This window comes from Cornus florida, unplaced genomic scaffold (assembly GCF_030987335.1).
Source record: "Cornus florida cultivar Cherokee Brave unplaced genomic scaffold, ASM3098733v1 CherokeeBrave_3.0.0_Hap2_Chr09, whole genome shotgun sequence".
NCBI lineage: Eukaryota > Viridiplantae > Streptophyta > Magnoliopsida > Cornales > Cornaceae > Cornus > Cornus florida.
The window spans coordinates 92,785,974-92,929,062 of NW_026775579.1; the positions used below are offsets into that span (position 1 = coordinate 92,785,974).

Sequence of the window (143,089 nt, forward strand, 5' to 3'; positions counted from 1 at the left end):
ATTAATAATAATAAAATATAGATGAATCCATAAAAATAATAAGCATAATGAAACAACCCACATGGCAATCCCATAAGTTATACTATATTGTTTACCAAAAAGTTATAACCCTTTAAAAAGTGAAAAACAACCTGTTAAATTACCCCAACCATTGTTTACTCATAAAATAAAAACCTCAAAGCAGTGGAATACAACCTATTAAATTACCCAACCAAAGTAGACCAACATCAGAAACAAATTTCAAGGAAGCTTGTCATAGAATGCACATAGCGAAACAAGGGAAAGAAGAAGATGAGGGAAGAAATGGAAAAGCCTTCCAAGTCTCCTGATCACACACACATGTATGTGCCTGCGCATACACAAAACACACAAAGCGTCCGTTACAATATTCATTAATAACAATCCATATTAAAAGTGCAACCTCGCTTTTTCCTCAAAAGTCCAATCTATAGGCCTTATAAAACCACAACTGCACATAGGATTGATGATAAACAAATATACTTGGACGACTACACTATATCCAAATCCATTATCACTTCTCATATGGGTGAAGTGCAAAACCCTTGTAGTTTCAAAAATGTGCAAATAACACCCCTCGCATTCAAAAACCACCCTTGTAGTATGAAAAGTGAACAAATAAGGGCTTCTTGTCAGAGGGATAAGTAAAAATACGAAAAATGCACCCCCCCCCCCCCCCCCCCCCCCCCCCCCCCCATATTCTTTATACAAAAATAATAAAATATAGCTAGAAGTTGAAATTACTTAAATAGACATTTCTCTAAACTACGTCGTTTTGGGTCATGAAGCAACAAATAAGAGAAATTATTAGGTAGGCCCAGGACCACCACCTCATACATGGTCCCGGCCAGTTATATAAAACCCCGTCAGCATTGACCACACAAGTCAGTACCTTCTCTTTCCTCTCTCTGCAGACACTCCTTTTCCTTCATCTTCATCCCCTCGCATATATACTAAAATCTGTAAGTATAGAGAGAGATTAGAAGACCTATGATTTCTTCCATTGATGGGGATACTGTTCTTTTCTCTCAATTCTACATCGATATAGACACCCTTGTAGTGACCACTACATGACTAGTTCCCCCAACGAAGAAGAAGAGGACAAGGAGTACAGATCCTATATTGGGACCCAGTGAATTTTCAGATCCTCCGTGCACAACGAATTCAAGTTGGTGCCGCCACCAGTGTTGAAGTATTCAACGATGAACGAATCGAATCAATTCGACGTTGCCGGATCGTCAGTGAGGATGCAACACTGGCAATGGCAAGTTCTCCGACATGAAGATAGTGGCTTTTTTGGGTCTTCGGAGCAAATCGGATAACACCGGATGGTTGGTGAGCCGCAACGCTGGCAATAGCAAGATCTCCAGCATTAAGATTGTGGGTTTTTTGGGTCGTTGGTGAGCTGCGACGGCGAAGGAAGTCATGTCATGGGTTTGTCTGCAGAGAAGTAGTAATTCGTTAGTCACCACCATCGAGCCTGCCTTCGATGGAATCGTCGTTCACTGCCGGCGATGAAGAAGGATTGCTTTGGGCGGCGCACGTAGGTCAGATCAACGTCTACGAGTGGAATCTGACTCACGCCGGTTCAATCCGCAAACACGTCCCTATTTAGGAAAATGTATTGCAAGAAGCGAACATAAGCTAGTAGTACCAAAAAGCTAAGGAGAAACCATTCAAACCTCCCAAATCCCCCTCTAACAAATGGGCCACATCCTTCTCTCCCTCCATTTCCATCCCAACCTACAATACCTGCAACTGCATACCCAGCTCACGATCCTTATTTTTCACACCACCATTCTTCACTAACATAAATCTACAATTGGTACGCCAACACAGCAAAGAAATAAATCCTATAAATTACAACTACACGATAACAAACTCTCAAGCCACAAAATCAGTTCACACGGGAAATACAGAAAAAATAATAATAATAAAAATAAAAAAATAATAAAAAATAAAATAAATAAAATAAAATGACAAAAGCTACATGCATTGCAAGTTTAAATCTACACGGAACAACTAAAAACCAGCTCTCACCCTATCCCATTGGAGATGTGTCACGTCATTTACTCTTTGGGTTAAACAACCAACCTGACCAGACATCAAAAAATAAGACATAAATTTTGATTTTCAAAAAGTAACGAACCAAAAGGACTTTTGGGAAATCAAAGTTGAAAATTTTTGTAAACCCACATCCTTGTAAGTTTCTTTCGACCTAAAGAGTTTCTGTTGATATTTTCGATATAAAATAGAACCCTCTAGCGGTGTGCCCACTGTCCAGGCAGCACGGCACAGACCCAGGAACCAAATGCAAAACTGGATTCAGGAACCATCCTTAATGAATTTAAACTTCCCGCATAAGAAGGGGACAAAAAATAAAAATCACTACTCACACATCAACCAAATAATCAATTTTCAGTAAAAAAGAAAATAATAAATCATCCATATAAAAATCAAACTACCCCAGCACATCTTTGTAACAGGTAACCCAAGACCAATATATAACAAACCATAACGGTACCCAATTAGGGCAGAAACAAGCTCAAGTTCGCGCATTTTTTTTTAATTACTTCAATTACCAAACTCTATAGCTCAATATAAGTGACAAAAACATGTTTGTGCACTGAAAACCCAGAACAATTCCAGTGAAGATATCAACTAAAAAAATACCCGCAGATAAACACTTACACGCCGAAAATAGACGAGATGTTTATAAACAGTTGCTTAATCGAATGGAAAACTTCTCCGAAATAGAAGATTACTCGAACAATCTTTAAACCCTAAAAAATGATTGATTCCAAATAAGCCGAACAATAATAGAGAGAAAGAGCAATTACGCTTAAAAACGTGAAAAATAAGAATACAAAATTAAATAAATAGATCAACAAAAGAGCTTACTTGTTGGTTCAAACTAGCTTTGACTTTTTTGTCAACCAGAGAGACGGAGGACAGGAAGCAAAGTCTCCAACCAGGCAAAAGGCCCGGGGGGAAGGAAAGGAGAAGAGAAAACAGGGCGGAGGAAAGGAGAAGAGTCCTTGAATTTGGGTTAATTACCCAAGGTGGTCCTGTTTTCTATTTGGATGTGAACCCTTTCGTAATTAAATTAAAGTTGAGGGGTTCTTTTTGGTACTCTATTTTCCATTTTTACCCTTGCAAAGAAAAACAACTATAGGGCATTTTTTTATTTTTTTTGCTCTTATCTGAATTCATTTTATTAATAATTTGAATGTGGATTGAATATTTAATATAAGGGTGGCAAAATTTAACATAATTCGTCAACTCAACTTGAACGGAACATGAAATTAACAATTTTAAGTTAATTTTATTTGTATTAGTGTCTAACTTGTTTAATTAATCATGCTATGTTTAACTCATTTAACCAACTGACTAGTTTAATTAATTGTATCACGTCAACTAGATTATGGTAACTATTTTAACCAATTAGTATGAACATTTCAATGATTTCAATATAAATCCAATATAATTTTATTTTTTTATAATTGTATTGTCCTAATTATTTTTATTTTCATAAATTTAGTCATCTATGTGAGATATATATTTTATAATTGGCAAATTTTGATATCAAAACAAGTCCTGATCAAATTATAATTTCAAGTTACCATATCAAGATCAAGGTCGACTGCAGAATTAGAAGGTTGTTTGACGATGAAACATGAAAGAACAACACTTCATCGAAACATGAAAGAACAACACTTCTAGGAAGTTGTTTCTCACTTAGGACACAATACATATATGGTATGTTTTTTCCAATTTACCAAAAACAGAGTTTTCCAAGTTGTATTTGAAATTTGTCAAGTGGGAACCGGTACCAAACCATTCTGCCATTTAAGACCCGGTTCCACATATTGGCTATTGGTACCACTGCTGTTTCAGTTTAAGGTAACTTCACCCTGTCCTGTTTCAAACTTCCCAGTTGGTTTACAATATTACCAAAAGTCCTATGCACGAAATTTTATTTATTTTCTAAAGGATTGGGTCTTTGAAAATTCTATATAAACCCCAATATACATCTAGGTTTAGTACGGCTCTTGCATTACAACTTCATTATTCATAAAAGTTTTGAGAATATTATTTTTACAGAAAATCCAAGTTGATTTCTCTGTCAGTCTTTCTAAAACATACACGTAAACACAGAGTGAGTTTAGAGTGTTGTTTAAATCATGATCATGATCAAAGTCTTGCATCAACAGCGATTAGAGAAAAGCAAATTTACTTCTACATCGAATTCGGATATTGAAAAACAGAAGTAAATCACCCTTTGAAAGGGTCAAATCATTCGAGGAGTGTTGTTTGATCTACCTGCAACCCTTCTACAGAGATCAAGAATAAGCCTAAGGTCAAGCGCTGTTAGACGGGACGTCACAAAGCCAAATGATAGTCAGCGATTGGTGTTTGATAGAACGATAAGGTGTTAGCCAGAGTCAAAGTTCAATGTACTTTGTTTCAAATATAGTGATCGATTTTTCCCACGCAAATAATTGGTCCATTTTACCGATTGGGGTTTCCTCGCAAAAAATCCTGTCATCTCTAACTCCTTACTTTGTTTTATTTTATCTGTGATTAATTATTTAATTACTAAAATAAGTAAAGTTATAAAGACACATATCTGTTTCTAAAACTATAAAATTTTCTAAATATTCCGTTGCATACAACTCACAATCTATTATCTTAATTTTTTAATTAAATATGCATTTAAGTTAAACGAGTTAAACAGGCCGCTGAGGACTTGTTTGGCAACCATTTTTGTTTCGTGTTTTGTGTTGTGGTGGTATGCGGTAGTGAAACAAAATATTGCAACACATTTTGGTAACTTTTGTTGCCATTTGAATACTACCTGGTTTGTAGCCAAAAAAAAAAGAAAAAAAAGAAAGGGAAGAAGAAGAAGAAGAGGAGTGTGTAACTAATATGTTTTCATCATATTTTTGCTCCAAATGTAACTAGCATATTTTCATCTTTTTGCTTCAAAATATCTTACAATAAATTTTACGTTATCAAACGTGTTTCTGATTACTATTAAACACACTCCACAAACAAAGTTGTTGTTTCTATTTTGAAGGAAAACAAAAAGGCAAAATGGAAACAATTGCCAAACGAGTCGTGCCATTAAATGACTTGTTTATCAAACGAATTACACATGTCATGTTGTGTTTCCCATTTGTTGTGAAATCCGTTCAATAAATGGGTCGTGTTCGTGTTGAAGGTCCCTGTCGTGTTTGAGTTGGCCTATTTAATAGAATACTCATTGGTCGGCACAATACGATTATGTGTCTCCAACACGAATGATCATCCCTCATAATTTGATAATCTGTTAAAAATTTAAATCCAATAATTCGCTAAATTAACAAAAACAAATATGAGTTATGGTCAATCCAATCCGTTATGTACATATATTATCTTTGGTTCAATTGGTTTTGATTTAAAAATAAAGATAAATGTTGTTTACATGGTGTTTGTCATGTACAATATTGGAACTTTTAATTATATTAGTTTTTCATTAATTATTTTCTTCCTCCTGTTGTTTAAAAAAAAAAACAAAAATTATTGGGTTTTTTTTTTTCATTAATTAAGAACCAAATATCTAATTTATTCTTCCCCCTTATTTTTTTTGGCCTCCTTCTCTATTTTTCTCCTTTCTTTAAATTAATTTTAACAATAAATAAATAAACCTCTTAATGGATCAGATTGGATATTGGCCAATCTAAAAATCGGATATGAGTTCAATAACAAATAAACTATTGAGTCATTGGATCGGATCAAATATATTTTTTATTGGATTTGAATCAGATCATACCATATTCAATCCGAGCATGATCCATTGGCAAGTATGTCCATTCATTAAAAATGCACCATCTAATTAAATTTGTCTTAATTATAAAGTAATAAAAAAAATAACTTTAATACACTCATTGTGCCAATGACAAATTTAGATATATTTTATTTAAAAAACAATATATAATTAGTGGGTGATAGTGACAAAGTACCAGGCAATCATTTGATAAGTGGGTATACACCCCACTATATTGAATTTGATAATTAAAGATGGCATGTCTATTTATTATTGATTCACATTAACGGTGAGAATGGTATACATCCTCGTTAGTAAGGACCTAAATATTGTTCTTCATTTTTTATACCAAATCAGAAAAAGTAAGCACAATTATATAAAAAAATTCATTGTTTATGGAAATTCAAAAGACCAAAATGTTCCATTATCCCTTTAAGGTATATACATAAGTCGTGTATTTATGAACTAAAAGTGAAATGACTTGAGAGTGAGATGTAAGTTTCAAGTTTGAGAGACTCAACAAATTGTTATTTTTAGGTTGTTCAATTTCTATTTTATTTTTTATTTTTTTACATAATTTTGGGTTGTTCAATTTTTTTATTTTATTTTTATTTTTTTTGTGTTTTTTTAGAAAGCTCAAGAAAATGTGCCTCTAAATATATTTGTTATTTTACCAATATTTATTTATTTAACTATATTATTTTATATATTTGAATTAGAATGTCTTTTCAATTTTACGCAACAAGCGTGGATCTTCCTCTCTATTCATCCTCATAATTTAAGCAAAATGGTGAGTCAAACTTATTCATCCGCTCGTCATAAACACCATTCCAATCATTCTTTTATTTGATATGCATGAGTAAGAATGTTCATTCTATTGGAATGAAAATTCATTCCACAACTAAAATTGCGGAATGACTGTTTCATTCTCAAGTAATATTTTATTTTTTTAATAAAAAAAATTAACTTCCTAAAAAAACTCTCATGTTTTAAATCCAAAACCCACCACCACCACCACCACCACCATTACCACGGCCTTTCATCACTTTCCACCGTAACCACCTCTGCCTTCCAACACTATCACTGCCACCTCTATTGCCTTCCAACACCATCACTGCCATGCCACCGCCAGGATTGTTGTCGCCTTTAACTGCCACCACCGCCACATCCACCGACTTTCAGAACCGCCACCACCATCACCATATTCCACCACCACCACTGCCTTCCATCATTATCACCTATGCCACTACTTCCACCGTCACCACCGCCATTACATCACATTCCACCAATGCCTCTACCACCTTACGCCACCACCACCGTCGCCTCCTTCCACCATAGCCACCACCGCCACCTTCCAACACCACCACCTACAACAATACCGCCTTCCACCTCCATCACAATCATCACTATCGCTACCATTTGTTTTAAAAAAATTATAGAAAAATATTATTTTGTTAATTTAATTCATTTGTTAGTAATGTTTTGGATAATTTAATTTGAAATTAATTTCATTCTAAATTTTAATTTGTTCAACCAAACACTAAAATGATTATTATCATCTCATTACTACATATTTTATATTTGTGACCAAATAATAGAATAAGGTCTTGATGACCTAACGGTTTCATTCTCATTCTCATCCCATTCCAATCCTATGTATAACATTATTTCTTTCCCTCTTAGTAAACAACGAATGCTTACTCTCTACCTTATCCTATCGCTCTCCTTGTCAAACATATCTTTAGAGTTAGAGAATTCTTAAACTAGTTTGATTTGTGTAACTTGTTAGAATCCTAGAGCGAAGAGAACTTCAAAGTTAATTTGATTTGTGCAATGTTGTCAAAATCCTAGAATGAAAAGAGTGTCTAGATTAGTTTGATTGGTAAATCTTTAGCATCAGAGTCCCACAATATTGGAATGCTGAGAAATGCTAATTTAGTTTGATTTGTGAATCTTTAGAGTATATCAATTTAATTGGTACATTCTAGAGTTTTAGAGCAGAAAAAACAATCTGGGTTTTAAGCACTAAGCATGTAAATTAAATATATAAACTTTTAAAAATTTATATGAAAAATAAAAACTATTTTGATAGTAAAATATACATGCAGGACTATTCTAGACTTTAGGCGTAGTCGTACCCTTCAGACACGCAACCAACTTGTTCAACTTCTTGTCCCCCATTTTATTACAAAAGTCCCAAGTATTGTACATAATTTGACCTAGGTTTTGGAATTTCAAACCCAAAACCACTAAGAGAGAGGCAGGCTGTGATTTTACATAAACGGAACAAGACCTACAATATGCAAGCCTTTTGTACTTGAAACTTGTAATTTGTTCTCTTTTGGTCTATGAATATGGTTTATATTAGCTTTGACAGCAACTCAATAAATTCTTCTCTCATCTAATACTATGTCAATTACGAGAAAGTCTCAATTTATAGCTTATCAAGCCAACTTGAGAGTTCATATTGATTGAGGTATCGCGTGTAAATTACATGGATCATCCTTCACATTCCTCTTTATCATACCACAGGCTTGTAGCCTAAAATGAATAATGAGGCTTCAGTCACCAAAGGAACAAGTGGGTGTTTGAAAGGTGTGCATGTCCTTCTTGCCCTTGAAAAAAAATAAAGTAAAATACATATATATATATATACACACATATATATATATGTATATCATTCCTATATATCATATTGTCCTTTACTATCTCAACATGTTAGTTCTGATTTTCCTTTCTCCTATCATTACACACTCAACAACGTTCATATTTGGAAGAACAACCCGAGCGTTGAAACTGACCCAACAGACTAACATTACATGCAAAAACAAGAGGATCAATAGAGTTGTGAAAGACACGGACACTACATTAAAAGCTGTTTCTGTAAAAAAAAAAAAAAAAAAACGATTAATTCAATTAACTTCAAACCACACTTCCCAGCACCTGAAAATAAAGAACCTGTTCTTCCATGTCATCTGTAAACAAAAGCACACCGACGGGACTAGCATCTGCAGACTTCAATGGCCATGTAACATTCTGCGCTGAAACGCTGAACTTATTACAGGTGCAGTATATATGAGAATAATAACAACATAGCCAAAAAAACATTTCTTAAGCAACATGAATTGCCAAAAGAGAATTTTAATTCTATCATTAGAAAATGAGTCGCACGACAGAACAAACCAAGTGCTAGTACATGAAATAAAAAAATCAGTTCCCATTATGCTTAGGTGTGAAATAGAATCAGCTGTACCTATGAGATAGACCACAGAAACTTGATTTATGAATAACTCTCCATAATTTTCTTAAATAGTTCCTTCGGTGCTGCAATTGGAAAATGAAATTCAAAAAGAAAATAGAAATAGTCAGAGCCAGTTATGTAACAACTAACAACCAGGACTATATGGCTATCTGGATTTCAGAAATATATAGATTATAAAATTAATCTTACCAGGAAACCCAGTGAACCTCTCAAATTGTTCATATGCCTGCCCAATAAACATCTCAACTCCTGTAACGATTGTGGCTCCAGCTTCTTTTGCTTCCCGCAAGAGTCTGGTAATTTTGGGGGTGTAAACAGCATCGAAAACCAACGTGTATGACTTCAGAGCTTGCTGCAAAAACACAGAGCCGCTTACTTCTTTTGCATATGTGAATGTAAATTAGTAGCATCACTATTATAAAAGCTTGGTGAATATCTGTAAAAAATAAATCTTTTAACAGCTTGGAATGTGAATTTCTCAGATACTGACCCCACCAAAATAAGGAAGAAAAACAAACTATTCAATAGGCGAAAGCTTTTGGAATGCACAAGGTATGGACATCAATCAGTCAAGTTGTAGATTTTCCTCTCTCACTCTTCTGTTTCTTATTATTTTTTATTTTTTATTTTTGTAACATGATAAATAAAAAATTTAAAATTTTAAAAAAGTTGAAAGGCTAGAGAATTTCATTTTGCACTATGACCTAGGAATTTATTTATTTATTCATTTACTTATTTGTTTATTTATTTTAGGCCCCTTGGGTAATTTGCTGGTAGCCGGGACAAATTTTGTAATTCTAAATGCAATAGGGAGCAAATACAAATTGCTAAGATATCAACTTGATTTGGTTTCAAAGAGTATGTCACACAAAAATCTTTGACATTCAATTGAATGTGATATTTGATGCAGAAAAATAAGTATTTTAGTTTGCATTAATTCTGAAATTTTTGTTTGGGGTGAAGAGGGGGAATCAATCTTAAGATTCCCTGCATATAAAAGAACAATTTCAACATAAAGTCCGGCAAACCACATACTTAACTACAAAAACATTACTCAAGATGCTCTTGGTTCATCCGAAAAATGCTTTATATATCTATATCTAGCACATCCGTGTTTCCAGAACTTGCTATGGCTCCATTTGAATGACAAGGATTGGGGATCGTGAACTAAATTTTGTTATTAGGAACGGCAAAATCCAGCAATAAGATCCTAAGTATCATTCCATTTGAGCATTTGAAAATTGCCTTAGAAATTACGATCCACAAAAGAATATGTTCATTTGGGTGGTTAGGCTGCTCAATCCAACCACCTAAAGTTTAATTCAAGTAACAATGAAATTCACCATATATGTTACCTTTATAAATTTCATTAGTATGGACATATAATTTTGTAATTTCATCAAATATCAAGATAATTGAATTAAATTTGATTTAAATCATAAAAATATAACACCTTTTCAGGATCAAGATCAAATTTTGAATGATTGAATTTTAAAAGTTAAACTTGAACTTGTATATGATTTCAGTGAGTCTAACTTGTTTATTAGACATAATATTTATTTAAATATTTTATCTTTTAATGACTATGATATTCCTGTATAACAGAAATTTCATCTCAAAATGTGATAAAAGATTAAAATTTTAAATTTATATCAATACACATCTCATTTCCTGTAATTAGAGTTGTTGAGATGAGGTTAAAATCAAACTTGAACTAGTGAAACATAAGCAGCACAGAATGCACTATATTCATTAATGAAGAAACTCATTGATTTGATAATAAATCTAGAACAAAAGCAAACAAAAAGTTACTAAGATAAGAGTAGCTTCAAAACCTACATCAGAGTGGCAGATGACCTGAAATAAGAAAGCAGCAAAGTAGGTGGCCAAACCTTAGAAATGGGGGTGTCACTAACTTTTGGTGTCATTCCGATAGAGGTTGTGTTTGCAAGAATCATACCATCCTCTGGATGGAAACTATCCAAATCAGCAAGAGATAATGCATCTCCCCCAACAATATCTGCAAGTTCTCTAGCTCGATCTTGCAGGAAAAAAAAAAAAAAGAAAGAAGAAAAAGAAAAAGGAAGATAAATATCATATTAAGCTGTAAAAAAGAGACATTAAAATAGTTGATACTTGATATCAACTTATGTAACCCGGAAACAGGTGCAATTCATCAGTAATACATAGATTACAGTCTAACCATAGGTTCGATTGGCAATCACAACTCTCGCTCCCTTCTCTTTTGCACCGTAAGCAAGTGCCTTGCCGGCACCACCAGCACCAATGACTACAAACAGTTTACCAGCCAAAGGTGAACCAGTTGTGTTGCTTGTATGACAAGAACCTGTAAGAAAGAATAGTAGAATAAAATAATTGAGCAAAAACTTTATACAATATTCTGCTTAGATTGGAAAGCAGGCAAAAGAAAAAATAAAACCTCGTAATCCATCCTCAATAGCGGTTATAGCACCAACATAATCAGTGTTGCATCCAAATATCTTCCCATCAGTTTGACTCCTGATAATACAATTGACAGCTCCTATTGACTGAAATATAGTCAAGAATAAAATCAAACACATGCAATATTAAAATTTAAAATCAATTTTTTGAAAATAATGAACTCCATAAACTAATCATCTTCACAAGATAAGCACTGCAAAATAATTGAGTCCATCAATTACCTTCGCAACTGGATCAACCTCTTCACAGCACTTCAGTGCATCCTCTTTGTGGGGAATGGTACAGCTGCACTTGAAGTGAGTAATATTATTTAATTATTGTAGTACACAAGCATAGTTACAATAAGTTGCACAAACAAAAAAAATCAGGAGCATAACCGATAGATGTAACACAAGGAGAAAATACAATAAATGTGACGTCTCACATTGCCTGAGGGGAGAGGTTGTTGGTACATATATGTGTGAACTCCTAACTAAGTAGACGCATTTTGAAAACCGTGAGCGCGGAATGTGCAAAGCGGACAATATTGTACATTGGGGCGGGTTATGACAAATGGCATCAAAATCAATCCCTAGCTGGAAATGGGAGAGTGTGCACAAGCCCATGAGGGTTAGGCCAATGAGGACACTAGGTCCTAAGAGGGGATGATTGTGACGTCTCACATTGCTTGGGAGAGGAAAGGTTGTTGGCACTTATATGTGTGGATATCTCCTAACTGTATAGGGGCGTTTTGAAAATCGTGAGCACAGAGAGTGTGCAAAGCGGACAATATCCATACGATGGGGCAGGTCGTGACAATACACTTTGATGTTGTGGCCCAAACTTTGTTTTGGTGCAAGTCGTGTTGCGACCAGGTTTCGACCCAAAAAATGGGTCCCCCAAAAAATTTTTTTTGGTCTTGTTTTCTCTTGTGGGTCGCAGACCAAAGTATAAAATTCTCTTGTAGCCTAGTATACAAGGGCGTTTAGCATTTGGGGTGCGTAACGAGAGAACATTGAAAACCACAAGAAATAGAGTGAGCTAGGGTTTGGGGGCTGAAACTTGTAGTCACATGTTTTTCGCATAATGAAATCTTTTGCTGGATCTTCACCGTGGACGTAGGCTTTACCGAACGACGTAAATTTTTGTATTCTTTATGTGTGGCGTGCTTACTTTTCTGTCGTAATTCTTGATTTATTCTTGGTTAGCAGCGTTTGTTGCAACATGCGCCATAAGTAGGCCCTTGTTATTTCAATCAGTAGCCCACAAAACATTTGAGCTACCAGGAATAAAAATGAAAGAAAGAAAGAAACTCAAGTAATCGAAAGCTTAGCAAAACCGGAGCATGAACAGAAAAAATTACAAACAGTAAATAAATAAGTATTATTATCAAACTATGAGACTGCCAAAGAGGGTATTAAACCTGAACCCAACGAAATCTGTAGATGAATAAGTCTGGAGAAAACTTGCAATGTCATCCACCAACAAATGCATATAAACTCCATTGAAACCAACTGATTTGAATGAACCATTGTATAAAATAGGTGATTTACTATGGCTAACAGGCTTCCCAATAATGCCAAATACTTTTGTATCGTGCGATATCTGTCTGAAATTGTATAAATTCACCAAATCTTTAAATGTCGGTTGCCCAGGAGCTGATACTTTTCCTGCCTCAAGGGTCCCAAAAGTGAGATATCCACCAAATTTGGGGCAAAGTATCCGTGACATTAAACCCCTCTCACCCATAACTAATCCAATTATTGGAACCTGAATTTAAAATAAACACATCACATTAAATTAGGAAAAAGATAAATATAAGAAATGATTAAAATGTTCTTATCATATGAAAAATCTTGAGCAATAACCATAAAGTTCTCAAACATAACAAGTTAGTAAAATGGGATCACAATTGTGGAACTCTTATAAGATCGAGTTACAACAATAACAAGAAAACTATATATTCATAATTGATACAAAAGGTAAGTACATTGCATTATCGTTCAGATCTAAAGGCATTTAAGTCAAAACCATAGAGTCATTTTTTCGAAGAGGAGCGATGATAAAATGCTACTTAGAACAGGGTATACAAGTTCTGATCTTATACTTTAAAACCAAGGCTTATTTTTCCTTCATCTGCAATCCTCCCAACTTCAGCTACTTATCTATTCGCATGTATAAAATTTTAATCGGCAAATAATAGCCAAGTCATTTATCTTCTTGAAACAAATACAAATTCAGTTTCCATAAGTAATTCAAATATTGGGGAGGAGGGGGGCGGGTAGAAGAGAGGGAATAAGTGGATGTTTGAACAATATATCTCTTAATTTGGAGTTGGATCAACACTTCTATATTGAATTTGAAAACGGGGGGAAAAAAAAAAAACTATTTATTGTTGTCCTTTTCTTTTCTTTTCTTTTTTATTTCCCTGGGTACAACGAAAAGAAAGGAGAAGAAATTTTCATTCTCTCTCTTTAACCAGTATTGTTTAAAATTGAAGAAGTAAGTTGGATGAAACTAATTAATAATATATGATTGGTCAATCACATCTATATTTCTCTCCTTCCCCGCCCCCAAAACAAAGTGAAAGAACCATTATAATTGTTTTATACTTTTATTTGAACTGCATCAGTGTTCATATATTATCAGTCTCTCTGTAATTCTAGTTTTATTAATTGAAATTCCATATATCTCCTTGCTGTAACTTCGTCAAAGTTATCAATTTTTTTGGCATTTCCAAGATTTCCACACACACCCTCATTTCTATGTTTTTTTATTTTCTTCGACCTTTATTTCTTTGTAAGTAACCAAAACAAACTAATGACTCAAACAGTACAAACCCTACATTTTGTATCCAAGCAAGCCTATTCAGTTCCTCTCCTTCGATCCTGCAACTAGATGAGATAATTCTGCCACAGACTTGCTCAGCTAGTTGACTTGAGATAATCATTTTGATAAGATCACTTGGGAAAATGTTTGATTGCAACAACTAACTTTCTTCCTAAATCTTTATTACAAGCAATATTGGCTGTCTGAAATCGAACGGTCATTGTCCATGTATTAAATACTTGTACATCATCTTTCCAGCCTAATTTCCCGTCCAATAGGATTCTCCAAGATAATACCATAAAAAATAATAAATTAAAAAATTTACACCAAAATAGAGAGAATATGATTATATATATATAATCAATGGTCAATACAAAGCGTTGGTTGTATTACTAAACACTAACAACTTACGCCGCTTACTTGGCAATGAACAGTTATTTGAAAAACGCGTGCCACATCAGTGATATCTGTGGCTGTTGTCGCAATCTTCACTATATCAGCTCCAGCTGCTTGTATTCTTGCTACAAGGTTGCCAAGATCCTCAACAGATGGAGTATTTACATAGTTGTGAGAAGAAACGATGAGTTTGGACTTTGCAGGCTTCCCTCCACGTATAGATTTAAAGTCCTCAATAACCTTCACAGATAACAGGTTGCAGTTCAGAAAAATTCAGTCTTTGAAGTTTCAGCAGCATATTCAAATTGAGAATAAGAAAAAGCAATTTGAGAGGCGGTCAGCTATTTATGTGCTTTTGTATCTGAATGATCACATGCCTCCTCTTTGATATTACAACACATAATTTTCAATTGTAAATGGAGTTGGTACTGGAGAACTAAATGAGAAGTAGTCCGATGATCTTCAGGAGATAGCCTTCTTTTTACTTTCCAGAAAAATGTAAAATCTTTCTGTATAGTTTGCGATATATATATGTGTGTGTGTGTGTTTATAGGAAATTAAATAAACATCAAAATCTAGTGCGACGAACACAACTCTCTTTTCAAAATTTCTCTTTAGCATTACCCCCATCACTTCCCCTTAATTTTTACTCTCCTAACAATGTACTCTCTCTCTCTCTCTCACACACACACACACTTGTTTGGTCATCTGGTATCTCATTGTACTCTCTCTCTCTCTCTCTCTCTCTCTCTCTCTCTCTCTCTCTCCCTCCCTCCCACACACACACACACACACTTGTTTGGTCATCTGGTATCTCATTGTAACAATGTGCTGAATTTTATGTCAATACAAATTAAGCTGAACACGATTTTCATATAACCATAAGAGCACCTGAAATTCAACCATTTTTTTTTTTTTAATTTTATAAAAATAGATTCCAGTGAATAGAATTTGTCATCATGGTGATAATAGGCTGTGCAAATGCACCAGTCAAAATTAGCCTTTTCTCAACTCAACATAATCTTAATCTTTACTAAAAAAAAATTCTCCTAAGCCAGATTTTATTAACCAAACAAAAACAACAAACTTACAAACAACAGAGAGGCATTCCTCCCAAACAAAACAATACAGTCATCTAAGAAACACCATTTCCAGTAATCTTTACTACTTGGAGTCGGCTCCAAGTATTCTTTTTCACCAATGAAATCTCAATGGTACCATATTAGGTTAAACACAATACATGTCACTCATCTTTTTCAGCATTAATTGGTCAATACTGTGCAAGACCATCCTAGATGGCTTTGCCTCATTTTATCTTCAATTGGTGCCACATTTATAGTTAAAAAATGCATTAATTTCCTACTGAATTTCCTCTTGTATTGTTCCTCATCCATCTTAACATCCTCATTTTGACAGTAAAACATATAACACACACACACACATGTATGATAAAGAGAAATCAACCCATTCTACTTATCACCCAATCAACCTTAAAGAGGAAAGAAAATGAATAGGAAACTGCCCAAATCATCCTGGAACAAGATATCAATATTTTACTTACACAGCTGTTGATATTACTACATTTTTTCAGTTCTATGCTCAATAGTTCATCATATGCCAAAGTATGAACATATATTGTAATAAATATAGGTCAGATGCATAGCAATGAATAGCAATGTATTACATATATTGGAGACCATAGATCTAACTGTTTTTTTATAAATAATAATAAAAATAAAAATTAAATCCTGTTCATCTCATGACCTGGAAAAAAAAAAAAATTCAACTCCTCAAGTACCTGCAGTAAAATTCGCCTCGAATAAAAAGTGACTAAACCCTAGCTAACCCTTCCTATTGATGAATCATCTGATCGCAGTCATCACTCAAGGAAAAAAAGAAAAAGAAAAGAAGTAGAAGAAGAAGAAGAGGAGGAGGAGGAAGAACTTAACTCAACATTTGTGCAACTTATTTTTTCCCTTTTGTTTTGAAAATGCCTAAAATTCACACTAGAACTGATTCAACTGACTGTTGCTTAGATTTGTGGATTATACTTGTTTCAACTATATTTTTTTTTCCTAGTTTGTTTCAACTATAATTGACAACACATACTTGTATGATTAAATGAGAATCTACATATAAACATCGTCTCATTGTCGATCTATAAAAAAGAAACACACTCCATCATATAGACAACTCCTAAAAAGAAAAGCTAACCTAATGTTGGTCTCCCTTAATTGAGGTGCTGGGAGAGGAAGACTGAAGACATTCTTAAATTTTGCCATTATATTTCACAAAGGGACTGCTCTCATATTCAAATTGACTTTCTCACTGTTGTCTGCCTCAGCTTTTACCATAGCAGCAAGTAATGACCCTTTCATATAAACAATTATTATTTCATCTGAATGCCATTTGTAGTTAAGTTCTTAGTTTTTTTTTTTTTTTTTTGTTAATATATAACTTTCAAGTACTTTTTCTCCATGCTATCTAAGGGCATCCTTGAGATTAATGTCATAGTTATACATACCACAAAGACACAAACCAATTGATAGTTTAACATATGTATATTAAAGCTGTATGGAAAACCAAGCTACTCGACTAGAGGATCCTTCAAGATTGCTAGTCATTTAAAAAACACCAAATAATTTGAACGCATTAAACTCGCATCAAATAAATCATGCATTTTGAACATATTTTATTTTATTTATGTATTTATTATCAATTCAAACTCAAAATCAATTGAACAAGTTTACTAACCCTATAAGATTGCAAGATAAACAAGACTGCTCAAGAACAAGAAGTCAAGTTATGGCCAAGATGTTCTCAATTATAGGCTTGTTTATACCATTAGTGTCTAGCGAAATACATATCCAAACTTAGCCATATTTCTGAAGCTTGTTAATTTTCCAAGACAGGTTCCCACACCCCACTACTCTGACTCAGGCTCAGTTTGTCTCTTATACAGCCCCACAGGGAGTTAATGTTAGAGTGACTTTGATTGTAACTATACTGCAGTGTTCCAGAAAATCAATATCAAATACTTCAAAAATTCAACAACAGTGGCTATGCTATAAGGCTTCTAACATACACGCAGACAGCAAAGATCATATGAAAGATTCCTAACTAGTGCAGAGCAGGAAAATGAAAAAGAGAAGATAAGAAACGTTATAAAGGAAGAGATAGGTTCTTTCCAAACAGAAACTACAAAGGTATATACAACAGGCAAAATGGAATAAAAATATCATGAGATGACAAGCAACTAAGACAGTGGAAACACACAATATAAACCAACTAGTCCATTTCATATAATATTGAACTGTGTTACAACACACCAAATGACACATACTAAATAACGAATTGAAGTTTGACCATAAAATAAATAAATAAAAACAACACCAACAACAATCATCCAAAAATATGTACTACTCTAAAAAAACAAAACTGCAACCACCCAAACAATTGATCCTCTCTTCCCTAATCAGTATCAGAGCACAAACTACGAAACAGTTTTCAAGTATTTTTAGACTTTTTTTTCCTAATTTAAGCCAGTCAAAAGTCTACTTGAGCTTTCAATAAACAAGTATTAAACATATCAAACCTAAGTTTTGGGATTTTTGTTCGTAATTGACTGAAATAAATTTAATATAATTTGATATTGTTACAGGAAATTTTTTCAACCTATCTCTGGACACATCAACGCCAAAATTTTAACTATTTTAACATATATATAGAAATATATATATATATATATATATATATATATATAAAGAAAGCCACCTGAAGCTCAACATCAACATAATCAGCTCCCAACTCCATCGCTAATCGAAGTGCATTCAGTCGTCTGTTCTCATCACCATCATACTGACCACCTTCCCATTTCGGTCTAGAAAAATACAAGAATTCAGAATGTTCCATAATACGAAATTCTTTGTAGGTTATTGAATTAGATTAATTGAATGAAAATGTACACCGTCAGAAAAAGAAACTTTGTTAAGACCAGAAAAGAACCAGAGAAGTACAACTGCTTGACAAGTGAAATACATTTAAAGTCTACATTTCTGGGATAGTGTTCCCAAGTTCTTCCATAGAATAAAAAGAAGTTCTTGCGAATAAACTAATTTAAAAGCTAGCATCTATTACATAACATTACATGATAATAAAGGGCATTATATAAAACTTCAATTACATGAAACCAACACAAAAACACCATGGTAGTGTTGCATCAGCAAGATAGCACCAAATAAGATTTAAGTGATGAGTGAAGATTAGAGGGTTTGTCAACATGGCTATGCAAAAATAAAGCCATGTCAAATACTTTGATTCATAACAACCACAAGGGTATCATTCCTTTATATATTTTTAAATGGATTTTAGCACTTAAGAGACAAAGTAAATCCAAGATAGAACTCTTTCCAAGAAACAAAAAGATAGAAGAAATTCCCTTGAGAGACACAGTAATATGCTGTAAGCCCACTAAGCTGATATCAGTTCTAAATTTAGTGATGGAAATGCAGTTATACAACGTAAGTAATTTTGAGTAACACTTCAATGTTTATTCATTTCAGCGCTGAAGTTTCTAAGGGGTTTTGGGTCGAAGCAGTTAATATGGCATGCTACTCGGTATATAAGTCTATTCAGGCTTCTATTGAGTGAACGAGCCCAAAAGTATGGTCTGAAAATCCTGCTTGTTACTCTCTCTTAAAAGTAGTTTGTTCGTCCCAATTATACTCATGTTAATAATAGAAAAATATAAAACATAAGAGGAAAGAAATGTATACTTTTTAGCTATGCATCTGAGGTGAGGGAATACAAATCGTGTGTCCTCATCCTGAGTTACTTAAGTTTATGTCAGTAGAGATGTGACTTTAATTGAGTCTGCTATGTTTTATCGGTGAAAAAAGGCGCCTTGATGAACGTAAAATCTAGGGTGCCAGTGAGCAGGTGGAGCAAGAATTAGAAGCTTAAGAAAATGTGCAAGAGGATACTATAATCCAGACCATTCATAAAAGGTTGCAAGACTCCAGTATACATCACAAGGCACCCAATGAGCAAGAAAACACCATCGCAACTGGGGGATAGAGGACACAGATGGTGCCCCTTTAAAGATATGGCCATTCAGATTCTTATGGATTGACAGCGATAAAGACAATTGAGGCCACTGATGCTCGCATGAAGCCATTACAAGCTACGAAGCTCCTTAGCCAACTGTTACTATGAGTTAGGGGATTAAATTTCGTCTCAGTAATCAGACTGGGAAGTTGGTGAAACTATCTAAAGGCAAGAAGATTGTTGCTTGCAAATGAGTTTTTAAGAATGACGGAACTCTGGTGGTTGAAGACGCAAGATATAAGGAACACTTGGTGTTTTGTGTTCTTACCAACCATGAAGGCATGTCTCCATTCATGCGTTGGTTATGGTGGTTGCTTTATTTTACTTGGAACTGGAACAACTTGATTTCTTCATAGTGAGATTAAGGTGCAGGTTATTATGCATCAGCCATTGGGGCGGAGGGGATTGTTCAAGGAAAGTGAGATCAAATGCTTTATTTATTTATAATTGTTATTGTGTGTAGATCAAATACTCATTGCCTTTAAAGAGATATCTAAACTCAACAAGTTGAAAGGGGTGGTAAGTTGAAGAAGAAATACTTAGGTCCAGCTAAGAGAAATATGGTTATGAGAATTACAAGGATTAGCAAGCTATAAGCTGCACTCGTCACTGAAAAAGTACTTTGAGAAGACAATTGAATGTTTTGGTGGACATGGATCGAGATTTACAAGTGATACACTTGATGCTGCTTGCAAGCTTTTAGCGACTTTATCGCTACAGACTGAGGACGCGGAGGAGCAAAAAGTCTTGTGTTCCTTATGCCAGAGCAATTGGAAATGTCACCTGTCCTATCTATGCATTAGTACATACACTTCACACTATTGTGTCCATAGTTAATTTTCAGAATACCCAAACAAAAAGGAGGATTCTTTGGTATGTGAAAGGTGAAAGGTACAGCAAATGTGTATTTGGTATGTGACAATGGTAATGACACCTTGAGCAATGTTGCTGGGGTTTGTGAATTTGATTATGCTAGTCACTTGAATAGGAGATCTCTGACGAGTTATGTCTTTGCTTAAAAAACAATGATTCAGAGTAACATTTTGCATATATCGATAGGTTGATTTAAGAAATGCACAGGAAGCGAATTCAATTGCAATCACTAACCTGTAAGTGACGAGATTGGGCAGAGGACACCGTTTAATTAGGGTTTCAATGTCTTCACTAGGATTGAAGCTCTTCAAATGGTCCAATCGAACTTCCACAAGATCAGCACCGTAAGCTTTCGCCTTATGCATATCAATCAACATTTGATCGATTGATTCCGCCATTATTGGAACACAAATTAGGGTTGAGTTCTTCCTCATTGCTTCAGTTTCCATATTAAGACTAGAAACAGCAGGCTCAACCTGTAATCGAACCCAGAAATTAAATGCACAAAACAGATGATAGTAGCTAGTTTTAAGTTAATTCAATTACCAGCGTGGGTAAATAATTTAACAAAATTCAAGAAGATTCCAAGTTTCCTTATTTTTCCCTCTTTCTTACAATTTCTCAACAACCAAACATGGAAAAGAAAATAAAAAAGGACAAAAGTATGGATGGCGGTTACGTCGTTGGCGACTTACCAACTCCATTAAAGTGACTTCTGAGCAGTTGATTGGTTGTCCTCTGCCAGCCAGTGTAGTGCGTGAATTACACACTCTGTATATACATTCACGTACGGATATATATTATATATACACACACACAGACCTCCATATAGACATTGCCACTCTTGCGAGCTTATCTACCCGCTCATCATGACTTCTGACGATGGTGCATCCTAACCGCTCATTTTTCTCGCATACAGAACCGGAACCTCTGTCGGAGACCCGCTAACCCGTCTTAGCTTGGGTTGATTATAATCAATTTCCTAATTAAGATGAGCTGGCTTATAGGAGCACAAGAAGTTTGGTTATTGCGCAAGGTTGCTTGACACATCAATAAAACATTTTCGTGTTTAAGCTTCTCATGTCTTGATCGTGCACCGAAAACTCGTATTAATATTATTATTTAAATTACTTGTATAACAACTCACATTAAAATTACTTATATAACAACTCACATTATTTGTACAACTATTGCACATTGTTTATATAATCATTTTTGCTTGTATTTTGTTGTAAATGATTTCAGAGTTAGCGGGTCAGTAATGGCGTAAAAGAGAGGCATTACTTTATTTTTATTTTTATTTATATTTTTTTTTTACGATGATTGAAATGTACATATGGTGCATAAAGTCATCTGAATTTCTCTAGAAAATTAGACAAACATGGAACTACTGCTCAGCTATTAGAAGAAATTGAATCGCTTAATTGCTGACAACCACCATAATTACTCCGAATAGTTGAGGGTCACCAATTTGGTGGTATCTGTTGCTCTTTCCGAAAGACTCCAGTCTTTTCAAGAGCATTGTTTTTAGTTTTTTTGTCAAGAAATAAAAAAGTAAAAAAATAAAATATTTAGCTGACGAACAAGTATAAAATTAAAATGTTTAGCAGATGAACAAAGAAAGATAACAAAAGATAATTACAAAACCATCCGCTGACAATACAGCCTCAAAAGTCCAAGATCAATATCATCATGGTTATTTCTATGTTACATTCCAGATTTGTTATGATGATGCAGACAAATATTTCTATTTTAAAGCCACTTTCACTATCACGAAGATGAAAAGCTGCTAGAATTCTGAAATTTTGAAGACCATAATACCACACGCACAAACTTATACTATGAGATTTGATACCAATCTCATCTTTAAGCACAAACTTGTACTAGTATCACTGAGAGCGTCCATTACTTTTAGTCGGTCAAACATTCATTTTACTTTTTGTTTGTGATATTGAGTCCATTGCATAGAGTGGAGCAAGAAACGTGAAAAAGAAAAATAGTCCATTACTGAAAACAAAAATACCACACAAAGCAAGACTAGATCAAAACACAGTAAGGAGGTTTATCGATTCCAAAGAACCCTTTATTTACTTCTTTTTTTTCTGCGGGAAAACAATCCTTTATTTGACTGTAGGGTTCACTAGTAGCTGGATATCCACAGGATATGAAGCTAGTGCATTCGACTTCAGTATTTTACCAGACAGCGCCGCCCTTGAGAAGCTACTCAACCTTGCAGACCAATGATACCTGCATAAAATAAAGACAACATAATAATTAAGTTGAAGTTGATCAATAACAGACACTTAGTGCCTCTGGGAGGAAAACAGAACATATAAATAAATCATTTCTATTAATACATGTGTAAGAAAATGTAAGATAACAAGAAGTTCATTTTATCTACTAATCTCCTATAGCATTTTTTTTTTACCCGACTCTGGATTTAAAAATTGATCTATGAATCCAATGATGCCGCAGAAAAAATATTTTTATACCATGTAAGAATGTATATTTCAAATAATCCAGAGGTTTGTATAATTAATCATAAGTTTCACAATGAAAAAGTCATCGTTATATACATAATAAACTTGAAGGTCCAAAGGAAATGATGCTTACCGCAGGCAAGCCTTCCACCAGCATTTCCAGTGCTTTTGCTGAGCTCATGGCCACCTGAACAGTAAGAGGTAGGAATTAAAAACACTGCTACTAGAATTTTGAAGCATAAAAAGTTGCTATTCAGCATATAGAAAGAAAGCTCGTGTAAAAATGTTCAAATATGACAAAACTTTCTGCTATTGAACTCCATTAAAAGCTATGTTACATTTGCAAATGCCTCGAGTGAAATGAAAATTAAATAGGCTATCCTAAAAATAAATGCAGTGCCAACAAATTAAATTACAAGTACCTTTTCCCAGATCATCAGGGTCAGCATGTACAACAACAGCCCTTCCAATGACGGAATTTGGTCCACTGAGTGGAATCTGTGAATAGTAACCAACACTCTGAATTCTATAAAACAACGGAATCAAATAGTCCCACCTTAGCTGAAAATAAAGCTAAAAAACAACTCACCAGTTTGTCAACAATAGTGAAATTGACAGTACCTAAAACAAAAGTAATCATGACAAGAAGTTAGTATGAATCTTGGGGGCGTATAGGAAAGTATAGTCTTGACGATAGCTACATTAAGAGCAATATGTAAAATAGAATTGTATAATAATAATAAATAAATAAAGGCTTTTAAAGCAAAACAAGTAGCAGAATGACGTTGATTTCAGGAACAATATGGCGACATCACCTTGCATGGGTTTATGTGCAAACTTTTGAGGAAAAAAAAACCTTTTTCCTTTTAAATAATCATGATCACAGCAACTATATCTAAACAGTGGTGTGGGTGCAACAAAAACCAGACTCTAGAGTAAAGGTTCTCAATAATTTTAAATAATAATAATAGCAGTAAGTCATGAATAAGATGATCACAACAACTGCGGTTACAATAAATAATTGCAATAATGATGGCATAAGCAAGACATATAAGGGTTATGAAAACAAATAATGCAGACCATCTTCGCAAACTGTGATGTTTCCAAGATCACCAGCATGGCGTTGCTCATCCTCGGGAGCACCATGCTCTTTGCCAGCAGGATTGAAATGTGGTCCTGCAAATTAAAACGATAAAAAAACTGGAGAATGTATATTGAAAATCATTTTACTATCATTTCCTCTATCCCAGTTACCCCCAGTTCATGGACATAATTACACAAATACAATATAAACAAAATTTCAAGCATGAGAAATACCAGTTGACATGCAACCATTAGTTGTGTCACCAAGGGCATGGACATGGAAACCATGAAGTCCAGGTTTGAGGCCGGTAAAAGTTCCGGTTACTGTGGTTGGGCCTGAGGTACAAAAATGAAGTAATTTAGTTCCAAATGCCGAGTCATTGACAATCTGACAGACAATCATGCATATATATATATACTCCGTCTATTACTAAAATTTTGTTCAAAATTACCATCTCCTTCTTGGGTAAAGTGAACAGTGCCACTGACACCCTCACTATTGCCAAGAACCGCAACAGCCTTCACCATTGTTATATGTGATCTAAACAAATGGTAATAACATCAAACAATTAATTAGATATGCATATTATAGTCAACCTTCGTCACTGTTACATGAAATCTAAACCATTGATAATAACTACATAGTATTAGTTTGATGTACATGTGAGAGGCAACCTTGAAGTTTGTATATAAAACTTCTGAATTCGGACAAGTATAATTATGTGTTTAGGAGCATTAGAGATAGTCCAAAAAGTGTAGAAGATACAGAGAAAACTCCTAAACCAGTCTTCCGAGAAGTAAATTGGACTAATAATAATACTACCCCAAACCTTAGTTAGTGAGCAACTAATTTACCGAATTAACCGCACTACATTCAAACTAATTTGAGTGTTTATCTGTGACAAACAATTATGCATCAAAAGGGTTCAAACCCATCAAGCCAAAATTTCATTTTACTACCATTCTACTTTGGCAAATGAACTTTCGATAAAATACCGATGATTTTCTCTTTGTTTCAATTTATTGTTGAATTAATAATCCATTTATCATCCTCAAAATTTTGCGGGTACAGTAATATAGATAGCATAGAGACATCAAAACACCCAAAAAAAAAAAATCATTTACAGAGAAAATTTATTGGTCAAAGCCATTCTAACAGACCCTTTGATTCAACACGCAGGTTTAAAAGTAATGTAAAACGCAAATCTAATCAAAGTTACTCGTCCCCAAAAAAAAAAACAACCAATCAAAGTTTTTCAGTAAATAATAAAACTGTCATAATTTAAAATTCATAGGTTTTCAAGAAAGAAAAAAAAAGAAAGAAAAAAAAAAAGCAGTGAACAAAACAAGAAAATAAGATTAGGATATCAACACACAAACATCTTATCGAACATATGCATAACTATTTTATATCTACAGAACTAAAAGCATATTTCAGATACAAACTATTGATCTATAAGTATTGAAGACGAATCTATCTCCATAGATGTAGTATATGAGGAAAAATTAAAAACAGCTATCATCTAAACGAATAATTATTGGATAAAGTTACCGATCGGCTTACAGGTTAAGAAAAATCAGAGATGAAAGTGAAAGTGAAAGTCAAAAAGTATTCGGATGCTCTGAAGAATAAATAAAAAAAAAACCCTAGGGAGAGAAATAGATTGATATACCTCAGAACACCCCTGATAGAGAGAGAGAGAGAGAGAGAGTAGAGTCAACTGGTACACACACTAAAATGTATCCGCCTATTTAAGCAGGCACACACTAGTTGGTGGGGTTATAATTGTGCAATTGGTGTCTCCACGCGCGCACTGGGGTTTTGAAAATTGAATTTAGCGAATTGTGGTTGTGGGGCCCACGTGATGAAATTTGTCGACTTCCTACTGGTACGTGCAATGGAATCGCGTTTGTTTGTTGTCTTGTCATAGATTTTTGCTTCTCTGAAAGAGAATCTGCATGAGTCGCGTGATATGGTAGGTTGGGCCGGATTTGGGCTATTTAGTTTGTTCCGTTGATGGGCATGTCCATGGGCCTATGGTCTCCTCTTTAAAAAAAAAAAATTTTTCTTTTTCCCCTCTTCGACTATATTGGCAGACTTTTTCATGAGCTTATATGGGCTACTTGAAGTTGAAGTTTAATTTCTCTAGCTTTCATAAATATAATTTTTTTATATGACTAATCTATTTTTGGAGGGGGATTGTGCCAAAAAATGAAGTGGATTCAACTTGCCTTTAAACAAAGAAAAATTACTGATGAACCGTGACCTGACTATCCTGGAGAAAACAGTGTATCACTAATCTCCCTCCCTCTAAACTCATTCAGTTGTAGAATTGTACGTTCGCTGTCCTAATTGTTCAATTTTCCCTGTACACTGTAAGCCCATTGAAATTATTTATTTTAATTGCTGAAACGAACTTGCCCTAATTGTTCTCTTCGTTTCCGTTTTGTTATATCATTGTGCGGTGAAAAAAATTGAAGTTTTTAGATTGGTATTTGAATATAGCAGTTGTGTCGGCAATGATTGGGGGTTCGATGGAGTTTTTCATGATCAAAACTGGCTTCTGTGTGAGAACCCTCCTCCTTATACTGTTTTTCTGTACATAACAACCAACTATTCTTCATTATATGTATGTGTGTGTATAAATATATATGTTCTGGTTATGAGTTTTTCATCTTTTGTTCTCTACTGATCTGATTCACTATGAACTCTGGTGCATAAGCTTTTTTTTTTCTACATGTATGAACTATAAACCATTCAATTTGGGATATGTCATGTAACCAACTATGACAAATGGTCGATATCTTGAATTCATGTCCATGAAGAGGTATTTTACAGATTGAGTTTAAAACTTCATTTTATATCTTAGAACCATTAAGGAACAATGTGATCTTTTTCATAATCTACTGAATATTGGATCATCTAATCTGAATTTTGGTTTGCAAATGATCAGAAACTAGTTCCAATGTTTATAAAATATTTAAAAAAATGAAAAATAATTCACTTCCTTGTAGTATGACTTGGCTTTAAAACAGAGGATTACTAGACTTCGAGTAACCTACTTTAAGATTGAAAACAAAAACATTGTGAGCTTCTTGAAGTTTTGCTGCATATTGTTATCTCTTGGTTTTGTTTGATGTATGCTTATTATGGTCCTAGTTGAGTGTCCTTTTATGTAAGCTATTCTATGGATCTAAGGATCATATTTTGTTGTGCTTTGCTGCAGCCTATTATAAGCCAAGATGAAGTTTCCTAGGGCAACTTTTTGTATCTTTTATAAGCAGAAGTGGAAGCTGTGAGTACAGCCCCTTCTCAGCCATTTTTAGGCGGTATTATTATCCTTGTTTCTCTTCTCTTTTCTTCTTCCTTCTTGTCCTAATAGCTGGTTGGTTGCCCGTCTTGATCTGTTGTCAAGCCTAGGAAAACGAGTGCAAGTTCTGATTTCTTCATTATGAACCTCAAATCACATGTCCATTTATATAAAAAAGATTTGCATCCTATAAAAAGGATGCCAAGAAATCAAATTTAGTACTATCCCTTCATGTCAATTCACAAGTGAAATAGTGCTAAATTTGACGATTATAGTTAACACATAGTTCACAATCAATTATGTTCTGTCAGATTTTCTTCTGAAAAGTTCCCGTCTTTGTTGGGTGGCAGAAGTTGAGCTTGTGTCAGGAATGAGCTGAGCGATGATATGTTAACCTTGGGTGGGAAAAAAAAAATGAGCTGGGCTGATTTTAATATGAAAAAATCAAACTTGCCTCAGTTTCAGATTGCATTAAGTTTTAGAAGAATACTGTAAAATGTGAATGTATTTTAGTGTCACTCAGACCTGGTGGTTGATATTGAGTCTCTAGGTATCCCTTTTGGCTATTTCGAGTTCATGTTGTAGTAGTATATTTCAACCAAAGATCCAAATGCACAATTGCATCCATATACTAGTCTTTAAGCACCGTTGGCTTGAATCAGATTGCTCAGATATGAGTCATTTTTTCTGTTGCAAATGAAATAATCAAATTATATATAATGACATTTTCCATCTTACCCTCGGTGTGGTAATTAGCTTCACACGAATGTATTTGTTTCTCAAGCAATGTTTTATTCTATTGCTACTAAAATCCGTTATAACTCCCCCATTTCATGCATAATATATTCTGTATTTGAAACAACATTTAGAGCCCAATTCTTTAGTTTAGAACCATTTAAGGCTGGCTGATGGACCTTGAAAACTGTTCTGTCACCCTTACTATCCGATCAGGAGGACAACTTCTGGTTGGGTAAACCACATTGTAGCCACATGATGTATCTTTTGTTCCAATGTTCATTTTAGTTGCCAATTGTTGCAAAGTTTCTCGAAACGATTCGGATCTCTTCTTATTGTTTCGGTTTAATTATTCAAGAAGCTACATCCAATTTTTAGCGAGACAAGCTGATATCACTACACTTAATAACAACATATCCTCCAAATTAACACAATAAGCTTTTAATTGGGATAAAACAGCTTTCTCAAACTTTTACATTGAACTATTGAAGTCATTAAATTCAATATTTTACATTCACTCAGATTTTTCTTTCCAACTACACATATTGATCTCCATGTTAATGAACTATCCCTACAAATAATTCTTTTTTTTTTTTTTCTAGAGCTCAAACTTGGATAATAAAACATAATGAGTATCATTATAAATGTGTACCAAAAAGTTGAGCCCGTTAATTTTACAAAAATTATATAAAAATTGGATACTAGACAGTTTAGAGGATAGTGTTGACAAACCAAACCAAACAGAGACTTGGTGGCCCATACCCCACATTCATGGGATAAGTGTTTGCCCTTTAAGTGATGAAATAAAAATAGAAGACAGGAGAGAAGGTATATGTGTTTTTTTATCCACCAATAAATTATAATATTATTTATTTCCATGCTAGACTAAAGTTGTTCTATTAGTTTGACGTTAATATAATTAATATAATTATTCCTCTTTTAATGTTTTAACTATTAACTTAATTACTTTTTAATGTTTATAAAAAAATTGTAGCTTTTTAAAAGTTGTTTAAATTTTGACTAAAAAAATACAAATTTAGATTGATTCATTGTGTTTTAATGGTTGCAAACACGCAACACGAGAAAGAGAGCCTTTTACATTAGGTAGATAATTGAGAATATGATTCTATAGCCTTCCAAAGTTGTGCAAAATATTGTAAAGTATTAGAAGATTTAAAAATATAATTGTGAATATTTGACATGGGTAGAGGATATGATTCAAGAGGATTTCAGAATTAAGTAGAAAATTGTGAAGAATTACAAGAGTATTTTATAGAGTAAATCCTCATCATTAATGGTGATGAAAGGGGAGAATGAATATTTATAAATGGGATAGGAGACTAATTTGTAAACAACAATTACCAGGAGAGTAGAGATGAAATTGACGGAATTCTTTTCTAAATGAATAAGTGCTATAATCTGATATAATCTGATGGTGTAACAATTCATTTTATTTAAGATGTTTTTTTTAAAAAAATTTAATTTTTTTTTATCTCACTAGTAAAATGTATTGGATCGTAACGGATTCGGACAAATCACAGGTACTATATCAAAGAATCACGTATTGGACGATACAGCGAATCATGCTATCACTATCAAGTATCTCATTTCACTTTTACGCTGCTATAAATAAGTTAAAGGTTGTGTTCGGCTACATGAAATTAGAAGAAAAAAAAAAATTGGTTCACGTGAATTTCACTCTCACATTATATCAATAATTTTCTATAAGGGTATATTCGGTTGTATAAATTTAGATACTTGAAATTGAAATTGGTGGAATTTTAAAAAAAATAACTAAGAAAATTGAATCAAAATTTTCTTAAATTTCATAAATTTTTGATTTCATATAATCGAACACACCCTAAATAAATTTTGCTAAATGTTAACTTGGGTATCAATATCAGTAATTTACTGCTTTGTCCACTTTCAATTGAACAAAGTAGCTTTGCTAAGGCAACATTGATTCTTGGAATTTTAAATTACTGACGTCATAAATAAAACGGTTGTTGATTGGTATTAAGTTATTATATTTAACAAAAGAGTGCTGCTATATAACTCGACTTTACAAAAACCGACAACATCCGACTTTTACGTGGCTATCTATTAGTGGACCACTTGGAAATCAAAATATATGAGTATATAACTTGGCAGCTCTTTTTATCTCCATCACAAGTCCATCACAAGAGAAACTTACATTCCTCTCTTTTGCAACCAAAGAACACGGCTTCAAGAAATTCACAAATATGTCACCGAAATAAGTGGCACACCGATTTTTCGACGTCAATGGTGAAGAGTTAAAGTGATCTAGAATGTTATGAGCAGCGCATGGAAAGGGTCGCGTTGAGTGATGCCAATTTAATCTCAAACCAATCAAATTGTTGCTGTGAATGCTAGATGATAAATCATAATCAAGTTCGTTTTGTTTATAGATCGTTACGGGACTGAAATATCTATGGAATCTCAACACGCATTAGTTAATTGCATAGAAATTGACAAAATTAGGATTTCGAAGATGCAAGATAGATTGAAAATTAGTAATTTGGGTTTGACTGATGCATAAGAACCCAAAATTCAAGATTATTTTTAAGTAAAAATTGGCAAATTTTTGAGTCGTCGGATAGAAGAGAATTGGGATTGTCAGCAAAAACTTTTATACAGGATCCAAATCATGGGTTTTGAATCTGCTGACTGTGATGAGTTCTTGGGTTCTAAATCTATTGGCTGGGATGAGTTATTGATTTGATGAAATTTGTTGACAAACTCAGAAGAGTGAGATTAGGAAGAAAAGAGTAGGAAGAGAGAGCATAAAGTTGCGCGGCATGCGATGTCTAGGGTTGGTTATTTGTGGATAAAAAATAGTCGTTTAAAATATTATTTTTCTTAACAAAAGTGGACAATTTATTGCAAAATTATTCTTGACGACAAAAGTTAGTGTAATTTTTTCAAATTATAACAAAGCTGAAGGTTGTTGCCTGTTGGTCATCGTAATTTGTACCAGTCCTCATCATCGCATTTTTTTCCTAAATCAAAAAGCCATGCAACCAAGGTCCAATACACAATGTGATGACTGATGATTAAGAAAAACATTTACTATTAGTTAAATATACTACAAAATGATAAAGTTTGTAACATAGTTATAATTACTTTATACCACCCTAGAAATGGGTTGCACATTTAAAATCTACCACAATTCATGATCTATTGCGTTTCACAATTAAGAGAAGCATAATTCATAATTGATAATGGACAATTTATTGATAATATGCAAGCGAAAACGCCGAAAAGTAACTATATGATTATATCCATATGTGTCCAGTCACCAGTGTTATATACTCCATCACTATATATATATATATAAAATATTTTTTTGTCGTGTTATGAAGGAAGGAAAAGGGCTCACACGTGTCGCGTATATTACGCGTCACCGTAACGGGAATATGTGGTTCCATATTGTTTGGCAACAGGTTATACCTTATTCATGACACGGAAACCTACAACTAATACAGTGTAATACTCTCACTTTTGATTTTCAATTAAGCTCATATTCCCGCCCAGTCGCCCGCACAGTCTCTCTCCGTCTATTCATTTATGGGATTTTCCCAATCAGTAAAGACATTTCGTTATAATTACACCTCCAACCTATCTATCTAGAACTCGTTTCCAATCTAAATCTAGAAATTTCGATCTCTCTCCTTCTCTCCTCAGTCCTCACCACTGAATTTCAATTTCAGAGTCGAAAACCTAGAAATCTCGATACATCGGTCATGAATCACTACCATATCTACGAAGCAATCGGCCGAGGAAAATACTCGGTAACACTCTTCTCTTCGAATTGAATATCCGTTATTTCAGTAATTCACTGATTTTTGTGCTTAACTAATTTTTTATATGTTACATGTGTGTGTTTGTTGTGTAGACTGTATATAAAGGAAGAAAGAAGAAAACGATCGAGTATTTCGCGATCAAGAGTGTTGATAAATTGCAGAAGAGCAAGGTTCTTCAAGAAGTAAGTATCAGTTTTTTGTGTTTACTGAATCAATTTTTGCGGTTGAGATATTGTTTATCTTTTGTGAATGCAATTTCACTGACTGATTAAGGGAAAATGTCTTTAATATTGAGAAGTTGCTATGTGATTTTGAAAATTTCAAATTTCCTTTGCGTTGATTAAGCTACACGAATTTAGATCTTCTACAACTTTAATATCAAGGCTTATTGGAGAACTAATCGGGTCAGTCCACGCAAATGGCTTTCTAGTTTTCATACTGCATGAATGTCAAAACCCTCTAATTATTTGCACTTGCAATTGATATATTGAACTCGTCAAATAATAATTGGTATCATAATTTTGTAATTAAGAAAGAGTCACTATTCACCAGAATTATACTGGAAAACTTGTTGGAATCATGTCAAAAGGAGCAGGTTTTCTTTCAGAGTGTCGGAAAGATAACTGGGATAGTTGGTGGTAAATCATCATCAGAAAGTTGTTGGAAATGTTGCCAAAGTCAAACGTTTATATAGAAAGATGTAGAATCAGAGTGGGACTTTATTGTGTTTTCTAGTGAGAGGGCTGCACTGCAGCCAATTTACAGGGTTGCAGTGACATGGGCGTCAATGGCTCTCATAAATTTGTAATCGTTAGTCTAGTGAACTGATAGAAGCCCAACAAACTGTAAAAGGCCCAATGGCTACGATGAAAGGCAAAAGTCTCCTTTAGGCGTGAGCAGTACTTGTTGGAGGAGGTTCAGGGTGCCATGTAAAGGACTATTTATTTTCTTTGGGTTATCCAATACTACATACTCATAGAGGTTTCAAATTTGAGGTGGTTTGCACAGAGAATCTGATTGATTAGAGCATTCTATAAGCTATAAATACAAGTTCTACTTCTGCTTAACATAATCAATGCATTGTGCAACATAGAAAGTAGAATTTGTAAGATTCATATGCGTGTAGGATGTTAATAAATGGTCAATGTTGTTTCCTCTTTTATCCTTTAAGCATCCTTTTGTAGAAGTAATTGGCTCACTTGGGCATTTAATGCCTTCAGTGCCATCGGACCATTTGTATCAAATGCATTAGGATCCTGAGTCGTGGATCTCTCTGTTTGAGAAGGCTAAGGCTGTCTACCTGACTAGCTCCTTGTCTTAGATGGAGGAAGATTCTGCTATGTTGCCAAGAGTGCAGCATGATGGCTTACTTTTGACATGCTGTTAAGTTGCAGAGCTACTTGAGAACTAAACATATTAAATTGTCATGAAATTTCTGTTTTCTTTATTATTAAATGTGAAAAACTATTTGATGTTATGCGATTGTAGATGATCTAATCACAAGATTGTGTCATGATTAAAATGTTCATGTTTTTATCTAATACATGCTTTAGTTTAATTGTCTTTTCTTCTTTCTTGTAAATGCAGGTTAGAATTCTTCACTCTCTAGATCATCCAAATGTACTAAAGTTCTATTCCTGGTAAGGGTTGTTGTGAAACATAACCTCATCCATCATTTGATAGAATGAGTTGCAAGTTAGGAATTTGGCAGAATATTAAAATTTTAGATGGTCCAAAAGGTGTTTTTGAAAATTGATTTGAATAATCTCTTCACTTCTTTGTCCTCCCCAATTGGCATATTAGGTACGAAACTTCCGCTCACTTGTGGTTGGTTTTGGAATATTGCGTTGGAGGGGATCTCATGACCTTATTACATCAGGTACCTATTATTTATCTGATTGTATGGCTACAGTATCAAATTCTTCTCCATTGGTGGTGCTGCTTATATCGGCAGTTGGGCACTACGTTACATGGATATCCAACAAATATACGAATTCTTTGACACTTCAACATCCAAAAACTCTTATGTGTTATTACAAAGGAAATGAATACAGATATTTGACCTGGCAAAGATTAGAATGTCCCTGGATGCTAGAAAAACATCATGTTGGACAATGATGATCTGACCAATTGTTTCCTACTGTTATTTATCTTCTATATTATAGCTTAGACTGAATTTGGTTCCATCCTTGTGAAAGATACTCAATGGAGCTCTGCCGTGGGAAAAGGGTTTAGATATATCATAATATTGGCGGAAAACTCTAAAGAGAGTTTGTGAAAGCCCTAGGAGTTTTCTTTGAAATAATTATGCTGCTATATGGGTAATAGTGCTTCATAAATATATATCTATATATTTGTCTGCTTTTCACTTGATGTAATTTTATGACTAGAAAATCTAAGTTTCTAGTAATGCATACGTAATGATGTGTGTCCCGGTTCTTATATATTTTATATTCTCTTTTAGAGTTTTATTGTCATGATTTCGTAAAATGAAAGAGAACTGAGGGAATAAGTTTCCGCTTCATTGTTTAATCACCATAAATTCCACCGACTAGGATTTACTTTTATATTTTGATGCTTAAAATGTTACTTTCATGAGTGATTTGCAGGATAGTCAGCTTCCTGAAGATTCAATACATGATCTTGCTCGTGACCTAGTCTTAGGATTGCAGTAAGTATAGCCTTGGGTTTTTTCTATTTTTTTTTTCTTTCTTTTTGAATTGGGTCTTCATCAATTTGGAATATGTTCTATCTCTTTGATATGTTTTCTGGCAATTGGCATTGTTGTTAGGTTTTTACATTCAAAGGGAATCATTTATTGTGACTTAAAACCATCAAACATCCTGTTGGATGAAAATGGACGTACAAAGGTATTTATGCACCAGTTTTGATTCTCTTTTGTGTTATTGTCAAAAACGCTTGCCATATATATTTATAATTTCCATGGAATACTTGTATTGCAGCTATGTGACTTTGGATTATCAAGAAAATTGAGTGATATATCTAAAACACCTTCTTCCCTGGTCGGTACAGCTATATTTTCTCACATACTGAATATGACAAACTCATGAAAAGTTTAATCTGCAATATTCCTTTTTATGAGTTGTTGTTTAAATTCATTTATTTATGTAGTTTTTCCTTCGTGACTTGTTTAGTTGCCACAAGCAAAACGCGGGACTCCATGTTACATGGCTCCTGAGCTGTTTCAAGATGGAGGAGTCCATTCTTATGCTTCTGACTTTTGGGCCCTTGGTTGTGTTCTATACGAGTGCTATGCAGGGAGGCCTCCCTTTGTTGGAAAAGAATTCACGCAGTTAGTAAAATCTATCCTCTCAGATCCAACTCCATGCCTTCCTGGCACCCCAAGTCGCCCTTTTATCAACCTAATTAATTCTCTCCTGGTAAAAGATCCGGCTGAAAGAATACAATGGTCTGAGCTTTGTGGTCATGCGTTTTGGAGAACCAAATTCACTCCATTGCCCTTACCACCTCAGCCTGCGTTCACTAATATGATAGAGATTTCTTCGAAACCATATCTTTCAGAACGCAATGGTGATAAGCCTCTGCAAAACAAAACCCCAACTAAAAGTCGTGAAAAAGATTCAAAAGGGCCTTCCAAACAGGATGAGAATTCAAGAATTTATGACACACCGATTAAGGGTGTTTCTACTGCTCGAAAAATTCAAAGTAAGATTTCAAGCAGAGTAGTTGAGGAGAAGCAGAAAGATACTTCGAGCACTACCAGGGGTGTGAATCTTCTAAGACTCTCAAGAATAGCAAAATCAAACTTACAGAAGGAAAATGAGAAGGAGAACTACCGGAGGCCACTGCCTAATGGTTCTGAGAATGATACTGAGGTCAAAATTGAAAATACAGATATGGAGCTTGATTTTAATGAGAACACTGAGGATGAGACACATGACGAAACTGATGGGTCTTATAACGCAGCTTGCGCCTCTGAAGAAAAAATGTCGACTCCAAATCAGCACCAGGGAAAAACAGAAGAGATGGATAGTAACATAAACCAATTAGATACATCACCTTTGGTTAACACGCCCATCTCCGATTACTCGAGAACACTTGAACCGCGATCATCTTCAGAACACATTGAAGTTGCAGCTACTCCACCCAGTGCTAGTCCTCAACCCAAGATTCAAAGAGTTAAAGAAGGTTCAGGATGTGCCCTTGACTCTGATACTTCAAAATCTAATGACCTCTCTCAGGTGCTTTGGCATCCATCTGATCTCTCAGTCAGACCTGTTATGCCCAGTAGAAAAGCTGATAAAGGATCAGAAGCAATTCATTTGCTTTCCTTTGATGCATTGCCAGCTTCTGATTATGTGAAAATGTCTAAGGAGCAGCTGGACACATTCAACAGTAGGATCATGAGTATCTTTAGTGGGAACTCTGCTATTGCTGAAAAGCAGAATGTGATCAGGTATCTTGAGATGTTAAGTAACAATGCCGATGCTGCCAATATCTTGACCAATGGCCCAATAATGCTAGTGCTTGTCAAAATGCTTCGACAGTCTAAGGCTTCGGCTTTGCGTGTTCAACTTGCTTCACTCATAGGCTTGTTGGTTCGGCATTCTACTTTTATCGAAGATGATTTGGCCAATTCGGGGATTTTAGGTTCACTTACTGATGGCCTCAGGGACAGGCAGGAAAAAGTTAGAAGGTTCTCTATGGCTGCTTTGGGTGAGCTTTTGTTCTATATATCCACTCAAAATGAACACAGTAGAGATAACAATCCGCCAGAATCTCCATCTAAGGAAAGCCGGTCATCATCTGGCTGGCAGGTTAGGCTATTACTTTATTGCCAGAACATTCTTAATTGTGTACAAAAGCTTAACAGTCTCCTTCCCCCCCCCCCCCCCCCCCCCCTCTTCCCCTGAGTAAGCTTATCAGGTTTTACTGTATCATTTTTACAATTTTCCTTTTTAAAAGTCTTATATATCAATTTGCACCTATCGGGATCATTCATAAATCTCTTTTATGGAGATACGAGTTTCATTTTCTATGTTTTAGATGAAGTCGTAAAGATTTTTTTGAGTGCTTTTAATTTTTTCTTCACTAAGTCTTCTTACAGATCCAATTTACCTGATTAATGTCTCCTTTGGCAGGTTTCAAATGCTCTAATTTCATTGGTGTCATCAATTTTACGGAAAGGAGAGGATGATATAACTCAACTTTATGCATTGAGGACAATTGAAAACATCTGCAGCCAGGGAGGGCCCTGGGCTGCTCGTTTCACTAGCCAGGATGTGCTTAATAACTTATGCTATATATTTAGGGCTGCAGGGAAGCAGGAGAGCATGAGACTAACAGCAGGATCTTGTTTGGTACGTTTGGTCCGCTTTAGCCCTCCTAGCATTCAACAAGTTATGGATAAACTTTCATTCAAGGACACTGCATCCGCCCTTGTCAGGGGAAGTTCACGTGAACAGCAAATATGCTTAAACCTCTTGAACATGGCCATGCTTGGAAGCCATATGTTTACAAACATTGGACGGTGCCTTCTTCCACTGCTGGAAGATAAGAATCTTGTTCCAAGTCTCATGTCTCTTGTAGAGCAGGGAAGTGAAGTCTTGAAGGGAAAGACACTTCTTTTTGTTGCTTTACTTAGTAAGAGTGGGAAGAGATGGTTGCCACATTTCTTTTGCAATGCAAGATTACTATCAGCAGTGGACAGGCTGGCAAAGGAGAAGGACAGCTATGTGCAGCAGTGTTTAGATGCATTTGTGCATGTTGTGGCATCTATTATACCAGGTTTGCTGGATGTAATAACCGGAGATATTCAGCAAATGATGGGAGGGAGACGCCAGGGGCAGATTGCTGGTCTTACCAGTCGAACCACTCCGAAGACCAATGTGCATGTTGTTCTACATCTCCTTGGGAGCTCCGCTTTTAAGCATAGGGTGGTCACCAATCAGGTCCTGCAGCAGTTTGCTAGTGTAGTAAAACTGGTGGAGGCTCCTTTTCAGGTAGTAACTGCAACCAAGGCTACATTTTCTTGTTCTTTATCCAATCTTTTATCTTTTTATTTGGTAATTCATTTTTCTTTACTGGCATGAGGAAGTTTTAGTAATTAATAGTTAGTACTACTAGAATCCGTTTAGCTGGCCGTTTGTCTTTACCACATTGTTAATGATCTATAACATGAAACAGAGTGCAACTTGCCCTGAGGGTGTCTTGGCTAAGTCAAGCAAGGGCATGGCGAGTGTGTGTCCAATGTACATGCCTTATCATCAGTATTGCTGTTTCTACAGTATTTCCAATACGCTTCCCAAATCCTTAAAATTGTTCGTAGAATTTTCTCTATGACTCAGATTAAGTGGATCTGTCGGTTGGGATAGAAGGCTTTTTTTTGGCTAATTTGTGGTTACCTTTCTGATTTACTTTCTACATGTCCTGTAAACAAAATTATTTTGTAGAAAAGAATATAGGTAGGAGCCTAGGACACAAACCATTCCCAGAAATGGCAACTGGGCTGGTGGTCCCTCACCATCTCTGTCCACATTTAACAGACCAGCCCCGTCCTTGCCCAAAACCTTTTAGCAGAAGACCCCCTAACCCCATTTCCAGCCCCATTTAAGTTCCCCTGCCCCACCCCTTTTAAATTCCCACTCAGATTTAAAAGTTAAAACACTATGATTTAAGAAAACTTCACATCGTGGTAATTTACAAACACTTCCAATTTTCCTGAAAATGTCATATGCATAATTATGACCCACAACTTGGCATTTGAGCAAACATCATCACGTTATTAGTAAAAGCTCAATTTTCCAATGAAAAGACTTGACTTGTGCCAGACCTCTATTGGCCACTTCAAAATACCATTTAAAGCCAACAGACTACAAACATTCCAAATGTATAAGCACATACCTAACAGTGCCTTGTCTCATCTTCTCACTTCTTAGAGTGGCCACACTTAACTGATCAGGTAAAATTGACCTCACAACTAGGATGCGAAAGAGGTGATAAGACTCAATCTGAAATCGTGATAACGATAGAGAGAGAGGGATGGATTCGATCTATTGTCATGAAACTCGAACTTGCGGGGTATTTTGGTACAAATTCCAATATACAGGGGGTAATAAGGCATTATAAATGGGGTTTGGGGGGGGGGGGGGGGGGGGGGGGGGTGGGGGGGGGGGGGAGGGGTAACTTTCCCTGTCCATGCCCCGAACCTGCAGGTTTTTACCTCAACCCATACCCGTCCAAACCCATTAAGGTTAACCGCCAAAACTGTCCGAAAGGGGGTGAGGTGGGATGGGTTATTGTGCCTTCCCTAGCCATGCCATCCATAGAGAGTTGGTATTTTTCTCCTTAGGAGGTTTTTATTCATTTTTATCATATATATTTCTGCTGTGAAGTGAGATCAAACATAAAACCAGAACATATGCCTAATATTGCCGGTCTACCCAGGTGCTCGGCAACAATGTGCTGAACATACTAAACTAACAATTGGTTGGAAGAGTGGGGAACCAAGGTGTCTGTTTATGTTCATCTGGAAAATTTAGCTTATATTTTGGCTAGAAAACATGGCTGAATTTTTAAAAGGCTAAATATAATATATATGTGTAAATGCATATAAATGTCCAAGTTTGTAACAACGTGGATCAACTTCCTGATTTCAGGAGATCGTATGATATTCTTACTAATATGTGGGGAATACTTATGTACGTCTCATCACTCATTGAATTTCAGGGCAGGGACGACTTCCAAATAACCATTCTACGAGTTCTCGAGTCCTTCACTGAGGAGCCCTCTGTAATTCTTCAAAGCGCCGATATTTTTATTCGTGAAATTCTTCCGAGTCTGGCTGTTCTTTACAAGGGAAACAAAGATGGCGACGCTAGATTTTTGTGCCTAAAAATTCTTTTTGATGTCATGGTCATTTTTCTGAATGAACTACCGGAAGATGAGCAAAGACCTGAGGATTTGAAGGCAATATCCAATAGCTATTTCCTCCCTCTCTACCCCATTTTAATGGAAGATGAAGATCCCATTCCCATGTATGCACAGAAACTTCTACTGATGCTCATTGAGTTTAACTGCATCAAAATTTCAGACATTCTACATTTGAAGACAGTGTCGCAGTGCTTTGAGTTTCTGCTTGGTGACTTCTCAACTGCAAATGTAAACAATGTCATGCTCTGCCTGGCTCTTGCATCTGCTCCAGAACTGGAAACTAAGATACTCTCTCAATTAAAAGTAGTCAGGAGGATTGGAAATCTTCTTGAGTTTGTGTATGCAAAAGAAATGGAAGATTTTATTGAACCAACGCTTCGTCTGTGTAGAGCTTTTCTTCTATGTTCAGTAGGCAGTGAGAAAGGCTTCACCCTTACAAAGGAACCGGCTCTCTTATGTGATGGTTCTTCTGAGGAAAACTGTGCAGTTGATCAGCAGCAGTGCATCAGAGATATAATGGACTTTGGTAGCAATGTTGGTGTCTTGCTGGAGTTGAGTAAGTCTCATGAGGTGAATATTGCAGATATAGCTTCAGAATGTGTAATTTTGTTGCTCAAGGTAGCTCCAAGGGAAGCTACTACTGGTTTTCTAACTAATCTCCCCAAGGTTAGTGTGATCCTCGAGTCCTGGCGCAGGGTTACCTCTCATTTACTGGTGGAACGGATACTGCAGGCTCTCCGTTATTCTTGTCGAAAGTATTTGTCACAAGCAATGATATTATCAATATCCGTATCGGAGATTTCAAGAATTGAAGCAACTGTTTCTGAGCTCAGAAGTTCAAGCATACCTGGTGTTGCTGATGCCGCTTCTCGAGTGGCACTGGAGTTGCAGAGGTTGCCGCGTTGCTTTTGAAGTTTCAGAGGTTGCTTATCGATTAATATTTTCTATTTGGTTTCAAAGATAATATATTCCTCCATAATTCTTTATTAATCTTTTTGCAGGAAGATGAACGTATATTGGCTTTTGAGGTCATGAAACAGCTCTGTTTCCTTAATATAAATAAGGAATCAACAACCCTTATACCATGGTGAGCTCTATTTTCTTTACATTGGTACTATTACAGAGTCCTTTTTTGACTCGCTTGTCTTTGTATAATCAATCATGTATACTTTGTAACATCATTAATATGTCCGGTTCAGGCATATTATTCAAGAAAGTAAAATTTGTGTCGATTCCTCCTGGCGCCCTTTGAACAATGTGTGAAAATACATGCTTAATTCCCAATGATTAGGCCAATGTCTTATTCCAGCAATATTTTGCTTTGATGTAATCATAATATTGAAGCCAGAATGTGGACTAAATCTTAGGTTCTCATCTTAAGCTACATGCTAGATTTGTTGTGGCCCTTTGTAAGCTTACAATCATTTTAGGGTACAGTAATAACTTTAAATTTAGAAAACTTGAGTTTCAACCTACGCTTCATGAAACGATTATGAATCTGTTAATAATGCATGAATTTCCATAGGCTATAGCAACCACGGTTCATCCCAAGTTCACATGGTATGTTAGCTAGAACCAGCCTCTTTGTAGTTTACCCTTTGATGTTGACCTTAATTTATTCTAAAATTGTTATGGAAAGGTTTATATCAAAACTATGCACAAGACTGATTTTTAGAATTGGGACATGTAGAACTAGATTGCGATTGGAGGCCAAATGTTGGGAGCTGTTTTTGTGAGCGAGCATTGCACTACTTGCTCGTAACTAACATTGCTTAGCCATCGCGATCTTATAGAATACTGATACCTCAATCTTTTTTTCGTTTCTTTTGTTTTTTTTTCTTCCAATTATTAGGGTATCCGAGGCTTTGCCCTAACTAATCCGCGGAACCTGTGCAAGGTTTCGTGGGTTCAATTTTTGTATAAATAAATGGTTTGAGTGGGCTACATTGTGAAATCAATTTCATGGTTTATACCAGATGTTTCTGAAAGGTTTGTATGTTTACTTATAGTCCCGACTCCTGAGGGCTTTTCATGATTACCAGACTGAGGTGATTGGTTTATTTGATTTTCTGTTGAGTGGTTAGTTTGAATGGGGAGGTGGGTGTGGTAAGGTCTAATAAGTGTTTCCGAATCAGGAATTGAAGGTATGGTCTTAAGTTTATATAAGAATATTGGAATAGGTTTGAGATAGTTGCTTTACCCATGGGCTACCTTAGGATCAATTTAACCTAATATTTTTCCTACTATTTCACCATCCCACTCTATTCAAGGATATCAATATAGTCAAATCATTTTTTGGTCTTTGCTACACTAGTTTATACCATCTTAATAAACTCTCTTTCATTTTTCACAACCAATCTATTTAGTTTTCCCTACAATATCTTAATTTCTGGTTTTCTTCTTCCCTACTTTAGTTGTCTCTCCCATGTTCTTAATTTCTGATTTTCTTCGGTACACACACCCATTTTAATATTCACATTTTGATCACAGAATGTCTTGTTTCTTAACTATCCAGTAAATTATTCTATTCTAGTTTTACCCTTCAATTTTATCTTTTTTTTTTTATTTATTTATTATTATTATAAATAATAGTTGAACTTTATTTGTACATATGCCAATTATTTACAACCAACCTTGCAATCAACCACTTGAACAACAACCCATTGTTTTTTTTTAGTTTTGGAGTTTTCACCTCCAGTGTCATTACTCGCTCTTCGGTTTCATGTGACCTTGATGTCCCATTGATTTTTTATGGCCATATCGGTGGTCCCGTGATTCGCGGAGGCAATTATTTGTCACAACTTTTGGATTTGTCATCCAAATCATCAGAAAGACGTTTTTGCCCCTAGTTGTCCCTCCTGCATGATCAATCGAACAGGGGCAATTTTGACTCCAAAACATTAAAAAAAACAGTGTAACATAGGCTCCCATTTGATTAATTTGGTAACCCCACATCACGGGCCAAAAAGGATCCTCAGCTACCGAATATGTGAAAACAACTACCAATCGATCTTTGTCTCTTCCCCAAGAGTGCCAACCTGTAACTTCTCATCATCACCCAATGATCACCTTCCACGTGGCACTTGACCCCACATAGAACCTCCAGTCATACCTTTCATCAAGTGTACGTACATATCACATGAATTCTACTTTCGAAAAAATTCCAATCACATGAATTCATTCTTCTCCTCTTCCAAGCCCTCATTACACATTTATTAGTCTCCCAAGAAGCTGAGTGGATTTAAACCATCATTTCCTATTGATTTCATCTTCTTTAATTTTGAGGATGGCTTCTTTTTGGTTTCTCATAGCACTCATTACACCTTTCATGGCTTTACCTTCTTCACTATCTTTACCTTCTCAGCTGAAGTTAGAGACACCCACCGTTTCAGCAGTACCTGCAGAGTCCCCAAACCCTCCCCTCTCTCCGTTTACAGAATTGTCGCCGGACATTTCTCCTCTTCTGCCTTCTTCTGGTGGTGCGGTGCCTTCTCCAACTGGTTCTATCATGCCCACCATTCCTTCCAATCCGAGCCCTCCAAATCCGGATGAACTCGTCAATCTTGGCCCCGGTTCTGCAATTTCTCCGTCCGGGTCTTTACCCGCTTCTTCAGTGTCGTCTCTCAATTTAGCTATGTCCCTACATAATATAGCAGTGTTTATGGGTTCGGTAGTGTATTGGTCAGTGCTGGTTTTTGCTATGTGAGGTAATTAATCTCTGGCTGGAAAATTCAATTGGCTTTGTAGGTTCCCGTTTTAGTTCATGTTCTGTTTATAGTGTATATGATAATGCTTGGATTTAGGTGAGCTGAGTGGCATTATTGCCACCAGAATGATTATTGGAATTTTTGAAGTACAATTTATTAATTATATCTTATTATCTGTTTTGAGGATTAAGGGGTTTGAAAATGATGACTGTGAGTGTAGAAAATAATGCAGTCCCTCCTCCATATGCCTAAATTTGTAGGACTCTTTAAAGAAGATTCTTTTTAAAAAATGCAATCAAAGGGCGTTATCTAATGTTGGTTCCATCTAAACACGGCTTGTTGAAGGACTTGACTTATGGTGTTACTCATATATATATATGTGTGTGTGCTATTAGATTCAAACCCTTAAATGCCAATACAAAGTACAATGATAAAAATGCTAACTGTTTTTTGCTAACCATGTGACAAAAATAGAGATAAACACCTAAGATGAGAGTTTGTTCTTATTCTGAAACCATCATTTGACATTATTGTTTATCGATTTTTGTTACTATGTGGCAAATATAGAGATAAGCACCTAATGCAAGAGAGAGTTTATTATTATTCACAATTGTTTATTGGAGTCAGCATTTAAAATATATATATATATATATATATATATATCCTGATGGAATTTTGTGACATTACTCTAATACAAATATGCTAATTCTCAGAGCAAAAAAATATTATGTATTTGGCGTTCATAGTTGGGGACAGTCCGTATAAGGTGGCACATGGAAGTGAGCCAAATTCTTCTCGGGTTGAAAGAGTGGTGAGAGAGAGAGAGAGAGAGCGGGCGTTCCGTCATTTTCCATTTTGAAAAAACATTGTTCCGGTTGCATGTGTCACTGACTAAAAAATCAGGTGTCTCATTCATCAAATAATCCGCCCACATGATTCTGTTCAAATTGTCAACGGCACTTGGTAAAGAATGGTACGATTATAAAACCTACCCTGTTGGCTTCTAACATGGTCAGGATGGCAAAAATTCCCATTTCACCGACTGTTCCGTCCTTTTAGAACGATTTTAGAGAACTGATTATGTAAATGGAAACGAGAGAATGTGGGTTGACGTAAAAAACTTGGTGGGTTTTGGGACGAAGATGCCTCTTTCCTTCTATTTTCGTATACTTTTTATGAATAGTATCATTTTTATGCTATATTCGGTAGGAAGGAAAAAAGAGGGGACTTATCATTCATTCTTCACAAATTTTATTAGTCCAAATATGAGCGGAAGATAGGAGAGAAACAAGTGAGCTTATTATAAAAATTTTAAATTACTACATCACCTTTCATAAATATTTAATAAATTCCATAAATAAAGTGAGGGATGGGTTTAATGGTAAAAATAACCTAAAATTTATCTTTTCTTTTGTCCTACTTATCAAATTAAATAGTCAATTTTTTTTAAGAAATGCTTAATCTCTTCCCTAAGATATCACAGTTATTCTTTCTTCTCTCATTTCCATTCAATTTTTTCCCGACGGAATGGAGCATTAAGAAATATTCACATTGTCTCTCCTAACAAGTACATTGTTAAACCTTCAATTTAAATAGCCATTTTTATTTTTATTTATTTTTTGTAGCAACTACCCCCTGCCCTATATAATGCCTCCATCTAAATGCGTCAGGGGGCTAGATTGTACTATTAGAATTTAATTTTTTTTTAAAAAGAAAACTGCCTCTGTTTTTAGGGAACATGTGGGCTATCTTACATTAGAATTAGACAGACAGATGCTAACAGCCACCTTAAATGATCCCAGAAGTGATAGAGAACTGTGTATGATTTCTTATAATAATTGTGAACTTAAACTAAAACTCTAAGATAGAATGTGACATATGTATAGCTCTACATTTATATGCGCCATGACTTTCCCACACTGTATAAACATTGTTTATTTTGTACTCAAAATGTGTCTACGCAATTAAAGAACATCCACACACTTCAACCGAAAGGCTTTCACTCTTTACCTATTTTATGCCGGTTATTTTCTATTTTCAGCTGGATAAACTACAAATCAGCCCATCTCCTAAGCTAAAAGGGTCCCCTTTTGCCTTTGTTTCGCAAACATATTTTCTATTTTCAGCCAGATATACACTGCCAAGGGCTACCCAATGCACGAGCCTTCCGAAGCTGTACCCTGTTTCAAACCCGTGACTTCTTCAGGTCACGATGGAGCAACATTATTGTTACGCCAAGGCCAATCCTCCAACAACACATATTATGTAAACCAAAAGAACAATATAAAACAGTTGAAAAAAGATCGAATATGTCTTTCGATAGATTCAATTGAATAAGCCTGACCATAAACAAAACAGCACAACGCGAGAATGAGTTCATTTTAAGGAAACTTAAAGGGGACAGAAAAAAACATAATTGGGAAACACTGTAATTTCATAAAAGGTACACTAGAAAGCTCCATGAAATGAAAAACATGCAACTGAAAAGAACTTCTCTAATGAAACTTTCGACCCTGAATTATCCACGTCGTGCATTTTAAGCACCCTTCTCTACGAGCTTCTCGATCAGATCTGCTGCATCCTGGACAGTGGCAATACCTTGGGCGCTTTCTTCTTCCACACTAATTCCAAATTCCTCCTCCAGTCCCATCACAATCTCGACCTATACGAAAAGAAGAAGAAATAAGTAAAAATTACCATGGAGATCATTGTAAAGGAAAAAGGCACACCCTTTGCATTTACTTAATGGAGAAAACAAAGTGCAAAACAAAGCGATTATTTATTGACACCCATGTATAAACATACATGATGCCGTATAATGGTTATGTGATTTATTGTGAGGTCATGCGGTGCTAAAAATGAAGACAAGAGACAAGGTCGTCAAACATTATCTGGCGTTAGCATTTTATTACTGAAACACAGTTTAAAACTCTCAAGGCGAATTTATTGTGACAAGTTGTCAACGTGTTCAGCTTTTTATTTTTGCTCAAAATTGTCAATGGGTTCTGCTTATTATTTTTGCAAGCACAACAATTAGGATTTCAATTTTGGCTAGTGGATGAGCAAATCTGACATATCATTTTTAATAAAAAGAAAAAAACAGAAGCTATTTTGAGACAAACAAATGATTCTGATCAAAAGACGTAAGCATAAATAACAAATCATAAACTGCGAGAACAATAATTAGCTATGTTAGGAGAATTGATAGTTCGTGGCAGATACCGTGTCAAGAGAATCAGCTCCGAGTGCAGCAAACTTTGATTCCCCTGTGACTGTAGAATCAGCTGGCAGTGCGAGCTGTTTCCTCACTATTTCACACACTTTGTCCACTGTCTCTGGTTTTGCCTGCTCAAAGCATCACTTTCTTTAGGGTTAGGACATTCATAATATATCTACTCGGATGACAAAATCATATAATATGTTCATGCCAAGTAAAGTGCGATAGGGTTGGCTATTGGAATTACCTCCTAGCCGAATATGATATGGCACCTACTAATTTCTCCATTCGCACATGTTATTTTAAGGTTATAGAATATTCTACCCACAATCACAACCCAAGGGGGGAAAAACATAACAATGAAAAAAGGAAAGAAAAGAGGAAAACGTATGGGATTGCAAATCACAAAATCATGGTAGATATACCGAACCACCTCCTATTGATCCATACTGAAAAATCATAACTATTAGATTAATAAAACCAATACACTACTGACATTCTTAAGAACTACACATGTTTTCACGATCAACTAAAGACAAAGCAACTCAAGGCATCCCTAAGATTGAGGAACAGGTCTCCATTTCCTTAACATGGACTAACCAAATGGATGTGATGGAGACCGACTCAGGGAAAGCAACAAATACTAATATAAGCATCAGTTAGTGAAGATGAGGGGCTGGCACTTTTTTTTTTCTTTTCTTTTCTTCTCTCTCTACCGGTCTCAAAATCTTGACCTAGGGTTTGAGTTTCGACCCAAAGCCACTGGGGACAAAGGTAGACCAGTAGGGTCCACATTCAGTCATTATGAAGTGAAATGCTGTTACATGTTATTTGTCTTGGAGTTAGATACCGCGTATCATGTATTGACCTAATCAAACATAAATTCCTTAACCATGTTTACAGCAGCTCTAATTTTTCTGTAAGAATCGAAACGGGTGCAAATGGTGAGATTAAAATTAAGTGCCTCGGATGCGAAGAACAACACGTAGTAACGTTAAATCATATCATATAACTAGAGAAATATACCGCGCAGGAGATGCGAAAGCGAGATGGTGCAGCTCGCAACCGAAGTGATGGGAAGAATTTTCCATTAACACAAAGCGAAGCCGAATTGAAATTAGAGACTCGGGTGGGTGCCTGCTCAATTCATGAAAATGACTTTAGTGAAACCAGGTAACATAATCAAATCAAATATACATATTTAACAGTTTACCATAATATAAAATAAAAAAAAAAAAAAAATGGAATTAGTAAAGAAAAAGGCCAAAAAAATTAGTCTAAAAATCATTTTATCAAAAATTTCAAAAGAATTTAAGAAACAATAGTTCAAAACTGTAAAGATTTAGAGTTTAATAAATAATTTAATCGAAATTTTGGAGTAGAAAAACAGAAATGTGAATATAATAATTCTCAATTAAAAGAGGCACACTTTTGATGATTTATCAAACATTCTTGATCGTGTTGTCTATATAGAACACTTCACCACTATTACAAACTAAAACCCAATCACAATAAGAGGCTAAAAAGCTAAAGATCAACGGATTCAGAATCAATCCACCATCAAATCCAAATATAAGAAAACATAGACATACAAATTATACAATACAATAAACAAATAAAATATATATATAAATATATACATATATATGCACGATTCGGAACAAATTTAAGAATTGAAATCCAGAAGATCTTTAACAAATTACCCGATTTTGTTTAATAGAGCATGAGATAGTGGTCATGGACATTGATGATCCATAAACAGCAGCCATTGAAGGATCGAAACAGAGATACCTCACCCTCTCTATATATGTGTGTGTTTTTGTGCGTGTTTAGAGAGAGAGGCGGGCGGAGAGCACGAAGAGTATGTAAACTAGAGAGAGAGAGACGAGTGCTATAGTACTAACCCCGATTTATATAGTCGTTTTTTGGTTTGCTTTTCAATTTTTGTTGGCTTTGTTTTTATCGAAATTGGAGTGCGCTTCTGTGATGATAAAGTGACGATATTACCCTTCTCACCTTTTGCATTTCTTTTACTATCTTACTAAAACATGTAAGTTGATAAAAAAAAATAATAATAATAATTTAAAATATGATGGTGATTTTATCATCTTAAAACAATCAATAATAATAATAATAATTTAAAATATGATGGTGATTTTATCATCTTAAAACAATCAATTTTTGGAGACACATCACATGTAACGATAAGTATCATTTTCATTACTTTTTCTTTAATTCTAATCCTACATGTCATGTGACATATGACATGCAGCATACTAATAAATTTTTTGTACTCAACTTGTTAAAGGTTTGCCTCATGTTTGTTGGCTAGGTTTAAATTTGGATTTGAATAACAAACTCTTATTATTAGTGAAAAATATAATAAAGAATAATTTAATATTAAAAAATTATATGTGTCTGTTTAGGAACATATTTGAATTAATTGAGGAAGATAGAATGAAATTCACAAATTAATAAGTCAAATTAAAACAATTTTCAACTAGTTTTTATTTTCCATCTCAATGGTAAATTATGTGTCATGTGCATTGAGAGGAAAATACTAACATCTTGTGCCAAGGGGATATTTGGAAATAAATTAGGTTTGTTTGTTTTTTCTTTCTGTTTTTTGTTTTTTTTTGTTTTATCATCTCTAGAAATAATTTCCTTTTCAACATGTATTCGTGAATCATGAGGGCAACTGTGACTCTCTGTAATAACAAGTGTTGTGCATGCAGAAGAGTTGGCCTACATGTGTTACTTATTGGTAGTGGCAGTTGACTTAGGTTTCTTCTTCTATTGTAAACAAAGAAAATGACACATGTACTCCGATAAAAATAAATAAAAACATATATATATAAAATTTAAAAAAAAAAAAAATAGTGACAAAAACTGTACAATATGAAAATATATATACAATGTGTTCGATGGACCGTACACATCGTAATCGTTGATGCCCGCTGGTATTACACACATCCATACAATACTTCATTTCTACTCTCGCCCTTTCATTGCTTTCGGCATAGCAAGAGAGGCGGTGGGTTGGTTGGGCTAATTAGAGAGGTGGTTAATGGTTGTTGAGGGCATGGCCATTTATTAGTTACTGTAGTATCTCATGTTCTGTTTTCAAATCCCAACAAACTTTTTAAAGTAGGCTTGGATGGATGAAAACACGAATATCTAATGCCTAACAAGTTAGATGACCCAACTCATTCTATGAGCCCTCCTTGGAAAGAACTCTTCAATAATGTCCCGAGTATTAAAAAGCTTTGGCAATTTTAAAATTTAAAATTACGTAACATGTAAAAAATGGTTGGGACTTTTCTATAATTATATGTAAATCTCATAGTGAGTGATCAAATTTGCTAATCCCTTTCCAAACCTGCTTTGTCATGGATTGGTGGGGGGTTGAATTGCCATCTCAAGCCCATACATTATTTTGTTTCTGAAGAGATATATATATATATATATATATAGCTTTTATTTTATTTTTTTGGTGAATGTAACACGTTATCTATGCCACATGAATTGTATCTTTGATTATTATATTATATTTTTACTAAATAAAGTATTATTTAGTTCCTCCGCAACACCAACAGTATAGGTTTATTGAACATTTTTAGTTTTAACTAGTTGGCGTGAGTGTGACTGATTAATTTTTTAAGAATTACTTAATCAACCAATTTAATTTAAGTTTACTAACAAGAATAGTCAACCTTTTCACCTCAAACGACCATTATCCTTGTCAAATTCATAATAATTTACTGCCAGTGGGTTTGAGTCAAATCATTGGACCCTCCCAAATGTTTACATGTATAGTAGATACACATTTAGGGAGATACAAATTGAGATCTATGAAGTAAACTAGTAAGTCAATTTTCAAGTCTGATTTAAGCGGAAGAAGAACAAAAAATTGAATGAAAGTGAAAAAGATTCACAAAAAGAACTAGTAAACAGTCATTTGCAGACAGTGGGAGAGACCAGACGAGAAAATGAACAGTGCTAAATAAACTTTCATAATTTAATATTAGCATGCATTAACTAACATTTTATCTAAATTAATCTTAATAGGGTAAGACCATTGTTATAATTGTAAAACACATCAAACAGAGGTTTTACTGCATTCACTCGTTTTCAATTTGTCTTTCAAGTGTCAAGATTCGCAATGAAGTAATAACAAGGATGAAATTAGCTTCAACAACAATAGTAATTCAGGTAGATAAGAGTGCCTAAATATATTTCATTCCTATCAATAGCTCCTTCCACAGTGTCCCAACAACGTCATTCTCTTGTTTTGCATGCATAAACAAAGGAAGTAACAAGGTAACTTAAAAAGGATGATTCTCCGTGTGGATCTATCAACACTTTTTTCACTTTCTTCTCTATAATGAACCGGTCATTTTTTTCCTTTCCTTTCTTTTAAATTTTATGGATAATTTTTTTTCATTTAATTTTCTTTTCTGAACTTTGTTTCTTGTCACTTAGTGTCACGTGCTCATAAATGGTTTCCGAGACTTTTTTGTTTGAATTGACAACTTCTTCAAAGGAAATCCTGTTGCAAATTTGGATGATCTTCCCTATTAAAACCTCTTTTCTGATGAACCAGTGTATTTGAATGAGTTGATTTGAAGGTTTAGGGAGAGAAAAAAAAGGATGGGGTGGGAGTGTGTTTGGGTGGATTAAGTGGAGAGAAAAGAGAAGATAGGAAATTTGGTTTCTCTCCCAATTTGAGAAGATTGGAAGAGAAAGGATGGTGGAGTAAAAAGTTATTCCATTTATGTCCCACTTATATAAGTATCATGTTTTGTTCTTGCTTAGGCCTGCTTTTGTTCTTAATTAATTAGGGATCAGTCTCATTTAATAGGAGTGAGTAAACTAATGATTTCATTAAAAAAAAATCCAAACTAATTATTTTTTTCCCAAGTCCTATCTAATCTTGTTTCAAAATATGGTATGTGATTTTGAAAATGGATAATGTGTAAAGCAATTATGGAAGGATAAGACATTAATTTGATCACTATTTATTTATTTATTTTTTTTCTATTCTCTCTTCTATCTTATCTATACAAAAATAACTATCAATTCTTTTCTTTCTCTCTTATCTGTCCAACACGGAATAAAAATTATTACTATCCTCCTTTTCTTTATCTACTAACTAATAATATCTTTTATTTTCTCTTTTTCTCCTATTTATCCAAACCTTACCGGTACATAGTATCCCAAAATTCTCTCCTGCTATTCTTAAGCGGTTGGAATTATACTGCCTTACACGACATCGTTGCCAAAGAGCCCCTTACTGGTACATAGTATCCCAAAATTGCCCCTAGCCAATACATGGTATCCCAACATTGGTACTCAACGATCCCAAACACAGTACTAGTGCTAGTAAAATAAATTTCATTTGCAAGAAGTATGGTAAAAAAATTTCATTTGGGAAGAAATTCACTTTACAAGCTGACAAATTTTGCTGGAATCTGAATTCTATTTATCCACTTTAAAAGTACAAAGAGATATCAATAGACTTACATACACCATCTATTATATTTAACTTTTCAATATATGACATTTCTATGACATTTCCAAGTCAAGAATTCACAGACAACCAATTATTATTTCTACTAAACAAAAACATTTCATTAATTATCACATTTAGGAAATCCCTGGTATATGTTCATATGTTCAATTTCAATAGTTTAGTTATTTTATGATCAAGAATCTTGAGCCTTAAATGTCATTGAAATTAAATTTGACATGTAAAATAGGTTTATAAAATGTCCAAGACTAGACATTCCCTCTAGCAGCGGGTCACATTTAACTTGGCTTGCATCCCGATTCCAAGTCCTCACAAACCTCCATTCCAAGACCATCCCTAGTCATTGATATATCATTGTGCAGGTAAAGTGGTTAACAAACACACACATATATAAAAGCATATCTGTTTACACTTTTACACACACACACACACACACACACACAAAACTAGTTACACTTTTACCGCATTCACTCATTTTACATTCACATTGCCAGAGTCTTCCAGTTCCAAGCTTCGCCTTTAAGTTATGATACCAATGATGAAATTAAATTTAACAATAATAATTCAGGTTAATAAGAATTCCTAAATACATTCCCTTCCCCTTTAAGAGCTCCTTCAACATTTGTCCCTAAAACCTCATTATCCGAACAGCCTTGTTTTGCATGCATAAACAAAGAAAGTGACGAGTGAACTTAAAAGCAGAGCATTATTATGTAAATGGGCACTAATACACTACGAAGGGAACACATTGGATAATAATCCATGATTGTCCGTGCTGATCTATTAACACTTTCTTCTCCATTCCAGCTTCATACTCACCAGAAAGAATATAAACTTGTTTTATGGACTAATCATCATCAATAATAGGTAAAAATATATTTGTTGTTGAGGTATCTGACGCCAATGCACCAAAGTGAGAATACTATAGCGTTTGTGCTATCAACACCAACAAGCGAAAGAAAAGAGTGTAAACCTGAATTCATTTTGGACAAGCTGAACATCATAACCAACAATGTCACACTTGTATAAAGAGAACAATCTTATATAATTTCATTTATTTATGCTCTAAACAAAAGAGGAAGATAACATTTGATGGATAAAAAAAAAACACCACTGAGCTAGATGTTTGCATCAGTACAATTGAAAATCAAAATCATCAATTTACCAAATTAAACTAGTTCTAAAATTGTATGCCAAACAAAACCAAGATAGAAAACCAGACTGATACCCCAGATACATGGACAGTCGTATATCAAACCACGCCTAAACCACTACGGAAGTATCCTAGAATCCAATGCACCATGTTGAGCTTCAAGTTTCAATTGCACGACCTAAACCGGAGAACTCAGTTTGTTTAGAGATTAATGGATGCGAATTGATTGCCAAGAGTAAACAAGGAGAGACCATTCTATAGTTGGAATCAGAGATGTACGACCTTAAAAAGTCCACTCTGTTCCTCATCTTCACATATCCTAGTTACTTTGAAAGATTCAACTTCTCCTCGTATAACTCCAAAAGCTCAGGAGCTTCTTCCTCATATTTTTGCACATACTTCTTTAGGAAGCGACTTTCAGGAGACTCCAACATCCGAGTCAAGCTAATTTTCTCCTTAAGCAGACCTTTCGACAACAGAATTTGATAAACAGAACACCTTGGAATGATCCTACTCTCCAAGCTCAGGAGAACAAGCCATGGACTCTTCACAACAATTGAAGACTCCCAACCCATAGTATTGACAAAAAAATCCATTATCCCCATAATCTTATCCTCCGATGGCGTCATACACCATGGCTGCTTCTGAAAAGCCACCAAAATCTCCTCTTCAGACAAACCCCACTTCTTATAAACCTCTACCTTCTTTTCCCAAGTTGATTTACCCATTGTCCTCATTGCCTTAATTGCTAGAGTAAACTTCGTGCTCTGAGGGTTAAAACCCATTTTCTTTAGTTCCTCCACAATCTCCTTAAACCTATCAGTACTAGTCATGATAGCTTTAGGATGACCCGTCAAGAGAGCCACAATATTCGATTCGGGCACACCTAATTCTCTCAGAGCTTCAATATTGGGAACCATAAATATGTGAAGATCATGCAACAAAAGCCCAGCATAACGTTTAATAGCTGCAAATGTTTTTTCTTCAGACTCGAGCAATTTATTTAAGACATTGTATGATGGGATTATATGATTTTCCAAACTTCTTTCCAAAATACCTGGTAATGCAGTCAGTATTTTGGCAATGTCTTCTGTTGAAACACCTTTAGATTGGAAAAAATGGATTTTGGGCAAAAAGTTTATTTGGGGGTTGGACGAGAGTACCTGAGGGGATCTTTGGATGAGAAGTGAGATCTGGGTTTTGGTGAATCCATGGTTGCTGAAGAATGCAAGAACAGAATCTGGTTTGTCTGGGGTTTCCAAGTTCACGTACTCGGAGGCTGCGAGAGCCTTTTCTGGAGTTATACCACATGATTTTATGAGGTAGTCGATAGTGAATGAGTTTTGATTTGCAGTGCGAGGGATGGATTCGAGCGTTGAGGATGATGAAGATAGTGGGTAATGTTGAAGAAAATGTAGTTTCTGAGGTGTTGAAGTTGATACAACAACACACCTCAAATAAGGCAACGATTTGAATATGAAATTAAACATGGACAATGATAGAAGGGAGGACTCACCTGTTGATGTGTTCTTCTTCTTCTTCAGAAGGAATCTCGTCGCAAATTTGGCGCTCCTTCCCTAAAACCCACTCTTTTTGATGAACCCTAAAACCCTCTCTTTTTAGGGTAATTTTATAACTTAGGAAGCCTTTTGGCTAAAATAAAATAAATAAAAATAAAAATAAAAAATAAAAACTTAGGAGTTAGGGAGCCTTATTAATTATTTCAATTTCGGAACAGGGTTCCGGTGAACGTAAAAAAATATATATATATTGTTTAATATTTTGAAATATACATATATTAATACAAGGAAGAAACTAATAAAACACAAAGGAAAACTAGTCCTGAGTTAGTAGTCCTAAATTTATTTTTCAATTAGGTTGAATTAAGCATAATAATTATATTTGTATTGAAAACTATTGTTCATGTTAAATGACCTCCAAACTTTTATTCTAAAATATTGAATTATTTATCTTTAATCAAATAATTCGTTTATTCAAGACAATGTCACATGGTAATTTTAAAACAATAAACAATTCGGAAAAACTCGGTGATAAGATTTATAAGCAAACAATTATTAAACGAATTCAGTATCGACAATATCACGTGGTAATTTCAAAATAATAAACAATTCAGAAAAACTCGGTAATAGAATTCATAAGCAAAGAATTATTAAACAGATTCAGTATCATTTATTAATAGATGGAAGATCGTCACAAAGCAGTGACTCATAATGAAAATTATGTATGAAGACCAAGACCACAGGCAACTCCCTGAATAACTTTTAAATAGTTGTTATTAAGCTAATATGAACATATTTTGTATCAAAAAATGAACAGATTTTGTATCCAAAAAACTGTGATACTGATCATTAAACTAAATAATTAAACATAATCATAAATGTTAGAATATAGATCAAGAAAAAAAAATAGAATTAAGGTTTTTTTTTTATGAGGAAAGAAAAAGAATGTGCAATTTCATTCCACTCTTTGTTTTAAACTAGAATTGTATCATTAAAATGACAAGCAATGATCACTTTTTGAAACTAATATTAAAGGTTATGTTAACATTCCCTCCCAACATCCTTAATTAATAGAAAATTTTACTTTTCATAGTATAGAGTTTGAAAAAATTAAATTATTGTGACCTTATCTCCATGTACGAAAAAACAGAAAAGAAAAAAAAAGGGGGTGGGGGGTGTAAATCACTTACCTCTCATGACTCATGAGATTTGAGGGGAGCATTTAAAATTTATTATTCTGGTTTAAGTCAACTATACCTTGTAATATATTTTTATAATATAAAATATATTATAAAATCTAAAAAAAAAAATAATTTTCTATCTCATCTCTCTTATTAGTCTCTCTCCTTCCACTACTGTTACCCCTCCTAAAAAAATATTGTAAGTAAGAAAAATGAGTGTAATGGCAACTGGTAATCTTATGAATTTTTTTTTACAAATTCTGATGAAGAGAGTTGTTGAGCATATACCAAACCTCAAGGCAGATCAAAAATTCAAAATAATGTTAGGTAAACGGTTAGATTGGTCCAAACATGAGGTAAGTGTAATTTATTAAAATATATATATATATATATATATATATTTTATATTTTGAATTCGTCATCATCAGGTACAAATTTGCCACTTATAGGAGTCAAATCATTTTGACCCTCTCAAAGAGGCAGCCATGGCAAGACCGACATGACCCTCAACTGAACCATTGTCTAAGCCGAGCCGGAGAGGCGATATTGGAACCGTTCAAATGCAACCGCAACACAGCCGGTACAACTGCTCTCTCACACAGTGGACACCAGCAAACTCCACATTCTCGTCCTCCTAATTCCAATACATTCTATTCTTCATCAACGCTCCCAGAATTAGTGTTTCAGACCACCAACTCTCTCTCTATCTCTCTAGCTATCTACATTTTTGACTTTCTATATCCAATCTCCAATATTGCGATCGAATTCGAGACGAAACACGTGAATCGCTGGACTTGTTTCGCTTTAATCCTTGTACTCGTCGCTGATTGTGTTTATAAACCATCTGTAATTTAGGTTTCGCCTCGTGCTCTGTAAGTCTCTCTCTCACATCGATGCTTTATTCTTATCTTTATGTGTTCTTTGATTATATAATTAATGTTCTAGATGTTTGATTGCTATGCGATTCTCTGATTACTGTTATTGGACTGTCGTAGTATGAAGTATGAAATGAGACTTCAAATTAGGGCTATGAGAACATGATTTGCGTAGTACAAAGTATGTTTGGTATGTATATGTATATATCGCAAGTTTGATGGTTTTGATTTGGATCTGTTAGGAGGATGTGGCTTTTATACTTAATAACGTTTTTTTTTTTGTCTGTCTCTCTCTCTTCAATTCACACTAATCGCACTGTTTATGTGAAAACACTATACTAGTGATTGACTTGCCATTAAGCCGGAAACTAAAAGCTTGATTTAGCACTCCCAAACATGTAGAATTATACAATTCAAGTGTGCAGGAGATAAATTAAACCACAACCACAAAGAAGGGACTAGAGATCTACATGATTTGACATCAATTCCTCCTATATTCATGGGAAATCCAGCAAGAAGTAATTCTCAATGCCTTCTCTACCAATCCTCGACCTAAGGGTCAACAACACAAGCCAACTCCTAAGTCACAGAGGACAAAAGAGGTCCAGTAGCAAGAAGTAATTCACTATGAAAGAAATTGTGACTGATTTCATTCCCTTACCTTTCTACAATAATAATAGACAAACAATCAACCACAACTTTTACAAGTACGACACTCTCAGAATGCCATTATAATGCCTAGATTACAATGTAAACAGATTAACATGCTTGGACTAAATTCTTGCATGAGATAATGATGAGAAACCCCTATAGTGATTAGAGAAATACCTTCTTGGTTCAGAGAATTTCCTCCAGCAAACAAACTTTGTTTGTACGTAACTCAACAATGCTTTTTATCATCATTATTAGTTTTGATAGGAATCAGAGTTTAACAATTTCCGGATAGAGTTACATTTTAACTTGATTTGTTATGGTTTTAGGTGAAGAAGAATCATGACCACAAAACTATTGGAGATTGAACCCAGCGAACTCAAGTTTACATGTAAGTACTGGAATTCTCATTTGCAAGCAACATTTGCATCTTTAGTTTATTGTTTAATTATATACATTATATGTTGTTGTAAGATCAAACAATTAGGAACATCCCAAGGTCGATGTTACTATGAACCATTATTATCATTCTTGAGAGTTGAGTGCATTTAGTTTCTTTAGTATGGTTATTGCACTTTGTTAAACAAATTTTGAGACTATGACAGCGGGTTAGAATTATTATGCTTATCGCTTTTTGCGACTCCTGTGAAGATTAATCCTTGTGGGCTGAGTTGTACACTTTGTGTGACTTATATTGTTTTGGGCAATTCTTAGTGCTTTATGCATGTGTTGATACATGGCATACCTTATAAACACAAGTATGTGTGTGTATATATATATATATGTATATATTTGATAAGTCATACCTTAAACACAATTTAAAACTTTGTGTGGAGCACTCAAGCATTTAAATCAATCGCATCACTCTGCATGTTCTTTGACAAAGAGCATTCTACACAGCCATGTAGAGTGGTGGGGGTTGGGTGAGGAAGGTGGTGTGTCTGGGGCCCATTTTTGTAACTAGCATGGTTAAGTAAGTAATGGTTTTACAATGAAGCTTCAAAGTCTATTGTGAGTGGATAAGGAAGGAGCTGGTTTGTGTTGTTCTTTTCCAATAAAACTGTTCTTTTACAATGTGGGTGAGTTTTGGTTTGATGAAAAACTGTTTCCTGATTTAGGAAGATATGTGAATATGTCTATTGGGTATGAAAGATTCGGGGGAGAAGGCTGCATCATGGCTCATAAAGCCAGCATGCTCTATAGGAAACATTTGAACTTAGCACCAGTGACATTACCATTGTTCCAATGCCAATTGGCCATGGTTTCTGAAAACTGCTAATCAACAAGGCATCCTGGATCAGCTTGGTTGCTGAGCTAATTTAACTTAGCTTTTTACAATTTACAATTATGGATCAAGTTTAGCTGGACAGTCACTGAATATTGAAAAAGGCTAATGAATATAACTAATATGTTGATTCCAGTTGCCTCCGAACAATTATTTTTTAGAATATATGCAGACAGAGTAGTTTATATATTGTTCAAGAATACATAACACCTAGTATGTAATTGTAGGAATTTTCACCCATCCTACCTATGCGGGGTGCTGAGAGAGGAGACGTAATTTTTTTCATTATTTTATACAAAGTGGCCATACGAAACTCAAAAAAACTGAGACCTCAGGCTTGTAAATAATTGCCCCAGACAATCACCCTTGGTAATTGGAGGATTTTAACATTCCTAATTATGGAGTAGTTTATATTCCAGACGCTATAAGTATCTCACCTCGTATCATCATCATCCTTGCCTTAATCCCATATGAATGGGGTCGGCCATATGAATTTCTCTTTCTCCAATCCTTCCTATTACATGCCATTTAGACTACTATATTTAGCTTTTTGAAATCCTTTTATTAACTTCACCTCATATCATTTTTGGTCACCCTCCGTATCTTACCTTCTATTACAACCAATCTTCCTCGTTTGACCTAGTGCGTCTTTAGGTCTCCGATGTAGGTGTCCAAACCAAAGTCTACTCTCTCTAATTTTCTCACTAATAGAAGCCACCCCTAATTTATTTTTGTCACACTTTCATTAGTAACCCTATCTCTCCTAGTCACTCCACTCATCTATCTTAGCATTCTCATTTCCGCTACATGAAGGCATTGCTCTTGTTTCTTTTAGGGCCCAACACTCCATCCCATACAACATAATTGGTCTAATAACGGTCCTATAGAATTTTCCTTTGATCCTATGTGTTATTCTTTTATCACATAAAATTCTACCAGCTTGTCTCCACTTGGTCCCTCATATAAAGTCGTGATATCCTTATATAAATGGTTTCTTATGTGATCAATGGATATCTATAACAGTAATGATGCAAGCAAAGAGCTGTAATTCTGATTGTAACAGCTGTTGAGAGTGTGTTTTGCATTTCTTTTTCCCTGTCATTATGATTCTTGCAACTTGCAAATTTTTTTTCCTTCTCCTGGTGAGCTTGTAGAGTGCAAGGTCACAATGGTTTGATTACGTTCTTGTACATTTTAAGAGACCAGAATTCCAACTGGACTTTGCAGATCAGTGTACAAATATTAGAATGCCAATAATATTATATTATGCTCTTATAGTCTCCGTTTCTTTTGTCTCCCTCTGCCATTTATGACAGTTTTGTGCCATTGCTGATCTCAAGCTGGTCAAGTAAATAATGACTTTTTTTTTTCCTTCTGTTTTTAATATATTGTCTTATCTTTATATCATAGTTTACTCATAAAACTTGAAAACAGCAAGCCTAAATTCTTTCCTCCCTTCTGTTTTGTTCTATATGTAGTTGAGTCGAAGAAACAAAGTTCATGTGCAATTCACCTTGCCAATATATCTGATCAATATGTTGCCTTCAAGGTGTAGTAATTATCTGCTTAAAATATCATGTAAATTCTTTTTTTTTTTTCTTTCCCCGCGGTTTCTTGGAAGCTTCTTTATATAATGTAATTAGAACACTCTAGAAAACATCGGTTTATGTCTAATTATCTATAAATCACACTAGCAGGTAAAGACTACATCACCGAAGAAATACTGTGTTCGACCTAACATAGGCATTGTCAAGCCAAAGTCAACATGTGATTTCACAGGTATATATTCCCGCACTTTTTATTATGCCCATGTTTTGACCACATTTCTATTATGCAGTGCCACCTTCGCATGAATACTTTACCTATGCTGATAATATTTTGTAGAGACAAAATTTGGCCTGCCTTTCTTTATTAGGAAAATATTTTTGTACTGACATCAGGCTAAGCAAATTAAGATAAAAATTAGTGACAAGTGACTTTGGAAGCGTTCCAGGAAGGGACGTTGTAGAGTGAAGCGTGGATGTTTTCTAATGCACATGAACTAGAAGCATATGGCTTCCATTTGTTTGGTATGGTGGGACAGGAACTATGTCCAATTCCGTAATAAGTTTCAAACTTCAAACTGAATATACACTTGGGTCCAAATTTTAGAAATTACTGGGAATGAATAGTAAGTTTCTTGGAAGTTCTGTAGAAGTTGGAATTGATTGGAAAATCGGGTATAATAATCAATGCTGATTAATTATATAGCAAAGTTAACTGCTTGGAACATATTTTGACACCAATGGGAAGTGATATACACTCCTGCATTAGTGAAACAAGTCAACAACTGCTGCATATTTAATATCAGCACATCATGTGGTGGACCCCATTCATATGGGATCATGGCAAGGATGATAATGATGACGACGACCTATATTTAAATGTTGATTTTCTACTTCTCAATAACTTTTGGTGTGCCAGTCATTGTCTCTGTCACTGGGTATTTAAAAAAAAAAAAAAAATTGTTCACTAAGAGGTGTGGGCTTTTATGTTCTCTTTCATGTTAGAAAAAACTGCACTGATATTTTTTAGGATTTTGCTGCATCTTGCATGATAATGTTGAACATCTGCTTGTATCTGGAGCTTTGACATGACATTACTATTTTTAAGCATGTTAATAAGGATTAGGGACTATAGCTGGTATAATAAAGGTTTTTCGTGTTCTTTATTGGAGTCCTGAGCTCCAAGACCATTGACATAGTTGCTATCTAGACTATCCACCTTGGATGGATGCCTTCTCTTGCCCTGCCTTTTTTTTTGGTTCTCCAGATGATAGTTTGAATATTCAATTATGCATGTCTTTGGTAGTCAAAATTTTAATGAGCACCCATCCCATCCCATCCTATCCCAACACCACCAAACACCCAGGCCAAAATAGGTAACTTAGGTACAGTATTATAATTTTGATTTTTTTTTTTTTGGAAGCTTCCTTTTGAAATTTTTAGTAATATACAAACGTAAAGAAAATTATTCAGTTGAAGAAATATAAAATTTTAAAGCTTAGTTTCAAAACCAATGCATTACCTAGTTCATTTACTGTTTTTGATTTGATGGGTCGAATTTGGCTTGTATTTTCAATATCATCTGAATTTTGTATAATGTTATGACCACTTGATCATGAATGTTGATTGTGCGATGCTGTTATCCATTGTTTACTATATTTATCCAATATACATGTTTTTGTTTTCTGCAAGTGGTTCTTTTGCCTCCCTTTTTACTTATTTGGTTAATGCAGTTACCATGCAAGCTCAACATTCAGCTCCATCTGATATGCAATGCAAAGATAAATTCCTTATTCAGGGCACAATTGTCCCTTTTGGGACAAGTGAAGAGGATGTCACAACTGGCATGGTAAGAATTTGTGGTTGCAGTTAATTGTAGACAGCCTATTGTGGATTCTTATTGGTTTATTTGCAGTTCACAAAAGAGAGTGGTAAATATGTGGAAGAGAGCAAACTAAGGGTCATTCTGGTTAGCCCACCACATTCTCCAGTATTGCTACCAATCAATGGAGTTTTGAAGCAAGAACCATCTCATGAAACTTCAATGCAGAAAGAAAAATTACTTAGTGGAGTAGAAAATCTTCCCCCAACTGAAATGGTGAGAAATTTATATATCACTACATATACATCGTCTAGATCTTGTACAGGGCTCCTGTTTGCTTAAATTGGCCTCCTGTGTTCCACTGGTCCTCAGGAGTTATGCGACATTGGTTGTCCTTTTGCATTTTGTACATTTCAAAAACCATGGGACATTTTCGTAGATGTATTTGTTTATTGCACGTATAATAATTTGTGTTTCCTTATCTTGCACTTTTCTACCTGGCAGACCAGTGCTTATTGTAATAATGTCTTTTACATGAAAATCGTTCTTTCTTGTGTGCCAGGCAACTAGGGATGCTGAGGATTTCAAAATTGCTACAGATATGGATGAGCTAAGACCAACTAAAGATATGGAGTTGAGGCCAACTAAGGTTATAGAGGAACCGGAGTTGAGAGCAGTTAAGGATATGGAGCCGATCCATGCTAAGAATGTGGAACCAAGACCAGTTGAGGATGCGGAAGGAACAAAATTAAATTTAATTAATGATATTGAGGAGTTGAAGTTGAAGGTGAATGGACTGAATTCAAAGCTAATTGAGGTTAGTGTTTCCCGCACTAAATTCATACCCATCTAGGATGGTGAATGCTGGTCCCTATTTCCTTGACCTATATTGTTGGGGAAGGAAATTGGATATGATAATCCCTAAATCAAAGGAAGGAACTTGTAGGAAAATTTATCTGGATTTTCTTTTTCTTTTTTTTTTTAGTTATGCCTTAATCTTTGAAGAGGACTAATGGATGAAAATTTTGAGCCTTATTATTTATTTCATATCTGCTTCAACTGTGGATATTATATTCAGGAATACTGAAAATAACAAACATTGTGGTGGACACCACACACCAGTACTTGTGCCCTGCAGCATGTTGTTTTGTTAAAGATATGAAGTTTTCCTTTCATTTGGTGATAGCCTGACTACTTCAAAAGATGAATATGGCTTATAAAGCATCTTTTATGTACCTAATACTTTGATTGTCATTAATATTATTTTACATGAGGTTTTCAAATTTAAGCTACTTATTCATGCGACAGAAATGAAGTTTCGAGTACTTTTCTTGCTCAAAAAGCTGCTTCTCTCTAAACTTACGAAGGAATTACTAAGCAAAATTTTGTGAAAAACTTTTGTAGGCCCAATTTACCATCACGAAGCTAAAAGAAGAGAAGAGCACAACAATTCAAGAGAATGAATCACTCAAGCAAGAGCTGGTTAGTGACACTGCACTCTATGCTTCTCTTAATTTGTTATTTCGTTGAATTATTTGTCTGGTGAATCAGCTATAGTTATATTATCAAACACGGGCAAGTTTCCCTAGAAAAGAAAAGTTCAATAGTTTATTTAAGATTTCACTAATCTTGTTCTAATCTCTGTCTAGATACAAACACAATCTTTCTAACTTGTCGAAGTTTCATCTCATGTTTCTTTTTGGTAGGTAAAGTAGATGTATTAAATAGAAATACTAAAAAGTGGACTTTTAAGTGCAAAGGTACTGAGGTTACACTCCGTGTCAAACAGGCAGATGGCCTACCATCAGCCTTACTGTACAACTACTCTAAATCAGAACTCCCAAGGGAAAACAAAAACAAAAGAACAAAGACCTAAATAGTACAAATTAGTTAAGGAAAATAGCTTCTGTCCACCCGGTATTCTATCTTCTTAGTTTTTGGAAGTATTCTTCACTCATCTCCATCTAAAAGCTCAGCCCCCCTTATTTCTCTACTCATCCCCCTCTAGAAACTCTAGCCCTCCATATTGCGTTTTATCAATAGATGTGAAATTCCGTCAACTTGATAATTAGGAAACCATCGTCAATTACCCTCTGCTCCTCCTCTTTTCGATTTTTTATTATCTAATGGAAATGGCCTCACTGCAGCCATTGCAATTGCAAGTTCTATACCAATCATAATGTTCAACCTCACAAGAACCTTGGCCATAAATTGAAACAAGCAAATCGCGTGGAAGGATCTTTAAATGAAATTATAGCAATGCCCCCTTAGCATATGCAGGTGAAAGAATATAGTTCTGTGGCTCTTAGGGTGACGAGAAACAGCTTTTTATGGAAATATATTTGCTCAAACAGCCTTTTACGAGGACTAGGTTTGGCCTCCATTGGTTGTTTTTTTCACTATTATTGTATTGGGGTTCAAATAGTGGCTTCCCGGCCGTATCATGCTTCTGACATGTGGCATTTTATCTTTTGCAGGCAATAATGTTGAGGAGGAAGCCTGTTGGTGTAAGAAGAGTTGAGGTTGGTTTCCCCTTGCTGTTTGTTTGCATGGTTGCACTGATCAGTCTGACAGTTGGATATGTTTTACACCGCTAGCGGAGAACACTTCATCATTAGGCTTTTATTCAAGTCTCTTTAACTCTTTGTTAACTTTGGAAATTGTTCCAATGCTGGAGGTTGTAATAGTCTGTTTATCGCGGTAGCTTCATACCAGGATTGTTGATGACCAGATATAGAAGAAACCTATTAGAAAATGGATGTATAAAGAACTTATCTCTAACAAAGAAGAGAGAATAATCTCTTTTTCAGGAGTGACAGTTGGATATCTTTTACACCGCTAGTGGAGGCACCATTTGTTTGGATGTAAAATATTTTTTAAAAAATATTTTTTCTAGTGTTTGGTTATCGTAAAATATTTAGGAAGAAATAAAATATTAACATTTAACAATAATAACTTACCTATTAATTTTTGATAAATTATTCTACATGTCCCATTCAATAGACTCGATTTAAGCTTTTACTAAATACACAAAAAAAAATAATAATAATAATAATTATTATTATTATTATTATTATATATATATTACCTGAAAAAGGAAAATATCAGTGCTTGGTTGTTTGTTTTTGGGGAACTAGCAAATTTTCACTTGGACTGGTTCAAAAAAAAATTCATAGCGAACCCTAGAAAGTGCATTGCAATTGAAGGAGAGTTGCAACTGGTTTGAAAATGAAGTAAAGAAAAGGGGAGAGGAATTATTCCTTACCAAAATAAGTTTTGCCTTACAAAGCATGGACACCAACACGGGTATGACACAGACACTTAGATATGGTAAATCTTAAAAAAATAGGATACGAACAAGGCATATGAGGATAAAAGAGTAATCTGTAAGCCATCCAATAATACAAGTGATGGTTAACAATGGCAACAATGACCAACGGGTCAAGCCTAGCGGTATCAGACCCTTACTTCTCAAAGGGAGGGTGCATGTGTGTGTGAGTACCAACTATGAAAAAAAAAAAAAAAAAAGAGGCAACAATGAGGCAATGATACAGTTCTCACTTTGCTAACTGTGTCCTGCTTCTTTTAGACTTTTAGTGCCTGACCAAAATGAGTGATTCAAAATTTTGTCTCATTGGTATTTTATTAGGTTTTCTGAACTTCCTTTAAAGCTTCAAGTCATGAAAATTAGTACTTGTCTTCATTGCTATCTTAAACAAAACATCAGCTCAGAAAAAGCTCAACATTCTTTTCCTCACTCTTTTGAAGCTTGAAATTTGGGGAAATCATAGTTTTTTTTCCCAACAATGTTTCATGAACTTTAAATTAATTAGTTTTTGTTTCCAGATGATAGTCTCTTTGATCCATCTCACTTGAACTCCATCTAATCATTTCTCACTTCTCACCTTTTGGGAGAAGTCTTTACTTTTTTATTACTTTTACAACTTTTTTTTTTTAAGCAAGTTCAATTATTAACTTAGAGTTTGGGCCCTCCACCTTTCGGCGCGAGAAGTTTAGTACTTGATGAGGCTAGAATTCCGGCTACTTAGTGAAAAGGGTTTGTTATCCACCTTTAATTTCACTTATAATTTTATTTATATTAATAGACATAACTCATTTATATTAATTCCAACCAAACTCCTATTAAAATAAAAACAATAATTTTAGTATATCTTTGTATCCAATACTAGAATAGTTAAATTTGTAACCAAATACATCGAACAAGAGATAAGTTTTCAATGTTATCTTCTTGGTCTTTCCACATTGACCGATTATCTTCTCATTCCTCTAAATGGGCGTGTCTATTTCCCCTGTCCCTTAACTATCTGTCTCCTTTGTCTTTCATTGATGGCTCTATTTTACAATATAGTGATATATGAATAAATATGCATACAAAAGTTCAATCAAACCGAATCAAATTGGGACTTGGTAGACTTCGATCGATCTACACCAACAAACCATGATCATCAGGCTCTTCATCACCTTTTTGTTGCTTTCCCCTCATCACCCTTTTGTTGATTTCCCCTCACTTCCAGTTGCTCTCTCATCCTCTCCAAGATCTATAGTTGCTTTTAGCGTGTTGTCTTTGATCGATCCACACAAAAATTTGAACTGTTGTGTCCTCAGAAGTGTCCCGGCCGTGTCCGACTTAAATAAAAAGAAAAATAAAAAAATAGAACACCTGTACAATAGAGACGAATACGTATCCGACACTTGTAGGTCGTCCCTATCCTACGTGTCTGTGCTCCATAGATTTTGCCTCTTTGCTTGTGCGCGTGCATGGCGGGCGGGTTGGCTCCTTTTAACTTGACAAGTAATTGTTCTTTTTCTTCTTCTTTTTTCTTTTTCTTTTTTTTTTTTTTAATTATTAGTTTTACTTTATTTGTGAAAGATGAGTTATCTGCTTTAACGTCAAAACAATCCTTTTCAACTAATAATATCCTCACTGGTAAAATGCTTTATCGAAATACACATGCAAATTTACAATTTTTTTTCAGTGTATCTAGAAGAATTCGAGGCATCATTAATTTTGGCAAAATTCAATGAATGGTAAGACAAAAGGAAGACATTAATACACTCCTACTAAAAGCCATCTTATTGACTCATAAAAACAGCTTACAACAATAATCATCGTCTCATAAACTTTACATACCAAAAAGAAAAAAGCTCACCATGGCACTCAATTTCATCAGACTATAGCCTATAGGTAACACAAATATACACAAGTTGGAATACACCAAAAAAGTGTCTTACAGAAAGATAGAGAGGCTTTTGGATACTGTTGGGGGCAAAGGTGAGTCAGAGAGTCTCGTGGATGATGGACCCGTGTATAAACTCTTTGGGTCAATTACTGACCCTTGAGGAAATTGAATTGGCAACATATAAATTCATAAGCAACCTATTTTATAAATTAAAACCCTCAAAACACCCAACAATGGAACACACAATAAATATCAACAAAATTAGCAAACCTCAAACCAAAACCTGATGATATATGTATTGGTGTTGTGTGCCTCTTCTTAGCTCCCTCCTCAGTGCCATTGACGAACACTTTGTTCGGTTGGTGAACCAGGAATAAAGGGCACGAAACCCCGCCCACCAAAGACGGGACGCATGAAGGCATTGTCAAATTTTCGCCAATAGTGGTGGACAGTGTGAGATGGAGTGGATAGGAGCATTCGTAAACTGGTTGGACGGGGCACGTAGACAGCTAGGTCAGCTTCTGAATCCTGCCCGTTGGTAAGAAGTGGCACGATGAAGGATTTAGGAGTGGTCGGCTCAGAGGACACCGATCTGTTTAACTGCTTCGGTGAAGGCAGCAAGAGTCTCACCAGAGGTTTAGTCATCAACCCAAACACCTGCATATGCCCAAAAGGTAGGAGGTTTTAAACTACCTTTCCTTTTTTGAATATAATATGAACTTTGAGTGGGTAATAATAATTGGTTTTAATTATGAAATTTTAAAAGTGTCAGAACAGATATGTCTGGAAACATAAATATGTATGTTTTTTTTTTATCAGAGACCAACCACAGCTGCTGACATCAGTATTACACACAGAATTTGAAGATAGAAGTTCAAAAATAGACCCAATAATAATAATTTAATCAAAACTTACATATGCACACACAGACTTTAAAGATATAAGTTCAAATTGGACTCAATAATGTCAATGTAAAACTAACCAATATTGCTGAACAGCATAGCCAGGTTTAGATTAGACTGACCATAGCATAAGCAAGAACTAGTGGTCAGAGCTAAGTTCAGCATCAGTAAGCTATGCATCTTTAATCTTCGGGTTAAATCATGACAAAACATTGCAATTCACTAAAGTTTCTTATATTTAAAGCCAGGGGAACTAAGACTTAAGTGACTAATATAAACATATATACATATATGTATGTATGTACTTATGAACACCAGTTTATGCAGTTAAGTTCAGAAGAATTTCAGGGAACCAGTTCAGAAACTCCACCTAAACATACTGGAAACATTTTGGGAAAATCAGGAAACTGTTGGTAACCATTTAGGATGCTCTTTGGCATGGCTCGTCTTCAAGTACGAGCCTTGCACACAAGGCAGCTGGTATAAATTGTTAGCTTAACAATTGCCAGAACGTTTAGATATCTTACCACTGTGCTGAAAAGAATAACTGTTATGGTACTGGTGATCATGATTGCATTCTCCCGTAACTGAGTATGGCCTTTCCTTGTAAACTGCATGCATGAAATCAAGAACTCATTAGATAATATTAATTTTTTTTCCCAAGTCTCGTTACATAATATTCCCACATCATAAAATGATTTCAACCCCTCCCCCCCTCCATTCCCAGGTCAGTAGAAGCACCCATCATTATGTTTTTGTGCAGGACAACAAAATCTTTATTTAATTAAAAATTCTACCCGAACCAATTACCTGATTATAAGCAAGGGCCATAGAAACTGCACCTCGCATAAGACCAGCCCACCAAATTGTAACCTGAAAAATAAAATAATGGATTTGTTTAATATGCCAATTAGTGAAAGGACATTGGAAACACAAACACAAAACCAGAATAATAAGCACATACTTGCTGCTTTAACTCAATTTTATCAGATGGAGACTTCTTAGTCAGATTTGATAAGAATGATAAAGGGAAAACAAAGGCTGCTCTTCCAACCAGAATCAGTGCCAATAGTATTGAGCTCACCCCAACTGATGTTCCAGGGCTGAGAGATAGAGGAAAAAAGAAAAACAGAAATGAGCTAATATCCAAGCACACGGATTAACGTGGTTTGCTGCATCCCAAAATGTGATATGATGACTAAGTTTCATTTGAGATTCAAACAATACCTGTCGCTTACATATCTCCATTTTTCAATGTCCAGGGCGTCCATACCAACATAAAGAAAGATAAATATCTCAGCAACGAAGGACAATGTCGCAAAAGCATGCCTGTGAACATGGTTAAAGGGGATTGAGAAATTAGTACTATGGTAACTTGGGCATCATTTCTCACAAAATAGATAGTGAAACAAGAATTTCACTCCATAGCTCACAAGTTGGAGATATTCATACTTGGTAGTGATTCTTGAACTTTCAGTGACATTATGCCAGGTATAGTGGGACATCACAATCCCACAAAAGAAGACGGTGAGAATGGCACTCAAGTAAAATAACTGCAAGACAAAATAGGAAGGGATAATCAAAATCAGGGTTAAGCTGCCAAAATATCTATGATTTCAAGCTTCATATTCTTACTTGTCACAAATAAAAAAATAAAATAAAAAAAATAAAATTTCAAGTTTCATATTCAAAGTTCCTTTTTTTTTTCAAGGAAAAATTTAAAAATTAAAAGAAGAAGAAGAGGGAACCACTGTTGGGTTCTCTAAATAATGTGGGAAAACTTACTTCAGACAACATATATGAAAGGTATGCCATGAGAATCATAAGAGCAACCTCTCTATCAGTTGAGTGCCTGTAATATTTTAGCAAAAGTATAAAGAGTCGTCCAGTGTAAGAAATTGCAAACTCCTGTATTAGAATGCATGATATTATTTCTCTCTGCACAAGTTATTATAATATGAAACTAACATCAAATTAGTATCCACACACAATTTAACGTATAATATTACCTCACTCTCTCTCTCTCTGTGTCTCACACACACACAACATAGCAGCCAGCAAAAATTCACTTATGTGGTACTGATGATATGCCACCATAAGAGGAGCGGAAGCTGATACAAATGGATATTTGAATCACCTAAAAACTTAGTTATCAGAACCAGATAGTCCACCAAACCTGTTTTGATGGACATTTCATTCAACCACAAGTCAAGAAGGATGACCTGTCAGACTTTTCGAAACATTGAATTTACATCCCCAAGCCTTTTCCCAATTACTTGGGGTCGGCTACATGAATACCATGTTTCCATTCCTCTCTATTTAATTTATTTATGTTACATTGATCCTTGTTGCTATGTCTTTGAATTAAATACAACTGTCATTAGCCTCGTTGACTTGTCAGTTTAACCAATTAGTCTGGCGTGTCAGTTTTAACGAATTTGTCTGGCGTGATTCTGGTAAAAATGGCTGCAACTGTACTGTCCCTATGGGCTGCATTTTATATATAGCATCTGTTTCAAGCTCCCATTTAGATTATAAGGCACTTCATATACCATTGCTATTGATGACAGTGTGATGCAAATTTACTATACAAACATCTACAAACCTCCCAAAATAGAGCTTTTTAATGATAAATGCACTTAGCAATCCAGCCTGCAGGAGTAGGAAATAGAAAATGTCATGTAACCATAGAGCCAAAATCATGCAACACACATTCAAGAGAGAGAGAGACTCACCGCAACTCCGAGAACAGTGCTCATGATAAATAGATATAAGAAATTGCCGGCAAACTGAAAAGCTATGCTCGTGTTTATATGATTTAGGTCAAAGCTCTGGATTGCATTAAAAAGCACCACTGATGTTGCATCATTTACGACACCTTCCCCAAAAACTAGACTGTATAATAAAGGCGTTTCATCCTGATTAAGCACCTGCACTATCAGATAGGATACATTAATCTGTGCAGAAATGTTTCCGATATTTACAAGATAACAGCATCATCATGATATCTGTACCTGCAGGGTGCAAACCGAATCTGTTGCAGAAAAGATTGTTCCAATTGCTGCAAACAATTGAGTGAAATGAGACAACAAGAGGACGAATGATTATTTGAGCAAAAGAAGAGGCACGGAAAAAAAGACAAGGAAACAGAAAGTGAGCCATACCAAGAAAATCTCCTATATCAAGTGATCCGATGTTCATTTTCTTGAAAATTTTTATAGCACCTGGACCAACAAATGGAAATAAGTTGTGAACAGTAGTGCAACCATTATCAGCATTTAGCACTAATAAACTCAAACATAATAAATACCAACATTTATTATAATTTAATATCCCAGGAATTTTCCAATACATGACAGAATATGTAAGCTAAAGGAAAATAAATTGAATCCATAAAAGAGGTTTAGAAGACTCGTTTATGCAAGCATGTAGATCTAAATCTGAGAAGTAATGCGAGAATCAAAGGCAAGTAATCATTATCAACTCAACCTAAAAACTAATGCTTGTAACTTGTGTCCTTGAGACTTGTTCAATCCCTTGTTTAAAGTGTTTTTTTTTTTCTTGTCTTTTCTTCTTCTTTTTTTCCTGGTTCAAAGGATAGGTTGTTTATGTAATGGCCCATGTGACCATGTAAAGAATATTACCAAAAGAAAAGGAAATAGGAATAATTAGTAGTCTTTTTTCTTGTCTTTTCTGTTCTTTTTTCCTAGTTCAAAGGCTAGGTTGTTTATGTAATGGCCGATGTGACAATGTAAAGAATATACCAAAAGAAAAGGAAATAGGAATAATTAGCACTATGCATGACGACAATGTGAAATGCACTAAGGACATCAGAACATATATCTTAATTCTTAGGTGCCTCTCCATCTGCAGTTGCATAATTGTGAATTTTCCACATGTTTCTGTCTCTTAACCATAAATCAATTCAACAGTTCTATTAAAGAGGGAAAAGGCTCAATTAGAGCACAATCAAAGTGCTAGTAGGATATCTTATAGGAACAAGTTTGAAAAACTGCAGCCAACTAGTGACAGTCCTGCTCAATTGAGATGGTTGGGTGCTCAACAATTATGATGAAACCATTGCAGGAAATTATCAAAAAAAAAAAAAAAAAAACATTGCAGGAACAGCAACATACCTAGTGAGATGATGCCAAAGGATATCAGAGTACCAACTGCACCAAACAGCATGATAGTCATGAAGTTGCGAAAAAATTGTTTCTTTTTTACCTGGAACCTGATGGATTTTATGCATGTCAAAGGAAACGAAAAAAAAGATCAAACTCATATTCATGGGTGTGCGTAAAAATTAAACCACACAATATATATGTAAAAAGATCGTGCAATTCAGTTGTCTATTCACCAATTTAAGAGTTATCTTTGTGTCAAAAATAACATATTAGAAGCAATAAGAAAGGTAAAACAAATTTGGCTATCCTAAATGAAGTTGCAAAAATTTAATAAAAGTGCTCCTTGGAAAGGATCCTTGTCCAAAACTCCTTGGGGAACAAAGATCCCCATCACATGGAAACATGACGTACACATGCATGTCCAAGCACAAAAGCACAAAAATAAACAAAGTCTTGGCACTCTGCCTAAGATTAGTAAATGAATACTGCAACAGATTGAAGCTCAAAATAATTGGTCTATCTCATGCTCATTCGGCAGCAACCCTTAAAATTCAATCTTCAACTTGTAACCAGAAAAACTAAATCTCCATAATATTAAGACTAACGAAATCCCAGAAAACCATCAATTCCCACCTGCTAGTATTGATAAGATAGAGCTGGATTTATCAACAATGACATCAATAAAGCCCTAACAAACATTCTTGTTAAAATGTCAAAAGTTGGTCATTGATTCTTTCATGAACTTTAACAATCCACAATAGATGACCTAAATGGCGTTATCTATTAAGGAAGACACGGAAAAAATATGAGAGATGAGAGATTGACGTCTGAAATTATCAAAATGGAAAAAGGAAAACACAGTAGAAAGCAGTTAAGGATCTACTCATGTCATTTTATCATGCAACATGATTCAATTGCATGTCTTTAAGCTATATAAATCAAATTATAAAGGTACAAGAAAGCCTCAATATGCAATACATAATATGATAATGGGAAAAAATTATGGAGTGTTTATGCCAACTCAAAAATACTATCTCACTATCAAACTAACATACGTTTTAGAACAAGTAAGATTGAAGCTTTAATGTATATTAAGGAACCAGGAGGATAAGACATGGTGGTTTGTGTACGGCCTAAATCATTCCATTAGGCCAGGGCTGACACTAAACACCAAATTATAACTACCGGGATGTTGTGTGCACAACAACTTAAAAAGACAATAAAGTAAATTTGTGGTTAATTTGTAGAGACCATCGCAAATTTCAGATCAGATCATGATGTTCGCATAAAACAAAGAAAGTGGCGAAAATGCACAACATACCCAGCATTAAAAATTATAGGTGGAAGAAGATATATGAAGAAAAGATCTTCACTGAAAACCAAAAGATGTGAGCTTTTTCCTCCAGTAGTTAGTAGAATAATAATTCCAGTGCACAGACCCTGTCATCAATCCACATTAACTCAAATTCAGTTCACATTTACCCCAAAACATAATAAATAAAAATTTACACGTGTATACTACATGAATATCATATATGTTACATCTAGAGAAACTCACGATTGCAAGGGCTGTGATGGATTCATTCATCCAACGGTTCTCCTCCAACAGATGACCGATCACAATACACGCACAAAGAAGAGCAACAAACAAATTCATTGAGACCACCGAAGCGTGATCGGACGAAGATAGTCGTTCGCCCATGTTCGCCAACAGAGGCCCCAACATGAACCCCATCTTAGCCAACTCAATTGATCACAACAAAACACCAATCAGATGAAAATCACCCAAACTTCACTTCCCACCAGACGAAGACCAACCTCAATTGCCTTCAAAACTTGTTGTCTCTAGTTCAAACCATCATATCAATAACTATTTCAGCTCTCAAAAATCATATACTCGAATCAATCAATTACCCGAATCAATCAATTACCGAAAACTCAAATTCGAACCTACATATTAATATATGTGTATGCGTGTAGACTTACCAGATTTCGAAACGTAGCGTGTGGAATTTGAACTCTGCAACGGTGACGTGATTCACTTGGATCTCGATTTCGAAGATCAAAATCAAGCTAAACACAAACTAAGAAGTGTTTTTGCTTTCAAAAGGAAGCAAGCGAGTTGAATAAATATCTGAGATGCAGTGTTGAAGGAAAGCAGAGACTTATGCTCTACATGCAGAGAAATGTAGAGAGATAGGGTTTTAAACTTCAAATGGTTATGCGATCTTTGTAGAGAGAGAGAGAGTGACGTGAAATAGAGCGAGAGAGACAGAGATATGAATCAAGACAGTGCGAGAAAGCGAAGCGACAAGAACGGAAGGGGCCGCGAAAGCAAGTATATATAGACTTGGGAGCCCCAAGTTTGAAAGTGTAGCCGGTGATGACGACCGTCGATCTTGCGTACTACGTAGTATAAGGCTATGATGGTTGACTTGTCATGGGATTGGATGTAGAGTATAACTGCCGTTTCACTATATTTTTGGACGTAAATGGAGGGAGTGGAAGATGGGAAAGTGAGAAGGTCCCAATGGAATTATTTTGTCTCCTAAAGTAATCCGAGTATTAATAGAAAATTTTGCCTTTGCATAAACCTATTTTTGTCAAGAAAAATTGAAAATTGAATTTTCGGATCTCAATATTTAAAAATTATTTATATTACTCAAAAGGGTGTTAAAGAAGTGGAATCCAATGGAGTACAAAATGTACAACAGCCCATAATTCTCATACATGTGTTAGTAGTGTACATGTGTGACATTTCCCATGTGTGACATTTGTGAGTTGTTTGATAGAGTATTACACCGTGTAATAAAATTTAAATTCTGTAAAAACTAACCCAGTAGTTATAAATTTAATCTCCTCATGTTTTCTTTCTATTAATAGAAATTTTTTGTTTTTGATATTAGACGTATTTTAGTCAAGAAAGTTTAAAAATTGGTTTTTGCGTCTTAATATTTAAAAATTACTAATGAAGAGTCAAAACACTAGTAGCTAGGTATGGATCTTAATTTCTGGATTATTATTTTGTAAAAAATTGACACGTATTTTAATCAAGAAAGTTTAAAAATTGGTTTTTGCATCTTAATATTTAAAAATTACTTATGAAGGGTCCAAAACACTAAGTAGTTATAGATCTTAATTTCTAGATTATTATTTTGTAAAAAATTGATAGTTCAATTCCATCATTACGATTCATATTGGACACCAAGTAATATTTATAGTTCAATTGTCAACGTTAGTTTGCCTATTTTAATTTAATCTGACTTTTCATGGATTTATATTGGTTTTGGTCTCACGTGGAATAGTTGGATTAAATTTTTAATTCTTTTGAATGATTAATATTAGTAATATATTGTTTTCGGCGGTGACAGACATTTATGATTATTTTTGAAGAGGTTCATGTTGTATTTAGATTAAAAAGGATTAGTTCTTGATTTTTGTAATCAAATTAAGGTCTTCATTTTTCTTCTTTTTATCTTTATTTTAGAACACACATGTTGTCTGAAAAAGATCTGGTATATTCCAATCTTGTCCTTCAAAATGTTTAACCTGGTGGGATGAGTTTGTCTCTGCAAATCTTCTTTTTGTTCTCTTGGCTCTTCCGCTATAACAACCCCATCTCTTACCCTACTAATTAACGTTTGTTTTCAGGATATATCTCTCATGCGTTATGCCCTTTTGTCTGTCTTTTCCTCATATTTTTTTATTTTTCTTTTTTAGTAAAAGTGTAAAAAAAATTTCTAAAATTTCACAAAGTGAACAAAATACGCATGTGATATAAAAGTGACCAAGTCAATCTCTATATTTTCACAGAGCAATTTGCCATCTTACATTTCACCTCAGACCACTTTTTTCCCGATGTCATTGAATATTTACCAAACTATCCATTATAATTAATTCTTTTTAAAAAAGTAAAAATTATATAAAAGACAAAATATCTTAAACACTTTCTATAATAATATGAGACATTACATAACCCTAAATTGAAATGAAGAGAGCATAGTGAGCAAATGCAAATGAAAAGAAGAGAGCAAAAATGGGTTTGATTGGAACAAATTAATGTAAAAAGCCTTTTTATAAGAAGATGGGAAGATGGGGGTATAACAATTATATTGAAAGATACTTTTGGAATTAATAAAAAAAACATATCAATAATGTGTATCACAATATGAACGGAGAGTGAGGAGAGATGAAATGCAAAGAGACAAGTTGCTCAATTTTAAAATTATACGGATTGATTTGACTACTTTTATACCACTGTATTGTGCTCATTTGGTGACTTTAAGGGAGATTTTTTTGCACTTTTGACTTCTTTTTTTTTCTTTTTTTTTTTCTCTTTTATTTTCTTTGCTTTGTTTTCGTACGCTTATAGGTCTGAAAAAATAATTTAAGGGTACCTAACAACATCAAATAAATATGGAGGGAAATTGTAAATGAAACATAATAGAAAAGAGTAACAATTCCATCAAATGCGATGATCTAGTTGTAATACTTTAGATTAATCGTAATGCACGCGTAGAAACAAACAATAAAAAAATACTAATACCGAAAGAACAAACAACCCAAAACAGCAGAATTTCAACACGTATTTCTTATAAGGTGTTTGATGCAACTTTGTGGGGCCAAGTCCCACAAACCATTGATATTACATTCGAACTGTCTGATTAAATGTGTATCATTTTTCAATACTGTATTATTTTTCAAAAAAATTTAGGGCAGAATTTCATAATAGCAGTTGAATGTGCATTATTAACTTGCTAGGATATAAAAAGAACAAAAAAACAGAGGGTATATCCAATAAATTATAAAAAAACAAATAATAATGAAGCCTTATATGACAAAACCTAATTATAGTGAGGGAGCCTTATATAACATGTGCATATCAACCAATGTTTCAACTGCGTATATAAGCAGGATTCCTCTTCCATTCGATCACAAGTATATGTATATAATATATATATATATATATATATATATATATATATATATATATATATATAACTGGATAAGCACAAAGGTGGTCTTAGCTTGTCCACTTCAATTTGTTTGTCCTTGTTTGTATTAATGCTTTGGATGTTAGAAACACAACAAATTCCAGATGTTTTATTTGCCAAAACTGTGGAATTTTTAAATGCTAGTTGTGACCGACACTTATTTGTTGACATGTTACGTCAGCTGTATGTCCTTTTCTGTATATACTCAAAGGGAGGGAGTATTTAAGCACATGAATTGAAAATAATAAATATATCTCCATTCCATTTCTTACATGTATTATATAGTTGTGATATACAGGCTGTGTGTATATATTTATATACATAAAGTCTGTGAATTGAAGTTTAAAATTTTTATTTAAATCAAATCACACCGTGCGCACCAGAAATGATTTTTAAACAGATACAGATGTTGATTTTAATGAAATGCACCAGAGGACTGTGAAAGATTTTTTATTTTAATTTAACAAACAGACCAATACATTAACTTGGTGAATTACTGAATCTATTGATCACTACTCTGATATCTTTTAGTTTCAAATTAATGAATTTATAGTATGAGATCCTTTTAAATAGTAAATTAAAGTAATTATGTCTCTGGCGCGCGCGCGCGCACACATATATATATATATATATATAGATTCATTTATTTACAGAGAGAAATTGAGAGCGGTAATAAAGTCACTCCTGCTTTCCATGTTCACTTCATTACTAAAGAGAGAGAAGCATTTTAGCCAAAGTGCAGCAGTGCTTTAGCTGACAAATCTTTAAATCAAGTAATGAGTTAATGACACTAATATATATATATATATATATTATAGTTTGGATGATATATATAAATATATGTAAATAATCTGTTGCACACGATTTATAAAAAAAAAAAAAATCTACACCAAAAATACAAACAGTTGAATGTGATTATCATGCGTTTTTTGGAACTACTTTTTTTTTTACACTTAGATTATATGGAAAATTACATATAAATGGAGTCAAAATTCCATATTTACTTAGAGGCTGAGTCAAAGTTCCATATTCCTCTAAAATGGATTACTGAAGTGGCACATGGTTTTTTACTGTTTAGAAATTGTGGTGCCTAAAATACCCTTCCGCGAAGGTACTACTTTTTCTTCGAAGGTACTACTTTTTTGAACTGAAGGTACTACTTTTTAGTATCCAGGTACCATGTTTTTTAAACACTCGCGAAAGTACTACTTTTTCTTCAAAGGTACTACTTTTTTGAACTGAAGGTACTACCTTTTTGTTAGGGAAGGGCATTTTAGGCACCATAATTTTCTAAACAGTAAAAAACCATGTGCCACCTCAGCAATCCATTTTAGAGAAATATGAAACTTTGACTCAGTCTCTAAGTAAATATGAAACTTTAACTCCATTTATATGTAATTTTCCTTAGATTATATCCAATACTTAGTGTAGAGAAAATATCATTATTTATATATATATACACACACACGCACGCAGAGAAAGAGAGGAATTATATGTTGAGATATAGTTTTCATTGGTTCAGTAACCGTAGTCATCCACTAGTACTTGATTGGTTGCTAACTTGCCATCATATATACCTGGAATTTGATAACCCAAGTCAAGTCCACGTCACAAGAGAACTTGCAAACCCTTCCACGCAACCTCAAATTAACATTGCAAATTTGTCATGGACCAAGTTGGGTTCATCTTAAATTAGACCATATCTTATTAACCTCATGTCTAAATCAATTTCATGTTTCGTAACACGTAACAATACTAAGTTGAATGGATTTTGAAATTAAAATTCAATAATTCATTTGCAGACTTAACTTCACATGCCATGAGCTTATTTCTTTTAAAAAGAAAAAAACTAAATATTAACTCACACTTGAATTATTTTGAGATGTTCAATTCGTGTTGAAAATTTTATTTTTATGTATATTTTATTTTGAAATATATTTATCACGAAGCATTACTTTATTTGTTATAAATGGATTTTAGACTCTTTCAATGTTTTAAAAAGAAAAATATTATACACAAGTTAAAGTCGCAATTTTTCTTATAATAAATGAGTTAATAAATAAAATTTAAATAACAAACGTATATGATTTCATATTCGACAACAAAAAATATCTCGATTCCCAACTATTCACACCGACCGTCAATTCATTTTACATACAACCTTACTTAAATCACTTAAATAATATTTATTCTTATAATAAAAGAGTTAATAAGTAAAATTCAAATATGATATAAATTTAAATAATAAACGTATATGACTCCATATTTAACAAAAAAAAAAATTATCCCAATTCCTAGTTATAACATGTCAATTCATTTATATGTAACCTTAACTAAGAGTATATAAATATTTAAATAATGAATGTATGTATGTTCAAACAAAATGATCCCAAATCCCAATTATTAACACGGACTCTCAATTTATTTACAATCTTAACTAAATCGTATATAAATGTTCTTCTTCGGCTTCATTTGTTTCGATGTATTTTTAATTTTTAGGTAAAATATTTTTTTTACTTATATTTTTCAGTATTTGATAAAGGTTTAAGTTAAGGTTGAAATCGAATCTTTCGAAAGAAATGTCTAAAATAATTTATAAAAAATTAATGAATAAATTATCTTTATAAAATTTTAATATATTTATTCTTCATAAATATTTTACAATAACTAAACACCAAAATATAAAATCTCAACAAACGGATCCCAAATCATAACCAGAATTTATGGTTTTAATAACAAATTGAAACAACACTGCAATCTACAATCACGAACACGATGATTTTCCGAATCTCGAGGCATGAATATTTAAAAAAGTAAGAAAAACAAAAACAAAAACAAAAAGTGACCCCCACCTACACAATCGTACTGGAAGCAGCACTGGAGTGGTTTCCCACTGTTGGTGGCAGTTGGGTTAACATGTTGTGGGGTGGGTATATCAATTGTACGGATGATAGATTGTACCATAAAAAATAAGCGCACTTGAACCCATCTTGTGGCCAGCATATAATTACTTTTTACTTTGCTAGCTTAAGCCCGACAGACGGTTAAATTAGTCGGCAAGCGGGCTGATCGTATGATGATAAAGAGGTCCCACCATCATCAACAGTGCAGTGCCACGTATAGTGTTGGTGGGTCCTACACTACCAAGTCTTCAATTGGTGGTCCAAAACCTCCCACGCCAATTTTGACGTGGACTTTTTTTTTTGAGTATCGGAAATTTCCATGTTTCAGTGCTTTTGGGTGTGCATCGTATCTTTGGTTTTGATTGTGTTTTGGAACAAATGTGTGTAGGCAACTTTAGAATCACACAACGTGTTGGATCTTGGCGTGGTCCATTATAGAATTTGACGTTGTTGCACGTAGTCTCACCCACAACTTTCTGGAAATTATATATTTAAATATATATGTAAACATAAAAATTACACAACAGCAAGCACGAATTGTGAAGATCAAATCAGTGAGGGCACGGAATCCGTTATATATATATATATATATATATATATATATATATATATAAATGTCTCCTAATTTTATAAATACATAAAATAAAAAATTCCGATCAATATCTACCGGGAATGGATAGTAATTGAAATTCCGATCAATTATTCTTAATTTTTATTATTGTCTAAAAAAAATAGTGATATTAAACCTCTTAAAATATCTAATAACTTATCAATTCATCAGTGAACAGGTGTCCCTATGAGGCTCTCACTTGCAATGGTAGAGGGAGACCAGGACCCTACCAATTTTTAAAAAATATTTTACTATTCCCTCTCAAATTTGTTATATTTTGTAAATAAATTTCATTTGGGGTATCAAAAGTTATAGAAAATTTCAAAAACTTTTAGTAGGATGGTAAATATTTGAAAACATTTTTTTTTATCCTTTTTTATTTCTTGGTACACTTATAACTTTGAGTAGGATGGTAGGTTAATGTAGAAACATGGTTCAATACGGACTTCTAAAAATTAGATGTTTCATCTACCCTAGTACTCCATCAAACGTGTAATGAGTCCAAATTAGGAATAACATTTTTGAAATGAAAGGTGAACTAACGTTAGATAATTAATTACTAATAAGGTAAAACATTCCAAATGTGCGCTGAGGTCTCTGTATTTTATTACTATAACCCACGAGCAGTTAATATGACCAAGCCGGGCTTTCAATTTCTTGAACTTACATCATTTTGATACAGTAATTCAAAGCCCAGCATGGCTCTAGCCTCTAGCCCATCCGAGGCATTGGGTACGACGATAAGGCAATTGAAACCTAGTAAATGTTCAAGATGGGCTCAAATCAATTTTGTTTAGTTGGGCCTGAACAATGGGACGAGCTTGAACTCGAGTTTTTGTTTGGTGGGTGGGGGCTCCCCGAACGCAAAAAATGAATTTATATGGCCCTGAAATGTGTAATGATATTATTTTTCTAATATTGATATTCAAATTTAGACGAATATCATGTTTGGGATTAGGGATGGCAACGGGGCGGGTTTGGAGCGGGTTTTCCTAAATCCCGCCCCGCCCCTTTTAATTTTTGTCAAGTCCATGCCCGCCCCGAGACCCGCGACGGGTTAGATTTTCATGTCCAGTCCCGCTCCGTTGGGAAATACTGTGCCCCGTGCCCGCCCCGTTAACAAATTTTTTTCTCCCACGTTTTGGAACTTAAGCTCGTGCTATTTAAATGTGGAAAGTCTGGGAATGGCACAACATAAATGAAATTATGTATCCCAACAAAAATAAAAACCAAATCACAAAAAGTTCTAAACTTCAACTTCCACCATAACCAAAACAAAAACAAATTTAATACCAAGTTTACATCCAAAATTAGGATGTAAGAGATGGGCAACTCGGTAAGCCGCTAAAATAAGTTATTAATATTATATATATATATAATATAGTTATATGCTTAGCGGGGTGGGGCGGGGCGGGGCCCCTATGATATGTGTACTAAACCCTTACCCGCCCCGTGACCCACAACGGGTACAAAATTTGTGTCCATGCCCGCCCCAACGGTATAAAAAGTGTTCCCATATCCATTATTAATGGGGCGGGACGGGGTGGAGCCCCGGCGGGGCGGTAAAAATTGACATCCCTATTTGGGATGGCCGATTTGGAATAGTCCATAACATGTTAGAATTTTTTTGTCCAAACCCATATAATCAAATTGGTGATATTGTGTGATTTTGGTATGGATGAACTAAAAGGAAATTTTTAAATTTTCCAAAACAAATTTTCGTTACTAAACATGGTTCCGATTTCTACCCATAACACTCCTACAACAAATCAATTGTTTTGATATTGACAAAAAATATAACGTCTAAAACATATCTCATGCCAAACAGACCCTATATTTCTAAACGGTTTTCGCTCTCACGTTTCGTGGCTTGCTCTTTTTTTCAATTTCACCATGTGTGACTTAAATTTTATTATGTTCTCGCTCTAGCATTCGCTCCTGCACAAAAAGGAAGGTAAGGCAGTGAGTCATTATCTCGTCTTTCCTCCCAACTACACGTTTAAAAAATTAAATAAATCCTAATAGTTTCATAAATTTGAAACCAAACTTAACCAAAAAAACCACCTAAACATAATCAACTCGATTCATATAAGAACTGCTTGCATTAGTTCGATTTTACAAATTAATCTCACTTTAAAATAGTAATCTAATAATACTTTTAAAATAATAACAAAGAAATATGCAGACAATTTCTAAAAAAAGTATAATAGTATCATTAATATATTTATGTGAAAGAGGGCTATAATCATGAAATAGTACATGTTATTTGGTTAACTTTGATGCAAGTCTAGTGTAACAAATTAACAACCAATTAAATGAGAATAATTATATATATTTAGATTGAATTGCTTGTTATGATATGCGAACCATTAAGTCATTAAATTAAATTAAACAATACAAATGGAATTGATTCAAATTAAATTAATGAATTACTGATGTTATAAATTCATGTGCACCTTTTTGTCACCGGTTTAGAGATTTGACGTAGCAGTCTGGTCCATGCGTCACTCAGGCGTTGCTGATACTCGTGCAAACACCCTGATCAGCCACCACAACCTATCTTCTTGAGGATACATACTAACTAGTTTCGGCCTACCTTGGCCATCAGAGGAACGACTCCAGCTCCTTATCAGTTTGTGCAGAGGTGGCCAACTACTTTCTTATAGTCAAGTTTACGACTACCGACAAGTTCCTAAAATTGAACTTGAGTCGACATACCTCAACTCTGAAAAGGTACTGTTAACCACTAATTGACTCTAGAGGGGGGGTGAATAGAGTCAATGGCCAATTTTTGCAATTTATGAAACTTGTTTTACAACAACTATTATGCAATGATAAATTGATAAATTCAAGCAATATAAAGCACAAGTATAAAAGAGATAGAGATAGGAAGATGCAAACAATGAACTCGGTGATTTAGCGAGGTTCGGAAACTCCTACTCCTCGATTCAAGATCCCCCTTGAGACTTCCCAAATTCACTAGAGCTTCTCCTTAATGGTGGAGAGCAAACCTTCAAATTTGAAGCAAGACCTTGCTTCTTTTCCTTGCTAGGAGAACACCCTTCTCCTAGGCTTCTTTTGGGTCACACCAACCCTTACAAGATTGTAGCAAAGTTTGTAAATGAAATACAAGAATCTCTCTCAATAGATATACAAGTGCAAGCTCACAACTAGAGAATATCAGAATATCAATGAAGCTCAAGTTCTAGGATGAGAGAATATAGTGATGGTTGAAAGTGAAAGCTCAGAGAAGAATTTAAATGGCTTATTGAATGCTCTTGAATGCTCTCTTGAATGTATTATCCAGTGGTGTGTTACTTCAGTAAAATGAGCCTTCTTTATATAGACAACCGAGGCTTAATATGTCTGTTAGAAGTAGTTGGAAGTCTTAAATGCAGAAAAGTGCCGTTGAAGATTCAAATAATCTAGAAGAGCCGGCTCTACAAAAAATTAGAGGAGGCTCCAATAAATGGGAGGCGGCTCCAATAACTGGGAGGCGGCTCCAATTCACAAAATGCATTCTACGACACACAATTTGGCTACTGGAGTGCAAAGAGCAGGCTCCTATATTTGGGAGGCGGCTCCAATCCTTGTGTAAGACTAAGAATGAAACACATTTTGTTTTGTGCACTTCCTATTATGAGAGCATGCATAAGTAAAGTTCATGGAAAGATTTTAGGCCTTCTAAAAACTGATTTTTAGAGAAAATATGCATGAACCTAAAAACTTGAGCTTCAGAAGATATTCAAATATGCTTTAACATTTAAATCTAAAGCTCTCACCATCCTATCTACCATTTTCTCCATTCCCTGACCATGATCTTTTGAGCTTGATGAAGACTTGCTTTCTTCCTTGAAATTGTTTGATTGATCTTTGAAGTTTGAGTCTTTCTTTGATTTCTTGCAATCTTTGAGGCTTCATTGAGTCCATAGCTTGAGTACTTGAATGCTTGAAATGGCTCATCTAGCTCATCATATAAGATATGAACTATATATAACTCAATGAAAATATTAGTACATAAACATCATTAATGGTTTGTAATCATCAAAACCTTTAGATAAAAATCCTTAGGCCAACAGGTACCATCTTGTGGTCCTGCACGTCCCTTTCCTAAAAACCATTTCCGATCAAACTCTACTTTTTCTTCAATCAGCATGCGTGTCTTTCATACTCCTAGCTTCGTTAGGAATCCGTGACATTCTGCTCATAATATCAGACACCCTACATGATCAGGTCAGTATGCACACAAAATAAAACATAATCGATCATAATGTTCAGATAATTTTTCTAAATTTTAAGAGACATTAAAGAAAAGAAAAAAAGAAGAAACACGCACTTGGATATCTTGAGACTCGAGGGGAAGCCGAGTTGTTTCAACTTGACTAGTGTGAAGGCACGTGCGACCGCGTGAGCATTAGCACAAACAAACGCGCGGCCACGGCCCAATTTCTTTCTGAAAATCTCTCTTCCATTTGTTGCTCACTTTGCTTGCTACCTCTTCTCTCCTCCTCCAACGAGAGGAGAATAGAACAGAAGAGTTTCTTTTCAAGAGAGAGAAACTAAACTTCACACACAAACACACACTTTCACTCTCTAGGGTTCCCGTCTCCGCCATTTTTGCTCTTCTTCGTCTCTCATTCACCACGCGTTTCTCGAACATTCACCTGTGTCAGATTCGCTGTAATTCTTTGAAATCTTGATGCGTTTTCGACCAATTTTGAGAGTTATTGTAAGTTTATGTTCGGAAGACATTTCGAGGTAATGCTATCTTGAATATCTATTTGATTAATTTTGAATTTGAATTTTCTTGATAGGCGTACACACTTGTATATATTATATGTATTTGCATGTCACATTTCCGTCTGAATCAAACTATACGAGTTATTTTATGTGCTAATCAACTATTCTGCTCACCTAAAAGTAATTTCATGTGTCTGAAATTAGTTGCATCTGTGAAATGCATATGCTGTCGGTGTTGTATACCCCTATTTATTGTTTTTAATTAATATTTGATCTGATTTTGGACTCAATTTGGAGCTATTTACTTTAATTGGTTATCACTGTTGCGTATTATGAAGAATAATTTAGTTTTGGACAGTTTGAGACAACCGTTGTTGGATTTCAAGTTGCATTGCGCTCCTATACTTTCACATTGGAAAGAAAAAAAATCTAAATGGAAATTAGAATAAAAACCAGAAATAAAAGTATGTAGTTTTTTGGTGTAAAGAACCCCGTAACCCCAGGTGCAATAAACAGGAACGAAAAAGTGGCTGGGATTCTTTAAATATTTTTTGAAGGTTAATGAATTATTGATGAAAATAATTTTCCCCAGGGAAATTTTTTTATAGAAGTTATTTATCATGGTTACAGGCAAGGTGAATAAAGAAAATAATTAAATCAGATGTCTGGATTAGTGGAAACTTTTCGATCATTTTTTTCTTTTTCTTTATCTTTTTTGGCTTTTGAATCTATTTTTTGTTCGGATTCTCTAGAAACAGAGGTTTGTTATTGCAGTAGAAGGAACAGAGTCATTAACAAATATTCTATTGAAAATGCAGGTTGGGTTATGCCAGCTTCATCCCACCTGTTGTTATATTGCAAGAGGCACATACATGTATTCAACTATTGCCAGGTATCCCAATTCGTTTTTATCTCTGTAGTGATAATTACTTTTGAAGTTTATTTCAGTTCATAATATTTGTAGTTGGAAAATGACAGTTTTGTAGGGAATCACTGTCACAGATGTTGACAGAACATCATTTATAATCTCACAGAAGAAACTAAGAAAGTATAGGTACGGTGTTCCAGCTTTAAAGTTGACTATTCTTCTTTATTTTTTCTCTTTGCTATTTCCGTGAGGTGTCTGAACAGATTGAGGTTCAAATGTGAAAATAAAACAAAATTGAAGAGAGTCCCTATATCTCAATCTCACATTTTCCTTATTTTCTTCACATCTTTTATACGTCTCGTTTTTTTTCCTTCCTCCAGAATTTCCTCTTCTTCTTTGACCTTATAGACTTCATTTCTCCTATAGGAATAGGGTCAGTGCTTGTTAGTGTGGAGTCAAAGAGTTTGGGTATAGGCTTGACGTCGGGTAGATAATTAGTTTATGCATTTGAGGGGGCTGAGAGGGATATTTATAGTTGAAGAGAGAGATATATTTGAATGTTTGGGACATTTGGCAAGTAAATATGGGATGATAAAATAGTTGCCATTCCAAAATGTTGGAAAAGTGTGTAAAAGTATGATGACTGAAGGGTAAAATTGGTGTGACCAGAATAATTTTTTTTAAGGTCATATTTAGAAATTGCAACTGAAACTTGTATATGTAGTTGCATATTACGGGTCATGTGGGACTTTTGGTGGCAGTGGCAGTGGCACATTTTTAGGAGGTGGTATTTGGATTTTGGACCACTCATATTTCTCAATGTGACATGAACATCATTGTTTGCATTTGGAAAGACTATTTTTATAGATATGTTTAATCATTTTAGTTACATATACAGAGCCTATAAAAAGGCAATCTTTGCATCATGAAGTGCAGGTAATGTATATTTACGAATATCACTATTTTAAGCGCAATATGGGGGATTTCTAGAAACTTTGAATTAGTTCTATTTTAGCTTGGTGTCAACTTTAAAGGTGACCTCATTTCTTTTTTCATGTCACATTTCTAGCTGCAACTAAATTTCTCTTCAGAGAGTTTTAGAACTACCATTTTGAGGGCCCATAACTTTCTCATTTAACTTAGATTTCGGTTATTGAAACCATGTACGGCCTAACAAGATCTATTTAATTGAGCTACCTTTGTACATCATGGAAACAAGAGGTTGAATATATGATGAATTAGCAACAAGAATAGGACAAGTGTCTATTGTTTTTATAAATATAAGAGCAAGTAAGGCGGGTTTCAATGTAATGATATTTTCTCCAGGGAACAAAATGCAACAGCAAAATTTTAAGTTGTTGAACTATTGTCCTGATGGGATTAACACGTTGGAACTTTTAGGAGAGCCAAACTTTAGGCCTAAAACATATTTTTTGTTTCATGATAAAAGATTTAGTTCATAAGTGTGTGAATGTGGATATGAGTTTCAGGGAACCACTTCGTGCAAAATAATGCAAAAACGAAGGGTTTTATAACCAATGAAATTTCTGATGCAATTGTGTCTTCATCTCTGAATCTCCACCTGAGAGTCGTGGCAATTGATTGAAGATACTAGTCTCACAAAGACATTTTGGTCAATAATTGCAGACTCTTTGTTATGGATTTTACCAGCAAACTTTCATATTTTTTAAAACATCTTTGGTAAATAACTTCTTGACAAGGGAGCAACCAAGACCTTGGGCCACACCTGTTGGAAGTTTGCTCTTCTTGACATTACGGATATATTTGATTTCTTTTTGGATAATCTTTTTGCCAAAACTGAATTCTCTCTCTGTCTCTCTAAAGGTCAGCTTTCTTGGGCATAACATTTTTTATGTGATTCATATTTTTGGCAACAAAGGTGTTCTCCCCTGCAGGTTATGGGACAATCCTGTGGGGTTGTCCCTGAATGAGGAGTCAACTAGTAACATTCACTTCATGATGCATCACTCTTGAACACTTGTTCTTTCCTCAGGGTTTAAAGACAGAGGGAATGAAAAAAGTGGACAAATCTTGGCAATTAAACAAAAGAATTTGAAATAGTAACAAGATGATACTTGGTTGTTGCTGTTTTAATCCCTTCAACTTTAGATGGGAATGCAGTGAATTTTGTAGTAACTTTCTGTCTGTTTGTCTGCTAATGCAAGCTAATGAGTATGTTGATAATTGGGGTTTTCTTCCCTCACCCTGTTTGCTACAACATAATTTAGTCCTTTTTGTATACATGGTTTCAATTTTTCATTTCCATTGCACTATGTTTTGATCCATGGGATATATCTTCCCTGAGCTGATATTTGCTAGCAATGCACAGGTGTATAGGTTATTCAAGTCTCAATGGTATGCTCTCTTGGAAGTGGGAGAATGGCAGCTATGGCAAGGCTTTTGGCAGCAGGTGGTAGCAAAGACTTTCATACTTGTTGGGTTTGAATTGTACTTGTGTCAAAATGTTTGAGATTGAGTTATTGATTGTATGCCTGTTCATCACATAGATGATAATTGAATGCAATGTGAAAGGTGTGAACAAAATTTAAAAATATCCTAAATGGACGCAATGCAATTTTTTTGGGGGAGTGGTGGGAAAGTTTGTAGAGAGGTGTGAACTTGCTTCAGAAGTGCTTAGTGAGCAACAAAATAACAGATGATTCCCGTTCTGGAGAGTGGTGGGAGAGTAGGCGGCGGTGATCTTATTTCAGAATTGCTTAGTGAACAACAAAATAACAGAACAACAAAATAACAGAGTATATCTGAAGACAAGAATTTGCATCCTGGTGTATTTTAACAAGTTGTTCTTGTGCTGTATTAGTGCTCAAGATGATGCATCTTGTCCGCTCTAACCCACCCTCAGCACAAAAGGCTTATAGACACATGCAAATATGTCTTTTAGTTTCAAACTCAACACACACACACACACACACATGGACATGCACTCCCACATACTCTTGCTACCTCTTATTATGAGTTCTTATGTGTAAGTATCTATGTACATGCTCATAAGATGTTTATAACTTTTTATTTATTTTTAATTAGAATAAGAATAGACTTATATGTGAATTTATGCAAAGGAAATTCTAGGATATGCAATAATTACAATATATATATTTATTTTAGTAGTTGATTATCCATTTGAATTTTGTTCAGTAGAACTCTATGAGCGGAATTTCTTGGTTGTTTCAATATCGTTAATAACATCATCCCCTCGGCCCTTTCTCTCTCCTTTCCATTGGCAGAGGAAGTGGGCCACCACAAATTAGTTGCTCAGTACATTCACAGAGAATTGCGTGAGGCAGATGAAGCAAATTTGCTTGACGAAGAAGGTAACTTTGTCAATTCTTATCCCATCAAAGAATTTTGTCATTTTTTATTTGGAGCTTATATAAATTCATGCATACATGCATGCATTGGCTGATAAAGTTGTGTTATCTGAATTGGTGGTGAAGTAACCTTGCTGGCATGTGTTTCAGTATACTGGCTGTATCAAGAATTGATAGGACTCAGGCATATATGTAGGCGTTAGATGATGCATAACGCGTTCCATATTATTTGTTTTATTTTTAACTAATAATAAGAGAGTAGGTAATAACACCTTGTTTTAATTTATTTATTTTTAAATTTTATTTTATTTTGTGAAGTTGTGCATGTTCTATGATGTGCAATGCAATAGTGTAATGTGTTATTGTGTATGCACACCATTGTTGGATATTTAGTTTGTCCTGCTGGTTACTATACAATGCAATAATGATATACTAATTATAATGTAAAATCAGTCAAAACAAATTGGAATTATTGTAACAGATTTTCACAACCAGTTAGCTATGTAACATTTGGATAATAGAATAATGGAGTGGCTATTTTCCCTTCTAAGAGTAATGTGAAAAAGTTGAAAAAGTCCCCGAAAGTTGTGTAAATCTCAAGACTAGGATCAAATGGAAAAGTTGAAAGGTCCCTGAAATTTTGTAAAGCTTGAAACTAGCATCAAACACATTATGTCGGAGTACGAGTATTTATGTCATGTTCCAATACAGGATATTACAATATTGAGAATGCTGCCAATTTCCTTTAGTTAGGCCACAGTAGTTTCTTTCAACAATTAGAAGTTTTACAACTTTTTGCTAGATGCTACTGGGCATTTATTGGAGCTAGATGATGCTCGGAGATCTAGTGATCTTTCAGGTTGGGAGAGGTCCTGTAGGATTTTCGATCTCATTAGTGGAGGTCACTGTGGTCCTTTATTTCTAGTTGATTGAGATGGGAGCTGGCAAACCAGAATGATGTGGTTGGAGACCTGAGCGCTCATTCAGTTTTGTGTGTATTTGGAGGAGGATTCAGTGAAGAATGTTCCCAAGGGTTTCACAAAGTGTCTGCATGTCAGATCAATGTTATTGTGGCTCGGTCAGGGAGTCAGTGGGATTTGTTTCTTTCTGTTGTATTGGAGGGGAGCTCCCATGGGAAGGTGACACTTGTATCCATCCTAGAAGCAAATCCTAATGGTGGGACCGCAGAATATTCCTCCCTTGGGAGTGAAATTGACATTCTTTTGATGATAAGTAGATCTGTAGATGTCTCTAAATCCAGGATTAAAAAGTTGACGTTTGATGCTCATTTTTATTTTTCAGGGAATTCCTATTTCTATTTATACTTCTATAGATTTTGGAGATTTTTCTTTAAGGAAACTAGGGAAGTCTTGGGTTTGTGTTTCCTGTATGCTGTGTCTGCATGTATTGTGCCTGTTGTGGCGCTCTTGTCTATATGATATTTTGCTTATAATTTTTTTTTTTTGCAACACTTATGTGTGTGTGGGTATACTGTGTTGCCTCAGGCTTGCTTAAAGTAGGATGACCAAAATACTAACAATAGAAATTGTTGTTTGGTGATGTTAGAGTTTGGAAACTGCAAGTTATATAAAAAAAAATTATTGCAACACTTATGATGTGTGTGTGGATATACTGTGTTGCCTCAGGCTTGCTTAAAGTTGGATGACCAAACTATATATACTGTGTCATGACTTCTCGATTTTGTTGATTTCTTGTTGCAGATATGCATGTATTTGATCTGAAGCCTATGACAGATCCTTTACATCTGGTAAGCTTTGGAAAACATTTTGGCTACACTGTAAATTTTTGTATAAATAGCATCTTACTAGTTTTTGATGCTGTGAGAAAGAAGTCTATCCTGTAGAGATCTTTTTCCCACATATACTGGAATATTATTCCCTTGTGACAAGTGCACTCTTGGAACTGTTTGTTATGTACATAATGGGGGTAGAGCTTTAAAAGGGATATTTTGAATTTCTACTCATGCTGAGGGCAAGATGAGGTATTATGCTTGTGTAATAATGCTCAACTTCTGCAAACTATGCAATCTGATTAAATGGGAGTGTATCAAAACTTACAGTGATTTACTGAGTCCTCATCTGTAACTCTGTGATCTCATGTACTGCTGTCTGTGAATGTGATAGGGCAATCTTCCTGAACTGCAACTGTTCTTCTCTATTTGTTTATCCAGATAGTTCATGATAAACTGGTTGCAAATTGTACTTAAAACTTAGAAGTATATGAGATGATAAATACTTTCAATGATGTATATTTTCTATTCGCTTAAATATTGAACTATGACAAGCAAGGGATATAGTTTCAGTTTGAATGTCATGAAAATTGATAGATATCTTTAGAAAATTGCTTCTAAATTATATTTAATTAAAAAACAGTAATATTTGTCTATAAAAACCTTTGATGCAATGCTATAATCTGATTAAGTTGCAAATATGCGATATGAGTCTGAGGTGAAACAACATTAATATGTGTTGCCACTTCTTTAGTTTAATTTGATCAGACCTGTAGCGGTGCTGACTATAACTGGATGAAAAAGCTTTTGCAACTCTTTTAGATTTTTATTTGGATACAATCTGAACTCGGAATCCATGCGATCTGGTAAAGTAGTCTAATTATGCTCATTGATTGATCTAATATCTTGGTAAATTTACTAAGTTTTCCAAGTTTTTTTTTTTCCCTTTCTTTTTCGTATTGCTGGTTTGATGAGATTGACGTGGTCGCATCTCTCTACTTATAGTGTATGTTCAGTTTTATTGTATGCCCAATATGCCTTTTGTATTATTGTAATTTTACTTTTGCTGTAAAGCGTATACCTTCACCTGCTGAGAAAATACCAAACTTGGTGCAGCTAGTGGAATATGACATCAATGAACACTTCCTTTCCAATTTATGTGTTTAATTGAAAATCTTTTCATGACTTACTGTTGCACGACCTCAGTTCCTAAAGTTCATTTATATCAGTAAATATATGTACAGACATCAATTTTACTTCAATTTTCTGATTGTCTAATGTTCTTTTGAAGGTATGTTGCAATGCATGTAAGAAGCCAGTCAAAGTCAGCCAATATGCAGCTCATGCAGGTTTCAAAGCTTTTTCTACTTTTCGGGTGGTTGTAAGTATTGGTGCTTCAATATGATTTTGCATCAGCCAAACACGTGTATAAGAAAATCGGAAAAGAGGAGAAACTTTTCAGGAGTTGTGATATGTTATAAACAAAAGTTTTTCTTCTGTAAAGGTACCTAAGAAATGCTAATGTTTCGGCCCATTCAAGTTTGATCAGATTTAATTTTTTTAAAAGTAAAAGATACAGAAGATTTGATTCAAGGAGCGAGCAGGAGAATAGGAGAGGAATCATCAAATTATGTTTGTACATATAAATACATATTGTTCTTGTAGTGTCTTTCTCTATGCAAAAGGGGTGGTTATAATTTTAAGAGTTGTAAAATATAATTACATGTTATGGTCATCGAATAGTTATGTCTTCCCTAATATAATTTATATATATAATTTATTGCCGTGTCCTTGTCCAACTTTTTAAAGATTCACTGTGTCCATTTCGTGTTCTGTATCTTTCATCCTTAGGTTCCCATGGTAGTTACAGCTCTTTATTGTGTCTTGCATGTGAGGATTTGCACGCTTGTATTATGTTCTGTATGTGGTGGGCTGTCTATCAGTTCTTAACCGTGATATGCACCCCTGATATCTAAACCATAAATTTTCGACTGTGGTGTTGGTGGTGCTTTGCTGACCCACATGTTTTCCCCCTTTTTTTTTTTTTTTTCAGAGCTTTGTAAATCATTAAATTCTGGCGAAGAAATTATTTCGGAGCTCGACGGAGGTGCTGGGCACAAAAAACCTCCAAGGAAGGAGAGGAAAAAGTTTTCAACTGCTTATGCTAGTATCTTTCTTATTTTTAAACTTCAGAACAAGCTTTAAAAGTTCAAGACTTGGGCGAAGCATAATTACTCTATTTGTTTATCTATCAAAAAACAATTCTGTGTTTTCTAGAAGATGCCTTGTTATGCTTGAACTGCTTTGACAGGATTTTCAAACTATATCATCTCTTCTTAGAATAATGATTTTGCAGGTTGAGTCTATAGCTTATTTTAGAGCATTTATTTTTCTGTCTTTTTCTTCTTCCCTTTTTGGTTTATCTTAACCTCTAGTAGACCAAGCTACATCAGTTGGAGTGCAAGTCAAGTGTGAGTCTGTAGATGCTGATAATATTGCTGGTTCAGAATCTCATCTAGATGAGCAAATTCAAATGACGACTTCATTTTCCACGGAAGCTAAACGTATATTCCTTTTCCTCAATTTTTTTTTTTTGTCTGTAAATGATCTCTTGCTCTCCTCATTTTTAGTTTTGTAATATTCTTACATGAGGATTATCAATTTTCTTTGTCATAATTTGCCATGAAGTTTGTTGTCACTTGCCACAAGTATATATCCAGTAGTAGATCAATATTTTGAACCAGTATTTTCCAGGTGAAATTATCATACTTGGATGGAGTGTTTTTTATGCTACTCTTGGAATGGTTTTAAATTTAGTTTGTCTTTGAAATGTTAAGAGATTTTCCTGTAACTAATAGGCATGTGCCTTGCTCCAGCTGTAAGTGATGGGTAAAGATATATAAATAAAAAAGAAAAGAATTAATTTTGGTAAAAAAAATAACGTAATCAACCTTTGAACGTGTGTTTTCTTAGCAAGTTTAGTAAGTAGGAAAGGGCATCAAGGCTAAAGGGTTTCACATGTATGACGACATTATTTTTAGGCCTATCTAGGCTGTCGTTGATCATTTAAAAAGGGATGGATGGCATTATCAAAGTCTGCATGGGTCTAACATCTGCCTAGAATTGCAAATTCTGTCTATATTAATCTAATTGGCAATTTATTTTTATTTTTATTTTTGTATAGGGAGTTATCCATGTATTTAAACCACTTCTTTGTATGTAATTACCTTTTTCAGTTTTGCACTTGAATTAATTACATATACAAAATTATATTAATATCTGTTGTTACACTCTTGAAAGCAAGCTTCCATTTATGGCTGTTGTATGGTAGTATAACATGCTTACTTGTTACTCATGAAAATTAGATGAAAAAAATCATTATGATGCACGCACTGAGTGGATTTCTAATTTGCACATCATTTAATAATAGAAGTTCAAAATTTTACTGTCTTTTGCTTAATTGTTTAGTTTAATGGGAAAACCTGTGTACTGACGTGATTTGGCTCTGCGAATTTTAGGCCAAGTGTATCTCTTACTGGAGGAATTTTGTTTGATTTCGGTTCCATTTAATTGAATTCTGTGCAATTATGGAGTTTGCTGTGTTAATGAGTGCATTGATTTTCATGGAGTTGCATAGGGTCATGTTGCTTTGCTGTGTTAAGTATAGAATATCTTTTTTTTTTCCTTTATTAATAAAACCGATTGTTTCACATCAGAAGAAATTTCTTAATGCATTAAAGCAGCGAGGACTTAAAAGTTAGAAGATTGGACACGGACAAAATGATATTGCATGCTATAATTATATTACTTAGTTGTATAGGGATTTCCAGTTTTCTTTATTGTTATTTGATCTCTAAAATCTATCTATCTATCTATCTATCATCCTCATAGCGATCATCATCAATGTCATCATCATCTTCATATTTTCCTCGGGATTGCGATGTGATATTCATCACATGTAACTTCTAACAAGTTACCTGTTTAGAGAAGTTACATCATTAACTTCATTTTTCAGTTTCTTCTACTGATCAGTTGTAAATCAAATGATGAGGCTTAGGTTTTTTTGTAATGTGTGGTTTGGCCATCTGTAGATTGATTCTGATGTCGGATGTCCATTAGCTACAACTTTCTTTGTTTTTTCCTTCTTAGAAATTTAAACACACTGTTGCAAACTTGCATACCAGCACCACAACACAGGAGTGTTGAATGTTTGTTATACTTTAATACAGAAAAGTTGTGATTACAATAATCTAGTTTTTAGTGTGTAAAGAAAGGATTTTAAGCTGAAAGTTTTCAGCTGTAGGAGGTTATTTCAATATATTTTTTATATATAAATATGTACACGTGGATTTCTCTTCCTAACACGTTAGATGGCATGCTTGAAATAATATACTAAGTTTATTGTTTTTGTAGGTTTGTTTCTGGATTGAATTTAAGCAGCCTTCTGTACAACATGTCATCTTTTATTAACAGCCTTGAATTTATTTTCCTTTGCATGATTTTTGCTGACTGATGATAAATTGACGATATGTTGTAAATCTGTGAAATTGAGTTGCTATTTTCTTCTTCTGCTTACAAGTTATTTTCCTCTCTCTTTAGGAAGTTCATCTTGTGTAGAAGGTGCACTTATTGATGGGTCAGGAGTTGGTCCAGGAAATACAGATTACTCAGCAGGTGCGATGCCACCTCCAACAAAACGTTCTAAATTGTAAGCTTTTTTTCTTCATAAATTATGGTTATCTGCATAGCTTCAGACCAATATGGCTCATTTCTTTCCCATTTTTCCACCCTCTTCATTTATCATTACCCTTGCCCTATGATTCATGTTAGTTATCCAGAGTTGGAAATTATCATACTTTTGGAGCTTTAAGAAGTTATAGGGTGTCTTTTCAAGCAATCTACAGAAGGATTATTGGGTGTCTTTGAAAACAATCTACAGAAGGATGATTTCTGATCACCGGAAGATTGATTATTAGTGACCTAACATCAGATAGTTTTCTGTCAGGCTAATATCTAGATTATAACTAGTGCTTAGGCATGTGGTTTTGGGTGAATATTTCTATTTCTCTTTCATCCTCCTACTCTTTTAATCTTTTGATAGATCGCTTTATGCACCCCCTTTAATTTCTTGTGAAGAGGCGGTCGTACATGCTTCTTTTAGGAATTTTTAGTGGTGACATTGCTTGGTTTGATTTGAATGGTATATGATCTAGAATGCTATAAAATATTTTGAATGGGAAGTTTATTGGACAAGTTAGGTTAAAAGTTTTGATTCCTTAAAGCTGTTTTTAAACACACACTGAGGACACCCTCATCCATTTCTGAAATATAATATAAATTTATCTTTATCTTGTAGGATAGCAGCTGAGGGTCGACCAATATCAGATCATACAGAAACAGCAAGTGGTGTAACAAAAAGTTTGTGTATAGGTACTAAGGAGTCATTTACCTGTAAGGCCACTTTTATTTTTCTTGAACTTTTACTGTTCTTTCCCAACTTTGTTAGCGGGATCCTTTTTAAAGTAGCTAACCGAAAGTATGTCAAAGTATGTCTCTTCTGGATTATTATTAAATACTCTCTTTTCTTTTGTTATTCTAATTTAAACTTACTAGAAATACATAGCACATTTTGTTGATGATTGCCTTATCTATCTTTGTAAAATTGACAGCCTCGATTTTTCTTTTTGATAATTGAGGCAAGATGACGATCCACATGGCTTTTGGATGGACTTGGAATTTTTTTAAAAAAAGTTTATTTTCTGGTTGTTGCTTGGGTTGGGTATGGGTTGAAAACTTCCAACCTGGGCTCAATTCAGGTTGGGCTTGAGTGATGGTTTCGGGCAACCCAAGCCCAATCCAAACCGGAGCTTACCTGAGTCTAACCTGACCAAACTAAGCCAAGCCCCATCAACCTGATCATATAACCTGACCAACCTGAGCCAAACCCAGTGGCGTAGCCACATAGGGACAAGTGGGGGCAGCTGCCCCCAATGAATTTTTAATTTTTTTTTAATTTTATATGGAAAGATTATTATATTTGTATAATTATCCCCACTAAAAGTTGAAATTGCACATATATATACTATATATATATAACCAAATGACCATTCACGGTATTATAAAAAAATAATTAAAAAAAAGGAATATAATCTTTCCAAAAAATATGATATTTTTTTTCACTTTCTCAAAATATTATATTCTTTCCCTCTTTCCCCAAAAAATACAAGATATTCTTTCACACTTTTGACTTTACCACAAACAAATGCATTGTTAATTTCCATCACATTTTCAATGTTAAACATTTCTTTTTCGGCAAGTCTTCAATATTTCAAAAATTCACAAAATCCAAACAAATACTGCCATGTAGAGACAGGTAATCTGATATATATATTTTTATCATCTAAATTTACTATTATTATGCCATGAACATTTTGAAAACTCGACTGCGCACTTTCAGAATATGAAAAATATAATATTCTCAAATATTTAGAACTATTTAATTTTTATATATATTATTGCTGTTAAAAATTGCCCCCATTGAAGGAAATTTCTAGCTACGCCACTGGCCAAACCTGTGCTTAAACACTCTGTTTGGTCTCAGGTTATTAGCTTGTTGGGTTGGGCTCTGGTTAACCCCTCAACCTGCCTGGGCTGCACACCCAATCTTTGTGTGGCTTACACTGTCCTTATTAGAGTGGTAGGAGTAACACAAAGGGAGGATACGTGGATTTTGAAATTGTAAAATTTCCTTCTTATAGAGATCTGTGGTCTTCAAGCATAGATCTCTGCCTTCTGAATAAAGTGCTCTTCTGTATTGGTTATTATTTGTTCTAATTACATGCGCACGATCCATTTTATATAAATTATCTTCTCAAGCTCCTTTGTCTCCAATTATAGGTTCTCATGATGTATCAATGATTTGTTTCCTTTATTTATTTTTTCTGTATTGACATTTGCCACTCATTCACTTCACAAATTTGAGACTACACATTTATCTGTTTCATACTCGTGTGCCGACAAAGGTAAAAGCTATTAGCATTTATAGGTATTTGTTTTTTTGATAAGTGTTTAATTCATTTTCGTGTGCCAACAAAGGTAAAAGCAATTAACATTTATAGGTATTTGTGTTTTTAATAAGTGTTTCTGTTTCATGTTCGTGTGCCAACAAAGGTAAAAGCTATTAACATTTATAGGTATTTGTTTTTCGATAAGTGTTTCTCATAGTTACCAAATCCTTACACCAAAGTGTGTGTTTTAGATAGTGGTACTTTGCAGGCTTTGCATTTTCTTTGCTGCTTTTCGGTGTATGGTGTACTCACATGTAGACTAATTCTTTTTGTATGGGTTCAGGCAGAGATTTTCCTGGAGGATTAAGTGCAGGAAGTGGAAAGGCCCATGATAATGTTTTTGGATATCAAAAGCCTGTGCGAGAGGGTTGCTTACTGACAAAAGGTATTATATGGTGCTGTGGCCCAATCTGCTATTTCTCGTGCTGATTGTTTTGATCAAGAATGATGAGGTCATGTCACTGAAAAGAAATGAATTGAATTTGGTTTTAAATGTTGTTGAACCTTCATTGTGTTTGTTTTGGAGCCTTTTCATTTTCTAAGGGCTGCTGATACTAATTACCGTGATGCACTAAAATTAGATGTTGCAGTTCCCCTCGCAACCAAAATGTTTTACTCTCAAAGAAGTCATCGTCTCCGCTCAGCCCTTAATGATCTTTATTACAAGCCATTGAGTACAGAACATGGTGGTGACTCGGTGAATTTAGAAGTATTTCATGGGAATAGCATGCCATCACAGTCTTCATCTCCTAATAACTTTTGCCATGAACAAACTGATGACCATCAGGAACAGGTTTGCACTCTTTTATCTCTGCTTGGTAGAATGGTCTATTGCACCTTGGCACTTGTGGTGGATATTATGTAGAGCATGCTACCATATAGCTAACATGAACATATGAGAATGAGAGTCTAAAAATATATATTTTTAAGTCTCTCAATTTATATATATATATATATATATATATTTATGTATATATATATATATATATATTTATGTATGTATATTTTGCCCTATCTTGCACGTTATATGTTAAATTATTCCATTTATTTATGTAGCATGTATAACTAAAGCTATCATGTTAGTTTCCCATCTCCTCCTTCCCTTCATATTATTTGTTAAATACACGGGATTATGTAACATGTACATGTTCATATTCCATTTATTTATGAGTGATTATCCTCCTATGTGTTGAATATTTGCCCCCCATATAACTAAAGCTATCGTGTGAGTATTCCATCTTATCCATCCCTTGATATCATATGATGCATGGATTCTTTGTCATTGATTGCCATCACTAGTGGACAACCTCATCATCCTTTGAGGTTGTACATACGGGCACATTTTCTATTCTACACAAAACAAAGCACTGATGCACCATTTAGGAAAAAAACAAAGCACTGATGCACCACGCGTAACATCAGCGATATGAGAAACAACAATATAGGAATATCATGCCAAATTTGCGAGGTGTGTCTCTATCACATGTTGCCATCACACAATTTTCTAGTAAGAAAAAGAATCCATGCATCTTCTTTACTGACATTTTGTACACGAGATTGCTGATAATGTATTTGTGCTTTGCTTGTCTATTGATATTTTGTAGGATGTGCCTCTTCATTGTACTTCTGCTACCTGCATGAATTATGTTGAGGAGAGACTAACTTAGGATAATATTGCTTTTCGAAAAACAGGCACATAAATACTCTTTGCCTTCTGTGCAAAAACCAGATCAAGTTCCTGCACAAAGTTCGGATGTAAACTTGAGTAAATCAGGTGGGAGCCCACCAGCCATGAACTTCTCAAATCAGGTTCCTGTGAATAGTGTCGTAAGACCTCATACAGCTCCTGTTGGAATGGTGAAAAGCAATTATCTTTCGAAGCCTTATTCTTTTGCTGGCAACTCAGGTAATCCCTTATTTATCTCACTGTTGATTAATTTATTCTCTCTTCCTTTCCAAAATAATTAACGTAAACTTTAACTATGCTATAAAACCTTGAGGGAATTATAGTTGCTTAATCCAAGCTTCATCTAAAGCTAATAAACTAGTAAATGAGGGCACTTTTTTCTTTCTTTTCTTCTTCTTCTTCCTCCTTTTTTTTTCTCTTCTACTGTGGCCATTCTTGTCTCTAAACGGTACCTCTTAGTTCTGACAATGATATCTTCTTAATTCTTTTAACTTTCGCCATTTCTCATGGTTTGAATATTTTTCCTAAACTTGAATTGAGAAACATGTCTCTGTATATATCATTCACCACCTGCAGACCGATGATGCCATAGTATTGAAAATCGTTCTTGAACTGAGATGTACAGAGTGATATGTATACTATTTTTTGTATTATGTTGTATTTTATATATTAGTTAAATGATACGCTTGAACACTCAAATATAAGAGTTATACAAGTTTATTTTGATATAAGTATTAACTAAAAGGTCATTCTCCTAGTTCTTTCTTTGTACATGACGTGCTTGGAGAGGACATCTGGTGACAGAACTATGCTGTGGCATTTTCATAGAACTTACAGTTAATACTTACATTGTATAAGTATCAACTATAATTTTTAATTTATAAATTTTAAGTTTAAAGCGGATCAATATAGGTTATCTTATATGGAATATTATATGTTATAACTAGTATATAAAGTATACTATTAAGTGTACCTAAAACTGTATTATCTAAGTTATATAATGTATATGAGTATAAATAATATTAACATTGTTATATAAATATTTATGTTTTTGTTAGGAATTAGAGTCAAGTTGGCAAATTCTTGCTCAAAACATGTGCTGTGATGTGTAGTGTTAGTCGTGTGTACAGCTGTTTGAGGACATTTGAGGAAAAAGAAAAGAAAAGGGATGACGATTTACGAAAAACAGGGTGCAAAGTTTGCAATACTCAATCACATATCTAGGACATAGGTTACTTATAAACTAAAGAAACATATCTAGGACATAGGTAAATGAGACCCTAGAAGACCTTAATTGACCTAGATTTGATCTTGTAAAGGCTCAAAATAAATTTCTAATGTCTTCTTCTTCTTCTTCTTTTTTTTTTTTTTTTTTCTTTTTTTTTAGTTATTGCTTTCAAATTAAAGTTTCCCGGAAAGTTTTTTTGAAAATTAGTTTGTGTTGATCAATCAGGTGCTCTCTAGAATGCCTCGATTGGTAGGTGGATCCATTGAAGATTTTCCAAAAAAATTGAAATGAATCGATCAAAGGCTCGATTAATCTAGGAGCCTCCAATAATTGTTGATGGAAGTGTCAATCTATCGAACCCTGGCATGGATCTTCTAGATTGGATATAAATATAGTCAGCCTAGGGTCACTATTTGAGCCTCTAATTATTTTAGAGGGACGGAATCCCTTGTTACTCAATATAGGGTTTCAAATATATTGCCAATATATGTGATTGAGAGTTCAACAACGAGGAGATCATCAAAATTGACTATAAGGAGCAAGTCAACTGATTAAACTAAAAGCGAAAGGATTGAACAAGCCATGGAGAAGCGGATTGCTTGATGAGCAGATCTGTAGGAGACTTGAGTGGAAAGTTGGTATGTCTTTGTCAAGTGGTATCTATTGGTATCTAGAGTGGGAATCTGATAACCTAGTTGTACTATCTTTTTCTCATAGTGGATTATACCATCTCTTTCCTACGCTTTTTCGATGAATCCGGCACCCATGGGCATACGGCCTAGCATGCCTTCCCTTTACGTCTTAACTTCATGGGTTTAGCCCCTTCCAAATCAGATGGTATTGGATCATTTGGGCCACATCGACAGACCCGTACCAGCCTCCCTGCTCTTTTTACAGTGTGCCTTATGCTGACCAATGTTGGAAATTCATTTTGCGCCTTATGGCTGATGCTGTTGTTGCCTGTGGGTCGTAGTGCCTCGGGTTGACTGTCCCTTTGCCAGTGGGGAATCCGCTCACGGGTCATCACTTTGCTGCATCTGGCCCATCCTTTCGGCACGTTTGGAAGGCAGGGCTGAACTTTCAAGTTTGGGGGCTTCGGTCTCGAAACTCCCCTCCCCCTTCCCGGCCCTTGCTCATCCTTTGAAAGCTAGAACATTTGCACAATTGCAAGGAAACTTTCGGTTCCCTTTGTTTGAATAAACACTGCCTATTTTAGTTTGCATCTAATCATTGTGGGAATTTGATAACTTCGTTGTACTTTCTCACAGTGGATTCAGTTAAGGTATTTTTCATGTAATTTTTTTTGCGTCCCTTCTCGCTCTCTCACTATATATATATATTTTTTTATGTTTATATGATTAAGCGGATGAGAATTACCAGCATAATGCACTAGAATAACAGAAATTTGAAGCCCAATAAACTGCAAGTTAAAAGTTAGTTGAAAATTTTAGTTAATATATATTACTTATTCACCCCCGTCTAGGTCTGATTTACTGTTCTTAGAGCCTTGGGTTAAAGTCCGAGATTTTTCAGTTTTATATCCTTAAAGCAAGGAGGTCTTTCTCTGATCCTGTATGTGCTACCGGCTCTGCCCAAAGCCGGAATCTCATCTCAAACAAAAGCGTGTGGGGGAGAGGAGAGGTGTCAAATTTTGTTACATGGACTCTTCAAAAGTAGTGAAGTACCCGTGTTGGACACGTATCCCTCGGACATGGGTATGGGATATGTGTCCGACACTTTTGGTTGGACATGTACTTAAAAAGCATATCCAATCATTCAATTACATTATATTATTACTTTAAAATGAGTTAAATGCCTATATTGAACATTATATTAGATAAAAACATTAGTTTACTCTAGAAAATAAAATAAAATAATTAATAAAATGAATATTTAGCCATGTCTGCGTGTCCTTCTGTTCGGAGATTTGACACGTCCGGCGCATGGATACATACCCATGTCCGACACCCATACCCAAGTCCATGTAACATAGGTGTCAAGAGAACCTTATTTATTTATTTATTTATGTAACTTTCATAAATATATATAGTTTTCAAATACATACACACAGACATGTGTATAAATATTCGGCTGAGGCTATGGCCTTAGATAGAGCTGAATGGAAAAATAGGATTCATTTAGCCGACCCTAAGTGGTTGAGAAAATACTTTGTTGAGTTGACATATAATATTTTTTTTTGGTAAAGTGCAAAAACCCCCTCGCTATACAAAAAATGTGCAAGAAACACCCCCTCTAAAAATTAAATGCATATAAATCCCTTTATTGTCAATCTTTTGAGCAAATTGCCCCCTCATGATCATTTTTGACCAATTTTTTATTATAAAAATTCCAAAATGCCCTTACTGCTGATGTAAGCAAAGTAAAGTCGCTCTCTCTCCTCTCTCTCTCATGTTTCTCCCTCAAAATACAGAAACCCATTTTCAGCCTACCACAAAGCCATTCACCACGGGTACCCATGTTCATGAATCAATCATTCTGATCTCAGTTTTATGTTTAAATCTAAAATAAAAACTTACAAATCCTACTAATTGGTCTAACATTTTGTAGATTGAGAGTAAGATAGGTGTATACTAACTCCTACAAGCAGAAAGCAGCGATTGTCATATTATCATGTCAGGTTAAATGGTACAAACATGCTTTAAGTTTTTCACAAAGAAATTATAACTCTGCCAAACCACTCTCAAGGACTACAGATTTTCCAATTGGCAATGGAAGTCTCGGAGGTCACCGACGCCGAAGGTGAAGACTCCGGCGACTTCTGCCCTAGTGTGTGAGAGAGAGAGACGTCTGACAAATATAATAAAACCTAGTTACCCAGAATCAATTAGGAATATATGGGGCTTTAGGTGTGTTCGTTGCACCTTCCAAGAGTTAATGAAGACAAAATAGACGGGAATTAATCAACTCTCCACTCTCTCTCTAATATGATCTTTTGTGTATATTACTATAATCCAATTACATCAACCCATTTGTATCAGACCCACTAAATGTCCCACTCACTGGTATTGTTCTATTAAAAATTGAGATTGTAGAGAATTTTTCTCTTTAAGAATGAGTTTTTATTTGTATTATGAGATTACAGAGCTTTCCTGCTCACAACCACGTCACCCATTTTTCTCTCTCTAAACAATTGCATACAGACTATCTAAACGAATAACACCATCCCATGTTGCATCAGTGGTGTTACCAGCGATGTGTTTGGAACCCAATGTATACATGCCTTGCTATTAAAGGTTGCATGGTGATAGCTGCGCATTGTACTGATTAAAGGATGGATAAATAAGATAAGAGGAGAGAAAGTGGAGGGAGAGAAGAAAAAATAAAGTTGAAGAGAGAAAAAAAAAGTGTATACACACACACACACATACGGTTTACAGTAAAATATATATGTATATTTTATATTGCAAGGGTACTATTGTCATTTCATTGTTCAGTTTTGACTAAATTGAAGATTTGTCCTTATTTGCACAAATTAGAAAATGTAGGGGGTTTTATGAACGGCATGGGGGTAATTGCACATTTTGTATATAGCGTTTTTTTTTTTTTTTTTTTTCACTTTACCCTATTCTTTTTTATAAGTATTGAGTTGACATATAAAATACATATATACACACACATATAAATGAAAATAATGAAAACTCACGCGTGTTTTTCTCCCCGAGGATACTCATATAGGAACCATTGCACCATGGAATGGCAAAAAGCTCAGGTTGCCAAGTTTGTGAACTCGAGTTTGAATATGAAAGCGTCACTTTGTGCAAATGATGCTAAAGGTTCTGTATTCAGTCCACCTCGCTCAACAGCCTGTGCTGTGGGGGGACAAAGGGGACAAACACTGGGTTAGCACTCACATACTGTTCTCCAAACCAGTAAACAATGTTTGATCATTAAACCATGTTTTATGCATCTTCATTCAATATGTACTCTATTTGACACGATCTTATGATGCTATGGATTCTGTATCCAGTCCATCCCTCCCAACAGCCTGCACCCTCCCAGCCCTGCACTGGGAACCAACATTAGGTTTGTTCTCCAAACCACTGCACAATGTTTGATCAGAAAACCATGTTTATGCATTGTTAATCAATATGTAGTCTATTTGACGCGATCTTCATAGCTGTCTTCAATCTGACCACCAGAGTCTGGCTCTTGTGCATGTCAATTTTATGTACTAAGAAAGTGTGGTACTTATTACATCATTGTGATTGATTCTCATCACTTGTTATGGTCAATTATTCTATTCCCTTTCCTGCCCCTACTGAAATGAATTTCATATGTTAATCAGGATCTGTGCCTTAAAAATAGTGTGTTGTTATGCGTTGCATGTTTCTTCTGTATTTAGATTTAAGGAAAGAACATGAGAATTAGATACTTGGCTGAACATTGGCATTCTGAGATAATTTATTTAGAAGTTTGTGTGTTTGTTGTCTACCGTCTTCTTTTCTTTGTGTTCAATTATATATTTGTATCTGAAAATTTGTGATCTGTTTGATAGCGAGGAAAGTTGTCTTGGAAATGTTTCCACTTTCCAGAAAATTTTTAGTCCATGGTTGAAGTGTTCCAAAGTAGAAAATTTATTCTCTTGAGAATTAACACTTGTGATCTTTTTTGTTGGGTGCGGATTCCTTTTCAGAAAATAAGATAGTTAAACATGATAAGTGACAATAAGAATATTACCAACACAATAACAATTTATACGACCAGGTCCATCACTACTTTTCTAATGACAAACAATTTTTCCGGAAGCTCGACCTCCTCTTTTTCCTTTATTTTTGTGAAAACTGGCTTCGGCTTTCTTGAAGTTTTTTTTTTTTTACCTGAATTATGGTTTTCTGGTTTTGTAGGAACGCCGCTAAGGACCTTGCAGCAGCCTAAAGGAGGTGTTCCTGTTATATAGTTGCAGCCCTTGTGGGAAATTTTGGTAGGTGAAATTTATATTCTTTTTTACCCCACTTTGTTGGGTTAGGATCTTACTCTGAAATTGTCGAAGCAAAATACGGGGAAAATGTTCATTTTAGTTATTTAAATTAAACTGGATATCTGACTTTGTTTATATTCGAAGGATCAAATTATAGAAATTTATTGCTCTGATTCAGATTGTAGTAGAGACAAATGTCCCTTTGGCTTTTTGAATGATCTCATCTCTCCATCTCCCATCTTGTTCTCCCTGGCGCTTCAAAATGTAGGCAAATGCAACAAATGAACACCTAGATGTGTTGAAATGTGGGTAACAGTTCCTGTGGTATTCCGGAATATGGGTAAAGAGCTAGTAAACTCTATTATTAGGAACGTTGACTACAAGAAACTACTGGTTAGAGATGGAGTAAGGATAGCAGAGGATAGAATATTAGAGGCAAATGGGATATTTATCACGAGGGATATGGTTAATACAATTAGCCGTTTATGCATCTAAAATAGGAATATGAACATGATAAAGTAAAGGGCAAAGTGAGAAAAACACCCCTAATGTTTAAATTTTGGGCAAATATCACTCCTAACATTTTTTTTGGGTATATAAGTTACTTCAAGATTGAAAAAATGATCAAAGACGGGCTTGAGGTCACTGTTTCGTTACAAATTTAGTCATGTGCATTGCACATGCCATTTTTAAGATATAAAATTCTGGAAATACCCTTTTCTCTTCCAATAAAGCCATTATATATAAGAAAAAAAAAAAAAAAAAGAGGGACACTTTAGTTATTTCACATTTAATTATTTTTTTTATCCTTTTTTTTTATTTAGTTATAGAGGGACACTTTAGTTTTTTTTTTTTTTTTTGATGAGTAACACTTTAGTTTTTTCAGCATTCAAGTCCTTGTTTGCTCAAAAATTGAATGTTAGGGATTTTTCAGAACATATAGGGGGTTATACACTCTATATGCATACCATAGGGGTGTTTTTCGCTCGCGACCCTAAAGTAAATATATGGATGAATTATTCGAAGTTATATAAGGAAAATTTGGTTGTGTGGTAGGAAAAGAACATGGCTGATATGAGATGGTGTATTGTTTATATGGATTTGGAGATAGAAATGATGTTATCCTAGACTTTTAAGTGTCTTGGTTAAAGATGATATAGTTAGAGAAGAAATTGAGAAATTGTTCAATAGAAATCATACCGGAGGCTTAGGTTAGTTTAGAGGAATATGATACTGTCAAGGATATTACAAGAGAAACAATTTTTTTCATGGGCCTACTGTCCGTGGAATGTAATATATTTTTTGATTTTATATTAATGTCATGTAATAAAACCTGGGGTGAGTGCTTAAATAATGAATCAGACAGAAATGAGTGTGTGAAAAATCAATTTAGATTTTATAATGACAAGGTCATCAATGGAAGCTATGACTTGGAAGGGTATAGGGATGTAAAAAGATCTTCATATGGTTCTTATAGATTGATGAAAGCCTATGATATGGTCCCTAAATATATAATATGGTGATTAATTAAAAAAGAAAAGAAAAAATATATGGAGTCATAAATAAATCGATATGATAAAAATAACACGTGATGAAACTGTGACTATAATATTAGGAATAGTTGTAAGAAAAACAGGTGAATTAGTAGGCTTCCATCAACCATTAGCATCAAGCCACGTGGATTAATTGATTAGATGTATGAGGGTGTGATTTCATAGTATATGTTATTTGCTAATGATATTGTTTTACAATGAGTGAACCAACTAAGATGGTTTGCTCATGTGCTTACATGCTCCACGTTGAGGGTGACATTAGGGGAAAGGGAAGGTCCAAAATTAATTTGGATTGAGTTATAAGGAAATATATGATGATTAAATTATGCCATCAGAAACAGCAAAGTAACAATACGCGGTTCATGAATCGATTCCAAATAGTTGAAACAAGCTGTTAGTGTGTTACTATGTTGAGTTTGTATGGCTTTTGGTTAGTTATAGGTTAACTAATCCTTTCATGGGGTTGTAGAGATGTTGAAGATGATAAGCATTGAGAATTTAGCAACATGAAGAGAATAGAAGAAGTTGTTTTTCTTGTATTCATTTAGACAAGTTAATAAGGCTTCAGTGGAGAGAAACTATTATTGTCCTTTTGAAAATTATTTCGTGACATTACATCCTACAGGTTCTCCATTTTCTATAGAAGACAAAACCCAGCTTGTTGGAAAGGGATATTACCTCTTCGGAACGATTTTGACATTTTGGTCATTTATCTCTTATGTCGAATGGGGAACAGCTAATACTACTGGATTGCTAGAGGGGTCCAACAGCCATTAATATAATATTGTTTTCATCATTTGGTATTGGAGGTTTGGTGTGACCTATTGTCCTTATTCAATTAGAAATTAATATGTAGTTTCTAGCAGGAGGGACTTTATTGTTTAGAAATTAATATGTAGTTTCTAGCAGGAGGGACTTTATTGTTTCTGGTTAATGAAAATTGTGGCTGAAGATGAAGGTTTGATAGAGAATACAGTGTCCTAGATTTTGCTTATTACTTCTATTCTTGTGCAGTTTCTGAGACATTTTGTGTTACTGTTTTTGATCTTGGTAACTTTATTATTATTATTATTTTTAAATTATTTGTAGAAATTGACATGTTAAATCAAAAAGAAAAAGAGAAGAATTGCAAGATGCTTTTTGCATCAAAGTAGGAGCATGATGGCCTTTCCATTTGTATCATTTTTATTTGGTACAATGGTACTGCTTTGGGTGAGACATGAGAATCATCTGATCAGGATAGTGCGGGTACGAGTAGACTGGTCTCTGGATATTTGTTTGTTAGGGTCTCGTACCAACTAGGCAATGAAATATGTGATCTACAGATACTGTATTTTGTTTCAACTTTCTCCAAAATTAAGAACAGTGTTAGGTATGCTTTTATTAATGCGCAGCTGGAATCAGACATTTCTGAATTTCGAACGTTGTGGGGACATGGCGTTAGAAACTCTCTATACGTATAAGTGTGTAGACAGAAACCTACAAGAAGATAAAAAAGAATCCTTGTTTTCAGCTACTGTGTCCATTATAATGGTAGGAACTAGGGGGAGGTACCAAGGCAGGTGCATGGGGAACGAGTTGTTTAATAATAGTATCGTTGAATACGAACTCGTTTTAGTACAAGACTTTTACTTCTCAAAAGAAGGTTAGGGGTTCAAACTTCAGTGGAGGTAGAGTATATGAGTCTCAACTAGGAAAAAAATAAAAAAATAAATAGTAATTCGAATTTAAGGGACCTGCAGATTGTGACCTAGGTAGTAGATATCAAATGATGTTTTTGTTCATCCCCCTTCATTGTTTAATAATAGTATTGGAATGGGTTGTTGAAATGCAATCCAAAAAAGTTGGGTGAAATATATTCACAAATAATATATTTATGGATATAATAATTGTTAAAGTGAAAAACGTGTGTTAAGAAGGTTCAGGGTTGTTAATGGCTAATAACGTGACGATGATATCATCATCCACTGAAGATTTATAAGGGATTTTTTTAATTTAAAATAATAATAATAAATAAATCATGTACATTTTCAAAAAGGTCTGTGCGTAATGTGACTCCCAGACATTGCACTTAGTCGGTTTTAATTCTTTACATCATGTTCTATATTTGTGTTTTTGTTGGCGTTAATCACACTCAAATAGGTATCTTAATTAAAAAAAAAAATTGAAAATGATAACAATTTTTTTTTTGGTTAAAGAGGATTTTATATGAGTGTTATTTTTTGGTGTAAAATATTTTAGATTGAAATAAGAGAAGTGTGTAGTAAAAGAGGAGATATTATATATATATAAAAATTAAAAGAGAAAAATTGTTGAACTAACCGGTGGGCCTCATGGTCCACTACTGTTAACAGTACGAAAAAAAAATGTAGGAAAGGTCCGTAATGTATGTGATGAAGAGACATGAGAGTGTTGGTTGTAGAAAATGGAGGTGAAAGCATAATGAGCAAACAGCCAGAGCAGGGCTTTCCCTTTCCGTTCACGTTACGGAGTCGCAGCATAACACGACGTAGCCCCTGTTTTTGTGCCCTACGCCCACCCACTCTCTCTACAGACAGACTCGGAGAGTTATCCATCCCACAACAACTCAGCGGTAGACCATCCTTATAGCCTATTATATATATATATATATATATATATATATATATATAATGTATAATTTGTGGTTAATTGGGCGACCACATCTGTTGTCTTCTACAGCTAAGCAATTTTTGTCAGGGATACTCTCGCGAACCACAGTATAGTGGAATGCTATATAAACCCATCAAATACAAAAGATACAGGAACAACGCTAATTTGTTTTAATAAAATAACATTTTATGTAATATTGTGCCTAAAATAAGAATTTAACTCGTTTTTATGGAGTGAGTCAAGAGAGATGAGGGAGTGAGGCTCTATATATGAATTGAGTTGAGTTCCAGTTTGAAATAGTTTAGACCTTGAAGGGGTCGTTCCCAATCCGTCCCCGGGGTCGGCACGCGGCGACCCGCTCCATTTATTTTAATATTCACTTCAAATTTAATCTAAGTTCAAATTTGATCTGATTTCGTACGTTGAAATTAAATATGATTCTGTGTGGGTCAAATTAATAGCATATGTGGTATGATCACATATGTGAGTAATCATGATCGTCTATTGCAGACTTTTAATTTTGTGACTGGTTTAAAAAATTATTAGACACTCTCACATGAATTTAATGTATCTATTTTCAAGTTCGATTTTAATTCGTGTAACACTAATATTGCATATCATGAATGGTTGATGCATCATTTTCTCATAAGCAACGAAGGATCACACATCACACGTGGAGGACATAATCATATGTCACTTCATTCTACATATGATGACAAATCAACTAAAGAATAATTAAATTGTTGAGCCGTATAATAATTAGAGTTAGGAGGCGAAAAATTGAAACTTGGACTTCGGTTCCCTTAGAATCCAAAGCACTTGGACATCGATCAAATCGTAGTACTATAAAGTCTTAACTAACATAACTCTCCAACATGGCTACATTGAATTCAGAAATAAGTACCACTTTTAAAGCTTTTATTTATTGTTTATTTTATTTTGGTGTGTAGACTGTAAAAACAAAGCCACCAAAAAATGTGTATTATATATATATATATATTTCGAAGTGTATTTTATATTCATGTGTGCAATATGCTTTCAATTAATTTTGGTCATAAGACCATTCTCTTATCTTTGAAGTCCATGGGATTCGGTTTAATTGGGATCATTTCAATTATCACAATAGTTAAGATAATCAAACCTTCTACTCTACGTCTCTACCTAAACCCAACCTCCTCCAAAAATAAATAAAGTAAAATAAGATGATTAAAACTGTCATTTAATAGAATAATTAAATAATGACATATTATCATATAATTGTTGTGTGTTTTATATAATAAACCCATATTTATGTGAATTCAAACTTGTAAATATAACAATTTTCTAATTACCATTTATCTAAATATGTTGATAATTTACATTGATTATTATGTTTTGTTTTTCAAGTACTACTAAATCGAGCCACATATTCTTGTACCCTAATGGCATGAGGACAGGGCCCTAACTAGAAAAATAAATCTTCTTGGGCACCTCCATTTTAATTTGTCTCACACATGAATCAAGGTGATCACTATATATTAAGTTATTTGTATATTTTTAGATTGAGAATGCAATATATCATACTAAGCACTCAACGAACATTTATTAAATGTAAGAAAAATAATATTAAATTACCTTCCAAATATATATATATATATATATATATAAAACACAATATTTTCGTATTATTGTTGCATTTTTAATTTAGTGGTTATCATCATACCAAAATTCTCTATTTAGAAAAAAATAAAACAAAATAAATAAAAAATGGATGCAAATCAAATCTTAATTTAACTCTCCCTCTCTTTCTTTCTCTTAAACTATTCTACTGAAACCCTAATTAGTTAATTCTGGAAGTTTTGACTTTTATCTTTAATGTGATCCTTATATATCCTTATCAATTGTTTTTATCTAAAGTACACCTAATTACATAAAATCTTGTTTTTATCTAAAGTAATCCAATTACATAAAATCTTGTTCACATGGTTTGATAGATGATTTGTTGATTGCACGATAGATTGTTATTTCTTATTTCTTATCTTCTTTTTCTTTTGGCTAAAAATAAATATATTTGTATCATTAAATTTATAGTTTTCTTTTTCTTTTGGCTAAAAACAAATATATTTGTATCATTAAATTTATAGTTATTCTTTCATCTAGAGTTTTATTTGTATCTTGTAATATTATTTTATTTAAAAAAAAATTTATTTAAAAATTTTAGCTTAAAATGTTTTTTTTTACTAAGATCCCCTTCTCATTCACTCCCTGAACAAAATGTTAAATTTAGATCATATTAGGTTTAATATTCACTAATTTTATATCACATCTGGATAAGCATGAACTTCTTACTCACCAGTGAATAGGCAAATATTGTCCAAAATTAAATAAATAAATATGAGGAGATATGCAAATATTGTCCAAAAATAAATAAATAAATCTGAGGAGAGTGCGAGAGAAATTAACCAAAAATATTTATAGAATGTACATACAAAATATAACTGTACGTATCTAGGCGCGGCCGGCCCATAACCGATGGAGACAGACCAAATCGAATAGGTCTCTCGAAAATCACTCCCTCCGTTTTGTAACAGAAAATTTTCCCGGAAAATTCCCGATTTTCTATATTTCAGTTAGGGTTTTCAAACCCCACCCTTCACTACAGTTTTTTTCTACACCTCTTGTTAGTAGTTAGTAATCAGAACTTCTCTCTTCTCCTTAGAAGCAAACATAGATCGATCAAAGAGTCTGAAATGATGTTGATTGTTGGTTTTACCTTCATAGGGACGATTTGATGTCCGTCACATATGTAAATTTAATGTATGGTTTTTATGATTTATATTTCAATTCTGCGGTTTCTGGTTTTTAATTTAGTATGAAGTTATATATTCTTGTTGAAGATTATGCCTAAGTCCAGTTGTTAGGATGAATTGTGTAATTGAGAGGTAATTAGGAAGTAGATAGATGTTTATGAAGAGTATTATTGGGGAAATCAAGGCAGATATAGGTTTAGATATGAAGTTTGGATCGAGATCGAGGTCTCGCCGTGTGGTTCAGGACAGTTCAGTGGCGGCGGCGGTTGTGGTTGCGACGACGGTGACACCGGTTGTGGAGATTGATGGGTTGAGGCAGAGTTGTTGGGCAAACATGCCGCAGGAGCTATTGAGGGAGGTGTTGATGAGGATAGAGGCGTCTGAAGAGAGTTGGCCGTTGAGGAAAAATGTGGTTGCGTGCGCAGGTGTGTGCTCGAGTTGGAGGAAAATAATGAAAGAGGTTGTGAGGACGCCGGAGGTCTCTGGAAAATTGACTTTTCCGATATCGATTAAGCAGGTTAGAGTTCTAATGTTCGTTGTAAATTTTGATAGTTATGATGGTTATTGTTCATTTGGGATTGTGTGTGTTTATATATATATATATATATTTCTTTTAATTTTGCAATCGGTGGTACCTAATTTCTTTACTTGATTGTTTGATTGGTAGGATATTTCAGATAAATGAATGTATTCCATTGAGAGCTGATTGATTTTTTTAAAAATAAAATAAAAAAGCTTAGAAGAAGTATGTTAGGAAAATTTTCAATTTTTTGTGGTAATTTCTGCAAAACTAAGACCACTACGATTCCCTGTAGGTATTTTGTAAACTGTGCTTTAACCTTCGTTGATTTTTTTTTTTTGCCAATTTTGGGAGTTTATGATGTCCCTGATGACCTTGTTTATTTTGTAAACTGTGCTTTAACCTTCGTTGATTTTTTTTTTGCCAATTTTGGGAGTTTATGATGTCCCTGGAGACCTTGTTCAGAAAGAACTGGAACTGGAAACAAACTCATCATATGTTTAGGACTTCATAGCAATGAAACTTAACAGAATCACTTCCTATCAACCCCTAAGGATCGCCACACAGATAATGCCCATATATCTACCACTGATTGACCATATATGGAAACATTGCTAAAAATGTATTGTTAAAGGCACTGTAGGCCTTCACCTTCAACAATCTAGAACTATCATGATTGTTAGCTCCTAATTTTCATATATTTTTATCATTTTCCTTGAAACCATCTTGTACCTCTCATCTAACCAATTCCTTTGAAATGCTGTACTTCTGAAAGAATTATATGTATGTTTTTGAGATGCCATTCAGTATGCATTGTATAAATCCTTATGTTATGATGCAAAATGATGTTGATTGTTGTCTAAATGCTAATATTTTTCTTTTCCTTGGTTGGAACTCTTATGAATTATTATTTTTATTGCTATTTTAAATCAGGAAATTTATGATTGACAAATTGTTTACATTTGGATTTACTCGTCATGTATTCTCCTAATATCTGGTTATTGTTCACAGCCTGGTCCAAGAGAGTCTCTTGTCCAGTGTTTCATAAAACGGAACCGATCTACACAAACATATCGTCTTTACCTCGGTTTAACTCAAGGTTAGCATCTAGCCTCAGTTGTGTCACATATATACATCACTATGTTTCTGCCCCTCCCACCTGCTACTACATTGAGAATAAACTTCCCAAAGTTTCAATTGTGCAGCTGCATTTTGTGACTCTTTTAATTGGGGATCATTTCAGCAGGCATTTTAATCAGTTGCCAGATTTCCTTCTTCCAAATCTTTTGGTGTGGAGCATTTGGCTGGCAGATCATTGCTTCACTCTTCCTCTCTTTGAGCCATAAGCACTTACTTTTTTGCTTTCCTGTGATCTTTATGGCAGCACTAGCTGATGATGGAAAATTTCTTCTTGCTGCTCGCAAGTGTAGGCGCCCCACTCACACAGATTACATCATCTCTATGCATGTGTGTGACTTGTCAAAAGGAAGCAGCAGCTACATCGGAAAATTGAGGTGTGTTTCATATTCTGTCTGTCCTGTAGATGACTGGTTATCTTTCTCCAGTGGCTCAAATAACACCACGTTTTTTTTTTTTTTTACAAGATCAAATTTTGTTGGAACCAAGTTTGTAATACATGATGTGCAGCCACCCCATGAGGGTGTCAAGATGACTAAGAGTCGCTCCACTAGGCTAGTAGGCTCGAGACAAGTTTCCCCTTGGGTTCATGCAAGCAATTACCAAGTTGCTCACATCTCATATGAGTTTAATGTGTTGGGATCCAGGTAAGAGATTATGCAACTACTTGTTGATTTTGCCCATCCAAAATTGAGAGTTCTATTATATTATGGGTTAAAACCACAAAACCCCCCATGTACTTGGTTGTGAAATAGTTAAAAAAAAACTCTGAACTAAAAATAGTTATCAAGAACCCTTTAACTTGGTTGTGAAATGACAAAAAAATATGACCTTAGAATTTAATGCTAAATTAAAATGATGATAATAATTTTATTTTATTTTTTTTTAATTTTAAAATAGCAAGGTCAATTTTGTAACTTGACATTAAATAATAATTTTGTAATTTTAAACAATCTTGTAATTTAACATTATTAATGGTCCTTTATTATTTTTGTAATTTTAAAATAATATTTTTTTAGCATTTTAATTTAACATTAACATTAAATAATAAGGTCAAATTTGTCATTTCACAACCAAGTTAATGGATCGGTCATGGATATGGGAACACCTTGATAACTTTTTTTAGTTGAGGGATTTTTTTTATTTTAATTCTACTGGGGGTTTTATGCATGATTTTGAAAGCACAGGAGGGTTTTGTGATTTGAACCCTTATATTATCTTATCTTTTTTTTGCATGGATTTCGCGCGTGTGAGAGAGAGAGAGAGAGAGAGAGAGAGAGAGAGAGTAGTCTTTCCTGCTCAAAAGTTTTTGTGCTAATCAATACAGGGAAAAAGTTGTGGGTTGTATTTGTTATCTGTTAAGTGTATATATTTTATAAACAAATAGCCAATGCTCAGTGTTTATATTAGAAGCAGGGGTCCTAGGAGAATGCAGTGTAGCATGGATGGCATCCCAGCCTCTGCTATTGAACCTGGAGGAATGGCCCCCACACAGACTGAGTTCCCCATTAGCAAGCTTGATTCCTGTCCATCACTACCATTTTTCAGATCAAAATCAACACGCATGGATAATTTCCTAACTGGACCTTTGGCTGGTGAGAGAGATGCACTGGTTTTGAAAAATAAGTCTCCTAGATGGCATGAACAGCTCCAATGCTGGTGTTTGAACTTTCATGGGCGGGTAACAGTTGCTTCAGTAAAAAACTTTCAGTTGGTGGCTTCCCCAGAGAATGGACAGGCTGGGCCAGAACATGAGAAAGTCATACTCCAGTTTGGGAAAGTAGGGAAGGATGTGTTTACCATGGATTACCGATACCCTATATCGGCATTCCAGGCATTTGCAATCTGCCTTAGCAGCTTTGATACCAAGATTGCTTGTGAATGACATGGACTAACAGGTTTATGTCTAATCTCTCTTCACATATATGAATTAAATCTGTTATATATTTTACATGCATATGTAGACTACTACTGGAACTTTATTTTTTATTCCCTTCTCCGATAGGCAGTACTGAAAATACTTTGGTCAATTAATTTAACCATCCACTTTAGTTAATAAACTAGTGGCTTATGTTATTTGTCCAGTTCATCAAGGTGGCTTGTCAATTTGATGGTCTGAGAATTGTTATCGTGTCCTGCAAAGTGATTGTTGAATGTTGATCTATCTATAGTACTTCAAGTGAGGCTGCTGCTGAAGCTAGTTCAAAATTTATTCAGCAACATATTCTTATTTATATATAATTTTATTTAGAATTTATAATACTAATTTAATAACCTAATCTTTAATATTTCTTTTAAGTAGGCGGTGAAATGGAATTCTTTCTTTATTTATTGAGAAATGCTCCTAGGGTCCTCCTCATGAGCGAGCGAGGGAGAGCCCTGTCTATAGCTAGAGGAGCTCAAGTAAGCACAGGGCCTAAAGGAGGGACAAAAGGCAGTGAACTCCTCCCAAGGAGCTCCCCCTTGTGCCCTAAATATTGTTGGGGGAGTGCCATTTAAATCTATTAATTGTAATTATGAGTTCCACAACTGCCACTACTCTCCTCCTGTACCCCCTTTTCCCAGTCACTAATTCCCCACTTCAGCAGTGCCATCACCAGCACCCATCTGGTACCTGCCAATGCCGCCGTGCTATCATCACCATTATCTGCTCCCCACTGCTTCCACACACCCGTTTCATGTGCAAGTGTACCAGTATATTATTTCTTTCTGTGATAGCCAACTAACTTGTTGGAGTTTTTCATTTTTATTTTATTCTTTCTTTTGTTGTGTGTGAGTTGGGGGCACAATGGGTGCCCTAATCCCTTAGGATACCCATGATCCCTCAAACCATGGGTGAGATAGAAGGTGTTGCAGTTGAGCATAGCTAACTGACATGGGGGGATTTGCATTATGTTCCTCAGCTGTCGTGTATTACTTTATTAATTGCATTTATTTATTTAAATTTCTGATTATTATCATTTCTCTGCTTTCCTGTCATCACCAATATTGAAACTCTGATGGTCAATGATTACAACACTTTACCGCAAGTAAATTACAGTATTCAGGTGGTTTTTGTTTAGTAAGCCTGTGTGCGCTTTTGCTGCAGCTGTCTAGATTTCGTGTTGCTGGACCTCAAGATATTTTCCAAGTTGTGAAAGGTTACACTGAGAAGGTAATAAAACGTTCAGCAAAATCATTCCACTGTTGGGCATGTTATGTTGATCAATGCATAGAAGATGCTGTGTGTCAAGAGGTTTTCACCTTTGGCTTTCATCTTGATAGCTTTTGTCCCTCTTGAGATGCAGGGAAAGGACTGGAATGCATGAAACTTTGGCAGTATTGAAGTTTTATTATTTATGTTTGCTTTGTATTTTTACTTTTGTTTCTGTACATAACAACAACTATTTCTATAATAATCTTGTCCTACCTTGTGGATTGTTCCTATATAAAATTTGTCCCTACTCTTAGCTGTTGTGCTGTTTTTTCTTGTTATCTCTTTCCAATTCTTTTGGTACCATTCATATATGCGGACATGAATATGTATCTTATGATTGGTTTTGCCTGGTTAAATTTTTTATGTAGTCACTGTCATACTTTAATTAATATTTGCGGTTCTTTTCTATTTTTTATTTATCTGTTTCCAATTCAGAATCAACCTTTCTTGCATGGCCTATATGTCTCACCGTTCTCATAAAAATGCCAAAGCTTATTAGCTGTGTCGTGAATAACAAGGATTGAGGTGTTCCTTCTTCACTTTTTAGTTTTTGTTACGTCCTAATCCCCTAAACCCATATTCATTATTATTTCTAGTTAGTCCTAATCCCCTAAACCCATTTTCATTTTTATTTTTCCTAGCAAGAAAATCCCACAATGCACTTAGGAAGACTTGAACACTCAACCTTTCACTTTGAAAGGAGTGGAAATACAAATGGAGACGATCTCTAACAATGCACGCAATCACAGATGAAAGTAGGTGCATAGGTTAACAAGTCTTGGGAGGAATTGAACCTAAAACTTCTTGGTACTGATTACCAACCATAACCAAAGGTTGGGTGTTTTTGAATCTGGCCATTTAACATGAGAAATGATTTTGTACAGATGAGCAATCAAGAAATGCTGAAAGGTGAAGGTAATAACTTCGATGCAAATTGCATTGTTACAACAGTAGAGGACCAACGCAACTCCAGTTTGTGGAGCTATTTAATGGGCTTTGTTGAATTGTCTGCTTCACTTCAACCACCGCACTCAAGCTCATCTCCAATGGAAATATTAGATCAACAAAGGTAGTGTTTGTTGATTAGGACTGTTATCTAGGCCTGTTATCAACAGCAATATTTGGTAAGTAAAAAGGTCTGCTACTTGGTTCCAATAGAGTGGTAGAATGATTCAGTGAGCTATACCACACAAAAGGATATATTTACTTATCAAACTCCATGGGAAAGTAACAATGAGAAAATAATACAAATTACAGCATTTGTCTTAAATTAGCAGAAAATGCCGAGTACTACAGCAACCCAGGTCTAAGAATACAGCAACCCAGGTCTAAGAAAGTCACTTGTAGTAAAATGCATCTATTTACATTAGAGTATGTTTCTAAATCTTACTAAGCAGCTTGCATCTGGATATCCTTACTGGGTTCTGCGCTTAGAGATTCAGCAGAAGCTGGATCTTGTTCCTTGTCGTTACGCAGATCATCTGCATGCAGCTCTGGTTGACTCAGGCTACGAACAAACTCGGTGAATTTAGGGAAATGCTCAGGAGAGAAGAAATAAGCTCCCATCCTTTGATAAGTGAACAAGTCCACAGCTGCACTTTCACCCAACAAATTCTTCTTGATCTGTTCAAACCCCCTAGGCGCTCCTGAAACTGATGAATTTTGGCCAGAAACATCCACCCCGTGCTTTCTGCAAGCTGACATAATTTGTGCAACCAATAACTCGGGACTTGAGGAGGATTCCTGAGGCTGATGTTTATCTGATAGGTCCATTCCAGGCAAGATCATCTTGCATGAGTTCCTTGCAAACACCTCAGCAACCGCTTCATAGCCATCTCTAGCAACGGTGTTATAGAACCCAGCAGTCAGCTCAGAAGGATGGGAACGAGTTTTGTACCATGAGTGCATGACAGGGACTTTGCCGCAAATAGTCATTGGAATATCACTGAAAGTAGAGGCGGCGAGAGATAGGATACGATCTCCATGAGCTATGAGCTGACTTGAGTACCAGGAAAGGAAGAAGTCAGCATATGGAGTCTCCCATGATCCTCCCTGCTCTTTGCAGAAGTTGTTCAAGTTTGGAGCCTGGTCATAACTGGGAGCATCGTGTGGACCCGAGAGTCCCCACAGAGGGTTTCCGAGTGCTTCGGCATGTTGCTTGAGATGGTCAAGCATGTTTTTGTCATAGCACTGGAATTCCCCTACTCCATGAATATTGTGGCGTTTGGTTGGACCGTGGTGAGAAGGATATCGAAGCTCACCATCTGGTCCTAGACTAATTGATATGCCCTGTAAAAGAGTAAATAGGGAAAACAGTTCCGATAATCAGTATCACAATTAATGACTAAAGCCAGGGATATTTACATTCTTTGGTTTTCTCAGAATTCTGTACCTTGATTGTGGAATCCATGAAAGGTGAGAATGAAGACTTGAAGCTCTCACAAAATTCCCTATACACTTCGATTGGAGTCTTTCCACCAAGAACAGGAAGATCATCCACGGCCAATGACAGACACTCTTTGTAAGATTGTCCTGACCGATCTGTAAAGAAGATACTAGGTTGAGATTCACCAATCTGGGATACCCATTCAGGCAGTGAAATTTTTGGGTCTTTGGATGCATGGAAGCAGAGCGACACATGGAGCTTTAGACCCACTTTTTGGACCATCTCTGCAAGAGCAAGGTAACTTGACCAATCGTACTTTCCCATAGCCTCCTTCTCAACAATTCCCCACCAGACAGGGAGCTCCACGCCATCTACCCCCAATAGCTTCAAAGCCTTTAGACCGGCAGCAATTGCTCGTGCATGATTTACTGTATTGCAGTCGGACACTGCATCCAAGGGCAGCCCGACGTATAATCTTATGCCATCAATCTGCACAAGAAAATGCAAGAGACCAATTTGTTTATATCAGCATAATCAGATAATGGCAAGAATCACACACACCTTGTACCAACAAAATTATGACACTGCTTCTTAGTTTCAATTATAAAAAAGTGTGGTAGGGTATTTCACCTTCTCAATTTCTTTTTTTGCTACTAATGTACGAGGCAAATAATGGGTTCTTACAAAATACAATAACAAGTTTGAATTGACAAGCATGAGAATGTGAATTCAAGTCTTAGATCAAACTTTGCAAAAATAATACCAAAGGTTAGGTCTATCTCCAATCTTTTCCTCCCAACCACTCTCATAAACAAGGAAATACATTGGGGAATGCCCTTTTAGTGTTGGAATTTGAAACAAAATTCACTTAAAAAGGTTCTGACTTTTAAGTTAGAGAAACCCGACCCTGTACATAACGTTGAACACACAATGAAAGATTATCTTATATTGTAATTTGAATCAACAAATTTAAATTTCATTTCGCACAATTCAATTGGCCCATTAACTGGATCTAATGCAACGACTTGACTTATTTCGAGGTGAGTTTTTCATGTCACATAAACCAAAACGAAATGAAATATAGATATCTCAATACTTTTTCTTTTCCTCATTTTCTCGGCAACCAAACAGTGTCGAATACGAAAGATCAGAGAGAAAATGAAGTACAAAACTAGAAATATAGAACTTACGGGATTGGATCTTCTACGTGAAGTCGATGTATGACCGGAAACTTTCTCCGACATGACCGCTTCCGATTGGACGGCAGCGTTGAGAGCGAACCGAACCGAAGACTTGGACCACCTGATGGTCCGACCAAAAGAGATCTTTGACTTCCGAGAAAAGATCCGAGGGCTCAAATTATTATTACAAAACCCTACGTCTCCATACGTCAAATCGGTCCTCCCTAGATTCGCCTGAGAGTTTCCGATCACCGAAACCTCCATAGCTTATACACCTAAAAGCCAAAGAATCAACAGACCAAACCGTAGAACAGAACAAGAGAAAGGGACAATTCAGTGAAATTCAAGGTTGAAAAAGTCAAAATAAATTAGGTAAAAGTGATCAGAAGTTGTGAAATTCTGAAAAGTAGAAAATGAATGTCTCGGAAATGGAGAAGATTGAAGCGATTTAGAGAGAGAAGGGGTTGACAAATCACAAATCTGAAATCAGGTGTGTGTGGAGGGAGAGAAGTGATACGTTGAATGGAGGATTTGTGATTTGTGATTTGTGATTTGTATGCAGAACGGTTTTGTGTATATATAGAGAGAGAAAGAAGAGAGAGAAAGTGCGTTGGTTTTGGGACCAGAGGGCCAGGTGAGGGAAAAAGAAAAAAGTACTCAACTGAATCCACCGCGTGTCGCATTCACAGCGAAACAAAGTTGAACCGCATAAAACTTTCTACGCCTACACCATTTCCACCGTCGACAAGAAGGGATAAGACGGAAAATGAAAGGAATATATATAATTGGAATTTCCGGAATATGCAAATTCTATAAATTTGGATTTATATTTAAATTCCTAAATTTTCCTTTTGGAATTTTTCAGGATTTTAATGAAATAAATAGAACTGACTAATTCTAAGGCAAGGGTCAACAAACTACATACCCTATTCTTGGACAACTTAGAGCCCCCATCCTTTTTTTTTCATACCATTAAGCATAAAAATTATGGAAAAAATTAAATTTAGTCGTGAATAGTTAACAGTTCTTATTGAAAATAGATTGACTACAGGTTTGAGTCATAGCATAAAATTTCATAAAATTATATTATTTTTTTCAATTTAAATGAAGCAATTTAACAAAATATATTAATAATGACTCTACCAATAAACGAAAAGTGGGAAATGGAGCTTAAAGATTAATCTAAGTTTGTCTTGACATTTTTTATTCATTGGTTGAATTTGAATGGTATTGAAATTTTCCCCCTAAATGCATTAATTTATTACAAAATTATAAATGTTTTGGCAATCTAATTTCTTGAATTTTTATACCAAAAAATAATATATGATTAATCTATCTTCGTTGTAACAAAAATAAAATTAAAAATTGAAAAGCTAGCGAGTTTCACGTTTGGGGTGCACATTTAAATAATGGAAATTCAATTTCTTCCTCTGTTATATTCTATTTTTCTTTTATAATAAGTGGCTAACTTTTTGAGCAACATATGTTTTGAAACTATCGAAGGTCTAGGCGACTTGGTTTAACTAATGAACTCATAAATTATTTTCAAATTCAATTCGTATGCAGTTGAATTTGTAACGACTTACTTACGTACCGATTAAAGGTGAAAAAAAAATTATCATTATTCCATACTCTCTTGCCGTATTTTGATAGCTTAATTAAAAAAATTACTAAGATAATATATTTCTCAACTCTTGACTCGTTTGTCGTAATTTTTTAAAAATAATATTATAATAACAAATATAGATGTAACTTAAGTCAAAAGAGTAAGAATAAAAGTGAATTTTAGAACGAGAATGTGAGAGTCCTAGAATTAAGTTATAAATAATTAGAATTTACATATTAAGAAGGGATATATATAACTTAAGATGTAATATGAAAAAAAAATTTGTTTATGAAGGGGTATTAGTGTCATAACGAAGTCCCGAAATGTGTGAACGCCATTTTAGTCGGATGAGAATAATTATTATACTTGGATACGAAAGATTCTTGACGTGTAAAGTTGAGGAGGGCCTTCTCATGTCAAAGACCATTAACTTAATTATTATTTTATTCAATAAAGCGAATGACGTTGGTTTTGGTTTTGGATTGATCCTACACGTTGCAAACGACTGACTGTTTGCTGACTCAGGTCCACGCCAACTTTCCTTCTCCAATTTTCTTTTAGTACTAGGTTATGTGTTCATGTCAAAGACCATTAACTTAATTATTACTATTTTATTCAAGAAATACAATGACGATGTTTTGGATTGATCCTACACGTGGCAGACACTGACTGTTTGCTGACTCAGTTTCATGCCAACTCAGCCAACCATTTAAAAAAAACAAAACCGTGTGCTTCTATATTAAAATTCAAAATATGACAACCCCTATGAGAAAGTTACGTGGATAAGAATATTTGGTTAGCCTCTCTAGGTTATATATATACACATAAAATACTCTCTTTCTTTTTCTTTTTTTCCAAAAAAAAAAAAAAAAAATTTTACATATAAAAAATTATAAGGTCAAATCACAGTCAGCTGTGAAAGTATTTGAAAGGTTTTTTTTTTTTTTTGTTTTATAAAGTTTGAATAATATCATGAATTTTTATGGCTCAAACACGTTAGCGCTCATGTATAATAAAATATTTTTGATATCATACAGGATATAATTTTTACTTGTCATAGACAAAGACATATATATTTGATTGTAACGTTTAACTCACTAGTATTGATAATTTGGTACACCATTTGATCAAATAATTCCAGAATTTTGTAAATTTTGTCCTTTAATCTAAGAAAAGGCTCCCTGTTTAGGAAAGTTTTCAGTTTTGATTTTCAACTGTGATTTTTATTTATTTTTTAAAACAGCAACAAAATTCGTTTCATAATTCTATATTTCAAAACTTTTAAAAACTAATTGTCATTATCTCTACAATTCCCACAACTCCAAAATGAAATTTTGATTTTAGTTTTGGTTTTGAAATACTATTATTTATTATTTTATTATTTTTCAATATACTTGAATAGTAAATAAATAATATTTTTTTATTTTATTATTTTTCAATTATATTTTCATAATAAATAAAATAGTCAATTTTATTATTTTTTAATTATACTTGAATAGTAAATAAAATATTATTTTATTAATTTTCAGTTATACTCTAATAATAAATAAAAGAATCAATTTTATTATTTTTCAATTATACTTGAATAGTAAATAAAATATTACTTTATTATTTTTAGTTATACTCTAATAATAAATAAAAGAGTCAATTTTATTATTTTTCAATTATGTTTGAATAGTAAATAAAATATTATTTTATTAATTTTCAATTATAGTATAATAGTAAATAAAAGTGTTAATTATACTATTTTATTATTTTTTAATTATACTTGAACAGTAATTAAAATATTATTTTATTAATTTTCAATTATACTAGAAAAGTAAATAAAAAAGTCAATTTTAAATAAAAAATAAATTTATCAAACATATTTTTTCTTTTAAAAAATTCAACATGTATCATACTAACCAACCTGTCAGTGGTCTAGCGGTATCAGCTTCTTACCTCTCAAAAGGAGGTCAGGGGTTCAAGTATAAAAGAGACAAGTGTGTGTGAGTACTAATTAAAAAAAAAAAAACATGCACCATACTAAACATATTTTGATTTGACATAATAACAACATAGTTTTTTAAAACTTTCTATTTTCACATAAATGAAATTACAATAAAAAAAAATAAAAATCACAACTTTACCAAACAAGGCCTATAGTATTCAATTCATTTGTAAGTTCGACTCATGTTAGCAAGGGGCAAGCAATTGATTAATATATATATATATATATATATATATTATTTCGTTAATTAAGTCTGGTCCCTATACCTTATTTGTGAAATCCAAGTTGAACGATTGAGAGCATTCTAGTGACAAATGTGAAATCCGAGTTGAATGATTGAGAGCATTCTAGTCACAAAGAGACACCTCAGCAGTTTGGGCCATGGTTGGCAATAATCAGACTATGACTCAATAATAATTATTAATGTCATGACCAAGTGCCATGTGTTGGTGACTTGTACATACGTGGTGGGATTCATTCTACGCATCTTAAGATTCTTAACGGATTAGGTTTGGTGCATATTGATTGAGCTTTGATAACCCATATCACAATTATTTAATCCAACTGTGCCCACAGATCAGGATGCCAAGTCATTGTGATCCATCACTCATTTCCAAATTATGCAAAGTGATGTTCAAGTTCACTGTCATTACAAATTGTGACCTTGCGATCTTCTAGACATTACGGTGTCTTTCAGCTAATTACGACATTATAGATACAATTCGATTAACTCTTAACAAAATATCAAGACCTGTAAACTAATAAAAGATAGAAGGTTCGAATCTCCCGTATATATCACATATGCATTTTTGAATATTAATTTGTAAAAAATATATATATATATATATATATATATATATATATATATATATATATATATATATATATATTTGGTTAATTGTTATTTTCTTTTATTTTATTTATCACTGTTCTCCAAGAATCATAGTCAGAGAGAAGGCATAAAAATTGTCCACCTATCCTAATTATAAATGTGTCTACATGTTGGGTAAATGAGATAAACTTGCTAACTTGTGAACATATAGAAATGTACCAAGTGCCCTCTATGAGTCTCATTGAGATGGGCCTGGATGTTGAGAGATTTATGTGGGCCACGTTTGAGCTCAGTAATACTTGTTAAATTTAGATCCAAGTTTGTATTGGGCTTTCCATATCTGTCAGTGTTAAGCCCATCCTGATTAACAGAGCTGGGCAAGTTTTGCACCTGTGCATTATATTGTGACAGGCCTGGACAAGGCCCAGTCCACAAGTATCATTTTTGGCGCAAATTTTTCGTCTGGTGGCAATGTTATAACATTGAACCAGAGGATCATCAATTAAACATCTTTCTATTTAAATACCAATCATACGAGTCATCCAAATTTCTGCCAAAAAAAAAAAAAAAATCTTGGCTGTGAAACTATGAATCTGACATACAAATGTTGCAACAATTTTAAATTTTACAAATGGTTAAACTTTCTTTTCATTTTCACAGAATCGTTAATTTTTTTGAAATTCTAGATGAAGAGGCAATTACTTGTTGCTGATTTTGCAAGAACTTCTAGGACGTCCCATTTACAATAATATGTTTCTTCTAATCTCGTCGTACTACTTCCGCCCTATATTAGATGTCCATCTTGAAATTTTTGAATCACAATTTTATGAGTCAAGGTTTTCAAAGTAGTCATTTAATATGGTACAGAGGTTTTATATAAGTATATAAAAGAAATACGACTAAAAATGATCTCAAATAACTCAAAATTAAAAGGTGGTAGTGAGTCAAAATCTTCGACTTGGAGAACTAATCACCAACCAACCACAGTCGTGGAAAAAAAAAACCAAAGAAAAAGATCATGAAAAAAAGTACTCTTTTGAAAAGAAAAATAATTAATATAGAAAAACTTACACTCGAATTTGCCCCAGGGCAGAGCTAGAAATTTTAGGTTGAGGGGCAAATTTGTACTATGTAACTAAAGTTTGAAAATTTTATAAATCATCTGTAATATGATTTTTTATAAATATTAGTTGTAGTATATATACTTTGAGAAAATTCAAAAATGAGAAAAATACAACTTAATAAAAGATGAAAAATTAAAAAGGAAAATATAGAAGGAAAAAAAAAATGATGAATTACAATTTAAAAGAGAAGAAGATGTACAGAAATAAGTATTGTCAGATAATCAAATTTTTTTCATCAATTGTTTTAGTTTTTCAAAATCTAATTTTAGGAAGAAAGATTTAGACTATTTTGATTTCACTTGGGAAAGATATACTTCGATGAAAGATTAGAAAAAAATAATGAATTTTAACTAAATAAAATAATTTTAAATTAAACAAGATGTCAATAAAGATTATTATATAATTCTAGATATTTTTCTTGTAGATATTATTGTACAAAAATGTTTGAAAAAAAATACTCGAACCTTTTCTATTAAACATGATGGAACATTAATGATTTTTATCCTTTTTTTTCTCACTTGAATTAATATTATAGATATTGTACATGTGTCTATAGAAATAAATTAACAATGTGTTACAATAACAACTATAATAATAATAAGTTTGTTCACAATATTCAAACTTTTAAAAGCGGTTAAAAGGGTTCAAGTAGAATTTTTTAAAAAATTTCAATAAGACACATACAAAATTTATTTTCGAATTTTCTATTTTCAGGCTAATTTTCAAACTCTCTAATTTGAGTCATATATAATTATTTTGAAAAAAGTTGGGGGGGCAATTGAAATTTTTAATAATTTTTAGGGGTTATATTTATAAATTAATTAATATTTAGAGGATAGTAATAAAAAGATTCAAAAAATTTGGGGGGCCTGGCCCTAGCTCTGGCTCCCCATGCACCGACAGGTGGAAGTGGGACTCATGTTTAGGTCTCACATACATGATCCAATGAATGGAAAACGATTATAAGTTTCAGTTTCTATATTTTAAGGAAAAAAAAATAAACTTTGATAATTAACGTACACGAGGAAATTATACATGAAATGTTCAGATTTTGAAGATTCCATCTTAATATTACACTGACAACAAATTTTTATTAGAAATTATAATTACAGAAGCTAATTATTTTGGTACATTGATCTATGAAGTTTAACACAAGGTCCAAGAACCTGTTGTGGTCTGTTTTGTTACGTACTCTTCCTTTGTGGCGTGCAATAAGCGAAGAGTAGTCCTATTAATGTATTAAAAATGGAGTAAAAAGTAAAAAAGATAAATATATATTGGAAACTGAGAAGCTTATATAATTATTATTCTTAACAAAGTCAGTAATCTTTCAATACTATGCTGTCTCGTATTACAGAGTAAAAGCATGAAAGAAGAGAGAGCCTATAGAAAACCGCATATGGCCCATTCCATTAGATGTTCTTTTATTGTTTGCAGAACCTAAAGATTAGACTTGAAGCGGTCCTGGGCCTCCCGGTGGGCCATGGGGTCCAGGTGGCCCAAAAGGATCACCAAGCGGTCCAGGAGGAGGCGGAGGCGGCCCAAGAGGAGGTACGGGAGGCCAAAGAGGTGGTAAAGCAGCACCGTGTGGAGGCCCAAAGGGCCAAAGAGGTGGTGGAGGAGGACCGGGCGGAGGGGCAGGTGGAGGTCCAGGAGGTCCACCAAGATCACCAAAGCAGTCTTATAGCCAGCAACAACACGAGAAGTAAAAGCTGCAAAAAGAAAATGCAAACAAAAACACTTGTTACAGTGTGCATTATCACAACTCATTAACTGACAAAAGAAATCTTCATGTCTAACAAGTTTCATATGAGACCAAATAGTCCAGGGACACAAACTTGCATATATGCATATATATCTTTTTTTCGTTTTTATTTATAAAAAAAAATTACTTCATCACATGTAAACACAATAAAATGAAGAAATGGAGAAAAGACAAGATACTGACCAAGAAAATACAGTGCTGCATAAGTTATTGACAAAGCCACCAAGAAAGCCCCCGGGTAACTGAAACGGAGGCGGAGGGCCGCCAGGTCTTGGTCCAGGGCCACCTGGTGGTCTGGGTGGCCTCATCTAGCCCTCTAGCCTGCTTAAGAGAGAGAGAGAGACAAGAGGTAGAGACAGATAAACCCGACCCTCTACATAATGTTGAACACACAATGAAAGATTATTTTAAATTGTAACTAACAATACATATATTTTTTATTTCTTCATTGAATCAACAAATTTAAATTTCGTTTCTCACAATTCAATTGGCCCATTAACTGGATCTAATGCAACGACTTGACTTCTTTCGAGGTGAGTTTTTCATGTCACATAAACCAAAACGAAATGAAATATCGATATCTCATTCCTCATTTTCTCGGCAACCAAACAGGGTCCAATACGAAAGATCAGAGAGAAAATGAAATACAAAACTAGAATTATAGAACTTACGGGATCGGATCTTCTACGTGAAGTCGATGTATGACAAATCACAAATCTCAAAGCAGGTGTATGTGGAGGGAGAGAGAAGTGAATTGTTGATCGGAGGATTTGTGATTTACATGCAGAACAGTGTTGTGTATATATCGGGAAAGAAAGAAGAGAGAAAAGGTGTGTTGCTTTTGGGGACCAGAGGACCAGGTGAGGCACAACTGAATCCACCACGTGTCGCATTCACAGTGAAACAAAGTTGAACCGCATTAAACTTTCTACGCCTACGTCAGTAACATTAGTTACAAGGGAAATAAAATAGAAGGAAATGATAATTTTAACCCATATTATCGTGTTTGGTTGATTAGTGAAATAAAAGAAAAGTATTTTTATAAATTTACTATTATACCCTTTTATATTATAAAAAATAAAGTTATGGGCCTCATAATTTATAGGCCCATGGATGATGGGCCAAAAAAACAAATATATTTTTAGGGCGAATAATTTCAGCATTCGCCTCTATCTCTATTCTCGTTCTCAACTCTGAACTTGCCTTCCCTCCCTCTCTCTCTCTCTAACTACAAACTTCAAAATCTACAAGGATCAGAAGTTCAAAACCCATATATTTCAGAACCAATAGTGAAGTAGTTAGGTCCGACGACTTCCATGAGCGGTGAGGAGGTCTGGTCAGCCACGAAATTGAAATTAGCTCCATCCATGTACCTATTTGCCATGTTTGATTCATCGCCGGATTGAACTTCGCCGCCCACTCGCCGTCACGGGCGCATACGAGTAGATCTAACGCGTCTTTCACGCGCAAACGCACCCCTTAGTCTCCGGCGACTGTAATTCTGTTCCAGCCTTTCCTCAACGCAGTGAATTTTGGCGCCCTAGAATCAAGGGTAAATTTGGTATTACATTGCTCTCTCCTGCTCTCCCCTTTTCTTCCATTTCCTCCCATTTTTGGGAGGATTACAAAAGTCACTGTTGAGCCTATTTCTATCCCTCCAAAACCCTCAATTCCCTTTCAATACCAAATACGTTTTTTTATCACCCTCCATAACCTTTCTTTTCTTTTCCTCCCTTTTTTACTCTACCAAATTGAGCCTGAGGGATGACACAGGAAATGAAAGGAATATATATAATTGGAATTTCCCCTTGTTTGGAATATTCAAAATCTATAAATTTGGATTTATATTTAATCTAAATTTTCTTTTTGGAAATTTTCATGGTTTGAATGGAATAAATAGAACCGACTAATTCTAAGCCAAAGGGTCAACAAACTAAATGCCCTATTCTTGAACAACTTAGAGCCCCCAGCCTTTTTTCATCATTTCCACAGTTGAAAAGAGTCTATTTTATTATTTTTCAATTATACTTGAATAGTAAATAAAATATTATTTTATTATTTTTCAATTATGCTTGAATAGTAAATAAAGTATTATTTTTCAATTATACTATAATAGTAAATAAAATAGTTAATTCTACTATTTTATTATTTTTTAATTATACTTGAATAGTAATTAAAATATTATTTTATTATTTTTTAATTATACTAGAAATAGTAAATAAAAAATAAATTTATCAAACATATTTTCTCTTTTAAAAAATTCAACGTGTACATTACCAAAATTATTTTGGTTTGATAGAAATGACACATCTTTACAAAACTTTTCAATTTCACATAAATAAAATCACAGCAAAAAATGAAAATAACAGCTTTACCAATCATGGCATATAGTATCTATTGTATTCGATTGAGGTAAGCAATTGATTAATATTTTTTATTTTTTTATTATTTTTTTTTTCGTTAATCAAGTCTGGTACAATATCTTATAATGATTGAGAGCGTTGAAGTGACAAATAATCAGACAATGACTCATTTAAAATTATTTATGTCATCACTAAGTGCCATGTGATGATGACTCGTATATACGTGGTGGGATTCATTCTACACATCTCTTAGATTCTAAATGGATTAGGTTTGGTGCATTTTGATTGAGCTTTGATAACCCATGTCATAATTATATAATCCAACTGTGCCGACGGATCAGGATGCCAAGTCATTGTGATTCATCATTCATTTCCAATGTCATTACAGTATTTGAAAACTCTTTCCTATAGCAAAGTGTGATGTTCAATTTCACTATCAGTGCAAATTGTGACCTTGTCATCTCCAAACATTTCGAATTCAGTTGACCGTCACGTTATAAATACAATTCAATCAAAACATGTGAATTAATGTTATTCTTTCTCTTTCAAAATAAAAGATAGAAAATTCGAGCTTCCCGAATATATCACATATGCATTTTTTAAAATTAATTTGTCAAAAAAAAAAAGAAAAAAAAAATGAGGATAAACAATTCAAATATATATTTGGTTAATTGCTTTTTATTATTATTATTTTATTTATCATTGTTCTCCACGAATCGGAGTTAGACGCAAGGCATAAAAATGGTCCTCCTATCCTAATTTTAAATGGGCCTACATGTTGGACAAAGCGAATCATCTTTATAATTTGCTTGATTCATATGGATTGAGACTATAATAGGGAAATGATATACATATAGAAATGTACCAAGTGCCCTCTATGATTGTCATTGAGATGGGTCTGGATGTTGAGAGATTCTGTGGGCCTATTCGAGCCCATTAATCCTTGTTAAATTTTGTATTGGGCTTTCCTTATCTGCAGTTTTAAGCCCATTCTGAATAACAGAGCTGGGATAGTTTTGCACCTGTTCATTATATTGTCATACGCCTGGACTAGGCCCAGTCCACAAGAATCATTTCTGGCGAAAATTTTTCATATGGTGGGCAATGTTATATAATATAACATTGAACTGGAGGATCATCAATTCAACTTCATTTTATTTATACCAATCATATGAGTCATCCAAATTTCTGCAAAAAAAATCTTGTCTGTGAAACTATGAATCTGACATACAAATGTTGCAACAATTTTAAATTTTACAAATGGTTAAACTTTCTTTTCATTTTCACAGAATCGTTAATTTTTTTGAAATTCTAGATAAAAAGGAAATTACTTGTTGCTGATTTTGCAGGACTTCTAGGACGTCCCATCTACAATAAATACTATGTTTCTTCTAGTCTCGTATAAAGTTTTCACAGTGTATTGGCGTGACTAAAATTTGAAAATTTTATAAATCATCTGTAATATGATTTTGTATAAATACTAGTTGTAGTATATATATATTTTGAGAAAATTCAAAAATGAGAAAAATACAACTTAATAATAAACGAAAAATTAAAATTAAAAAGGAAAATATAGGGAAAAAAACAATGAATTACTTTAAAAGAGAAGATGTACAGAAATAAGTACTGTCACAGAATCAAATTTTCTTCATTAATTGTTTCAGTTTTTCAAAATCTAATTTTTGGAAGAAAAATTTCTGGGTATTTTGATTTCACTTGAGAAAGATACACCTAGATAAAAGATTAGAAAAAAATAATGAATTTTAACTAAAAAATATAATTTTAAATTAAACAAGATGTCAGTAAAGATTCTTATATAATTCTAGATATTTTTCTTGTAAATATCATTGTACAAAAATGTTTGACAAAAAATACTTGAAGCTTTTTTATTTAACATGATGGAACATGATTTTTATCCTTTTTTTTCTCACTTTAATTAGTATTATAGATATTGTACATGTGTATATATAAATAAATTAATAATGTGTTACAATAACAACTATAATAATAATGAGTTTCTTCACAATATTCAAGCTTTTAAAAGTATAGTTAAAAGGGTCAAGTAGAATTTTTTTTAAATTTCAAGAAGACACATACTGAATTTATTTTCGATCTCTCTATTTTGAGGCTAATTTTCAAACTCTCTATTTTGAGTCAATATATAATTATTTTGAAAAAATTTGAGGGACCAATTGAAAATTTTAATAATTTGTAGGGGTTATATTTATAAATTAATTAATATTTAGAGGATAGTAATAAAAAATTAGTTGGGGGCTGGCCCCTAGTTCCATCCTTAAATGGCTCCCATGCACCGGCTGGCGGAAATGGGACTCATGTTTGGGTCTCACGTACATGATCCAATGAATGGAGAGACAACACTCTTCATTCGATTTTAAGTTTCACTTTCTATGTTGTACTTTCGGGAAAAAAAAAAAAAAAACAACAACAACAACTTTGATAATTAACGTACATGAGGAAATTATACATGAAAAGTTCAGATTTTGAAGATTCCATCTTAATATTACACTGACAAGAAATTTTGATTAGATATTATAATGACAGAAGCTATTATTTTGGTACATTTATCTTATGAAGTTTAACACAAGGTCCAAGAACCTGTTGTGCATCTATAGACAGTTTTGGTACAATAATTAATGTATTGAAAATGGAGTAGAAAGTAAAAAAAGATAAATATATATTGGAAACTGAGAAACTTATAATTATTATTCTTAACAAAGTTAGTAAATCTTTCAATACAATGCTGTCTCGTATTACAGAGTAAAAGCAGCATGACAGAAGAGAGAGTCTGTAGAAAACTGCATATGGCCCATTCCATTAGATGTCCTTTTGTTGTTTTCAGAACCTAAAGATTAGAATGGACGTGGTCCTGGACCTCCCGGTGGGCCATGGGGTCCAGGTGGCCCAAAAGGATCACCAGGCGGTCCAGGAGGAGGTGGAGGCGGCCCAAGAGGAGGTGCTGCAGGCCAAAGAGGTGGTAGAGGAGTACCCGGTGGAGGCCCAGGTGGAGGGGGCCCAAGAGGCCAAATAGGTGGTGGAGGAGGACCGGGCGGAGGCCCGGGAGGTCCACCAGGATCACCAAAGCAGTCTTGTAGCAGCCAGCAACAACACAAGCAGTAAAAGCTGCAAAAAGAAAATGCAAACAAAAACACTTGTTACAGTGTGTATATTAATTATCACAAGTCATTAACTGAAAAAGAAATCTTCATGTAAACACAATAAAATGAAGAAATGGAGAAAAGAGAAAATACTGACCAAGAAGATACAGTGCTGCATAAGTTATTGACAAAGCCACCAAGAAAGCCCCCGGGTAACGGAAACGGAGGCGGAGGGCCGCCAGGTCCTGGTCCAGGGCCACCTGGTGGTCCGGGTGGCCTCATCTAGCCCTCTAGTCTGCTTAAGAGAGAGAGAAGTGTAGTAGAAGCTCAGGACAAGGTCTGTGACATTGTGTTTTGGAGTTGGGACACTTTCACTATATAGAGGCTGTCTTTGGAGTTTGGACACCTCGCAAAGTAATTTTTGAATGTTAAGTGGGCAACAGGTATATGTCCATTTTCTCAAACGTTCTAAAACTTTTTAATCTGCCTTTCAAACCCTTCAACTGCTGTTCTCCAACCTGCCTTTCTTTATAACTTCATGGTACATTAAAATCGTCCATCATGGGCAATATTTGGGTCCAACCCAGTTCATCCAACCTGAGAACATGGCCCAATCATTTTATGACAAGTGTTCAACAATATTACTCCCTTCATCCCTAAATAGTAGTCTATGTATTGAAGTTTTTAAAGAGATGTATTGTCTCCTTTTAAAATTTAAATTTTTTAAAAAGATAAAGGACAATGATGAAAATATATTTTAATTTAATTTTTTTTTTTTTTTAAGAGGATAGTTAATTTGAGACATATAAAAAGAGAAAAATAAATTGCTAGTATGGGACTAGGAGTATTAGATTTATGTTGGGTATTACCCGAGTTTGACCCGGTTGCTGTAACATTTTTAAGGGACCAAAATAACCCCATCTTCTCCCCTTTCATTCTCTCTCTACCGCGCGTTCAGAACCTCTTTGTTTTTATTTTTTTGGCTTGCTTTCAGAACTCTCTAGGTCGCTAAACCTCCCCCAAATCAGTTAGCTGCCCTTCTCTCTCATCAAGTCTCTCATTCTCTCTCTAAACCAATCAGAATATCAGTCAGATACAATCGGCCATGACAACTCCTTCACAGCTAGGGTTTTACATGTCCCCCATTTTCTCTATCCTAACAGCTAGGGCAGAGTCGGCGCCGACGTCGGCGGCCGGAACTCCCTCCTGCCTCGCTGCCACCAGATCAACCGGACCTTCAACAACATCAAGATCACAATCCTCTGCGGTTTCGTCACCATTCTCGTCCTCCGCGGCACCATCGGCCTCAACCTCAGAGCTCATCTGATTTGGGGGCGAACGGGAACGCTGATTTGGGTACGATCTTGGTATGCATGGGACTAATTTGGTCTTGTTTATAATTGGTGATGGGTTGTGTTTGTGGGTGAGCAGTGGTGGTAATTAGTGATGGTTGTGTTTGGGTTTGTAATTGGCAGAGGAGCTCTAATTTGAACGAAGGGGAGCTCTGATTTGGGTAATCTTTGGTATGTCTGGGACTAATTTCATCTTGTTTATAATTGGTGATGGGTTGTGTTTGGTGGGTGAGGGTAAATAGTGATGGGTTGTGTTTGGGTTTGTAATTGGCAGAGGAGTTCTAATTTGGACGAAGGGGAGCTTTGATTTGGGTACGATCTTGGTATGTATCGTCGACGTTGCTGAAGATGTTGCTGAAGATGGTGAGAATGAACCTAGCGGCGAGAGCACTCAAACCAACCTCATCGATCTTTGTCTATAAACCGGTGGGCCTTTTCCTTCAAATCAAGTTCTATAAATCGGTCATCTTCTTCGCCTCCAGTGGCACTTTCATATGTACGAACGTGTATACTGTCTGAGGTTGGGTCTGAGAGGAAGTTTGGTGAGGTTGAGAAGTTTGGTGTAGGGTTCATGATGAGGGCGATTGAGGAGGAGTTAAGAGACGTGGTGTCGGCGGTGGCAACGTATAGGTTTGAGACGAGGTACAGAGGGAATGAAGAGGGAGCAGATGGGGTTATTTTGGTCCCTTAAAAATGTTAGTGTAACGAATTGAACTCGGGTACTATTATTGGACACTTGTCATGAAATGAATGGGCCACGTGCCCTGGTTGGATGAACTCGTTCATCGTGGTTGTCCTAAAATCATAGGCGTAGTTGCAATCAGGTTTGACTCTAAAACAATACAACAAGTTTGGCCACGTGCCCTGGTTGGATGAACTCGTTCATCCTGGTTGTCCTAAAATCATAGGTGTAGTTGCAATCAAGGAATTTTTTTTTTTTTTTTAAAAAAAAGTTGAGCAACGTCAATCCTAGATTGCTTTTATTGTGATTCTCCGCTAACTACTTCCTGGACCTGTTTAATTCAAGTACCAAACATAACCTTGGTAGGACTACCAAGGGTTAAAAAAGGGAATTTAGTCATCTTTGGCCAGAGTTAGAAAACAATAACCTTATTAATGAACTCACGCTTAACAAATGGGTAAATCACTCCCACCTAACCGTGCATTGCATTCTTCCTGTTTAATTGTGCAAAACAATTTGCCACTTACAATTTACCGGCTATTTTGATACATGTACCCCTCCTAATAAAAACGCTTCATTTCTCTTGAAAAATTTCTATTTCTTTATTGTCAAAGTTTTCATTGAGAAAGATATCACATGTCAAAATATCCCAAGATATAGTTTCCCATTCCTTCCAATAAATTATATATAATACACTATAAGATGAGTTACTTGGACACTATAAATTGGCAAAATATTATATCAATTAAGATTCTAGAAATACTATGAATCTCGGTTTTCTTTCTTCCAAACCAGAAGTAACCTAACACCAATACTGAATTACTGGTGACAAGTTTTTGTATTCAGCACATATGCCATTGACATTTAGACCAAAAGAGGCCATGTTTGAAATCAAAAATTGCATCTACAACTGTCTTTCAATGTCAAAAATAGAGCCCTATTTTTCATCGAATATTGAGGCTAAATGTCCACAAACATTGTGGTATATTCTCTAAAACAAATTCGTGACAAAAGCACCAGAATTATAACGAAGGGGTTATTGATACTATAGGCCAGCAAAATAAAAAGTATGAAAAAAAAAAAGAAAAAGAAAAAAAAGAACTAGCACTGTGACCAAAGAAGAAACTTACACAGAAGAATAGTATTTTATTGGGTTTGGAAGCACAGGTCTGAATCTCAAAGTTTAACAAAGCTAAAAATGAAATACAGGTTCTTTGCATTTTTATTGTTACTAATCTAAACAGAGTCTGTCAACACCATGGAAGATAAAAAGTACATATACAAAACCGAGAAGGGCTTCTCAGCAATCCAAAAATTTAGAATAGAAACAAGAAATCTGAAAATACAAAAAAATTGACCTCTCTATGCAGTTTAACAAGTTTACTGGCCAGGATTGAAGACATACAGTTCCAGAAACATTTGCAGCTTTGTAAGTTGAGGATCCCCTAGTAGTAAAAGAACCAATGATATATTACATGCCTTCGTTATCCTTGATCCGAGCAGAATTCTTATCTTTCTGAGAATCCTTACGTTTCTTTCTTCTCAGAGAACCAACAGCAGCAGAGTCTACCAATGGGCCAGACCAAGTTTGGATGGGTACTTTTGAATATGAGAAATTCATTGAACTGAATGGGACATCAGGAGGGTCAAAGGCTGGGTCAATGTGATGTGAAGAACCTAAAGGATAACCGAGTGTTCCATCCTGGTGTGGAGGAGGAAATTTCTCGCTCTTGCTCTTTGCATTTGCATGTGTTATCAAACGTCGCCTCTGTTGTAGAAATAAATATAACATGGTAGTAGTGTGAATCAGTCAGGAGAATTTAGTTGTGAGAACATAGAATCAAGGGCCATCAAGAGCCACATCAACAATCCACATTAACAAATGCATTATTATAGTAGGGAATAGTATTACCAATATTTGTTTTCTGCACATTACACATATCTCACAGACACCTACATAATTGCGGGAGAGGGGGACTATGTTCTTCGAGACCTAAATCAGTACATAGATGTTTAGGATAATCTCTGGTCAATCTACATGTCATTAGTACCGCAAAGATCTGGCTAATTAATCAAATTAATTATATGCGTTATTGCAATCCCACAACTCCCTTACATAACAAACTCACCCAGAACATTTAAACATTTCTTCCCCAATATGAAACAATTCACCATGACTTTTTTCATATTAAATCATGTTCCATGTTTATTATTTTATTTTATCAAAATCATAAACATGCCTTCTCTTATTTCACTGAGAATAAAAGCATGACTTTTATCTATAATCCTAAATCAGCAAGAACTGTACACATCCTCTTGACCAGATTAGATGCTTTCAGAATTTCAGATAAATGTAAGAGCTTGTGGGTGGAACATAGAATCATGACAACCTAACTTTGGTAATTAGTCAAAATCATATGTAGTGTATGATATTCCCCTGTGAACAAAGAGAGAGCCAAACAAATCATTGACAAGATATTATGCCCACACATGATGAACAACAGTTTGTTTGTTCACAAACATGTCAACTATTAATTAGTCTCAAAATTTACTGCAGAAAATTACATGACATAATATTATCTTTACATCTGATAATGCTTAAATGCTCAAAAAACAATGCCATGATATTCTATGCACATCATATTTTTTAGCATTTGGGCAATACATTTTCACTTGACCATCTAAAACACATATGGTTATTCGATATAAAAAGTGCACACTGCACAAGACTACTCCAAGATTCTGCTATACATAAACACAGATGCATGCAAATGCATAAATGAATAATTTATAAATCACATCAATAATGTCAAACCATGGCCCTAAGTTTCCATATTGGGGAATTGCTATATTCCAAATCTACTATTTGTATTAGTGCTGTACACCTATTTCCATATATGCGGATCATAGCTAAAAGCCTAGAATCCTACTTGAAGGCATCAGTAGATGGTAATTATCCAACAAGTGTCTCCAAAAGATTGCACATTGCAGAACTTTATGAAACTACCCCTACTTTGTCCCGTTGACCAGGCCAGTAATTCATAAGCATTCTATAAATTTAATCATAGTTTGCAAAGAATTATGGTAATCTCCAATCACTTCCTACCAACTCCACAAAATTCCTGTTAACCTACTCTTTACCCACTGGAGAGTCTACCTGTAACCAACTTACTTCTTGTCGGAGCCACAGGTAGTTCTTGAGGTCTTGATTCTTCAAATTATTATCTTGACATAATAATTAGTGCAAGGCATGGAACTTATCCAGGCTCCTCTGGTTTTCAAGAAATTTTCTTTTTTTAGGTGGGTGGCATAATTGGAAATCAGTTGCAAATAGAGGCATATACGTTGATGTTTCTATTTTTCTTCAAGCTGGATACATGCTTCTTTCAAAGCAAGATAATATTTGAAGAGTACAAGATGAGGAATGGTTCCTTACATCTTTTTAAACTTTAAATTCAACTAAATTAGCATACATTATATGCCGAGGAAGAGGCTACCTACTGAGACTATATTAACCAATATGGAACTTTGGAGACTCAAATAACCAAATCATAAATAAATGTTGATGAATGAAACAACTTATCTGACATACATCAAGATTGGCTTGCAACTCAGCATTGGCTTCTGGAGCAGGGATTGCCCTTACAGCTCGATCACGTGTACGAGTTTTCTTCACAGCATCCGTGTTGCCTTTACCAGCAGTTCTCAGCCTACAAACGTGAAAACTTATTTATAATTTTCACATTATTGGAACTAGTCACCTCTCAAATAAATGAGTCTTATAGTATCTATCTTATCTGGTCTTTTTTTATGAGCAGAAATATCGTAGTTTGATGTAAAATAAATAAATAAATAAATAAAATGAATATTAGAACTTGAAGGTGTTAGTAGGGAAACGATGAAATTAAGTCATCAACCTTCTAGCTTCTTCATCCCGTAGTTTTGCATCCATCTCCTTGGTGGGAGGATATTTTGGAAGGCTTGAAGGATCACAAGCATAAGGTTTGGTTGTGAAGAACTGCAAAACAGAAAACAATACCCATAAAACACACACACACACACAGGAGGAGGAGGAGGAGGAGAGGGGGGGGGGAGGGGGACACATATATGATGCGAGCATTAGACGAAAAAAAAACTCTCATGATGAAAGTTTTAAAATAAAATGCAGTCATGCACCAGATTCCTACACAGAAATCCGTTTTTTTACCATAATATTATGACAGCTTAGCAAGTTTACGCAAGAATATATTTAAAATTTAAAAAGCATTAATTGCAAACCAGTATTAGTTTTCCTGGGAATGCACCAACGGTGATCCTTTTCAACAGAACTATTTGCATTAGGTAGATGACAATAAAAAAGACAAGCAGAATCAATCACCTAAAAGGTGTTCATTGCCACCTACTCACATTATAAAGTCATGGCCAAGTTGCAGTGTTCTCAAAATTTCCTAGTAATTTTCAAAAAAATTCAGAATGTTTGTCTTCCCCATACAACAGTTGAAAAGTATTCCCTAAAATGTTTTTTCATAACACAAATCACTTTTATTGATTTCTGGAAAGCAGTTCTAAGCTTGAGGTAGAATAGCATGTCATTATGAATCCACTTATATCTAAATAAAAACGTAATTGACTATGAATGCAATCATATGCTTAGGTAGAAAACTACACACTCTATTGAGTACCTTTTGTTCTAGACCCATCATAGCAGCCACAAGGAGCAGGATGGCATCAAAAAGAGGGAGAAGATCAAGGGGCTAATCCTCACAGTTAAACTAAAAGGAAGAAAACCCCTAATTAACAAGGGCATTACATGTAACTGATGCAGATGAAACATTATCAAAACCAATGTATTGTTAGCATTGCAGATTCATAGAGTACGATTCTCATATGGAACAATAATTTGCAAATGATTGATCCAACCATCACATCCCAATATAAAGCTTATGCTTTATGAATGGATGATCCTTGGAAATAAGGGATGTGTATTCTGCAGAAGATCATGGCCATGGAGATGCTACAAAAGCCGAATTAGGAGGAGCTCAATCAACAGGAATCGGGATAGCGTTATAATCTTTAGATAGTTTGGATTTATAGCAGAAGAAAAATAATGCAAATATTATAAAATTGACCAAAGAACGAATGGCGGCCCTCAAATAAAAAATAAAATAAAATAAAATAAAATAAAATAAAATAAAAAATAAAAAAAAACCTCTATAATGAAATAATCAATTGATCTTGAATTTATGGCATTTACTTCTGTAGAGATGCCTAAAAGCACCAATTTGGAAGCAAAAATCCCTACATTGGCAACATTTTGAAATACACTTTAGCAGAGCCAGGACTTGATACTTTTATTTGTTGCATACTATGGGGAACATCTGAGCTTCAATTTCTATCTGCAGTTCTTTTTCTTGACAATATTCATTTCTTATCACAAAAAGGTGACTTTTTAATTAACATCATATAATCATCTCAAAAGTTAAATTGACAATAAGCCAGTTTAAAACTGAAAAATGAAATATAGAAACCAGCCATACCAGAGCCCGAATTGCAAATAGAGTAAGTAAGAAAGGCAACAAAACGAAGTAAATCTATTTTTTGAATAAAAAAGCTCACTCCACTCCTCAACGCATCTGTGGCAGTTTGACGTTCAGCAGGGTCAATTGAAAGAAGGGTCTCAATTAATGGCAGAGACGAAGGCGGAAAATCTCTAAACGTCTCTGCTATGCGTCGTTTGTATGATTGCTGGGGTTTAAATATGGTTGCATGTGGCAGCTTTGATTTTTTCCAATATTCGTCAGAAGGAGAACCACATAGCTTAAAAATTTTGTGCAGCTGCTCCACCTAGGTAACATAAAAAGTGTAGATATTAGTGGCAATGAAAAGAGTCGCAGGGCTCACAAAAATCCATTCCCTCTATTTTAACATCCAAT

The 143,089-nt window shown here is 34.5% G+C and overlaps 14 protein-coding genes across 27 annotated transcripts in view; 5 read left to right on the plus strand and 9 right to left on the minus strand.

Moving 5' to 3' along the window:
- LOC132275231 (uncharacterized) overlaps positions 1-3,074 on the minus strand; it is a 7,283-nt gene extending 4,209 nt beyond the window's left edge. Inside the window, exons 1-2 of one of the 2 annotated variants that reach the window (XM_059776673.1) lie at positions 2,920-3,074; positions 2,710-2,801 (exon numbers count right to left, since the gene is read on the minus strand). The gene's annotated coding sequence lies outside the window, so the exon portion shown is untranslated. The remainder of the gene's footprint in view (positions 1-2,709; positions 2,802-2,919) is intronic. The other variant, XM_059776672.1, reaches the window with a different exon arrangement.
- Positions 3,075-8,713: 5,639 nt separating this feature from the next.
- LOC132275232 (bifunctional 3-dehydroquinate dehydratase/shikimate dehydrogenase, chloroplastic) lies at positions 8,714-21,622 on the minus strand. Of its 4 annotated transcripts, none has more exons than XM_059776674.1 (12): positions 21,431-21,622; positions 20,970-21,211; positions 18,531-18,636; positions 14,772-14,996; positions 12,955-13,301; positions 11,774-11,837; positions 11,530-11,638; positions 11,293-11,436; positions 10,982-11,130; positions 9,279-9,441; positions 9,081-9,151; positions 8,714-8,863 (listed from the first exon to the last, which is right to left on the minus strand). In XM_059776674.1, the coding sequence occupies exons 1-11, from the start codon at positions 21,437-21,439 to the stop codon at positions 9,108-9,110; spliced, it is 1,602 nt and encodes a 533-aa protein (XP_059632657.1). In that variant the 5' UTR covers positions 21,440-21,622; the 3' UTR covers positions 8,714-8,863; positions 9,081-9,107. The 4 variants fall into 4 exon arrangements, with proteins under 4 accessions (XP_059632657.1, XP_059632658.1, XP_059632659.1 ...); XM_059776675.1 differs by having other exon boundaries at positions 8,714-8,868; XM_059776676.1 differs by having other exon boundaries at positions 14,781-14,996; positions 21,431-21,621.
- A 1,097-nt stretch (positions 21,623-22,719) lies between these two features.
- LOC132275233 (superoxide dismutase [Cu-Zn]) lies at positions 22,720-26,064 on the minus strand. 2 transcript variants are annotated; one of them, XM_059776678.1, is made up of 8 exons: positions 25,972-26,064; positions 24,751-24,839; positions 24,533-24,634; positions 24,296-24,391; positions 23,805-23,836; positions 23,638-23,713; positions 23,349-23,402; positions 22,720-22,982 (listed from the first exon to the last, which is right to left on the minus strand). In XM_059776678.1, exons 2-8 carry the CDS (start codon positions 24,824-24,826, stop codon positions 22,960-22,962), a joined length of 459 nt encoding a protein of 152 aa, XP_059632661.1. In that variant the 5' UTR covers positions 24,827-24,839; positions 25,972-26,064; the 3' UTR covers positions 22,720-22,959. The 2 variants fall into 2 exon arrangements, with proteins under 2 accessions (XP_059632661.1, XP_059632662.1); XM_059776679.1 differs by having other exon boundaries at positions 25,863-25,979.
- A 5,826-nt stretch (positions 26,065-31,890) lies between these two features.
- LOC132275235 (serine/threonine-protein kinase RUNKEL) lies at positions 31,891-41,317 on the plus strand. The gene is made up of 11 exons (XM_059776680.1): positions 31,891-32,156; positions 32,261-32,350; positions 33,756-33,808; positions 33,972-34,047; positions 34,778-34,839; positions 34,960-35,038; positions 35,132-35,191; positions 35,324-36,967; positions 37,292-38,152; positions 39,879-41,004; positions 41,084-41,317. Exons 1-10 carry the CDS (start codon positions 32,109-32,111, stop codon positions 40,992-40,994), a joined length of 4,089 nt encoding a protein of 1,362 aa, XP_059632663.1. The 5' UTR covers positions 31,891-32,108; the 3' UTR covers positions 40,995-41,004; positions 41,084-41,317.
- Positions 41,318-43,221: 1,904 nt separating this feature from the next.
- On the plus strand, positions 43,222-43,979 carry LOC132273488 (classical arabinogalactan protein 25). The gene has a single exon (XM_059774443.1). It carries the CDS (start codon positions 43,369-43,371, stop codon positions 43,786-43,788), a length of 420 nt encoding a protein of 139 aa, XP_059630426.1. The 5' UTR covers positions 43,222-43,368; the 3' UTR covers positions 43,789-43,979.
- A 2,102-nt stretch (positions 43,980-46,081) lies between these two features.
- LOC132275236 (acyl carrier protein 1, chloroplastic-like) lies at positions 46,082-48,903 on the minus strand. Its single transcript, XM_059776681.1, has 4 exons — positions 48,710-48,903; positions 48,033-48,143; positions 47,012-47,134; positions 46,082-46,451 (listed from the first exon to the last, which is right to left on the minus strand). Exons 1-4 carry the CDS (start codon positions 48,773-48,775, stop codon positions 46,326-46,328), a joined length of 426 nt encoding a protein of 141 aa, XP_059632664.1. The 5' UTR covers positions 48,776-48,903; the 3' UTR covers positions 46,082-46,325.
- A 5,109-nt stretch (positions 48,904-54,012) lies between these two features.
- On the minus strand, positions 54,013-55,179 carry LOC132273156 (uncharacterized). The gene has a single exon (XM_059774178.1). It carries the CDS (start codon positions 55,177-55,179, stop codon positions 54,013-54,015), a length of 1,167 nt encoding a protein of 388 aa, XP_059630161.1.
- A 1,661-nt stretch (positions 55,180-56,840) lies between these two features.
- LOC132275237 (vesicle-associated protein 2-2-like) lies at positions 56,841-65,481 on the plus strand. The gene is made up of 9 exons (XM_059776682.1): positions 56,841-57,262; positions 58,246-58,307; positions 60,680-60,750; positions 60,899-60,980; positions 62,479-62,594; positions 62,661-62,843; positions 63,130-63,384; positions 63,972-64,049; positions 65,045-65,481. The coding sequence occupies exons 2-9, from the start codon at positions 58,259-58,261 to the stop codon at positions 65,162-65,164; spliced, it is 954 nt and encodes a 317-aa protein (XP_059632665.1). The 5' UTR covers positions 56,841-57,262; positions 58,246-58,258; the 3' UTR covers positions 65,165-65,481.
- A 2,150-nt stretch (positions 65,482-67,631) lies between these two features.
- On the minus strand, positions 67,632-75,099 carry LOC132275238 (sodium/hydrogen exchanger 1-like). The gene is made up of 15 exons (XM_059776683.1): positions 74,784-75,099; positions 74,356-74,642; positions 74,119-74,237; positions 72,807-72,904; positions 71,835-71,894; positions 71,685-71,731; positions 71,406-71,600; positions 71,276-71,322; positions 70,456-70,522; positions 70,123-70,223; positions 69,898-69,999; positions 69,635-69,773; positions 69,481-69,543; positions 69,198-69,281; positions 67,632-68,425 (listed from the first exon to the last, which is right to left on the minus strand). Exons 2-15 carry the CDS (start codon positions 74,530-74,532, stop codon positions 68,099-68,101), a joined length of 1,626 nt encoding a protein of 541 aa, XP_059632666.1. The 5' UTR covers positions 74,533-74,642; positions 74,784-75,099; the 3' UTR covers positions 67,632-68,098.
- Positions 75,100-85,741: 10,642 nt separating this feature from the next.
- On the plus strand, positions 85,742-109,568 carry LOC132275239 (uncharacterized). Of its 7 annotated transcripts, XM_059776685.1 has the most exons (16): positions 85,743-86,062; positions 86,863-86,936; positions 87,023-87,098; positions 89,263-89,343; positions 90,179-90,265; positions 91,984-92,030; positions 93,304-93,361; positions 94,066-94,179; positions 94,451-94,576; positions 96,612-96,720; positions 97,369-97,463; positions 99,363-99,464; positions 99,661-99,872; positions 100,772-100,985; positions 106,860-106,936; positions 109,112-109,568. In XM_059776685.1, the coding sequence occupies exons 4-15, from the start codon at positions 89,286-89,288 to the stop codon at positions 106,910-106,912; spliced, it is 1,275 nt and encodes a 424-aa protein (XP_059632668.1). In that variant the 5' UTR covers positions 85,743-86,062; positions 86,863-86,936; positions 87,023-87,098; positions 89,263-89,285; the 3' UTR covers positions 106,913-106,936; positions 109,112-109,568. The 7 variants fall into 7 exon arrangements, with proteins under 7 accessions (XP_059632670.1, XP_059632672.1, XP_059632668.1 ...); XM_059776687.1 differs by lacking the exon at positions 109,112-109,568 and having other exon boundaries at positions 85,742-86,062; positions 99,670-99,872; positions 106,860-107,106; XM_059776689.1 differs by lacking the exon at positions 109,112-109,568 and having other exon boundaries at positions 85,742-86,062; positions 97,369-97,442; positions 99,670-99,872; positions 106,860-107,106.
- Positions 109,569-113,597: 4,029 nt separating this feature from the next.
- On the plus strand, positions 113,598-119,012 carry LOC132275242 (tubby-like F-box protein 3). 2 transcript variants are annotated; one of them, XM_059776692.1, is made up of 6 exons: positions 113,598-114,423; positions 115,438-115,525; positions 115,811-115,940; positions 116,031-116,210; positions 116,974-117,461; positions 118,652-119,012. In XM_059776692.1, the coding sequence occupies exons 1-5, from the start codon at positions 114,058-114,060 to the stop codon at positions 117,446-117,448; spliced, it is 1,239 nt and encodes a 412-aa protein (XP_059632675.1). In that variant the 5' UTR covers positions 113,598-114,057; the 3' UTR covers positions 117,449-117,461; positions 118,652-119,012. The 2 variants fall into 2 exon arrangements, with proteins under 2 accessions (XP_059632675.1, XP_059632676.1); XM_059776693.1 differs by having other exon boundaries at positions 116,980-117,461.
- Positions 119,013-119,942: 930 nt separating this feature from the next.
- Positions 119,943-122,940, minus strand: LOC132275241 (inactive beta-amylase 9). Its single transcript, XM_059776691.1, has 3 exons — positions 122,336-122,940; positions 121,152-121,634; positions 119,943-121,048 (listed from the first exon to the last, which is right to left on the minus strand). Exons 1-3 carry the CDS (start codon positions 122,588-122,590, stop codon positions 120,149-120,151), a joined length of 1,638 nt encoding a protein of 545 aa, XP_059632674.1. The 5' UTR covers positions 122,591-122,940; the 3' UTR covers positions 119,943-120,148.
- Positions 122,941-134,684: 11,744 nt separating this feature from the next.
- On the minus strand, positions 134,685-135,578 carry LOC132275245 (uncharacterized). Its single transcript, XM_059776699.1, has 2 exons — positions 135,280-135,578; positions 134,685-135,147 (listed from the first exon to the last, which is right to left on the minus strand). Exons 1-2 carry the CDS (start codon positions 135,402-135,404, stop codon positions 134,877-134,879), a joined length of 396 nt encoding a protein of 131 aa, XP_059632682.1. The 5' UTR covers positions 135,405-135,578; the 3' UTR covers positions 134,685-134,876.
- A 2,760-nt stretch (positions 135,579-138,338) lies between these two features.
- Positions 138,339-143,089, minus strand: part of LOC132275243 (probable serine/threonine-protein kinase At1g54610) — a 7,226-nt gene continuing 2,475 nt past the window's right edge. For both annotated transcript variants that reach the window (XM_059776696.1, XM_059776694.1), the window contains 4 exons: positions 142,773-143,000; positions 141,074-141,174; positions 140,749-140,866; positions 138,339-138,924 (listed from right to left, as the gene is read on the minus strand). In XM_059776696.1, coding sequence (XP_059632679.1) covers positions 138,628-138,924; positions 140,749-140,866; positions 141,074-141,174; positions 142,773-143,000 — 744 coding nt within the window. In that variant the 3' untranslated portion in view covers positions 138,339-138,627. The remainder of the gene's footprint in view (positions 138,925-140,748; positions 140,867-141,073; positions 141,175-142,772; positions 143,001-143,089) is intronic.

Excerpts from the sequence above, each read along its gene's own strand:
- LOC132275232 (XM_059776674.1), bottom strand. Across the intron at positions 18,637-20,969 it reads CCCAATCTCGTCACTTACAG|ACCGAAATGGGAAGGTGGTC; the intron begins GTTAGTGATTGC and ends GTATTTTTCTAG. Across the intron at positions 13,302-14,771 it reads TTCATTGCCAAGTAAGCGGC|GTTCCAATAATTGGATTAGT; the intron begins GTAAGTTGTTAG and ends TTTTAAATTCAG.
- LOC132275235 (XM_059776680.1), top strand. The coding sequence starts at position 32,109 with ATGAATCACTACCATATCTACGAAGCAATCGGCCGAGGAAAATACTCG. Across the intron at positions 34,840-34,959 it reads GACCTAGTCTTAGGATTGCA|GTTTTTACATTCAAAGGGAA; the intron begins GTAAGTATAGCC and ends CATTGTTGTTAG. Across the intron at positions 38,153-39,878 it reads TGGTGGAGGCTCCTTTTCAG|GGCAGGGACGACTTCCAAAT; the intron begins GTAGTAACTGCA and ends ATTGAATTTCAG.
- LOC132275236 (XM_059776681.1), bottom strand. The coding sequence starts at position 48,775 with ATGGCTGCTGTTTATGGATCATCAATGTCCATGACCACTATCTCATGC. Across the intron at positions 48,144-48,709 it reads GCTCTATTAAACAAAATCGG|GCACCCACCCGAGTCTCTAA; the intron begins GTAATTTGTTAA and ends TGAATTGAGCAG. Across the intron at positions 46,452-47,011 it reads GAGCTGATTCTCTTGACACG|GTCGAGATTGTGATGGGACT; the intron begins GTATCTGCCACG and ends CTTTTCGTATAG.
- LOC132273156 (XM_059774178.1), bottom strand. The coding sequence starts at position 55,179 with ATGTTTAATTTCATATTCAAATCGTTGCCTTATTTGAGGTGTGTTGTT.
- LOC132273488 (XM_059774443.1), top strand. The coding sequence starts at position 43,369 with ATGGCTTCTTTTTGGTTTCTCATAGCACTCATTACACCTTTCATGGCT.
- LOC132275239 (XM_059776685.1), top strand. The coding sequence starts at position 89,286 with ATGGTATGCTCTCTTGGAAGTGGGAGAATGGCAGCTATGGCAAGGCTT. Across the intron at positions 94,180-94,450 it reads GTTTTCAACTGCTTATGCTA|ACCAAGCTACATCAGTTGGA; the intron begins GTATCTTTCTTA and ends AACCTCTAGTAG. Across the intron at positions 97,464-99,362 it reads TACTAAGGAGTCATTTACCT|GCAGAGATTTTCCTGGAGGA; the intron begins GTAAGGCCACTT and ends GTATGGGTTCAG.
- LOC132275238 (XM_059776683.1), bottom strand. The coding sequence starts at position 74,532 with ATGGGGTTCATGTTGGGGCCTCTGTTGGCGAACATGGGCGAACGACTA. Across the intron at positions 74,238-74,355 it reads CCATCACAGCCCTTGCAATC|GGTCTGTGCACTGGAATTAT; the intron begins GTGAGTTTCTCT and ends GATTGATGACAG. Across the intron at positions 71,323-71,405 it reads GCACTGTTCTCGGAGTTGCG|GCTGGATTGCTAAGTGCATT; the intron begins GTGAGTCTCTCT and ends CTACTCCTGCAG.
- LOC132275233 (XM_059776678.1), bottom strand. The coding sequence starts at position 24,826 with ATGGTGAAGGCTGTTGCGGTTCTTGGCAATAGTGAGGGTGTCAGTGGC. Across the intron at positions 24,635-24,750 it reads CTTTACCCAAGAAGGAGATG|GCCCAACCACAGTAACCGGA; the intron begins GTAATTTTGAAC and ends TTTGTACCTCAG. Across the intron at positions 23,837-24,295 it reads CATCACAGTTTGCGAAGATG|GTACTGTCAATTTCACTATT; the intron begins GTCTGCATTATT and ends CTTTTGTTTTAG.
- LOC132275242 (XM_059776692.1), top strand. The coding sequence starts at position 114,058 with ATGTTTATGAAGAGTATTATTGGGGAAATCAAGGCAGATATAGGTTTA. Across the intron at positions 114,424-115,437 it reads TTCCGATATCGATTAAGCAG|CCTGGTCCAAGAGAGTCTCT; the intron begins GTTAGAGTTCTA and ends TATTGTTCACAG. Across the intron at positions 115,941-116,030 it reads AGCTACATCGGAAAATTGAG|ATCAAATTTTGTTGGAACCA; the intron begins GTGTGTTTCATA and ends TTTTTTTACAAG.
- LOC132275237 (XM_059776682.1), top strand. The coding sequence starts at position 58,259 with ATGACCACAAAACTATTGGAGATTGAACCCAGCGAACTCAAGTTTACA. Across the intron at positions 60,981-62,478 it reads GTCAACATGTGATTTCACAG|TTACCATGCAAGCTCAACAT; the intron begins GTATATATTCCC and ends TGGTTAATGCAG. Across the intron at positions 62,844-63,129 it reads ATCTTCCCCCAACTGAAATG|GCAACTAGGGATGCTGAGGA; the intron begins GTGAGAAATTTA and ends CTTGTGTGCCAG.
- LOC132275241 (XM_059776691.1), bottom strand. The coding sequence starts at position 122,590 with ATGGAGGTTTCGGTGATCGGAAACTCTCAGGCGAATCTAGGGAGGACC. Across the intron at positions 121,635-122,335 it reads CACGTAGAAGATCCAATCCC|ATTGATGGCATAAGATTATA; the intron begins GTAAGTTCTATA and ends TTTCTTGTGCAG. Across the intron at positions 121,049-121,151 it reads TCATGGATTCCACAATCAAG|GGCATATCAATTAGTCTAGG; the intron begins GTACAGAATTCT and ends ACTCTTTTACAG.
- LOC132275245 (XM_059776699.1), bottom strand. The coding sequence starts at position 135,404 with ATGAGGCCACCCGGACCACCAGGTGGCCCTGGACCAGGACCTGGCGGC. Across the intron at positions 135,148-135,279 it reads TGCAGCACTGTATCTTCTTG|CTTTTACTGCTTGTGTTGTT; the intron begins GTCAGTATTTTC and ends TTCTTTTTGCAG.